General features: G+C 55.5%; 32 protein-coding genes across 32 annotated transcripts; 16 read left to right on the top strand and 16 right to left on the bottom strand.

The window, feature by feature from the left end:
• Positions 1 to 1,008: 1,008 nt before the first annotated feature.
• On the top strand, positions 1,009 to 2,224 carry C8A04DRAFT_12054 (Rox3 mediator complex subunit-domain-containing protein; the record flags this gene model as incomplete). Its single annotated transcript, XM_062777201.1, has 2 exons — positions 1,009 to 1,327; positions 1,554 to 2,224. 2 exons carry the CDS (start codon positions 1,009 to 1,011, stop codon positions 2,222 to 2,224), a joined length of 990 nt encoding a protein of 329 aa, XP_062637111.1.
• A 1,911-nt stretch (positions 2,225 to 4,135) lies between these two features.
• Positions 4,136 to 6,331, bottom strand: C8A04DRAFT_28523 (uncharacterized protein; the record flags this gene model as incomplete). Its single annotated transcript, XM_062780671.1, has 2 exons — positions 4,136 to 5,788; positions 5,873 to 6,331. The coding sequence occupies 2 exons, from the start codon at positions 6,329 to 6,331 to the stop codon at positions 4,136 to 4,138; spliced, it is 2,112 nt and encodes a 703-aa protein (XP_062637110.1).
• Positions 6,332 to 8,056: 1,725 nt separating this feature from the next.
• Positions 8,057 to 9,714, top strand: C8A04DRAFT_37162 (uncharacterized protein; the record flags this gene model as incomplete). The annotated part of the gene is made up of 2 exons (XM_062783791.1): positions 8,057 to 8,675; positions 8,765 to 9,714. 2 exons carry the CDS (start codon positions 8,057 to 8,059, stop codon positions 9,712 to 9,714), a joined length of 1,569 nt encoding a protein of 522 aa, XP_062637109.1.
• A 3,423-nt stretch (positions 9,715 to 13,137) lies between these two features.
• On the top strand, positions 13,138 to 20,890 carry C8A04DRAFT_37161 (6c6d08f8-8b27-48d1-a5e9-ee3a8a61eadc; the record flags this gene model as incomplete). The annotated part of the gene is made up of 9 exons (XM_062783790.1): positions 13,138 to 13,329; positions 13,422 to 13,549; positions 13,607 to 13,671; positions 13,751 to 14,071; positions 14,138 to 15,374; positions 15,433 to 16,226; positions 17,534 to 19,504; positions 19,599 to 20,385; positions 20,815 to 20,890. 9 exons carry the CDS (start codon positions 13,138 to 13,140, stop codon positions 20,888 to 20,890), a joined length of 5,571 nt encoding a protein of 1,856 aa, XP_062637108.1.
• Positions 20,891 to 21,363: 473 nt separating this feature from the next.
• Positions 21,364 to 23,968, top strand: C8A04DRAFT_12126 (HCO3 transporter family-domain-containing protein; the record flags this gene model as incomplete). The annotated part of the gene is made up of 6 exons (XM_062777224.1): positions 21,364 to 21,821; positions 21,914 to 22,084; positions 22,158 to 22,223; positions 22,287 to 22,777; positions 22,839 to 23,345; positions 23,460 to 23,968. The coding sequence occupies 6 exons, from the start codon at positions 21,364 to 21,366 to the stop codon at positions 23,966 to 23,968; spliced, it is 2,202 nt and encodes a 733-aa protein (XP_062637107.1).
• Positions 23,969 to 31,523: 7,555 nt separating this feature from the next.
• C8A04DRAFT_37159 (uncharacterized protein) lies at positions 31,524 to 33,872 on the bottom strand (the record flags this gene model as incomplete). The annotated part of the gene is made up of 4 exons (XM_062783789.1): positions 31,524 to 32,134; positions 32,236 to 32,942; positions 33,000 to 33,137; positions 33,208 to 33,872. The coding sequence occupies 4 exons, from the start codon at positions 33,870 to 33,872 to the stop codon at positions 31,524 to 31,526; spliced, it is 2,121 nt and encodes a 706-aa protein (XP_062637106.1).
• A 10,260-nt stretch (positions 33,873 to 44,132) lies between these two features.
• C8A04DRAFT_12036 (3-hydroxyacyl-CoA dehydrogenase) lies at positions 44,133 to 45,309 on the bottom strand (the record flags this gene model as incomplete). Its single annotated transcript, XM_062777195.1, has 3 exons — positions 44,133 to 44,866; positions 44,945 to 45,044; positions 45,193 to 45,309. The coding sequence occupies 3 exons, from the start codon at positions 45,307 to 45,309 to the stop codon at positions 44,133 to 44,135; spliced, it is 951 nt and encodes a 316-aa protein (XP_062637105.1).
• A 478-nt stretch (positions 45,310 to 45,787) lies between these two features.
• On the top strand, positions 45,788 to 49,654 carry C8A04DRAFT_28515 (timeless protein-domain-containing protein; the record flags this gene model as incomplete). The annotated part of the gene is made up of 2 exons (XM_062780670.1): positions 45,788 to 45,862; positions 45,926 to 49,654. 2 exons carry the CDS (start codon positions 45,788 to 45,790, stop codon positions 49,652 to 49,654), a joined length of 3,804 nt encoding a protein of 1,267 aa, XP_062637104.1.
• A 631-nt stretch (positions 49,655 to 50,285) lies between these two features.
• C8A04DRAFT_37155 (major facilitator superfamily domain-containing protein) lies at positions 50,286 to 52,108 on the bottom strand (the record flags this gene model as incomplete). The annotated part of the gene is made up of 3 exons (XM_062783788.1): positions 50,286 to 50,967; positions 51,037 to 51,447; positions 51,531 to 52,108. The coding sequence occupies 3 exons, from the start codon at positions 52,106 to 52,108 to the stop codon at positions 50,286 to 50,288; spliced, it is 1,671 nt and encodes a 556-aa protein (XP_062637103.1).
• Positions 52,109 to 53,384: 1,276 nt separating this feature from the next.
• C8A04DRAFT_12056 (ankyrin repeat-containing domain protein) lies at positions 53,385 to 56,996 on the bottom strand (the record flags this gene model as incomplete). The annotated part of the gene is made up of 3 exons (XM_062777202.1): positions 53,385 to 54,678; positions 54,736 to 55,575; positions 55,657 to 56,996. 3 exons carry the CDS (start codon positions 56,994 to 56,996, stop codon positions 53,385 to 53,387), a joined length of 3,474 nt encoding a protein of 1,157 aa, XP_062637102.1.
• A 1,008-nt stretch (positions 56,997 to 58,004) lies between these two features.
• C8A04DRAFT_37154 (uncharacterized protein) lies at positions 58,005 to 59,402 on the bottom strand (the record flags this gene model as incomplete). The annotated part of the gene is made up of 3 exons (XM_062783787.1): positions 58,005 to 59,068; positions 59,160 to 59,322; positions 59,376 to 59,402. The coding sequence occupies 3 exons, from the start codon at positions 59,400 to 59,402 to the stop codon at positions 58,005 to 58,007; spliced, it is 1,254 nt and encodes a 417-aa protein (XP_062637101.1).
• Positions 59,403 to 61,939: 2,537 nt separating this feature from the next.
• C8A04DRAFT_37153 (L-threo-3-deoxy-hexylosonate aldolase) lies at positions 61,940 to 62,926 on the top strand (the record flags this gene model as incomplete). The annotated part of the gene is made up of 1 exon (XM_062783786.1): positions 61,940 to 62,926. The coding sequence occupies one exon, from the start codon at positions 61,940 to 61,942 to the stop codon at positions 62,924 to 62,926; it is 987 nt and encodes a 328-aa protein (XP_062637100.1).
• A 376-nt stretch (positions 62,927 to 63,302) lies between these two features.
• C8A04DRAFT_37152 (FAD dependent oxidoreductase) lies at positions 63,303 to 64,857 on the bottom strand (the record flags this gene model as incomplete). Its single annotated transcript, XM_062783785.1, has 3 exons — positions 63,303 to 63,652; positions 63,742 to 64,740; positions 64,821 to 64,857. 3 exons carry the CDS (start codon positions 64,855 to 64,857, stop codon positions 63,303 to 63,305), a joined length of 1,386 nt encoding a protein of 461 aa, XP_062637099.1.
• A 1,201-nt stretch (positions 64,858 to 66,058) lies between these two features.
• On the top strand, positions 66,059 to 66,716 carry C8A04DRAFT_28509 (thioredoxin-like protein; the record flags this gene model as incomplete). The annotated part of the gene is made up of 2 exons (XM_062780669.1): positions 66,059 to 66,101; positions 66,220 to 66,716. The coding sequence occupies 2 exons, from the start codon at positions 66,059 to 66,061 to the stop codon at positions 66,714 to 66,716; spliced, it is 540 nt and encodes a 179-aa protein (XP_062637098.1).
• An 11,431-nt stretch (positions 66,717 to 78,147) lies between these two features.
• On the top strand, positions 78,148 to 81,037 carry C8A04DRAFT_12104 (fungal-specific transcription factor domain-containing protein; the record flags this gene model as incomplete). The annotated part of the gene is made up of 2 exons (XM_062777216.1): positions 78,148 to 79,099; positions 79,194 to 81,037. 2 exons carry the CDS (start codon positions 78,148 to 78,150, stop codon positions 81,035 to 81,037), a joined length of 2,796 nt encoding a protein of 931 aa, XP_062637097.1.
• Positions 81,038 to 87,076: 6,039 nt separating this feature from the next.
• C8A04DRAFT_12072 (ribosome biogenesis protein Nop16) lies at positions 87,077 to 87,854 on the top strand (the record flags this gene model as incomplete). The annotated part of the gene is made up of 2 exons (XM_062777210.1): positions 87,077 to 87,192; positions 87,287 to 87,854. 2 exons carry the CDS (start codon positions 87,077 to 87,079, stop codon positions 87,852 to 87,854), a joined length of 684 nt encoding a protein of 227 aa, XP_062637096.1.
• Positions 87,855 to 88,405: 551 nt separating this feature from the next.
• On the bottom strand, positions 88,406 to 89,491 carry C8A04DRAFT_37148 (uncharacterized protein; the record flags this gene model as incomplete). Its single annotated transcript, XM_062783784.1, has 3 exons — positions 88,406 to 88,931; positions 89,025 to 89,245; positions 89,327 to 89,491. 3 exons carry the CDS (start codon positions 89,489 to 89,491, stop codon positions 88,406 to 88,408), a joined length of 912 nt encoding a protein of 303 aa, XP_062637095.1.
• Positions 89,492 to 91,489: 1,998 nt separating this feature from the next.
• C8A04DRAFT_28504 (uncharacterized protein) lies at positions 91,490 to 92,474 on the bottom strand (the record flags this gene model as incomplete). Its single annotated transcript, XM_062780668.1, has 3 exons — positions 91,490 to 91,915; positions 92,020 to 92,273; positions 92,384 to 92,474. 3 exons carry the CDS (start codon positions 92,472 to 92,474, stop codon positions 91,490 to 91,492), a joined length of 771 nt encoding a protein of 256 aa, XP_062637094.1.
• Positions 92,475 to 92,736: 262 nt separating this feature from the next.
• On the bottom strand, positions 92,737 to 93,044 carry C8A04DRAFT_28503 (uncharacterized protein; the record flags this gene model as incomplete). Its single annotated transcript, XM_062780667.1, has 2 exons — positions 92,737 to 92,907; positions 92,985 to 93,044. 2 exons carry the CDS (start codon positions 93,042 to 93,044, stop codon positions 92,737 to 92,739), a joined length of 231 nt encoding a protein of 76 aa, XP_062637093.1.
• A 2,207-nt stretch (positions 93,045 to 95,251) lies between these two features.
• On the top strand, positions 95,252 to 96,646 carry C8A04DRAFT_12109 (uncharacterized protein; the record flags this gene model as incomplete). Its single annotated transcript, XM_062777217.1, has 2 exons — positions 95,252 to 96,157; positions 96,248 to 96,646. 2 exons carry the CDS (start codon positions 95,252 to 95,254, stop codon positions 96,644 to 96,646), a joined length of 1,305 nt encoding a protein of 434 aa, XP_062637092.1.
• A 218-nt stretch (positions 96,647 to 96,864) lies between these two features.
• Positions 96,865 to 99,537, bottom strand: C8A04DRAFT_37147 (uncharacterized protein; the record flags this gene model as incomplete). The annotated part of the gene is made up of 6 exons (XM_062783783.1): positions 96,865 to 97,917; positions 97,951 to 98,073; positions 98,107 to 98,151; positions 98,182 to 98,184; positions 98,215 to 98,383; positions 98,417 to 99,537. The coding sequence occupies 6 exons, from the start codon at positions 99,535 to 99,537 to the stop codon at positions 96,865 to 96,867; spliced, it is 2,514 nt and encodes an 837-aa protein (XP_062637091.1).
• Positions 99,538 to 100,847: 1,310 nt separating this feature from the next.
• Positions 100,848 to 103,772, bottom strand: C8A04DRAFT_12066 (uncharacterized protein; the record flags this gene model as incomplete). The annotated part of the gene is made up of 3 exons (XM_062777208.1): positions 100,848 to 101,983; positions 102,052 to 103,665; positions 103,727 to 103,772. 3 exons carry the CDS (start codon positions 103,770 to 103,772, stop codon positions 100,848 to 100,850), a joined length of 2,796 nt encoding a protein of 931 aa, XP_062637090.1.
• Positions 103,773 to 105,366: 1,594 nt separating this feature from the next.
• On the top strand, positions 105,367 to 107,111 carry C8A04DRAFT_12048 (membrane dipeptidase-domain-containing protein; the record flags this gene model as incomplete). The annotated part of the gene is made up of 3 exons (XM_062777199.1): positions 105,367 to 105,643; positions 105,706 to 105,918; positions 105,991 to 107,111. 3 exons carry the CDS (start codon positions 105,367 to 105,369, stop codon positions 107,109 to 107,111), a joined length of 1,611 nt encoding a protein of 536 aa, XP_062637089.1.
• Positions 107,112 to 107,439: 328 nt separating this feature from the next.
• On the bottom strand, positions 107,440 to 107,930 carry C8A04DRAFT_28498 (uncharacterized protein; the record flags this gene model as incomplete). Its single annotated transcript, XM_062780666.1, has 3 exons — positions 107,440 to 107,751; positions 107,827 to 107,871; positions 107,928 to 107,930. 3 exons carry the CDS (start codon positions 107,928 to 107,930, stop codon positions 107,440 to 107,442), a joined length of 360 nt encoding a protein of 119 aa, XP_062637088.1.
• Positions 107,931 to 108,291: 361 nt separating this feature from the next.
• C8A04DRAFT_28497 (methyltransferase domain-containing protein) lies at positions 108,292 to 110,076 on the top strand (the record flags this gene model as incomplete). The annotated part of the gene is made up of 1 exon (XM_062780665.1): positions 108,292 to 110,076. The coding sequence occupies one exon, from the start codon at positions 108,292 to 108,294 to the stop codon at positions 110,074 to 110,076; it is 1,785 nt and encodes a 594-aa protein (XP_062637087.1).
• A 2,079-nt stretch (positions 110,077 to 112,155) lies between these two features.
• On the top strand, positions 112,156 to 113,747 carry C8A04DRAFT_28496 (ACT domain-containing protein; the record flags this gene model as incomplete). The annotated part of the gene is made up of 3 exons (XM_062780664.1): positions 112,156 to 112,179; positions 112,268 to 112,670; positions 112,756 to 113,747. 3 exons carry the CDS (start codon positions 112,156 to 112,158, stop codon positions 113,745 to 113,747), a joined length of 1,419 nt encoding a protein of 472 aa, XP_062637086.1.
• Positions 113,748 to 113,912: 165 nt separating this feature from the next.
• On the bottom strand, positions 113,913 to 114,815 carry C8A04DRAFT_12124 (ribosomal protein S5 domain 2-type protein; the record flags this gene model as incomplete). The annotated part of the gene is made up of 1 exon (XM_062777223.1): positions 113,913 to 114,815. The coding sequence occupies one exon, from the start codon at positions 114,813 to 114,815 to the stop codon at positions 113,913 to 113,915; it is 903 nt and encodes a 300-aa protein (XP_062637085.1).
• A 1,015-nt stretch (positions 114,816 to 115,830) lies between these two features.
• Positions 115,831 to 116,635, top strand: C8A04DRAFT_37141 (AIG2-like family-domain-containing protein; the record flags this gene model as incomplete). Its single annotated transcript, XM_062783782.1, has 4 exons — positions 115,831 to 115,896; positions 115,958 to 116,328; positions 116,437 to 116,501; positions 116,592 to 116,635. 4 exons carry the CDS (start codon positions 115,831 to 115,833, stop codon positions 116,633 to 116,635), a joined length of 546 nt encoding a protein of 181 aa, XP_062637084.1.
• Positions 116,636 to 119,480: 2,845 nt separating this feature from the next.
• Positions 119,481 to 120,637, top strand: C8A04DRAFT_28493 (short-chain dehydrogenase; the record flags this gene model as incomplete). Its single annotated transcript, XM_062780663.1, has 5 exons — positions 119,481 to 119,806; positions 119,888 to 119,965; positions 120,040 to 120,185; positions 120,259 to 120,360; positions 120,432 to 120,637. 5 exons carry the CDS (start codon positions 119,481 to 119,483, stop codon positions 120,635 to 120,637), a joined length of 858 nt encoding a protein of 285 aa, XP_062637083.1.
• A 185-nt stretch (positions 120,638 to 120,822) lies between these two features.
• Positions 120,823 to 122,082, bottom strand: C8A04DRAFT_12042 (Alpha/Beta hydrolase protein; the record flags this gene model as incomplete). Its single annotated transcript, XM_062777197.1, has 2 exons — positions 120,823 to 121,779; positions 121,813 to 122,082. The coding sequence occupies 2 exons, from the start codon at positions 122,080 to 122,082 to the stop codon at positions 120,823 to 120,825; spliced, it is 1,227 nt and encodes a 408-aa protein (XP_062637082.1).
• A 634-nt stretch (positions 122,083 to 122,716) lies between these two features.
• C8A04DRAFT_28491 (uncharacterized protein) lies at positions 122,717 to 123,994 on the bottom strand (the record flags this gene model as incomplete). Its single annotated transcript, XM_062780662.1, has 4 exons — positions 122,717 to 123,090; positions 123,146 to 123,207; positions 123,262 to 123,727; positions 123,805 to 123,994. The coding sequence occupies 4 exons, from the start codon at positions 123,992 to 123,994 to the stop codon at positions 122,717 to 122,719; spliced, it is 1,092 nt and encodes a 363-aa protein (XP_062637081.1).
• A 2,802-nt stretch (positions 123,995 to 126,796) lies between these two features.
• C8A04DRAFT_28490 (fatty acid synthase S-acetyltransferase) lies at positions 126,797 to 135,622 on the top strand (the record flags this gene model as incomplete). The annotated part of the gene is made up of 4 exons (XM_062780661.1): positions 126,797 to 127,285; positions 127,347 to 130,286; positions 130,378 to 134,391; positions 134,466 to 135,622. Coding segments are annotated over 4 exons (8,600 nt in total), but the record flags the coding sequence as incomplete, so codon positions are not given.
• Between the last annotated feature and the right edge of the window lie 9 nt (positions 135,623 to 135,631).

Genomic DNA, 135,631 nt, shown 5'->3' with positions numbered 1-135,631 from the left:
CAAAGGCCCAGCAGTCCGGGACAATTGGAACATCGCCAGCTCCACAAGGCCCCGTTGTCTGGGTTGGGACTGGCTCAAAGAATTGAAGAGTTTGAGCGCCTCTAACTGGAGGTTGGTTGATATGCAGGGTAACGCGGCCCGTTGCGGAAGAATGAGGGGGGACTTGTAGCCCAGACTCGTCATCTTCAAGGACAAGATGCATCGATAATCGAAGGGAATAGAAATGCTGTTCAAAGTGATCTTTGGGTCCTGAATATGGTTTCCAACAACAGGCCAAAACCATGGCCGTCTCGACCCTTCGAGACAAGAAACCTATTCTCGGAGGGCGCCGGCCCGCAAAACATGAGCAGAAAGAGGGAGGAAGGAGTTCCTAAACCCGATTGGCTGCAACGCGAAGAAAGTTCATTTAAGTGGGTCCATACAAAGTCCAAATTCCGCACTGTGCCTGCCCCCCAAAGGTACGGGGAAGACGAGAGGCCGGCCCACCCCGAGGTTCCATACCTGCAATGCACAGCGCCTCCTCTCTTGCCCGTTCACCTCACCTCATCATCACCGACAAACCTCTCTCCGCTCAACCGATTTCAATCGCCCAGCGCCCCGACGAGGCCTGCGATCCGTGGCGACATCGATTCCTCGATACCTAAACCGAGCCGTCGAACCCTAGAAACCGCTGGATCCGATTTTTTGTCGCCCGCCGACTGCAGGAGGAGCGTTGGTGGACTGGAGGTCCGTTGATTGCCGCCGTCGCCGCCTTTCGCGCGACCCGTCACGACCACCTCTTCACCCCTCCTACCGCCCGCATCGCTCATTCGAGCCTCGCAAACCGAGTCGATCGATTCTTTCCTTTTCCTAGGACGACTGACGACTTTTTTTGTACGCGCTGAGTCGCCGCGATCATCTCGGGCGGATTTTTATTGCCCGAGGCTGCCAGGCCAAATCGACCCTCGCGCCAGGATTTTCGCACCTGCCAACGTGAACATCATCGCATCTGCGCGCCTTCAATCCATCATGTCCCGTCACCCTCAAACTCCGCAAAGCCCGTCCCAATTTTCTCCTACCACGGGCGACTCGGTTATGAGCATGCCCGGCTCCGTCGCTTCGACCACCGCCACGTTGCCGACTCCCGCCCACAGCGTTAACGGAAGCTCAATTCCCTCGGAAATGACCCAGGACACCAGCATAGGCGGGGACTCCCCGCACAAGCGCAAGCGCGAAGCCGACGATATGGGCGGCAGGGCGCAGAAGAAAGTTCATGTCGAGTCCGGCAATCTTGGTATCGGCGACCTTCATTTGGATGTCGGCGAGAAATACCTTCTTTGCAGAACTCGTAAGACTCCCTTCTACCTATCCGACGCAATTTCATTCGCATTTCCACGCACTGCAATTGAAGCAGGCCTCTCCACTTCGCTCATTCAATGGCGTCTGTGGCGGTCGGCTGCGCAGTGCCGATAGAAATGTGTTGAAGCCGTGAAGAAGAAAGAAACCCACCCCAAAACGGTTCATTCTTTTTTCTTTGATTACAGAGACATGGTTAACATTTTTTGACCCTGCAGCGCACCCGAAGCCCCGTCCTGACGTGTCGGAAGATCTCTTCGAGATGTATGGCTTGACTGCGCTCGCGAATGAAGTCGCACGTGTACTTCCCAACGGCGAAAAGAATGCGCTGAGGAAGACATACAAAGGCCATATCAAGAAGCTCGGCGTCGCGGGCCACTTTGATGAAGACAAGCAGGATGCAAACCGTGAATATGGTTTGCTCCACCTCTGCAAGCTTCCACAAGATGTGTGGGACTTTCAACATGTCCGTGGTCAGGATATTCAGGATGGGTTTAGCTCCGAGGTACAGCAAAAGCTGCCGAGGGCCATGACCATGGGCAAGGGGCTTGTTCCCAAGTCCCAGTGGGATACCTCAGTATTGGGAGAACTCAACCTTGGAAAGGGCGAGAAACCAATCCTTTCGGCCAGGCCCACTGCGCCCAACACACCGCTTCCTTCAGCCGGCCTACAAGGCTTGCCTCGCCCCAAAGTTGGCACGCCTCTCCAGCATGACGCGGCCAGGTCGATGCGCAACGTGAAGAAGCGGAGCTACGGTGACAGCAGCTTCGAGGGCTATGGCGAGGGCTTTCCCGACGATGATACTGGCGCCGATACCGGTTACTCGACTGGAGAGGGTGATGGTGTGACGGGGCAGAAGCGGAGGAAAAAGGTGCTCATCAACGACTAGTCTTGATCCAGTCTGATGAGAACAACCTTTGCTGACTCCACATAACACTAGGTTCATTCAGGCGGCCAGCCCTACATGAATCAAACCCGGCAGCCGGCATACAGCGCTGGCATCACCGGTGCTTAGAAGGACACCGGTGTTCAGCCTAGCAGCGAACCGGCCCAGCCGCGCCGCAAGAAAGGCAAACCCGCTCCGCCGCACGCTTAAAGCAGAGCCAGCGTCCCACCCGATCATTGTTCGGGGTGATACCTGTCGGCCCGGTTGACATTCCCATTTCTCGCAGAGCCCGCAGAACAGCAACAGGTCACACTCTGTCCTGCGTGCATCATTGATGCCTCGAGAAACAAAGCGATAACCGAGACCAAAACAAAGACGGTTGGGAGAATCCCGGTATGCTTGTTAGTGCCCAGCGGGATGCGGGATGCGGGATGTGGGATGTGGGATGAGAGGGAAGAAACAAACGAAAAGCAGAGCGAAGGGTTATGAATCGGGACTTGGCAGTCGCATGGAGAGCTTGCTCCCTCCACAGCAGCACACAACCGAACACGACCCCCAGCACCGCCCTCCGCCTAGGTTGGTTTCACACCGCAGGCCGCCGGCGGATATTTGCATTATTGAGAACTACAGCATGGCGTTGGGAGTCTTTTTTTTTTCATCGTTTTCTTTTCGGCCCCAAGAATGAGAGGGCCTGCTATATTGCCCAAGGAGGTCTTTGAGCGAGGCGAGTTTTTTTTTTCTTCCTTTGATTCCCAAAGAGGATTTTTTCGTCCTTTTTTACAACGTCGTCTCAGGATGGGTTTGGCTTTGACGACTGGGCAACGGGCAGACGAAAACAGGTTTTGACGCGGGCTTCCTCTTTTACTTTTTGACACCTGCGAGCCGGGGGCACTGACGATGGATGATCGATCATGCGGGAGGACCGGACCGGACCGACTGGGGACATTTTGCGGGATAGATGACGGGAGGTTGGTAGCGAGGAGCACGCGATTTCTTTCGCGCTGCTGCTACCTGACTCAACATCTTATCATATGGTTTTATGCCTGCAACGCCCTGTCTTTTGATTCTCGTTTATTATCAAAACTCAAATTAGGGGCCTAAGACAGGCTGTAAATATATGCCATAATGATGCAAAATGATCGCGTCCCCAAATTGCGTGAACGTTAGCGTTCTCAGTCACAATGCCGAAATGTAGTTTGTCGCATCATATCAATCTACTTCAATTCGGCATGTGTGATCATGTTGTTTGCTGTTTACCTTCCCAGATTTATCAACTCGGGTCCTTGCATGCCAATGAATGGCTGGGGCAATAAACAGCGCTCTCCCTTGCGCAGTCCTAGACGCGTCGGGCATCAAGAAAGCTGTGCCGCAAAAACACGCATACACTACTTGCGTTCGCGTCATGCGAACTAAGCTTATAGTTGTCCCCTGCATCCTCTCGGTTCCGGTTATGCAAACTTGCGGCGGCGTCCACTCCCACGGAACCCCCTTACCACCTATCCTTTCTTCATTTTCTCCTTCGCCCACCTCGGCACCGTCCTATCATCAGATACAACGCCGCGGGGTTCTACTTCGCAGCACAGCTTACCAGAGACTGAGAAGGTTAACAAGACTGGGAATTCCAGGCGGTGCTAAGCGCGGCTATGGTACACGTATGGGCTAGACGGCTCAGACAGAACATGGTGATTTGGGTCGCGTGGGTAGTCGAATATACATTACGTTGTTCCTTATTTCACCCTATCTTAGAATGCCTCCTTTCTCTCTATGAGGCATGGTTATCTATTATCTACGCCTAAACGCAGCGCATACTCGGATACACAAAGACAGATAAAAAACCCAACGCTGAGCTAGAACTGCACCTGCATATTAAACCCCGCCATCTCCCTCCCAACTACCAGACATTCCCCCCCCCCCTCAAACACCCCCCGCCTCTTTCTCCTCCAAAAGCACCCTCCTCGTCGCGTCCTCCCACACCCACCCAGCAATCCTATCCCCAACATCCCCCACCAACCGCTCATAATGAGGACCGGGAAAAAATAGGCCGCAGTGCGCGCCAACCTCGTCGACACCTTCCATGTAAACTTCCACCCAGGTCGGGTCTACGACGGAGTTGGATTTCGGGGGGAGCATGCAGAATTTCCGGCGGCGGGGGGGTTTTTCTTTGCGGGGGTTGGGTTTGTGGGGGGTTTTGGCTTCTGTGGTATTGTCATCTTCTTCTTGGAGGGGGTTGTTGGAAGTGCTGTTGGCGGTTTCGCCGGACTTGGCGAGGAGTTTGGCTTGTTTCTTTTCTAGCTTGAGCGCCTTGCGCTGTTGTTTCTCGAGGGCCTTTTGGCAGTCTTTGATGGCCTTGTCTCGGGCTTTGATGGCTTGGGAGTACGCTTTTTGGGCGGCTTTGTGGGTTTTCTCGGCTTGTTTGCGGCTCTCTTTATCGGGGTATGCCTCGAATTCGGGAGTCTCGGGAGGTATGGGGACATCGGGGATGGGGGGCAAATCTGAGTTGTTGTTGGCTACGGGGCCTTCTTGCGTAGAGTGGTCGTCGGGGGTGTCGTGTTTTGTGTCGGGCTCGGATGCCTGATCCTGTGGAAGGCCCTCGGGATGTGGCTCCGACTTTTCGTTCGGGGCCTCAGATATAGGCTCCGCGCCCGGGTCAGGTTGGGAATCTGATCCCAACTTTGTTTCGGGTACATCCTGGGCAAGCTTTAGCGTTGGGTCAGGCTTCGAGTCTGCGCCGGGTTCCGGCTCTGGTTCCGGCATGGGCTCGAGTATTTGAAGACTGTCCGTTTCTGAACCATCGTCGTACTCCACGGATATTCTGGGGGTATCTCCATCCGTCTCTAAAGGGGGTTCTCCCGGTTTTAACTCAAGCGAACTCAGGTCCTGTAATAATCCCTTGACGTCCCCGGCTGGTTCTGGAGGTTCCGACGACGGTCCATGAGGCGAAGGTGGCTTTGGGGGTTTGATGAAACCAGTGGATATGGTGTAATAGTTGACGAACCGAACGCGCGGGCGTCCGGATTGTTCCAAGTCCTCAACATCCTCCAACTTTCTGAGCTTGTTATATCGAATGTTGAGCTGCGGGTAGTCGGCTAGGCAGGCGCCGAATTCGAGATGTGAAACAATGTGGCTTGCGGCGGCATTGACAAGATTCTCTCGCCGATGCTTATTCGCAAAATGAAGAACGTTTTTGAACCAGCCGCGGTCTACAAATGCGACATCGTTGGCGAACGGAGGGTTGAAAAGGGGGTCTGGGTAATCTAGTGAGGAGGAGTCCACGGTTGAGTTTGACTGATAAGAGGCGAGGCTAGATGAGGCCGTCCCGGGAGGGGGCGAGACTTCAGAATAGATAGATGGGTCCGGTGAGAGATCCTGAGACGGTCTGGGGGATAAATGGTCGGTTTGCGAGTCCTGATTATCTAGTGTTGGGGGGGCCGGTGTGGGTCTGAAGAGACTCGCGATGCCCGAGACGACGATACCTGGGTGAAGGCCGAGCAAGGGAGCATCGAGTGAGATAGTGCCAAGAATTCGGTGCCGGAAAGGGGAGGGGCCGCCATAAGGGCTTTGGTTGGGCTAGATGGGCATGTTAGTCCACCTAGGTACGCTCGATAACTAACACCCCAAACGGGCTTCTTCAAAATAACAGATATAGCATACTAGTAGAACCACATCTGCAGCTAACAACCCACCCATGGAGTGCCCGACTAAAATCACATCAGTAGTTGGCGATTCATGAGGCGCCAGCCACTGGGAGAAGTTATCGCGGGCTACCCCTATAGACTTGTAAGTCTTATACCGGGGGTAGATTTTGGAGTGTATGACATGGGTCTCAGCTAGGAGGGTTTTGAGGAAGGCGTGTACGTGGGCGGGAAACGAGCGGAAAGAAGAGTTGTCTCCCATAAACCCGTGGATGTAAACCACGAGGAGCTTCCTCTTTCGGCCTTCGCCGTGGTCGTTGCCGTCTTGGGTCGAAGGCACGAGCGACTGAGTGGATGAGGTCCGGGGGTCTCGGGCGCCCCATTGCGGGCCCGCGGCCACGGTGTGCCGGCCAAGGTCGTCCGGGATACCGAGTGTTGAAGTCGAAGCCTGTGAGGCCGGGGTCGATGCCCACTCCATGACGTCAACAAAATCGGCAGCGCGTGGTCGGCAAACGCTTTTTGGGGGCCGTTTGTTATTCCATGGTGCGGCACAGAGGCAATTGCGAGCAGGATTTTGTGTGTGCCTTTCAAGGATTCTAGGCTCGATCGTTCTTTGTTTCTCACGTTATAATGAAATGCGCAGAGAGTGCGAGGGGGGCGTCGTCAGCTAGCAGCTGAGCCACAAGGTGGGTAGCTGGAAAGTTGATGGGACAAAGCCAAAACCGTGGCCCACTTCGTTGTAATTTTCGAACCGTTGAATGAAAAGAACGGTAATTCCCCTTGTACCACAGCGGGTCCGCAAGCTGCACCTCTTTTCAAACGATGAACACACAAAGAGGTGCAGCCTTGAATGGATGTTTACACTGCATGGGAGAATTGGAAGACCAATACCGGGTTCTGGACTTGTGGGTGAGGTCGCACTGCGTGCCTGCCTGCAAAGTACATAGTAATATCAAACACTCTCTTGCGCTTGTTTGTTGAGGCTGCCCACGCCCATTCGAAGTCCCCCTGCATGTTGGGCTTCCGCCAGCAAAAGCACTTGCCGAGGTCACGATATTTGTACGAGTTAACTTTATGGTTTGGCTTTTCTTCCGCCTCATGACTTCCTCCGTCAGTTCCATGCCAACGCGCCCAGCGCCGATTATCCGGCTCGATCTCATGCAACTCAATCCTGCCGACCCCGCCCGGCTTGAGCCTGGCGTGCCTAGCTTCTGGGCCTGGATATCCCGTATTTCCATTCCTCGTGTCGGGTCAGGACCGCGCAGGCTGCTTGACCGTTACGGAAGTGGGGGCCAGTTGAGCGGTTTGCGTTTTCCAACCTCGTGTTTCGTGCTCGCAAACAGCCAATCCACTCGGCGGGGGGAGAGAATTGTGAGGAGGTCTGTCTTTGAACGTGCTCCTCCCCCTGTCCTCGTCAGAAAACCGCATCTTCAGGGCTGCAGCCAATAGGCGCAGCGGGTGTCTGCATTCCCGTCCCCCCAGCAATAACACCATTGGCCAACCGTGGTCCGCCCGTGCCTGAGTGGGCGAGGGACAGCCCGGCTTGCCCAGGAAGCGAAATTGGCACATTGGCAACAGCCGTTCAGGCCCGATTGCCTCCAGCGTGGATGTGCCCGCGGGCGTCGTTGTCTGGGCTCTCTTGGAACCCCTGGGAACGGCAATTTAAATTAAAATAGAAGATCGCTGGGGACTGGGAAGAAGAAGTGTGTGTGCGGTGCAGGATATCCACGCGACGTTTCCCATTCCCGCGGACGGCCATTCTTTCTCTCTTCCTTCTCTTTGTCGACCGTGTGCTGGTGCGAGTTTGACCGTCAACATCGCAGACAATGCGGAGCGGGTGAGTCAACGGCAATTCCGTTGCCTTTCTGCCGTCCGCAATACACGAGCGATCGACTCCCCCTTCCTACCAAAAGGGACGGTTAAAAGCGAAATTCCTGTTTTTTTACTGGTCTTTCGGTGAAAGAGGGGACGAAATGCTCGGTTTCCTGCGACCATGACGAGCCGCCTGCCACGGATCACGCGCATATCGACCCTCGACTTTACGAGCTTCCATCCATCCAATTCATCCAAGGGGCGACCGAATACGGGGTTGGGCTGCTAGCCTGCCATTCGTGCCCACTGCCGACACTCTTTTTCGCCTTTCGCTTTTTTTTTGGCAGCTCTTGCCCACATTCGTTCTCTTCACAGCCACCCAAGGAACGCCATGGCCAGCCAGGGCGGTGCCGAGGATGCCAGCGGGCCTTCACTCTTTCAGGCCCGCAGCACCCGCCACAATCACAATCACTTCCAACACGACGATCTCGTCTACACCCACAACCACAACCATCAGATTCGGCACCATCGCCAACACCATCGTTTGCATCCCACTGAGGTCGACGCTGCCGCCTCGCAACACATTCGTTCACCCCCAAAACGAGAAGGAGATTTGGAAGGTCCCCCGGTCGTTGTTTTTCAAACCGTATCTGTCGTCCATTACCTTGATGCGAGGGGCGCTGTTACAAGTGTCGGAACCCTGACTTCGACCCCTACGCCCGGTAACCCCGTGGGCCCTCCCGACCTCCTCGACCCCGTTGCACCGATCTTGTCAGCGCTGCCGGCAGCTGTTTCGGCCGTCCTGACCGGCATCGGTGCCGTGTTGCCCAGCGTGTCTTTCTCTGGATTACTTCCCGATCCGACTGATGGCGCGCCATCGTCGACCACCTCCGCCGAGACGGAGACCACCGTGTCTACGTCCTCCTCGGAGACCTCGACGTCCACTCATTCAACTACCACCACCACCGCCTCTTTCCCGAGTTTGACCGGCGCCAAAAACTCTTCTTCCAGTACGTGTAACCCGACACAGACGTCCCAATCAATCCGATGCGATTTTTCTTCTCATTTAAGATAAAAGCACCCGCTAACCCCTGAGCAGCACATCACCCGACACTCTTTGGCAACCATACAGCTGGCATTTTCTCGAACCACACACGAGCCAAATCATTCGCTTCGTCCAGAAGCACCACGCTCTGGACTACACCTACGATCGCTAACACCCCCGCGATTGCGACTGCGCCCGGCGGTCCCGCCACTATCGATGCCGTACCCTCGACTACTGTAGCACCAGCGCCAGTGCCCGATCCACAGCACTCATCCACCCTCCCTCCCGAGACCCGAAATGCCGTTGTTGGCGGAGTTGTCGGTAGCGTTGCTGCCATATCGCTCATCGTTCTTGCTTTGCTGTACCTACTGAAATGGAAGAAGCAGCGCGGCGGAGGTATTATGCTACTTGGCGACAACGATCCTCGATCGCGGGGCCGGGGCCTTGGGTCTCCGGACCCATCAAGCCCCGGGGGCGGTGGAAGGACAATGGCAGAGCGGACCACGGGTGCCTTCACCATCCCTGCTGCATTGGCGAGATTGAGCGGGAAACGGGCGATCGGGGCTGCACCCCCCGAGCCTGAGTCCCAAGAGAGAGGGTTTTACAGGGTGTCTGGGAGGAAGCTAGTTTCAGTTCTCGAATCCGGTGGTGACGGTTACACCGAGCCGCAACCGCGCGAGCACCGCCCACACGACAGTGTTGGTAGCGGGAGTCCGTCGCGATACCGCGACTCAAACCCTTTCTCGGACAGCGCCAGTATCGGCACCGACAACAACGATACCCACTTGCAGCTGGGAACCCCGATGCGGCCGGTCAGCGGCGTTCCGATATATCGAGACGGCGCCCACCGGACACCGGTCCAGCAGCATGGGCCGTATTCAGCCGACATTCGGTCTTCGGTATTCCCTATGACTTCGCCGTTTGCGGACGATGCCGACCACAGTATCACCTCCATCGCGTCAAGGGGGTCTGGATCGAGATTCTTGGAGGAGGATACTTTATGAGCGTGATTGTTGGTTTCCTACAATCGCCTCAGGGGAGGATGTCCACTTTACATTTGTGTGGCTTCTCCTGTTCTTTTTTACTTAGTCATTAATGTCTGGAATAAAGGCGTCTGGGGTTGCAAATGGGGTGTGAGCAATAGGGAGCGGGGGGCCTGCTTTGCAATTTGCTTCTCAAGCATGGCTGATTTTGGGCCAAACGGATGGCCGTCAAGATGAAAATCAGGGCACTCATACACAGCCGCATACACATACACACAGACCTCATACGATACATGTTCGCTCTCTTACACACTATCTCTTCTATTTCCCTTTCACGCTGTGTCTCTCTCTTTAGAGGATTCCTTGACAGAGTAGGAAACACTCCTTGGCATACCGCAATTTCCTGCGGGTGGTTAGGGATAAGATATCAGCAACAACCGGACCCACCTCGCTGAGAACCGCTTATTTTCTGGTCTGATGGATGGGGTGTGTTCTGGGTCTTGTGGTCATCATAACCGGGGCGTCTGAATCAAAGGGATAAAGTTCTTGTACATACTTTAAGGCGAGAGAAAAAGAGAAAGTTGCCTAGTTGCTGGCACCATCTAGATATATATATGTCTGTTGTTGAATCGGAGCCCCCGGGTTGTCTATTTGTCCGTCTGCATCTCAGGCACTGTTTGATAGACGTGGATACCAGTTAGATCTACTACACTTACCTACCACGTTCCGGTATCAGATGTCCGAATACTTAAGTTTCTTGTCATCACTCTGTTTGGCACGCACTTAGTGTTCTTTTCACCGCGTCCGCCGCGTCATCGTAAGCCTTTGATACCGCCTGGACTGTGACTGTGTCGACCTTTGCCGAGCACGGTACGACTACTATGAGGTTTCTTTTAGCCGTTGTGTCAGTTCGTACCGTCTGAGTTGATTCGTAATCTAAGAGATGTTGAGCTGGGGGTGGGTGTCGGTTAGGCAGCGGGTAATCCACCTAGGTTCGTCGTCTTGTCTTAAGACCTCAAAAGCGAAACCGCGGGTTGCACTTGAAGCCTCCATTTTTTTTTAAAAAAAAAAATTTATTTATTTCCTTTTTTTTTTTTTTTTGAATAGCTCTATAGTCATAAAAGTTGCCCACCAACGGCAGGTAAAAAAGTCCTTCCACATGGAAGCATGTGGACGTTGCACGCAGCAACAAGAATGATACTCCCACATTCACATTGTTGTCCCCTGGTGTACGCTTTAAACTCGCATCATAATTCCAGACTCCTAAAGTGCCGAAACGGCGACGATCAAGAACCTTCGACAGTATTCCGGGATAAAAAAAAAATATTCGAAGCCGCCCTTCACGACAAAACGCCCAAGGGGATGACGAATGCCAAGATTTGAAACTGAACTTCCGAGCGCGGAAACAAATTCGGGGTTATGGTTCGAACGGGAATTTGTCATTCTTCCCTCCTCGGCGATATTAGCATCAAAGCGGTAGAGGCCTCCCTATATGGAGATGATAGATAACAGTGAGCTGTGACTGGTGAGCGTTGCTCGATGCTGGTGTTGATGGCGATGAGGTGGGTCGTGCTTGTTCCCGCCCGGACCCTTGTCCCCGTTTCAAGACTGTCTCATGAACTGACCATGCGCATGGAACGGACAGCCTTTTGGGTGGCAATGGCGGGAGAGAGTAACCGTTCACTATAGTTCTGATGCAATGAATTGTATGATATGGGATGAAATTGGATCCTTCACGTTGCGATGTGATCGATTAGCGCTGTTCGGGAGGGCCGCTGGTATGTTGGCGAGTAACGGTTCTGAAAGCCAAGAACAAGAGAAACCAATGGGTCCACACCTCGAGAGGTGTGGGTTTGAACCAAGTAAACAACAGGAGACTTTTATCTTTCAAGGCCAAGAAGGACGCGTGCCAAACGACCTTCAGCCAAGCTGGAAGCTCACATCCGATACTGGCACGAACCCATGCTGGGATCCTTGAGACGAGAATTTGAGATGATGGTGACAAGACCTGGAAATGGGCATATCTTATGTGTCTGACGATGCGCGCGCCTTGGGTCCAGAAAACCTATGGAGGGCTGGAAACAGAACATCCCTGCGCGGCTCTTGCAGAGGTACACAATGATTCCCAAACGCCGGACTCCGGGTCAAGCACGCGCTCGAGGGGGCACACCCCGATTAGGTTGCTGTTCTCCCCCTGCCCGGGTTGGGCCACCACACATCAGATTCAGGTGTCACTGCGTGTTTTTCGGCTTCGGGGTTCGTGGGGTGCGAGGCCCATGATGGAGGGTCGTGCATACCCCTAGTGGCGTCAGACGTTATGTATATGTCCGAAGGGGGGGTGACCGGCGGGTAGGAAGAAGTTATGGGAAAGCAGAGGGTTTATGTCAATGCATCGCTGTGTGGGTGAGTAGTCCTAAAGGTTAGTGTTGTTCGTATGCTGTGCTTTTTTGTTCTGTTGCTAGTCTAGGATGAGAGAGAGGGAGAAGGAGAGAATCATCAGACAACGTCGATCCAAGATCTTGAGCTGCAGGGCTTGAAAAGCCTGGGGTCATGAACAAGTGCTGACCAAGCTGTGGAAGGGAACACCCTGAATTTGGTCTTTGCCGTCCGTGCACAAGCGCTGTCCCGTCCCCCCACAGCCACCAAGTGCGGCCGGGAGTTACTGGATCGGGGGGCGGCCCCGCTATGACGGGACTTTCTGGGGTGCGCGCCCGTTAAGCATCTCCCGCTCGACCGCCCGCCATCTTGCGACTCTCTCGTCCGCCACCACCCTAGAAACTTAAACCTCCCGTCTTCATCCGGTCTTTCCCTCTTTGTATAGCTTGTTGTTAATACCAATTCCAGGAGGGAAACACAATCAGATCATAAGCTTCGCGTCAACAGGAAGCCCCTCCTCAAGACTCAGCAGTTCGCCCGCCTTTTCCGTCACCTGTGACGCTGCTCACGTCCCTTGCCACAACACCGCGCCCATCCATTTTGGGGCACTTTTCTCGCTTCCGCTGCTTACACAGTCTCCGAAAGAAGGGATTTGGAAACCTGCGGTCGCGTCTCTTGATTTGCTCTTCTACCCGCCGCAAGTCCGCAGTAAAACACCACCTGGACAGCCACGATCACTAGTATGCTATCACGATAGCTACCCTCTTTCCGTCATACTCGAATCTGTACCACTCTAAACTGGACTACTGCGCCTCTTAAGTTCCGGCTGTTCCGGTGCATCCCGTCCTAAGACTGGACGGTAACAATAGCAGCCTCCCGTCGGCGGCTACCACCGCTTTACGCAACCCCTCATTGTACCATATCGGACAGCTTCAGCTTGGACATCAGCTTAATAGGGTTCCTAATCCATTACGGCCTTTCGTTCATCTCAACCGCCATCAAACGACTGCGATTTCTGTACCCCGGGATTCGACATAGCGTCGACGCGGATTAGCAATGGATCACAACATGCATTCAGGCTTTCAGATGCCCATCCAGCCGCCACCACTGTTGAACCCGCCCCCTCAGATATTCGGCGGCTACAATGAACATGGGTTACCGATACCGCAGCTGCCCCCCGACCTACTCGCGGCGCAGATGTTTGGAGATCATGGACTGCTGGAGGACACAAACGAGGCGAAGAGGAGGCGGATCGCAAGGGTAAGTTGAAGCCACAGAGCCGCAGTTGGACTGGGTAAAAAGGGGGGTGATGAAAATCGTCGGCGGTCGTACTGACTAACGTTTATCACTAGGCATGTGATATGTGTAGGAAGAAGAAGATCAAGTGCGACGGCAAGCTGCCCGCCTGCACGCATTGTACCAACTACAAGACGGAGTGTGTCTTCACGCAGGTGGAGAAGAAGCGGAATCCCCCCAAGGGGTGAGTTCCTGGAAACATACCCTCCGTCGTGGCATGCGAGCTTGCTAACTAGGATAGGGCCAAATATATCGAGGGGCTTGAGAACCGCCTCGGGCGTATGGAGCACCTACTGCGGCTATCGGGTATGCCTGGAATTATCGCTTGTACCCGGCCCTTTGGCTGGAACTTTAGTTGGGTGATCCGCTGACATCATGGACGTAGGCTTGCTCGGCGAGGACGATAACGGGGCTACTGACCTTGGGACGTTGGAAAAGAAGTTGGTCGAGAAGCATCAGCAGTCGAGGCAAAATTCGCAGGCCGTTTCCGACCCAACCTCACCACAAGTCGCCACAGCCCCAAATGGGAGTACGTCGACCCCCCGTAGCGCGATAGCCTCGCCGGAACCTTCAAAGGATGGAGAGAAACAGAGATCATCCACACCCGACAAAGACAGTCAAGACGACGATCGAGAGGAGGTTGCCGAGCTGTCCGAAATGATGTGCTCGCTCGTGACAAATACCAACGGCGAGACCCGGTATATTGGTATGAAAACGCTTGTGCTGACTGTGATGTTGTTCTTTTAACACTCTGTGGCTAATATTAGTGCAGGTTCATCCTCTGGATTCTCAATTTTCTCGCCCAAGGGTGTGCAGTGGGTGAATGAGAAAATGGGAGACTCGTCGTTCCAACAGATGATCTCCGACGTGTCGATCGACGACCACAAGTGGACTGCGTGGAAACCCGATGTCTTCGGGGATCTCTTTCGCCGCACCGTCTTCAGGGACCTGCCTCCGAAGCCGGAGGCGCTGTCGCTGCTGAAGGACTTCTTCGAGAACTTCAATTGCATATTCCCGCTTTTCCATCAGCCGACGTTTATGCATCTGGTGGAGAGACAGTACTCAAACGACCCGTATACCGGATCTGGCTGGTGGGCTAGCTTGAACGTGGCGTTGGCCATTGCACATCGTTTGCGGGTTATGAGTAACCTCGTCCCACAAGAGGAGGATGAAAAGGCTTGGTCTTACATGAAGAACGCCATGGCCACGTTTTCCGAACTGATCATGCGCAACACCGACCTTCTCAGCGTCCAGGCCCTTCTGGGAATGTCTCTTTTCATGCAAGGGACTCCAAACCCGCAGCCGTCGACCCTGCTCATCGCCACTGCGATCCGGCTTTCGCACACTATTGGTCTACACAAGCGTGGTACGGGGTTTAATCTCAACCCGATCGAGATCGAGCAACGGAAGCGGGTATTTTGGATCGCCTACATGCTTGACAAGGACTCGTGCCTTCGGTCTGGTCGGCCACCGGCACAGGACGATGCTGACATGAACGTGGAGCTGCCTGATGCTGATCCCGCAGATGGAATCGGTAACATCCCGTTGGCGGACGGCAAGGGGAAAATGAATTTGTTCCGCGTGATGTGCGAGCTCGCCATCGTTGAGAGCAGGGTGTACACGAAACTTTACTCGACCAAGGCGACGAAGCAGACCGATGGCGAGTTGCTTAACACCATTGGCGAGCTCGATAAGGAGTTGGAGGACTGGAAAGACCGCATTCCCATCGACTTCCGGCCGGAGCATGAGATCAAGGCGTCGCATACGCCCCTTATTCTTCACATTGTCATGCTGCACTTCAATTACTACAATTGCCTCACGACGATCCACCGTATGTCGATCCACCACGGCTACTGGACCAGCCGGTTGTCCGACTTTGCTATTCAGGGGCTTAACGCGCGGCCTCTGAACCCACGCATCTTCTCTTCGGCAGCTCTATGTACCTCAGCTGCTAGGGCGTCGATCTCACTGCTGAAATACATCCCACAGGGCGACTTTTCGTGTGTCTGGTGCGTATAACATCGCTAGCATTTTGGTTTGCTCTCTGTGTTTTCTGACCTGTCATAGGATGGTGTTGTATTTCCCAGTATCGGCACTTGTCACGTTATTCGGGCATATTCTTCAGAACCCCCTCGACCCCCGGGCGAAGTCCGACACGAAGTTAATGAACGTTGTCGTCAACTTCTTGTCTATGCTTGGCCACGAAGCAGAGACAGGCGGTGTGCATCGGATGCTGGGTGTGTGCTCCGAGTTTGACCGAATCGCCAAGGTTGTGATAGAGAAGGCCGAGAAGGATCACGCCTCGCGACGGAAGCGGAAGAACAACCAGGATCAGTCGGCGACAAAACCGGCTACTGATGCGGCTAATTCTCCATCTTTCAATCCGAACCCCATCCCACCGACGTCCCGACCAGCAACATCGAGCTCCGCCACGCCTCAACCCAGCGGATCGTACGCTACAAACAACCAGAGCCACCTATCCCCGCCCACGATCAACCACCAGTCCCCGCAGAACCAAAATGGCAACGGCAGTCCCATGACAGGCACCATGAGCCAGTCTCCATCTCCGGGCCTCGCACCAACCGGCTGGCACAGCGAGTTCACGCCTGACAGCTCTGAGTACAATTCCTACGCAGACATGACCTCGTTCAGTGCCATGGACGCCATGGCCGCCGCTGCGGGGCTCGGCCCCGGCGGGGGGATAGCCAGCCCACCATTAACGGGACCTGGAGGCGGCGCCGGCTCGGGAAGTGTCTTCTACCAGCAACCGATGCTTCCGCAGGATTTGTTCAGTTTGCCTATGACGCTAGACTGGAACTGGGCTGAGATGAGTGGCGGGGCGTATCCGAGTGTCGAGAATGGTGCGTTTGGGGGCGGCGGGGGGATGGATCAGATGGATCAGGGAGGGGATGGGGGGCAGGGGCAGCATCATCAGCGTCAGGGGCACGGGCAAGTGCCACATCAGGGCCCGGGGCCTCATGTTAGGTGATGTGATGTTGGTGGTTGGGTAATGGAGCTGGGTGTATGAGGCGGCAGCGGGCGCGGGAGAGACTGGGAAATGATTTGGGGATATAGCGGGCCCGGTTTTAGTTTCTAGGAGATGTTTTATCACACTTGCTACATATATCGTATCTCTGGGGGGGTACTGTGTTCAATCCTGGGAATTTGACCACGGTTTAAAAGGTAGCTGGTTTATATATTTCTCCGTACATTCGAAAGGTTTCCCTACTTACCGAGACTTGTTTCTGAATTAGCCTTACCTGCTTAATGTGAAGAGGAGCAGAAGGGGGGTCGATTCCGCGCTGCTATCAGTTCGACTGCTTGTGGCACAAGGAACACGGCAACTTTAGAACCACTTGTTGGTGGAGAGATCCAGCCCGTTGTCGACGTTAGATGTGGGCTCGGCGGGAGAGCTTTTTAGTTGGCTACAGTAGTTCCTTAAATCTCGGAGTTAGCCCTCAAACTTCCCGTACCTCCATGTTTTCCCTCCTGGGTTGACATTCAAGACAAAAGAGCTCCGCCGGCTGCGGTGCAACCCGTTGCCCGGACCAGAGATTAGTCAGCTGGTAGTTGTCTTTCGACGGTCGCACGTGACTGCAGACTAGCCGTTTCAGGTTTAGGCGATTGGCCTTGTGGGCAAAGTGTCCCGCGGCACGCAAGCGGGCGTCATCCGTCGGCGACCTGGGGCTTTGGATTTTTTGACTTCGGCCGCGCCGGACTTAACCCGCACACACACCACAACGACGACCCGCCAACCCCCCCAGTGGAAATCCGCAGTTCCGGCGGCGACGAAGCGATCGGTTCCGAGGAGTGCGGTATAGCAGTGTAGAGTAGGGTGACGAGCCTACTAAACACATATTAGTTGGGGCAGGCGAAGCGTTGACGGGGGGCGGTTCCTCGCACTTTTTAAAGACAAGGCGTTGCTGGAAGGTGTTAGAAGAGACCCACCCACAATCCATCCCCGGCGAACGCAACCTGACCTCCATCCCACTTCTCTTCAGAAGAAACCTTGGCACAAGACATCGCAAACATATTTCACGACAACACACGCACGCCCCTCGACCCCCCCTTCCCCGCGCGGGGCCTTTCCACACCACCTTCGCGACCATGTTTCGCACCTCAGCCCGCCAACTGGCGCGCTGCTCACGATTATCACTCCAGCCATTAGCACGACCCGCATTGCGAGCTGCCCGCTTCCCACGCCCTGCGCCCGCGAGCACAACCCTCCTCACGACCCGGCTCAACTCGACCAACAACTCGCCGAAGCCAAACGGGCCAAGCGGCGGAGAACCTGGCGGCCAGAATGGCGGCACTCCCAATCAGCCGCCGAAGCCGGACGACGACGGGCATGCGACCCAGCAGGAAGCTCCCCCGCCGCCGCCCCCGCTCCCGCCGGGGTTTGTTCGCTTGACTGCTGAGGAGATCGAGGAGGTCAAGAAGTTTTTCGTCACCTTCCCCGCGTGGCATAGGAAGGAGGAGGTAGACAAGATCATAGAGGCGATGGAGACGATCGGTGTGCCAGTGGAGCTTCGGGATATAATGCAGCGTCAAAGAAACGGGACGCTCGGCATGATGGACGCTGTCAAGGTTCCTGGGATAGTGATGAAGTTTGATGCGGCCATAAAGAATTTACCACGGGGAGATGCATCAAACGTCGCCTCGCAAAAGCCGGATCAGGACAAGCAGCAAGAGGCGGGTAGCCCAAGGACACCGGAAGAGCAGGAGACATTCAATAACTTGGACCGGGAGGTGGATCGGCGGGTGCAGGGGAAAAAGAAGAAGGGTGAGGAACAGAATAGGGGGCGGCAGCAACAGGGGAAGCAGCAGAAGGGGCAGCAACAACAACAGCAGCAGCAGCAACAAGGGGGGCCTCAAAAGCAACAGCAGCAGGGGCGGAATAATAAGAAGGGCGAGGACCAGCCGCAAGTTTTTGGAATGGGGCTCACGGAGGCCGCAGCGTGGATCATTGGCTCCATGATCTTTTTCACGGCATACGACTGGGTCTTTCCCATCACCCAGTCCAGGGAAATCACCTGGCAGGAGCTGCGCAAGAACTTCCTCGACAAGGGCTTGGTGGAAAAACTTGTGGTCGAGAACAAGCAGGTACGCGTTGAGTTGAACCGGGAAGCGGTCGAAAACGTGTATCCCGACTCCCAGGCGGCAAAGGCGAACTTCAGCTACTATTTCTCCATCGGCTCGGTTGACGCCTTTGAGAGGAGGCTAGACGAGGCCCAGGCGGAGCTCGGAGTGCCTCCGAACGAGAGGATACCGGTGAGCTACGCCCGCGAGGGCGCGGCTATGGGCTTCCTGATGGCGTTTGGGCCGACGCTGTTGGTGATCGGCTTGCTGGTCTGGCTGTCGCGGCGCGCGGGCAATATGAGCGGGGGTGCGGGTGGCGGCATGTTTGGCTTTGGAAAGAGCAAGGCCAAGATGTTCAACCACGACTCGGCCGTCAAGGTTAAGTTCCAGGATGTGGCGGGTATGGACGAGGCCAAGACGGAAATCATGGAGTTTGTTAGTTTCCTGCGGACCCCGGAGCGCTTCCAGAAGCTGGGAGCCAAGATCCCCCGCGGCGCTATCCTCTCGGGCCCGCCCGGTACCGGTAAGACACTGCTCGCGAAGGCCACGGCCGGCGAGTCGCAAGTGCCATTCTTCAGCGTTAGCGGTTCCGAGTTCGTGGAGATGTTCGTCGGTGTCGGTGCGTCCCGCGTCCGCGATCTCTTCTCCAAGGCCCGCCAGAACGCGCCCTGCATCATCTTCATCGACGAGATCGATGCCATCGGCAAGTCTCGGTCGGACGGTGGTGTCCGCGGTGGTGGAAACGACGAGCGGGAGGCTACCCTGAACCAGATTCTTACGGAGATGGACGGGTTCAACACCTCGGAGCAGGTCGTCGTCCTGGCGGGCACGAACAGGCCCGACATTCTGGACAAGGCGCTGATGCGGCCGGGTCGGTTTGACCGTCATATCCACATTGACAGACCGACGATGAAGGGCCGCCAGTCGATCTTCAAGGTGCATCTGGCCAAGATTCTGACTCACGAGGATATGGATTATCTGACGGGACGTTTGGCTGCGCTGACTCCTGGCTTTGCGGGTGCTGACATTGCCAACGCGTGTAATGAGGCTGCGCTCATTGGTATGCGCCCCCTCCCTTTCCCCCTTCTTCTCCCCCTTTTAACGATTATGTCTTGCCCTTTTAACGGAAGCTAACTACTGTTGAACGTCTCTAGCTGCCAGAGCCGGTGCCGAGTCCGTTTCGATGATCCACTTTGAGCAGGCCATTGAGCGTGTGATCGGCGGCCTCGAGCGCAAGTCGCTGGTCCTCAGCCCGGAGGAGAAGCGGACGGTCGCGTACCACGAGGCCGGCCACGCCATCTGCGGGTGGTTCTTCCGGTGGGCCGACCCGCTGCTGAAGGTATCCATCATCCCGCGCGGTCAAGGCGCGCTGGGGTACGCGCAGTACCTCCCCTCGGGCGACGCCTACCTGATGAACACCAACCAACTAATGGACCGCATGGCCATGACGTTGGGCGGCCGTGTGTCGGAGGAACTACACTTCCCCACCGTCACTACGGGCGCCAGCGACGACTTCAAGAAGGTCACGCGCATGGCCACCACCATGGTCACGCAGTGGGGCATGTCGGAGAAGCTGGGCCCGCTGCACTTTGAGAACGACCAGAACCAGCTGCACAAGCCCTTCGCCGAGGCCACCGCCCAGGCCATCGACGCCGAGGTCCGCCGCATCGTCGACCAGGCCTACAAGCAGTGCAAGGAGCTGCTGGTCGCGCGCAAGAAGGAGATCGAGATTGTCGCTGAGGAGCTGCTGCGCAAGGAGATGCTCACGCGTGACGACCTGGTGCGTCTGCTTGGCCCCCGCGAGTGGCCCGAGAAAGAGGAGTTTGCCAAGTTCTTTGATAACCGCCAGGGCGAGAAGAGTGCGCCGCCGCCGTTCCCCGTGGAGAATACTGATACGCCGGAGGAGGAAGGGCCAACTCCCAATGCACCAGCACCTGTATCGTTTCGGGAACAGAGTCCGCCAGTTGATGGGACGAGGTGAAGAAGGGAAGGAAGAAGGAGCTGAGTTGACAATGTAAAAATTACACATGGCTGGGGCGCTTTTCTTCTTTCTTGGCTGGTTGGGTGGGGTTGGTTAGTTGGGGTCATGTACGAGGAAAAGAACGTGGTGGGAGAAGGGAATGGAAGGGAGATGAGATCTGATCCCTGAACACACACGCCTCTTGGGAAGAGGGAGACTTCTCTACTCGTATATGTTTGTATCAATAATCTGTCTATAAGTAAATATGGCGAGGCGTGTGCATTGCGGCCTGAAAGAAGAGGGCAAAGGGGGGAGCAAGCTAGAAGACAAGGAAAAAAATTGACAGTAACCAAGATGTCCCATTTCCATATTCTTATCCAAGTGCTGACTGAACATATAAACATATAAAGATGCGACTACTCTGATGAGTTTGCGTTTTTGTGCCAAACACCGCATTTTCATCCCTACAGCATGGTGAGATCCTGAGCGGCCATCTAACGGTCAGTAAACCGAATGGCAACTATTTGTTTCCCAGGGCTGTTGATACCGGAAATACGGCATCTGGATCTGCACTTTGGCGCCAATTCCATCCCGCTTCTTTTCTGCAGTTTTGTTGTGGGGCCGCTCTTGGCCGCCCCTGCACGCCATGCAGATGATTTTTGATGTCTTGTTTTGACTTTTAACTTTTCTTTTTTCTTTCCATCCTTCAACTAAAGGTTTTAGAGCCGTCAGAGTGCGCCGCGCCATCATCTATTCTCATTGTACCCTAAAAAATTGAGAGAAAATAGATGGACGACGCTATCATTTAGCTTTGATTTAACACCGAGATGGTTCTGACGGTGTGGAAATTGTAATTTTTGGTTGACCGTTTCACCGAACTTATATTTTTCTTTTTTTTCCATTCGCCTCTAGAGCATATATCTATTTCGGTTTATCCCCCAGGGCCTCCCTAGCCAGCCATGGCTTCCAAACCCAACAAACTCACCGCCAATTCCTCCTCCGGAGATGACGGCCTCACGCTCCCCATCACGAATCATCCGCACCAGCACCAAAGCGGAGCCGGGGCCAGAGTCGGAGCCGAATCTCGGCTCAAAACGGGCGGTCTCCGGATCCGGGATTGGGTCCGCTCATCCGGGTCTGAGTCTAAGGGGTCTTCATCTGAAGAAGCACATCATCGTGCTTCGAGAGAACAACAGCAACAACAACAACAGCCATGTCCTGACCCGACTTCCCCCACATCGTATGAGAGGGACCACCAGCGGCGATCAAGACCAAAATATGATCCGTGGTGGAAGATTCATCTCTTCCGGGGGATGGTGAACGATATCCGGAAGCGGGCGCCGTTTTATCTTAGTGATTGGACGGATGCGTGGAATTATCGGGTTGTGCCGGCAACGGTGTACATGTTTTTTGCTAAGTGGGTTTTCTTTTCTTGATGCCCATCATTGTCACGTTCCTTTCGATTTGAATAACAAATTGAGATGGGGTTCTTGGCTAACCTGCGTTTAGCATCCTGCCCGCCCTGGCTTTCTCGTTGGATATGTTCAACAAGACGGGAATGCAGTACGGCGTTAATGAGGTGCTGCTCTCGTCTGTGTTGGGCGCTGTGGTCTTCTCGGTCCTGGCGTGTCAGCCGCTGGTGATTGTCGGCGTCACGGGGCCGATTACCGTGTTCAACTAGTAGGTTTTCCCATACTTATTTACGGAGTGTATTAATGAATTGGGGGGATGGGCTAACGAGATTGTCCGCTAGTACAGTCTACGATATAATGATGCCGAGCGGGACTAACTACCTAGCCTTTATGTGCTGGATCGGGATGTAAGTCAAGCAGACACAGCATGTACACATGCATGTAACACCGCGTTAACCACCTGCCCGCAGATGGTCTCTGATCTTCCACTGGATCCTAGCCATCGCAAACTCGTGTAACTGGCTGCGTTACGTGACCCGTTTCCCCTGCGACATCTTCGGGTTCTACGTCGCCTTCATCTACCTCCAAAAGGGCATTCAAATCCTCGAGACCCTCGGCGACGGCGAGCCCTTCTACCTCTCCGTCGTCGTGACCCTGCTCGTCTTCGCCATTTCCTACATCTGTGGCGAGCTCGGCCAGAGCAGCTTGTTCAAGCACCCCGTGCGCGTGTTTCTCAAGGACTATGGCACGCCCCTGACTGTGGTATTTTTCACCGGGTTTGTGCACATGGGGAAAATGAGGAATATTCCGCTTGAGACGTTGCCTACGGGGATTGCTTTTATGCCGACTGTGTCGGAGAGGAGTTGGTTCGTGCATTTTTGGGATATTCCCGTGGGTGATATCTTTGTGGCGATACCCTTTGCTCTGCTCTTGACTATCCTCTTTTGGTTCGATCACAACGGTATGCTAACTTGCTTCTCTCCCCTATTATGTACTTCTTCCTCAAACTGACATGGCACCAGTATCATCCCTCATCGCCCAAGGCACCGAGTTCCCCCTCAAAAAGCCCGCCGGCTTCCACTGGGATTTCTTCCTCCTCGGCCTAACCACCGGCGTTGCGGGCCTCCTCGGTCTACCCTTCCCCAACGGCTTAATCCCCCAAGCCCCCTTCCATACCGAGTCCCTCTGCGTGACCGAAGCCGTGCCCACCTTCTCTTCTTCCTCTTCCTCCTCATCCGACACCCCCGACCCCGATCCTAATACTACCGACCGAGGCTTCACCTTCCGTGCCATCTACGTCGTCGAGCAGCGTCTCTCCAACCTCGCACAGGGTCTCCTCACGCTGGTAGCCATGACTGGCCCATTGCTGACGGTGCTGCATCTTATTCCGCAGGGTGTATTGGCGGGGCTGTTTTTCATCATGGGGTTCCAAGCGCTGGAGGCAAACGGGATCACAGCCAAGATCTTGTTTTTGGCTCGTGATGCTGCGTTGACGCCTGCTGGACATCCTTTGCGTCGGTGTACGGCTGGTTCCCTTCCACAGGGCCAGGGTAAAGGCCAGGGTGAGGGGCAGGGTGAGGGGCAGGGTGAGGGGCAGGGAGAGAAACGGCCATCTAAAGCGGAAGGAAATGTAAAACGAGGAGGAGGAATCCGTCGCCGCGCCCTCTACACCTTCGTCCTAATCGAACTCCTCGGTTTCGGCGCCACCTTCGCCATAACCCAGACCGTAGCCGCCGTCGGGTTTCCCGTATTCATTTTCCTGCTCATCCCCTTACGCGCCATGGTCTTGCCACGCTGGTTATCTCCTGACGAGCTTGCCGTCTTGGACGCGCCGACGGCTAGCCCGTTTACGATGGAGAGTGTTGGGGGTTCGATCGGTGGTGCTGTCGAAGCAGGGACCGGGGCTGGGGGAGATGGGGAAGATGGGACTGGAGATTCGACGGGGCGATCGACGGGAAAGGAGGTGGACGTGATGGTTGGTGGTAGTGGGAGTGGGAATGGAAGCGGGAGCGGTCGTGATGTGGGTCGACGTCGGGTGGTTGGCGGGGAAGGCGATGATGAAGAGGATGAGGCAGAGCTTGCGGAGCGTGGGGAGAGTCGGATGGGGCCTGTGAGGAGACGGTTGAGTGCGATACGTCGAGAGGATAGTTAGCGCGCGTAGACGACGGGATCGAAGCGAACCGGTAATATTCTTGAAATGGACGTTGGTTTCTGTCTTCCTCGTCGGCGTCATCGTCATCGTGAGGACGTTAGAGACTTCGATATACCGTCGACGACCAACGAGTAACTTCCCACGACGATCGGCCTGTTTAAACCCGTCCTTTGGCATAATTTGTCTTGCACATGTCTTCTCTTGTGACTCTTCAATACTCGACCACAATCGACGGCTCTTTGTTGCATCTATACTGCTCCGGAAGTCTTCTCCTTACTATACTAGGGGATTGAGTTCGTCATCTAGCATCCTGCGCTTGATCTGAGACCGGCAACGATCTTTAGTGTTGAATGGGAGAAACAGAAGGGATCAGCCGCGCCGTGTCTTTGAAAGAGACTTCGAAGAGTCGAGTTGGGCAATCCAAAGAGACCTAGATGGAACGAGTAATCATGGCTCGCGTCCGGCCAAAGTCTTCTATTGTATCCGATCTAAACACCAACGGTGCCGGAGTTGGGCCCTGGGATCAAACTTCAACAACTAGAGCCTGGGCAAATAGCGGCAGGGAAATGCTTTCACACCCATTGCCAGTTGGAAGATACAGCGATCTTCATAAACCAATCATTCTCTTAACTGTAAAGATTGGTTCATCTTCGCTGTCGACCGCGAGGGCATACGACTGGCAAGAGGCGGCACGGCTGACCAGGGACGTGAATATGGTATTAATTTGCGCTAGCAATCAAAGTCCATATGCATTTGAATGGTTCTACCAGGTACATGAGCATCATCAGAAACCAAAAGACCGCGTTGTATGGTTTCGTTAGCAATTTGTTGAACTCCTGGACATCGGCTTGACAACCCCATCGACTTTCATCGCTACGCAGGGCGGGCTTGGTTATTTCCCTATGCTAAATCGAATGGTTGTAAGAGGAAACTTTCGTTGATGCGGTCGAGACGGTGACTACTCTCTCACCTGACCCCGCCCAGATGGTAGGGGGTATCTGGAGGTCTGCTAAGTCTCTGGTACTTCTACTCACTTTCAACATTTCATCGGCCGATCCCTAGCCGGGCGGAATGCAACCCCTCAAACAGACAGGCGATTTTCACGCCTTTGCTCGCCCACCCACAGCGCCTAAGCCTAATCGAACCAGGCCACTTGTATGGCATGACTTCTCCTCACTCGCGGGCTTGCCGGCTCTCGATCCCGATGTGATCACCCCGGCCGCGGTGATGGGTTGACGAATGATAGGATGTTAATGTCTTGTCATTCGTCTCCCTAGCCGCCATTCGGGCCTAGCGATGGGGAAGGGCGCGATGTTGAAGGTGGCTAGGATGTCGTCGTCCTCCAAGACCGGCGAGCTTGGCCGGCGCTTGGGCTGCGGCTAGAAACACCTTCCTGGCGCCTCCTTTACTCCATTGCAAGGAGTAGAAGATGGGGCCCGAAGCTCGATGAGACCGGACTGTGGCCTGGCGTAATCCGCTACACGGCATTCCTATGGATCGTTGGAAGGTAAGAAAGGAGTAAGAAAACCGGCTGCACTTCAGAATATCGTCATTCACGATGAGGCTCGGATCACCGTCGCGAAAGGAGATGGCCATGATCATGGATGGGATATTGTTGTCAACGGCTGAACGGAAGCCTGGTATGTTGGGCGGAGCCAGTCTTGATGAGCCGAGCCCTGGAGATACACCTTCTTAGTTCTCAAGAAGGCAGGTGGTTAGAACAGGCAAGGAATTCCATGACTTGCGGTTGGGGCGCTGCCGTGATCTAGCGACACCCGATGACAGGCACCCCCGGCCCGGCTGATCCATCGCCTGGAGTGGCTTTCGAAGTGCAGCGTGCGACGCAGTACGTGATCTGCCGCAACGGAGAAGTGGCGCCTATTTGCATGCGGCCATACCATGGTGGATTAAAACGTTCACTACAGCTGTAGACGAGGCATTCTGTCGTGCATGGGCGTGGACTGATTCGCTTTGTAGCCTGCAGCTGCTTCACCTCTGACGCCCTAGGTGGCCTGGGACGACTGCCCGGGTCCCGGGGCAATGGCCCCGACTCGAACACGCTTGCTATGCACTCATCAACGGCCACTTGTGGTGGGCGGGTCCCTAGCTGACCACCATAGATCCAGACCCAACCGCAGAGTTGGGTATCGCGGGTGGGCGGCACAAGAGGAGAGGAGCCAGCGGGGGGAACCGCAATGCTTTGCAAGCCCGGGGTTCCTGTTGACAGGCCAAGAAAATTGAAGCTGTCGGTGCTGGGCTGGGGACCGGTCGCCTCCAATCCAACAAGGAAGAATGTCATTTAGCCGAATGAAGCGTATATTGAACCCGAGCCACTAGGTCGCTCAACCTGGTCATGGGCTGACGGGTGCGGGCGAAGAATTGGAGCAGTCTTGAAGATAGTCTGAACGAAAAAAAGAAAAGGAAAGCGAATTGCCACTGCAGTGTGTGTAGAAGGGGAGTCGCGGCGGTCGGTGGTGATGTCGAATGCTACTCTGCCTGTCCCATCGCGGTACCTCACATTTGTTTCCTTCGTTGTTTTGTTCGGCGAGTCCTGTCAAGCAGCCGGGGGCTTCGGCTCGTAAATAATGATACCGAATGGCGGGCATCGGTACCGGTGTTGGGGCGTTGTGCAGTGAGGGTGTTTGGTGTTCGGCTGTGATCGCGAAGGTCCCACTGGCAAGGTTGAAAGATCGTATCCGGATCGCAGCCGGATCACCGGAGCAAGTTCTTCATTAAGCTCGGAAAAGTTAGGGGTTCGACGGTCCTCGGATTTGGTGTGGCGTTCCACGTTGGAGTTTTGGGTCCCGGCAGGGCTCAAGCTCATACCCGTGGAACCAGCCCTTCCTTTTGGGGACACGATAGGAGGCCGTGAACAGCAAACCGGCGCACTTTCATCCTTTTTGATTTGTTTTTTACATCTAAGGAAGGAGCAGGACAAGAAAATGGCGTGGTTCCACTGTGAGTCGCTCAGCGCACCTGCCTCAACCGCAGTGCCGCCCTCATGTCGAGGGAAGGAGGTGGTTGTGATGTGTCTTGCGGCCATGAAGTTGTCTTGGCTTTCATCAAGCTTTGCTCTTACCGCATTTGGCAACGGCTCTGGGGGCGGCATTGTCGCTCCGGATGGTCTGTGCGTCCGGCAGGCGCGCTCGGCGCGCCAGGGGTAAAATGGCAGGGATCAGTCTGATCGAGCGGCCTGGCCAAGCGAGATCACTCATCTTTGTTGCAGGTTCGAACTCCACCAGATCCTTTTCGCGCATTCTCACCTCGCGTCTCTCGGTACCATGGCGCGGCATCGGCTGTTTTCACCAATACCGTTTGCAGGAGCTTCCCCCGCGCCTTTTTGTTTTTCTTCCGAGACTTGTAGCCGGACTGGGAACCAAGCTTGGGAAAACGGCATATCCCATCCATACTCGAAACCAGAAAACACTTGGGTCCATCAGCCCGCTTTGGGAACCCCCCCGGTTTTTCCCTCTGCCCGTTTTGATCTTCCCGATGGCCGCGCGACCCATTATCAGTCATCAGACTCCACGGCAGACACGGCCGGCGGTTCCGTCACTACGGAGTACTATGTAGATGGAGAGAGTCGCTTTTCCGGGACCGGCGGCATAGTTCATTCGTCGAGCATGGCTGTCGGGCTTCCATTTTGCGCCGGAGTTCACTTGTAGGCATGTTTTTTTTCAAACTTCCCGCTTCTTTCTCCCGACCTAACTGATCTACCATACATACGTATTAAGTGCAGGATTCGGCGCCACAGCCGCTGAGATCGCCATGTGTTTGACGTCAACGGTTTATTCCGACGTATGCGTCATTCCCGCTTTGGCGTGGAAGACTGGTGAGACATGACGCTCTGCTCCTAACATTTCCCCAAGCTTTGTCAGGTGGCGCGGCAGACTGTGCCGAGAGACCTCATTTCCACGGATAGGCCTCCTCGCCGGCCGGGTCGCTGCGGTGAGTGACCCGCCAAAAGCGTGACCAGGTTGTGCTAGCCGTTGAGAAGGACTGTCGTCGAGAGGGTTAAACACTCGACGAATTGGGGCTCTGGGATAGTTGATTCCGAGGAGCTTGCCCCAAGATGTCCCGCCCCACGATGATCACTTCTATTGTGCAGACAGAATTCCTGGTTGTTACGACGTCGCCGGAGAGTTTATGTCGTTGGCTTCCGCTAGCGGGGACACGATCAACCGGCAATTGCACGAACGATCTGGGGAATGTCAGAACACCTTCTCCGTATCCCCGGCTCTTGGTGAAAGCCTTGTGAACTTAGCTCTTGGACCCCTTGAACTCCCGTCGAAGGGATAGCAAAGCAGGCTGATCAGTGAACAGGCTGTATTCAAGGTCGCAACATCACGACGTCGTGGGCGTTGACCAGGGATCCCGAAAACTACTTCGTTGTGGATCGCCAATCAAAGGCGGCAGCGGCGTTCCATCCCCCCAACGAACGACGACGCACGTTTTTTTAATCAGACTTATTTTCCGACGACGGCTTTCCCCGGACTCTCCAATGGGAACAGAAAGCAAGCCGATCGTTTCCCTGCGCCTTTCAGGGAAAGTCGACGATCTCGCCGTGCTCGTCCCCTGTCTTCGGGAAAGCGAAGGGAATTCGCAGCCTCTAGACAGGACGGCCAATGAACTGCAACAGCAACCGTCGTGAGGGACCACCATTGATCAACACAAAAACCTTCGAGATGCACGGTCGAAGCCCACCCCCATGCACGCCCAAGACATCGGTGCCAGTTGTCGTTGGCTGGTTTCGACCACCTCCAGTCCTTCAGACGCCAAGTCCCCAACGTCAACTCACGGTCGCCCATTGACATCGAGGGCGGGGTGAATGCCGATCTTGCACCCCTTGCGCGCATCGCATTGAGGGGCACGCAATGGCGCTTCCGGCCCACGGCCGAAAGCGAAGGTGTGGCTGAACGGTTTGCTGCATAACGTCTAATTACCCCTCCCCTTCAAACAATTGCATATCGTGTCCGTTTCGTAGTCCGGGGTTGTGCAACCACAATTGACTCATTTCACTTACGGAACGACCAAAAGAACCTTGACCGAAATGAGGCCGTTGCCAACGACAGCCAACGACAGCCAACCACACCCGGTACCAGCCGCAGCCGACCTGCCCCTTCGGCAACCCTTTCCGATAATTGAATGTTTATGAACGCGCATTCAGGAACGGACGGCGCAGACCTCTCGAGCTGTGGCCTTCATTCCGCTTGACGGCTGTCTGTCGACGTCTCCCCGTGTCCGAGTATTCGACCGAGACTAACAGAGACGGGTTTTGGTTCTCTTGGAGCCGGCTCTCCGGGGAAACTCAGAAATGAGCACGCTACTTTTGTCCACTTGCTGCGTAACTTGGTGAAAGAGGAAACGAAGGCGGGTGTGGCTCCGTTTCAGAGGCGATCCTAACCGTGCCTGGGACGCAGCCAAGGCGCCATGTACCTGTCTGTTGTTCTCCAATGCTGCACGGCAATGAAACGCCCGTAGCAAATGGGCGATGGCTTTGCCCCAACCTAGTTGCTGCGACTTCTCAGCGAGATGCAGGCCCAGGTGCCATGCTTATGCTCATGCAGCCCACAACCAGCAGAGACACTTTTTGGGGACGGAGAGAGAAAAGAGAGGGAGTGCGAGGGAGGGACGCTGCAATGCGAGGCCCGATGTGCCTTTGTGGCAGCCACCACATCTCGCGTCTCTCGAATCGTCTCCCATCCTTCCTTCGCCCCCTACTAATACTCCCCTGACTGGCTGAGGCACGCAACCCTGAATCCAAGAATCCAAAGCCCGGCAGCTCCCGCCCAAAAAAAGACACGCAGATCCCGGATAGAGACAGACGCAGATGCAGACCACGGAAGCGGAATACACAATACCCCTCCCGCCTTCACCACACTCTTTCCTTAGAACACCCTCCTTCATCTTACCCAACCCCCCTCGCCTGCTGGACTCTCTAGTCTGCAGCAAGTCAACAGCAGCATCAGGAACACAGCGAAGTGCAGATGGTGTAGATACAAGTGCCAAGTGCAGATGCAGTGCATCGTCTTGGGGTTCTCGGTGCCGGTGTCAAAGGCTCCTCCTTCCAAGCGGTTGCAACCCAACATCGGCCAGCCGACCATCGGCAGTTCTTCTTTTACTTTTCCATTTTTCTCTATTTTGATTCGCTACCCCGCCTTCCCGCCCCCCTTCTTAGCCCCCCGCCTACCCCCCTGCTTACCCCGGACGGACCCTTACTTGAGAGTAGTAAGAAAAGAAACAAGAATGGAGAATGGAACGGAGGGCGGGAGGGAGAGAAAAGGCCGCTGGAGGAGCCGGTGGCCTGGTGAGAGCAGGAGGGGGGGTATGCGTCCATCGGAACAGTGGGCCTGACAGCCGGGAGGGTGATGAGAGAGAGTCTGTGAGTGAGGTGGGTTCGTGTAACAACACCTCGACGGATTTTTGATTACTCGGGGCAGACTCGGGGCAGGCAAGGGGGGAAGTCTGGGGCCGATTTGGTGTAAAAGTGAGGGAGGCTAGGAGGAGGGTGATAGAAAAGGAGCAGGCAGTAGAAGCAAAGTGACTACCGTAATCCATCAGAGAGGGCTAAGGGGTGAAAACACAGACGGGAAAGGGGGGAACAGTTGATTCGATCTTGCTCATCGTAAATTTGATTTGTTCTTCTATCTATGTACACAACCTAGTCAGTCCGCCGCCGGTGCGAGGGATACAATTGGTGTTATCCCCCCTTCTTGCTACTATGGACCAACAACACCAACATCAACAAGTCATTCGCGCACACACACACACACTCCAGTTAATCAGCCACCCCCTCTCCAACCCGATGCAAAAATGAACATTGCCAAAAAAATAGACCTCCGCCGCCGACACCAAAACAAAAAGGAGTATGATTTTCTTTTGCCTTTCCTCCGCTACCTGAAGGCCATAATGGTAAATCGCCCACCGAACTCCCCCCCTCACCGTACCACCTTAATCCTGCCGTTTCGCCAGTCGTTACAAAGAAAACAAAACGTAGCAATAAAATGTTATTTGTTTCAAGGTCATCATGTCCATCACCACCCACGCACACATACAGGGAAAAAAGGACCAGAAAAACGTAAACAAAGGGGATCAGAACCGAAGTATTCTGCCCCTTTTCCAGTTCCAAAGCGATACACTGGCAGGAGGATATCGGGGTGAATCGAAGTAGATGTAAATGATCCTGAAACGGAGTTGATCAAAACGAAGCCGATCCAAAAAGTCGAGAATAGAATACGCCAAAGGGGTATCTGCTGCGAAGCCCGTAGCAACGAGCGAGAGATCGCGCAAAGGTCGAATCGAAGTTAGGGTCGAGAAAGATATCGCTTAAGCCAGAACGTAAGCCGTGGGTGGGTATAAGGAAGTCGGTGGGTTTCTGGCGGACGACCGTGAGAATCGAAGATAAAGCAGAAGGGAGTTTTCGCCGGGTGTTGTGGGCTGGGTAATAGTCGTCGTCCGTCTGGCGTGTGTTGCGTGTGCGTAACGGTTGTGCGTATTGCGCGTTGATCTAGTTGCAAAAACCCCAGAATCATAGCCCACAGCTATGGAGTCCATATCACGCAGCACTGCCATAAGCCCCAGCACTCGTCGTAGCCGGAACAGGGTTCGTAAAACTGCGCTTCCGTTTCATGCCCAGCGGATCCGAATACTCGTCGCCGCGGTCCGGTCCCGGGCCTCCCTGTCCTAGTCCAAGTGGGCCACCGCCACCGCTACCTGGAGCACCGAAGGAGTCCCTCATCGGCGTCCTGCTGCTGGAAGAACCCGACAGGCTGGCCTGGAAAGCCTGGGAGAAATCGTTGGGCGGGGCAATCGGCGCGCTCATTTGCGGTATCGAATAGTCGGTCGTCGGGGCCCGGTGGTGGTAGGCTGAGGTGCGTGGGAGGGAGAAATCGACGGGTGCGGTGAGGGGCGCGGACGGGAAGCTCCCCGTGTAACTCGATGAGACACCTCCTCCGAGTTGGGGTGTCGACGCTGTTCGCGACGCCGGAGAGTGGGGTGAAGTCGGGAGGCCCCCTGACCCGATCGCGGGTCGGAATTGAGTTCGTAGGTCGAGGCCTAAGGGGAGAGAGGCTGAGGCGGCTCGGAGGCGTGAATTCCGTTGCTGGTTGGCCTGGAGGCTAGATGATTGGAAGTTGGAGTAGTGATTTGGCGACTGGACGGTGGAGCCTATTAGAAAATATGGTCAGTCTCAAGCAGCCCCCCTTTTTTAGGGCTGAAAGGGAGCAAATCAACAACACCTAGAGGGGGAAAAAAAACCTCAGACGCACCGGAATAGCTGCTTGAGTCATACCCGCCCAAGCCTCCTGCCGAGCTACCGCCCACTTGATCTTGGTGGTAAAGCCCATGCTGCCGGTTCCCCAAGTGTGCCGAGGGGTTGCTCCCATGATACGTGGTGTAGTCGATCGCATCGCCCTTCCATGACATGCTAGATCGCAGGGGCGACTGTAAGCTATCTGATCGGGACCTCGTCATAGTATCGCGGAGCTGGAGAGGCTGCAATGGGCGGATCTGTTGCCGGGAGTGGTGGTTGTGCATTTGCATTCCTGAATCAAGGCTGGTTTGCCGTGTGAAGGGGTTGGATGTCCTCGGCCCGGCGCTCAATGGCCCTGTCGAAAGATGGTTCGGGTAACCGTAACGGTCGGTAGAGGTGGGGGAAATAGGGGAGAGAATGTCGGACGCGCTGAGCCCCGTCGAGTGGTTGAAGCCGATGCCCCCGAAAGCCGGACTGAGCCCAGTTGGAGAAAGATGCTCGTCGCCCTCGTGCCTTCTTACGTCCACCATTAGAGGCCGCATCATGTGATCAGCGTACGAGGGGCTCCCGAGGTCGACAGGCGAGGTAATGGGTGCGCCCAGGCCGTGGACTGCGCCATATGGGGAGTGAAGTGCGCCCAAGCTGTCAAAGTCTTCTGGGACTGCTCTCATCTTCATCATCCGCTCGCGGTCGTCCGCTGTCAAACGCTTGATCTTGGCACGACTGGTTGGTTTTGGTTAGCGAAACACCGTGAAAACTTGCATCGCCCTTTCTACCTACCGGTTCTGGAACCACACTTGAACTTGGCGGGGGCTTAAGCCCGGAATCTCCCTCGACAATCGTTCGCGGTGAGCGGCATCGGGGTGTGGCTGCTTTGCAAATTCGCTCATAAGAAACCTCGTTTGTTGATGGGTGAGCCTGAAAATCGTTAGCCACTGTTTGTCAGTCTTCCTAGCGGAAAACAACCTCCTCCTAGGCTCCAACATACCGAAATCGCTTCATCTTTCGCCGCTGCGCTGTCCTCTCGGCCGCAGTCTGTGGCTGGGTCTGTGCGTCGCCTTCGAGTTCCCCTTCAATCATCTCCTCATCCTCCACCACTTCCTCTTCCTCCTCTTTCATGGCTGCTTGTCCATCATTCACCGACTGACTGGGAGCTGGCTCAGAGCTCTGACCAACCGAGGATACAGAGCTTAACGGATTGGATGCCAGAGACATGCCCCGAGTCTCGGTCGAGGTTAATGACTCGTCGGTCGCCAGTTCGGGTACCTTGGGTGGGTACTGTTCCCCCTGAGTTTCCGGCTGCTCGGGGATCGGAGACGGCTGTTTTGGTTGGCGAAGACCAAGAGGATCGAGGCGATGGGCTAGTGGAGAGGTTTCCGGTTTGGGTGCTTCGCTCGGGGGGACCACCGTCCGCGGCTGGGCCTGTGACGACTCCGTGTTTCCCGCGGAACCCGTCACATGTTCGTATGACTGCGGAAATATGGTGCTGTCGCTCGGAGGGAGGAACGAGTACTGGCCCTGCCAGTCCGACTGCGCCGCCGTGTCGAAGTTGTTCGACATGCGTAATTTGTCCGCAGGCTTGCGAAAGGGGTTTTCGAACTTGCCTAGGGACCAAGAACTCTGCTCCGTAGAGTTGTGCCTAGTAACAATCATTTGGAATCGCCCGTTGGATGTCGACGAGAGGAAGGACGGGTTGTTTGGTGGATATTGAGAGTGTGAACGTCAAGCCTTGAAAGGCGGAGATGATGTTGTAGAAAGTGGTTGGGTTGTAGAAACCTGTTGGAAGAAGCGAACGAAAATAGAGAGGCCAAAGCGAGCAAGCGAGTGTCGTGTTGGTAAGCGAATGGCTAAGAAGCGCGGATACACATCACCGCAGGGTGTACCGGGTCGGCAGACTTGCTGCCTCCAACAACACAAGTTTGGTTCCCGGCGATCTTTGTTAGCAGATCCCAAGCCCAGCCGGTGTTAGGATGGCCAGCTCCAAACAAGTGAGCGATCAAGGTCGATGAAGGTAGGTTCCTGAGGGGCTCCTTGTCGACAAATGCCAGAAAGTATGGTCAAGATCCGGAACGAGAAACGATCCGAGGCAAGAAACGAAGGCGTTGAATCCGGGCGATCTTTTCGGGATGATATGCCGGCTTGCCGTACTAGAGGAACGGACGCCTACCAGTCGACACGAGGATCAGGTGAGGCTGTGGTGGGTTTCCGGAAGAAAGTAGGGAGCTAGTTCTGTCGTCTCCTAGTATGATGTCTTCTTAAACAACTCACTGCCCGAGAACTGCTGTGGGGTCTTGATTGGTGCTGAAAGAAAGCTGAAAGGTCGAGAGAGGAGGAGGGGCAGCCGGCCTTGGCCTGAGCAGTCCGAGAGGAGGAAGATATCTTGTGTGTCTGGGTGTGAGCCTGGGGTATGCTCAACAATGCACAGCGGGGCCGGTCTGCTGGTGGATATACTCGAGAAGGGAATAGATTCGGGAGTTATGGTGCTGGTGGGAGCTGGGTCTTGGTAGTATTAAGGCCCGTTCCCTCGGTCCCCTGCTCTTAAAGGTGGGCTAGAGGGAGGGATCACTACCGGTGGACGAGGCAGTCCACCACGGAGGAGCACCGCGGCCGCATTCGAAGGCAGGACAGGGTGTGCACGGGCAACCACGACAATGGATGGGGCCGGCCCGGGGTGCTGGGGTACCTGGTACCTGACAGAAGACGGCTCTAACGGGCGGCTTCGTCAAGGGTGGGTGTCTGGGGGGCCGCGAGCACCTCGATTAGACAAAACCCGCGACCTATGACTCCGCTATAATAATATCGGGTTCCTGGACAAACTGGACGGACTGGCTGAGCCACATTCTTCTCGACTTGCAACTGCTGGGCCACACGCAGGACAAGGTCTCGGCTGAACGGCTAATGCCGTGTCAGGGCAGAACTGGAACTAAAACTGTACGAGTAATGACCCTCACCCCCCTGGAGAGCCCATGTTAGGGAATGTATGAGAAAGCTTTCCCTCGTCAACGCCGTGGCTCACACGCCGGCGGAAAGAGGTGGCTGAGAAAAGGTACGAGGAGGAGAATGGCCCCCTTGCCCTTGGAAGACGGGCTGGGTTTGTGACAGGCTGCCGAGGGGAGAAAGTCGTGAGAAACGGACCAACGACAGCGGAACTACGTGTGCATGAAAGCCGGTGAGATGGACGAGTGGGCATCCAGTCGAGCCCGTTGCATCCACGCAGACACCCGACACCAGCAGTTAGGTAGGCAGGCGGGAACAGACACAGAGGGGCGGTTAGATCTCATGTTTGTCCTGACAGCCGCACTGAGAGCCAGGAAAGCTCCCAGGTGAGGAGGCCAAACGACAATGGCTTGCGGATGCACAGAGAGGGAGTCTGGACAGCCCGTCTCCGGTTTCCAGGGGTCATTGATTGGTCCTTGGTTCACATCACCTCTGCGTGTGCTCCATGGAGGAAGGCATGACCGTTGTTGAGTTCGAAGTGACTGTGAGCCAATCGCGGACCTTGCTCTTCCAGAGCAGGGGGGTGGAGTCGCGGCCTGGCAGAGGGGGAGTGAGGGCAACGCTGGAAACGAGAAGAGGGTGGATGCAGATCGCACAGCGAAGCGACAGGGGATCTCGCGTCGAGGACGCTGACACTGCCGGAGGCTCCCAACAGCTACTTCGTATGGGCAGGTTCAACGAGTTGGTGAGTGCTATGGCTGGCACTGGACCCAACTTTGGACGAAAGATTGGGCGCGAGGTGCTCTAAACGGTGACCCCGGCGAAAGAACGGTCGTGTTGAGAGTGGGGAGCGAGTACCTGGCGCTGCTTGACCAGAATGGGACAATGGAAGAGGGCCCGGGATGGGAAGATCGCTGAGAGTAGATCTCTTCTGTCTTTGCCGGCATCTGAGAACCAAGGAAGCGGCTTGACGCTTGACGCTTGACGAGAGAGGCCTGGCAAGGCCTGGGCATGGTTGTGCTTGGTTGTGCCGCAGCAGCGATGGTGACGGTGGGATGCAGCCGTGTGCTGTGCCGATTAGGAAGGAGGTTAACGGCGACGTGGTGCTCAGCTCCGAACAACGGTAGCGCCCAATGCCTGGTGATTTAGCCTGGAGAAACATCGCTGTGCACCGAGCGATTTTTCGTGTATGAGAGACGCTCTGGACGCCGCCTCGGCCGCCTGTCATCGGGGAGAGGAGTAGAAAGGAAGCCGAACACGGAATCGGGCAAGCGACGTCCTGCCGCAGCAGCTCTGCATTTCCGAGGCCGCAGCGTACAAAAAAGGAGATCCATCATCCTTCTCGTAGAGCTGGGCTGGTGGTCGAGTGAACTACATTGTAGAAAACAGATACCTCGTAGTTTTTCTCCTCCCGGCATCGACCCATGAGCGCGGAAGATTTGCGGCAGTCACAGATGGGCTTGACACAAGCGCGGCATTTGGTCGGGCGATGCTGTCGCGCCATTCCCCGTCAGTCTGAGTGTGCTTTCCTGCCGAGAGCAATGCCGGCGCACCAAGGGAACGAGGCGTCTGGGGAAAACCTGCGATGCCATCGCATTTCGTCAGAGACCAGGGCCGTCGGAGAGGTGGGAAGCAACGCCGAAAAGCAGGCTGTTCAGCCACCAAGATGGCCAAACAAGGTTAGGCATTGCTGGGGTGTGGGACGGCCGCCTGCGGCGCCTGGAAAGACAGGCAGCGCGCGCTGCGGTGGTCAGCGGGCGCTGGGCAAGGTGTCGTGCATCGAGAGGGTCACATTGGAAGACGGTGGTGGGCGCGAGGTGCGCGAAGTTCGAGAGCCTAGCATGCTGGCCCGGGACGACGTCCCACACGGAAGTGTAGCTCTCAACGGCGGAAGAAGCTTCCTCAGATTCGATTCGGAGTCTACACCCGGGGGTGTAGCTAACTCCATCTTCTTGCGCAGCCGAAAGATCGGGGTCCGTGCATTGTCTGAGCAAGCCAGCAGGGTTGGCGCCCACAACAGTTTCATCAGGGGGTTGAATTGTTTTCGCGCAATGGGAACCGTTAACGGGCACGAAGAGGCAATTTGCTTGCTTGTTTGTTTGCTCGTCGGCTCTTTCTCCTCCAACAGCCTCGGGAGCGGGCAGGATTCTCGACCGCGCCCCTCGTCGTCTTGCCACATTCGATCTTTAGGCGGAAAGAGATTGTTTGCTTTCGCTTGTTGACGACACTGCTTCCCGCACCGGGCCGCGTTGTGGGTATGGTAGGCGTCGCACCGAAAAGTCTAACGGGGTGGTGGGCGTCGGGGTTTTCGAGCGTTGTTAGTGGTCGGCCCTTTTGGCCGGTCGTCGTTTCGAGCCCCCAACCCCGGCTCCCGTTCGTTGGGTGGTCTTGCGACAGGTTCCGCGAGACTGTCTTGACTGTGTAGTATGTGAGCAGAAGCTCGAGGTAATTTGGAACCGACCTTGTGGGATGGTTAGTTGGGGGCCGCTCGTTCCCACCTGATAAGATAGTTCGGTGCAAGAGAAGGCGGAACGAAAGCAAACTCATCAATCACCTTCGGCCCTCACTCAGTGTGTCGGATGGAGCCTATCGTAACCGCATATTGGGTGGGAAGGACAAGCTCTTGGTTTGTGGTTCCTGTCAGGGGCTTGAATCAATACCTACGTCTCAAAAGACCGATTCGAGGATCAGGCAAGCCGCGGTGGGCCGTGTCGATATTTGGGCCACGAGAGTGTCCATGTCCATATTGAACTCGGAGGTTGTGTTCAAAGTTCCTCAAGAGAAACCCGGAATACAGGCCCCAGCATCAGAAGGAAGGCACACCTCAGTGTGAGAATTTTTCAAGCATGTTGGGCTACCTGGATGGACACTGGTGTGGAAGGCGCATTCCACTCACACCCCGCCTTCCATTGACGTTGTTGGCGAGCCCGGGCATGGGACCCAGAACCTTGACAGTTTGAGAAACACTTTGTCCAAGCCCGACGCAATCTCCCGGGTGTGGTGGTTTCATTTTACGTTTCCAGAACAATATTTTTATGGTTAACGTCAATTGATACGTTACCATCGGGCTCAAACCCGGACGCGCCGTCGCACACTCCGTGGGCTTGAGCATGAGACAGGGGCAGTCGAAGCTCGCCACGAAAGCCAATTTGCAAAGGGTTGAAGTGGATGACTACGGAGTAACCCGTGGATGGTTTCGAGTGAGTGAGTGAACCTGGAAGCCCTGCTCCGAAAACTGCGACGATGCCCTCCTCGTTTTCGCAGCTAACCGCCGCGAGATTAGGGATTGCATGACTTGCATCGCACTGTGTCACAAACACTCCATCAACCGTGTTTGTTTGCTTGCTTGTTCTGCACGCCATGCTTTTGACTTCGCCCGACGGATCGGGTCTTGGTTTTTGACGACTAACCGGGACATCGGGATTCGGCCAACCATGGGCTGCCCCTGGTTTGGGGATTTTCCTTTTGGACCTTGCTTCCTTTACTTCTTGATCGAGTGGATATTCCCGGCTTGGTGAAGTTTCTCGGACGTCAAACCGCAACCATGCTCGGCATGAGTTGCCTTGGGTTAGCCAGCAAGAATCGAGATGGATTGTGACCTTTGCCGATTGGCTTTGCTAAAAGATTCTGGAAGCACGGACAGATGCGGCCTAGCGTGACGGGAAGACGGATGGCTGGCGGCCGAAACGACGCCATTCGTCTGCGGAGGAGCCACTGAGATCTGACCCTGCGTCAGGGAAAGGCCCCTGGCCTATTCCCAAAGTCGCCATGATCGTGATGATCATGGCTTCGGGGCCCGGAGCTGAGGATGCGTGTTCCGTTTTGAGCTCGATCTTCCGCCTGGTTCCTGCGACGAACATTCTTCAACAGCAGAAACGCCGGGATGTCGACGCGCAATGGCGGGACTTGCAATGATTTGGAACTTCAAGGCGGAGGTACCAAGAACGGGGCGTCCCCTCCTTCATTCTGAGCCGAATCCCGGCTTTCGTCCTTCGACACCCTCAACGTCTTTCTCTGGATGAATTCTTCTCGGCCAGGCGAAACGGGTTGCTCTTGGCATGCGAAGCAACCCTCAACCTTGAAGCGGGAACGCAACTGTCGAAGCGCCTCCCCCAGATTGCACGACCCGCCCCCAGATTCCGTCCATCTCAACCCGCTGACGCGATCAAGCTGGAAGCACACGCGACACACAGCTTACACCGAAGGCCCAACTTGCCTTCCTCGCACGTCAACAAAGGCGTTGAAATAAGCTTTGGAAGCTGGTTCTGGGGCTCTCATAATAGGCAGAGCGCCTCCAAGCAGGAACGACTGTTATATTAATGGACCAACTGCCATCTCATCGCTTTGAACAAGGAGCAACTAGCATCGGCCGGTTTCGTGAACGCTCGAAACCCTTGATATTAGAAACGAGCTGTCCAGCTCATCAGATAATCACCACCTAGACGAACAGGCTTTTGACGCCTCGTGTTCTTGGCCGTTGACACCAGATCATTCGCTTTGACGACACTACACTCTTAACTTGATTCATGATGGTCGAATCCAAGCGCGAGCAAACCGGAAGAGGTCCCCCTCCTCGCAGCTGAAAGCCGGCCAACTCTTGCCGTTACCTGAGCCTTCTAACCCACGCCATCAACTCATTGTGGCGCTAGGGTGGTCGGACGCATCCCCGGACACCAAATACGAACGTCGCACCGCCGGTGTGGTTTCTGGGCTCTGCAGATGGGAACACCGCATTGGGGTTTGCCTGCGGAGTAGATCTTTGGGCTCTCATACCGGACCCTTTGACCATGTGCTCCCTCACCAGGCTTGCATCTTTCAACCCTTAGGATGTTTCGGAGAGCCCCTTCTAACTCATTCTAACTCCTGGGGAAAGGGTCGACTCCTGGTTATTAGCTTCGCTCAAGGTAGAGGAGGCGTAGGCGATGCGGGAGCTATGGATATCACTCATGCAGAAGGGCGTGTTCCCAACTCTATGCAGTGCCACACCATCTCAACGTCCGGCCCGCCGGCTCCTCTCTTCGACGAAGACCCGTCGATGCAGTAAAATGTTTTAGCTGTTCGGCCTTACAAGCTCGAGTCACTTTGTTTCGGCGGCCCCGAGTGATTTGTGCTATGGGCTTATCGTACGACCCGTAAGGTTACCGATTCTGCCTTCTCTAGCAGGGTCCACGATGAGCTTCCGGTAATTCTTTAGAACTCCTCCGCCGATATTTGAACGGCTAAAAGAACCCCTCCACCTAGGTAGCCCTAAGATCCTCCATCGTTGGTGAGTTTCATCTTGTTCACTGCTAGGTGAATGATCTCACTGAAATGCATAGTAGTCCAAGTTCCATCAGCCACCCCCAGCCACGAGACTCGCCCCTTGGTATGTGCAGAAAGCGCATATTAATATCAGCCCGCCGTGAACTGCATTGTGGTGACTCGGGCCGGAGTCAGCTACCATAGGCTCGCCAATTCGACGATCGTCAGGGCCACACGGAAGTCGACGATTCTGATCATGCTAAGTGGGGATATCTGGTCCAGATTTATCCTTCAGTGAACGCCATAGGTCAATATGCTAGCACTTCACCGGTATGCTTACTCCGAGGAATTGACCCGAGGATGGGTAGGTTGGCCAAAACGCGCCTCGTTGTCTGAGGGACCAGCGCACTCATGCGCCGAAACCATAGATTAAGGATCTGGCAGTCTTAAATCTAGCCATCACATCAGGTGACAACAAACCCTCGAAACGATTCCTAACGCTTTTCTCCCGGTCCAGCGGCTCACCTCTAGGTGTTTGTAGCCGCACGTGCCGTCTGGGTTCTCGGCTGTATAGTGTTACAGGCAGGAACCGGCGGGTCGAGTCCTGACACAAATGCAGAAAACCTCTCGCATCGGCATTGGATCAGCCTAGGAATTTGGAGGAGGGCAGGCCGATCGCGGGCACAATCGTGTGCGCGAAGTGAACGACAGCAGTACTCGTACTCTGAAGAGCTATAAGAACTCCCCTCAGGTGTCGCAGGACGAGAGTCGCTGATAGCTTAAAGACCTTCCGCTAGTGATACCATCTCAACAACGACGAGCGGGGCTTTCCTGTGATTGATCCCCGACGCATCTCGGCCTTCCGGCTGTTCACCGGGCCGCAAAATTCCTTCCTGTTTCTTTACAACGGGCTCTCAAACTCTCTATTCTTGGAGGCTTTCGGTATTAACGAGCCTCCATGCCGCCGGCCACCCTCCCGATTCTGGAACATCCCGGCGGGTAAAATGGGGGGCGAGACACCTATAAGCGCCCCCAATTCGCGGCTTTCGGATGTTTACTGCGGTCTATGAGCATGAAAAAACGCTGGCCTGGGGAGCCTCGTCTGGCACACCCATCGGTGACCTGACGACCTACACTGGCCTGGGAATACCGCCCATGAGCTTGGGGCACACTCCATCGCCACGTTAAAGGACGTTTGACGCCGCCATCCACCGCTCTCTTCTCTCCCACATGGCGTTCCACGCCACGTCGCTTGTTGGCTTTGCTGGCGGAGGTAGACATGCTGGACTCAGAGCCGGTTGGGGCGGCGGACCTTGTTGCGTTATCGAGACAAAGCGGGATGATGCGGAGGGCTGGGCCGGTAACGGCTTCTTCAAAGGAAGCGCTTGCCGCCATGCATCTTCCTTGGACGGAACTGTCTTCCACGCTTTGGAGGAACATGCACATGTGCTTTCCCCAGACATGTTACTAGGAACAATATAGGTAGGTACATGTCAGATGGCGTTGGTCCCCTCTTCAACCTCCCGGTTCAGGAATCGAGCTCCCAGTTCCGTATGCAGGTTAAACAAGTCACGGATCTGCATCCGAGCCGTCATGACCTGCCAGATTTGTGGGTACGCTGATGGACAGCAGACTAGTGCAATGTTATGTCCCGGACACCTCCGGGCAGGCGGGCGTTTCCCCTGATCCCAATGGCAGATATACCCCCTATATCACATCACAACTGGGCGTGACCCCACTCGATCATCTCGTCACGGGGCCATAGAAAGACGAAAAGCTTCCCAAACAGCATTTGGCCGTTGTTGTTGGCCGGGGTCTTCCGGGACGGTACTAGTCCGATCGAGCCTCCTGGACCCCGTACCTTCGAAGTCCGTCAAAAAGCGTCTGGAGCAATCAATTTTATATTGCCGGCCTTAGAGCGCCCACCCTCCCTCATAGCGGGCGGCACACGCACAGCATGACTGCAGAACGCGGAGAACCTTTTCACCTTACCAATCCTCAGTCAACGCACTTTATGTATCCATCCAACCAGGCCCCTCCGTTGCCCTTTGTTGCCCTCCTTCAGAAGATCCCAGTCACCCATCCCCGCCCCCCGCGTGGCCTAGCGAGCCTATAGTTATGAACAGCGGTAGGAAGCGTCGGCAAGTCGGAGAAGCACGGTTTACAGGGGGGGTTCTCCTCACACGCAACATCGCACGAGCGAAACTAGCCCGGCCATCCGGCCGATCCGCTCGAGGCTATGATGGTCTGGGTGAACCATGCTTGCTATTTTCTCGGTGCTGGGCGCCGGGGGTCTCAGTCGGCCCGGGATAGTCGCGGGGGCTTTGTGACGGGGTAAGAACTGGCTAGAGGGAGAAGAGGGGAAGAGAGACAGCCGTCGCAGTGCACTTGTCTACCCACCTACCCACCCATCCACACACACACACACACACACCCATACTAATGCGGACCAGTAAACAGCTCTTTCGGAGGATTTCGCTCCTCGTCTACCATACCCCGGCCTCCGACGTTGATGCGGGCCTGTTGTTGACTGATTTGCCACGATGGACGTCTAGAACGAGTCTGTTGTCTCTGTGACTAACAAGAGATTTGGTTCGCCTTCGGGTTTCCTCTTTGGTGGTTTGGTTCGGGATACTGGGAATTAGCAACCGGTTTGAGCTTCTTTCGGCATTCACTCCTCGCCGTCTTTGGAGACTCCCCTCTGGCCGGTCCGGCATGGGGCCGCCGAGGACAGGATAGAATAGGAACGGGCTGGTACTGTCTCAGTCACCGAGTCTAGTGCATCGGTGCACTTGTTCTCTCCAGGGTCCGTGACTCTCCATGTAAGATTATTAAACACATGGTTTAGGGCAAAATAGGTCGTAGGAACTCCACCTTCGTCGTCACGGTCCCGGTTCTGATTTTTGCTCTCCTAAAGAGAGGAGGTTCCCCGTGTTTATGACATCATGGTACGGACCCCTAATAATAAGTCGTAGTGATGTCAAAATGTCGCTCAATTTTCTTGACTACCGAGTATTGATTAATGAGCGTTTGTGTGGATGAGATGGAATATGGGGAACCGGGTGAATTACGCAGGAGAGGTAATATGGGTGAAATGGAGGTGGTTTTCTTGGTTTTTGGGTCTTGCTTTTTGTTCCGATTCTTGATTTTTATTCTGCTTCCTTTGTTTCTCATTCTTGATTGCAGTATTGCCGGTTTATTTGTATTCGGTATTTGCTCGGGCGACAAGGAGTGTGTGGGGTGTGATATTGGAGGGATGTCTTGCGGTTTTTTGGTTAAAAGGTGAACAACATACAGGGTTTGCACCGATTAGTTTAATGAGTTGAGGATCCGTGATATTGTACATGTACAATCCATTTCAAGTTTGTGTTTGTCTTATCTACATGTGAACTAGAACCATGGCACCTGAAGAAGTGGGATATCATAGCGCAACGGTCGGGCCTGGTCAGCCTGCCAGTTGTTCTACCCCTGTCGATCTGCCTTGGAAGGCGTCGAGATCCACGCGATCTAGAGGAGTTGAGGTTACATTTTGATACCGTTGCCGTTGCCGTGTTATGTCGTGTTTATTTTATTTATTTCTATTTTATTGTTCTTTTACGCCTGTTGATGGGGCGTGAATCCCCCGTGCTGCTTAGCGGAGAGTCACAGGAGGGAGGATAGGGGCATCAAAAATGATGCATCTTCTAAACTTCGCCTCGATACCCTCAAGCATCAGCCCCAACTCCAGTGGCTGTTCTAATAGTCGTAAAACCCCTTGCCGCTCTTCTTGCCCAACCACCCGGCATCAACCATGTTCCGCAGAAGCACGCTAGGGCGGTACTTGGAGTCCCCAGTCTCGGTGTGCAGAACCTTCATAATAGAAAGACAGGTATCGAGACCAATAAAGTCGGCGAGCTGCAGAGGCCCCATGGGCACGTTGGTACCATTCTTCATAATAGCGTCGATGGAGTCGCGATCGCCGACGCCCGTCTCGAGGCAGATGATGGCTTCGTTGATGTACGGCATCAGGATTCGGTTGGCGAGGAACCCCGGCGAGTCGGCCGAGACGGAGGTCACTTTGCCCAGGCGCTTGCAAAAGGCCACGGCTGTCTCGAGGGTCTCGGCAGACGTCTGCAGGCCCGAGATGATCTCTACGCCCTTTTGGACTGGGACGGGGTTCATGAAGTGCGTGGAGACGACGCGGGAACTGTTGGTGGTGTCGGTTGGGTTGCCGCCGGTGGTGGAGGCGGCGATGCGGGTGATGGAGATGGACGAGGTGTTGGTGGCTAGGATGGCGTGCTTGGGGCAGATTTGGGCGAGTTTGCCGAAGATGTCGAACTTGAGCTCGGGGATCTCGGGGACGGCCTCGATGACGAAGTCGGCGGATGCTAGGTCCTCGATTTTGGTGCTGGGTGTGAGCAGGGTGCGAGCGGCGTCGGCTTGGTCTTGGGTGATGCGCTGCTTGGAGACATCTTTGGCCAGGAGCTTCTCTACAAGTGAATGACACGAGAGGTGTGGTGTTTAGCTGGCCAGTTTCGTTGTGGGTGACGGTCTTGGGTTAAACCAACCTGCAAAGGCCAACCCCTTTTCAAGAGATGCTGATGATGAGTCGACTAGGGTTACTGGAACTTGGGCTTTCTGAGCTGCTACCAACGCAATCCCGAGACCCTGTCAAAGAGTATACTGTGAGCGACCAAGCGAGAGCATTGACAATATGACGAGGAAGAAAAAAAAAGAAAAAAAGAAAAGAAGGAGAAAAAATAAAAAAGAAAAAAGAGGAAAAGAAAGGAAAAAAGACAAAAGGGTTTGTCCGTACCATTTGCCCCGCGCCAATCACTCCCAACCGCTTTACCTCAGCAGCAGGCCGAGCGGCCGTCGAGCTGAAGCATCTCATACGGCTGGAGAGCCGGAAAACCTGTCTTGCTGACATCATTGAAGCAGCCATTGTTACTGCGATGGGAAGGCACAATTATGAGCGCAAGGAAGAGTAGTTAAGTGAACCGGAGCTCTCATGGGGTGGGTCAAGAATGAGACTCGGAAGCGGCTAACCTCGGCCATGGAGCACTGACGTAGTGGGGCCGCAACGGCGCCAGCTCACATGCACGCCGAACGAGAAATACAGTGTCAACACAGTACGAAACTGCCAATTTGCGCCATCTAGGCACTGTGATTAACACTGTGAGATTAAGTGCAAGGGACGCGTCGCGCTGCGTTTGTTTAATTGATTTCGACGCGTTTGTCCACGCCGTACATACCAAGCGGGAGTGGCTCGAAGTTCAAACCACCACACACCACGCCTAATGTCAACACTGCGAATTGTCGATACAAGATTTTGATTTTTGACACTTAGCACACATGTCAAGATAATTTCAGCTTCTGCAGGATTTACGGCCTTTGTGACCGCCCCCACGATGGAGGACGCCGAGATCAGCAACGACACAGTACACCCGCAGGTTCGGGCACACATCAACAGCTTGGTGTCGGCCGTAGGTTGCCCATGGTTTTGAGCCCAACGATATCCTCGGTTGCATGCTGACAATACGGCATAGCTCGGTGGCTTCGGCATCGACGACGATGAGGGCTACAAGCTTGGCGACGACGCCCTTGAGGTGCTCCGCGATCTCAAGAAATGGATCCGCTTCTACGACGAAAAGACGAACCGCATGGACGTGGCCCGCTGCCTCGCCGAAGCCAACATTGTCGGCTCCGATCTCCTTCACATTCTGGCGACATGGACCCCGAACGACGCAAACAGCAAGTATAAGGCCCGGATCGCCCTGGCTTGCTTCGAACTGATGGTGCCCCTCACCTGGCCGATCGAGAAAGACCGCGAGACCATGACCATCAACCACTACCGTCACTTACCTGCGCTGCAGCTTTCCCAGCTGGGCTACAAACGCGCTGTGATCAACTTTGATGCGGCACCGATTCTTAGCACCGCCGTGAGGGTAGCGTTGCCGTCGATGGCTATGCCGAACGGTGATCGGTCGGCTCGCGATCAGGGCATCATCAAGCTGGTTCTGTATTTTCTGAGGAATATCGCCATAATCACCCCGCCGCCGGGCGTCAAATATGAAGGCGACGAGACGCAAATCTCCCGGTCGGCACTCATCGACGCGTTCTCGTTCCAGGACATCTTCCTGACTCTTCTGACCATTGCGTCGAACATGGGCGAGGACTTTCGGATGGAAGACGTGATTGTTATGGAGATCTTATTCCACCTGGTCAAGCGAGTCGACTCGAGCAAGCTGTTCGTCAGCGAGAAACGGTTGCACAAGATCAAGGAGGACGAGCTTACGGCGGCGATGAAGAAAGAGGCGGCCATGTTGAAGTCATACAGCAAAAACGCGCCAACCCGTCACAGCCGGTTTGGGACGATGATCTGGGTCAAGCGAGAGAGCGGGAAACTTGCGACGGTGTCGGGTCAAGATGCGCTACTTGATGCGGCCACCCGTGAGCGGAAGATGGACAGCACAAAGAAGTTCAGGGCACCAAGGCGTGCCCGGAAGGAAGAAATGGAGCCTCAAGATCTGGGACCGCCGGTATCACTCGATGAACGGGCTCGCCAACAGTTACAGTCCTTCGTCTCTGAGTTTCTGGATTCCGGCTTCAACCCCCTCTTCGCGCATGTGCGAAAGTCGCTCGACCGCGAAGCGCCCCACGTTCTGCAGTCGCACCACGGCCAGTTCTTCTATTTGATCTCGTGGTTTTTAGAAGCGGAACGGATGCGCAGGAAGGCGAAGGCGAGCGATTCGAAGAAGTCTGCAGCAGCGGCGGCGGCGGCAGATGATGTGGGGAGCTTCAACCTGGTGGCTGAGGTGCTCAACCAGGAAATGTTTATCGCCTTGAGCCGCACCTTGGACCGGGCGCACGGCGACAAAGATTGGCGGCTCCTGACCACCGTCATGCGCTGTTTCACTCAGATTCTGTTGACGGTCCAAGAGATGTACAGCTCCGGCAACGAGGAGAACGAGGAGATTGCCGACAACATTCTCAGCCGCCTGTTTTACGAGGAAACAACCCATGACGCCATCGCCAACATTGTTCGTTCGTACAAGGACCAAGGGTTTGAGTACCTGGATGCCTGCACCGAGCTCACCCATACATTCGTGCGAATCCTCGAGGCGTACTCCAAACAAAACGTCGACCTGCAAGTCCGCTCTCGCAAGAGGGTGCGGAAGAAGAAGAAGGCGGCCAAGGCTGCCGGTGCCGAGGGTGATGCGGGAGATGACGACCAAAACGATGCTGAGGATGACTCGGCGGATGATGAGAGGCAAGCCGAAAAGACAAGCCAAGAGAGGAAGTTTGATTTCAAGCGGTTTGCCGTACGGTTCATTCCCCAGGGCGCAGTCGACACGTTTGTTACCTTCACCAGGTACTACCGGGACCTCGACGACGATCAGTTGAAGCGGGCCCATCGGTATTTCTTCCGGCTCGCGTTCAAACAAGACATGAGTGTCATGTTGTTTCGTCTGGACATCATCCACCTCTTCTACAACATGATCAAAGGCCCCGAGCCCCTGGACAAGAACTCTTCGATGTACAAGGAGTGGGAAGAGCTCGCCAAGCAGGTTATTCGGAAGTGCATGAAGAAACTCGAGGAACGGCCCGCGCTGTTTACCGAGCTGCTGTTCTCCAAGATCAACAGCACGGCTCATTACCTCGAGTACGGCCATGAGAAGCAGACGGTGTCGAATCCCAGGCCGGCAGCCGAGCTCGAGTTCAAACGTGAGGAGGAGCGGGATAAGCAGATTGCCATTGTTGTTGGTGTTCTGATCGACAGGAACCAAACGGATCACTTGGAGTGGATCAAGAAGCAGCTTTCCGGTGCCGAAAGCGAACGACGCGCCTGGGAGAACGCGGAGAAGGCCTTGACTGCCGAACGACCGGAGGGTGAAGCCGCAGACGCATCGGCCGAAGGGTCAGCTCCCAAAGATGCGCCTCACACGACCCTCCGCCCAGACAACGACGCGCGACGCACAGCTTTGTTCAAGAATCCCCATCTCCGACTACTCATGAAACTCGCCGGGCTCGAACGGCTTGCACCAACCCTCGACGAGAGCCCCGATTCAATCTGGGTTATACCAAGCACCCTCACCGCCGACGCCCTAAAAGACACCCTCTCCCTCATCAACCAAGCCGAGTTCAGCCCACCCACCTTCGAAGACGGCGGCTCAGCCGAGGACCAACTCCGCCGCAAGGTCGCTCCTCGGAAACGCGTCGCATACGACGACGACGCCGATGCCGACGCCAACGGCATCAACGATCTCATCAACGACGGTTCCGACGACGACGACGGAACCGGCATCCTCTTTCCCGCCGGCGGACCAACCGCCCGCAAACGCACTGCCGAAGACGGACAACCCAAAAGGCGACTCCAGCGACGCCGTCGTCGTGGAGCCGACGACGAAGATGGAACCGAAGACCCCGAAGCGGAAGCCAAACGCGAAGCCAAAGCGCGCGCGCGCCGCAAGAAGGAGCTGGAAAAGGCGCGCAAGATCAAGAGTGAGATGTACGTCGACCTGCGGGAGGACGACTCGGATTGGGAAGGGAATAAAGAGGAGGACCGGGCCTTTTTTGCCCGTGAGCAGGAGCTTCAGGCTGCGAAGGATGCTACGTTTGGGCTGAGCAGTAAACCTTCGGGTGTTGAGGCTGAGGCGTGGGAGGAGTTGGTCGGGGCAGGTGTGGGGGAGGATGTTGCTGGTGCGGTGGTGGGTAAAACCAAGACCGCTGGAGGGAAGAGGAAATCATTGTCTGATGATAGCGATGAGGATGAGGACGAGGATGAAGACCAAGTTAGCACCGGCTCAGATAATAGCGACGACGACGCCTCATCGGATGCTGAGTCGGCACCTGCTCCCAAACGCCCCGCGAAACGAAGGAAACCCTCACCACCAAAGACAAAACAGAAGAAAAAGCGGGCGGTTGCCCTCAGCAGCGACGACGACGACTCGGATGATGAGGTCGAGGCTGATGCGATGGATATCGACGAGCCCGTGCACTCATTCACATCTGTGTCGGCGTCGGCGTCTGCGTCTACTACACAAACCACCACCGGCAAAGACGGCGTGGGTACGAATGACACGTCATTGTCGGGGAGTCCGGGCCAGGGGGCTAAGCCGTCCGCGGGTGATGCTGCCGCAGTCGGAGGAGGTGCGGGTGCAGGTGGGGGAGATGATGAGGACGAGGACGATGATATACCAGCTGCGAAGACGGCGGTGAGGGCAAGGCCGAGGGCGAGAGCGGGGTTTATTGTGGAGAGTAGTGATGAGGAGTGAGGATCGGGGAGTTAGGAGAGGGGTTGGTGTGTTGAGTTAATGATGTGAATGAATGTGAACTTGACCAGATTTCTTCTCAGCGGGTGATTTGCAAGTTGTGTGTTGACGGGAGCAGTGGTGGTACGTTTGGGCGGTCTTATGAACCATTGATTCCCACTGTCTCTAAATATATTTTGAGCTACAGTAAAGATGTAAGGCCTCGCTTGGAAGTTCTGGCATAGCGTCGTAGTCCAAATTTGACGTCTGTGTCCTGCAGGGACTTATCTTATTGACCCTCTCGATTAGAGAACGAGTTCCTTTTCGTAAATAAATTTTTCGGGGTCTAAATCCTTTGCTATCTGGGAAATCTGAACATGCTAGGTCTAAGGCTCTAGTCTAACCACACATATGCGAAAAGGGGTGATGTAAACAATTGATAAGGAGGAACTCGAGACAAATTAAGTACCGGCATCAGAACGAATGGGCAGAGGGATGGGTACGTCATGGTGAGATTGATGCGATATATTAGCAAGATCTAGATTTGTGTTGATGTTCCATACAAGTAGCGCTTGCAGGCTGTGAACGGTCCTGCGCCGTCGCTGCCCAGTATCCAAAATGGAAGCCCCTTCTATCGCGCTTTGGCACCAGATACCTACTCCTCCTGCCTCGCCAAATTGGCATGCAACTTATGCTGCCGCATCAATGAGATACTCGCCAGCGACACCAACGTCAACACCAAACCCATAACCCACACGCCCCGAAACGCCTCCATAAACGACGCAATCACCCCCTCATACCAACCCTCCGGCAACCTCCTGATCTCCCCCAAATCATCCCGGATACGCTCAATCTCCTCCGCCGCGCCAGGCAGATCCCCAAACCGCGCCCACAGCGCAGTCCGCAAGATATTTTGGTACACGGCCGACGCGACGGTGATACCCAAGGTAGCGCCGACAGAGCGGAACAGGTAGGTAGCCGAGGTAATGACGGCCTGGTGGGTGTGGTCGACGGCGGCAATGCAGGCGAGCAACGTGACGGTCAACATGCCGCCGTAGCCGACGCCGTGGAGGGCCATGGCCACGAAGGGGACCCACACGGGGGAGTGCTGGTCGAGGGTGACGGTGAAGGAGAGGGAGGCGGTGTAGATGAGGAGTGTGGCTATCCCGAGGCGGACGTATTTGCCGGTGCGCTTCATGATGAGGCCGCAGCCGATGGAGGAGATGGAGACGCCGAAGGAGGAGGCGAGGATGCGTAGGCCTGCTTGGGTCGCGGAGTGGCCTAGGACTTGGAGGTAGAGGGGGAGGTAGTAGATAGTCATCATCATGACCATGGTTCTGTTCGGTCAGCATGTTAGGCGGGGATGTTACTACAAGATAATAGGAGAAAGAAAAAAGAAAACCTACGCAAGAAAGCTAGTAAGACAAGCGTTGAGTACCGTCCGATCGAGGAGCAACCGCACAGGGACGATAGGCTGCTTGGCCCTACTCTCCCACCAGATCAAAGCCGCCAGCATGGCCCCTCCAAGTGGGAGGGTAGCCAGCACAAGGGGGTCGGTCCACGGCACGATGTTTCCGCCGGCGTTGAGGCCGAGCAGCACCAGCACTAAGAAGCCGACGGTCAACAGGGAACCGCCAAAGTCGATGCGTGCCAGGAGCGACTTGTTGGAGACCTTGGGCGGGACGTCGACGAGGTACCACACCAGGAAACCGGACACGACGATGATGGGGACCTGCAGTAGGAAGGCCAACCGCCAGCCCCAGGATGAGGTGTCATTGATGAAGCCGCCGAGGACGCCGCCCAGCATCGCGCCGGACCTGAGGGGGTTAGCATCGGGGTTACCCAAGAAGGTAAGAGAAAATGAAAATAAAATAGAAAATAGAGAAAAAAGGAAACTCACCCATAGGCAATATTCCCCACCCCCTGCACAACCCCCCTCTTCTTCAACGGCACCAAATCCGACGCCAAAAACGTACTAATACTCATCAACCCTCCGCCCCCAACACCCGCCACCACCCTCCCCAAAATCATCCCCCCCTCATCCCTCGCCAACCCACACAACAAATTCCCCAGTGCAAACATCACATTGCTGAACACCAGACCTGGCCCCCGTCCAAAAATATCGGTCAGCCGGCCCGATAGCGGCTGACAGGTCGCGTTGGCGATCAGGTAGGCGGTGGCTAGCCAGGAGAGGAGGGAGAGGGAGTGGAATTCGCTGGCGATCGGGGCCGAGAGGGTCGCCATGATGGAGGCGTCGATGGCGCCGAGGAAGACGCCGACGTAGGCGGAGGAGAGGGTTAGCCAGAGGCGGGTGGGGGTTAAGGGGGTTGTGGGGAGGACCGTGGTTTCGGTTTCGGGGTCTTGAGGTGTTGGTTCTGGCGATGCGGGTGAGATGGGGGATTCTTCATCGTGTTGATGTTGTTGTTCTTGGAGGAGGGGCGTTGTCTCGTGGGGATTTGAGGCGTCGGTGGACGCCATGGTGTATTTCTTTTGCTGGGCGGATTCTGCGGGGAGATGGCTTGAGCGGTCGATTGATGGAAATGGCGGTGGGCTGCTTGTGTCTTATGTTGACACTCCTTGATAAAAAAAGGTTGTGAGGTGAGATTGATGCAGCAACTAAGTTGACCCGAGGTTACTAATAAAACAGTTCGCCCAAAAACGTCCGAACTCCAGGCCCACTCCAGGGATCTCTGTGAAAACCATTGACCTTGGCTAACGCTTGAAAGAACTGCACTTCTCTAATTTGACGGGCTAGGTCTCAGATAACGCTTAAGTAGATGATGTAGTAGTTTATTTCCATGATCTCTCTCAATTGACCAAGAAACTCAAGTTGTCTCGCCTCGGTTCAACAGTTTATATCCGAGATACAGGGATGCTTGCGTGCTCAGCCGCTGTATTCCGGACTTTAGCGGGGCTCTTTCCCGGCGGCCGGGTACGCGTAACGTCTCTCTTTGGATAGGTATTACATACATATGAATCTTCTTATCTGATTAAATGCGATGACATGCAGCGTTTCTGCATCATCTCTGCAGATAGGCGTAATCGAAGGACCTCAAATTCTGAGAACTAACGATCCTGCCGCGTCAGCATGCCATATCGGGAGAGAGGGTGAGGTATTCGTAACCCTAACCCTGCCCGTTGAGAGACGCCCTCGAATTTGAGTTGATGAGTTTCTGAGATGTACATACAGTGTAACCACGTTGAAGAAGCAAAGAGGGAACGTTTGGTCTCATTTATGAGGGTAATCCTTCGAAGTTCTAAGAGGAGCGATTGGATGCTACTGTCGGCGTGTATAATCGTGTATAACCTGCTCGTGTACACAGTGGGCACCGTTATCACCAGCGTTCCTTTCGTTTTTGGCTAATGGTCCCTTCCTTTTTTTGCCAACCCAAGTGCCTCTCGCCCACGCATATCTGCCTACTTATCAAATTATTCTTCCCGGACCTTCTTCTTCCTACCTACATTCAATCAATAGTGTTTCAATCGGTCGCATTTACATTGTCCGTTTGTCGTTAGCCAAGATCGTGTAAGTCGTTGTTTATTTAGCCCCCTCTTCACTGGACTAGCCCAATACTTATAACGTTGTAATAGCTCCCATCGTACGGGGCGATGTAAGGCGGCTGCCATGCAGTGGACGCTCCTGATCAACAGTCAAATCCTCGGATTGACTGTCCCCCGGGTATATAGGGAGCTGTACCACGATCCACCGCCGCCACTAAATCGGGGACATGCCGAGCACAAATCTCCTCCCCAATCAGTCATCCCCCAGCGGCCCCACGTCTTTCGACCTGAACCCGAGCACCCTCTTGGTAATCTCCCACGGCATCACCGACGGCTTCATATCCCCAAACGCAATCCCCTCATCCTCCTCCTCCTCGCCATCCCCCTTTCCCTCCTTAATCCGTATCTCTACCTTCAGCTCCTCCATCTTCTCCAAGCTGAACCCCTTCCGTCGCGCAATATCCACCGGCGGCTCGGCCTTCCCGCGGTGAATATCAGCGCCGTGATCCACCAGCAGCTGCAGAACACTGCGTGGTTCAATCCCCTCGTCAAGAAACGCCTCGAGCGGGGTGCGGAGAAGACCTAGGTTGGGGTCGGCACCATGTTCCAGCAGCAGCGTAACGATGCCGGCCGCGCGTTTCACAGCGGCCGCCTCCAGTGGTGTCTCTTGTTTGCCCAGGTTCGGGTCCGCCTTGTTCGTCTCATGCTCAAGAAGCACGCGCACGCTGTCAATGTCACCGTTAGCTGCTGCTTGTTCCAGCGGCGTGGTCACAACCCCCGCGTTGGGGTCCGCGCCGCGATCAAGAAGCAACTTGAGGATGCCGTCTGACTGCCGGCTCATCGCGGCCTCGGCCGGGGTGTAGGTGGGCCCGGGGACGTTGACCTCGGCGCCGCGGTCGAGGAGGATTTCGACTACGGGCTGGTTATTGTTGGTGATGGCCCGCTGGAGCGCCGCGGGCATGCCGCCCACCCGCTTGATATTGGCGCCGTGGTCGAGCAGAAGGGCCACCACGTCGGCCGTGCCCGCTTCCAGGGCGGCGTGTAGCGGGGGTACGGGCCCATCGCGGGTCGCGTCTGCGCCGCGGTCGAGGAGGATCTGGACGACTTTGACGTGTTCGCGGGCGGCTTCCAGCGGGATTCGGTATCGGCCCTTGTTGGGGTCAGCGCCGTGGTCGAGGAGCATTGCGACAATCTTGTCGCGGCCGGACGACGCGGCACATTCTAGGGGAGTATCGTAGGCGCCGAGGGGCGTGTGTTGGGCGCCGCGGTCAAGGAGAAACTGTACGATTTCCTCTTTACCCCAGGCCGCGGAGTCGTAGAGGGCTGTCTTACCACGGTAGTCCTGCGCTTCGATGTCCGCGCCGCGGTCGAGCAAGGCCTGCGTGGCGGCGAGGTGACCGTGGCGCGAGGCGAGGTGCAGCGCGGTGCCTTCGAAGCCCTGGAAGTCGACGTCCGCTCCGTGGTCGATGAGGGCGTGTACCGTGCTGGCGTGACCGTGGGTTGCGGCTGCGATTAGGGCTTGTTCGAAGGCGTTTCGAAGGGGGCGTCTGAGGGTTGTTGGCTTGGAAGAAGGGGAAGAGGCAGTAGAAGGAGAAGAAGATGACGAAGGACAAGAAGAAGAGGAAGATTTGAGCTCTGCGGCGAGCACGCTCACGATTTGATCCAGGCCAAGACGGGCAGCGAGGTAGAGCGGCGATAAGATGCGGTCGCCGAGCCCATCACGCTTGTAACCCCCCCATTTGAAGATGTTGGCCCAGCTGACGAGTGACAGCTGATCGTCGTGGAACAGCCCAAGGGCTAGCTCGTGTAGGCCGCCGTCGTCGCCGTGGCCCTCGCGGTAGTGCTCAGGCCAGTTGGTGGCCGCATAGTTGGCCAGCGGGTACATGCGCGCGAACTTCCAGGCGCTCAGGTTCTGGCGCAGACAGGCATCGCACAGCTCCCGGTTGCGCAGGTACGCCAGGCAGATGGCCGCCACCTCGGTGTTAGCCTGTTCGCGCTGCACGGCGTACCGCGCCATGCTGCTGCCCGAGGCTAGGATGCGCGTCGACTCGAGATATTCCTGCACCGAGTAGTGGGCGATGCGTACCGTGGCCTCGCTGCCGCTGTTGTCGTCTACGTTGGCGTCCACCTCGATGAAGCCCGGGCAGATGTGGCGGATGTCGTCCTCGCCCATCAGCCGGCTATCCTCGTTGAAGCGCGGGTTGTCCCCCAGCTCGACCGCGATGCCGTCAATGAGCTCCTCGACCGCCAGCGGCCGCTTAGCCGTGCAGAGCAGCGTCAGGATCCGCTTGGCCTCTTCCGCCGACTCCTCTTCGATGTTGGCCAACATACGCTCGTAAGTCTTGTCCAGGTTGCGCGGCAGCGAGTTGAGCAGCGCATCCAGTCGGGTCTTGCTCCCGGGACAGGCTTCGAGGGCCGCGAACTGGCACTCAACCCAACGGAATCTAGAGAGAAGTAACGAACGTAAGTAAACAACCGAGGTTAAACAGCGCTAAAATACGGGGGTAAACAAAGCCTGCACTTACACGCCCTTGGCCCCCTTGGTGAGCGCCTGCTCAATTTCGTCCCGGTACTTATCCCACTTCCTCAGCCGCCGATTATCCTTCAGATGCCCCGACACAAACGACGCAATATCCCCATCAATCGACTCATTCTTCAACGACACAATCCGCTCGTCCGTCGCGGCGCCCACATCCAGACCCATCAAAAACCCCAACCCTTCCCGGATATCCTGCTCGTCCCGGCTCGTCACCAGCAAATGCAGCTCCGGGCCGGGCCACTTCCGCATCTCCCCGAGAGCCTCCAGCACCTCCTCGCGATGCTTGTGCCGCGGGCTCTCGTCCAGAGCGTCCACCACGATGTACACGTCCTCAAACTCCTGCACCAGCTGGTGCAGGCTGTCCAACAACGCGTGGTCAGTTGGCCGGCTACCGCGGTAGCTCTGGTGCAACCGTGACAGCGTCCCGTCTTGCGTTTGTTGGTCGTTTCCCCCCCGCGCGCCAACCTGCGACGCAAGCTGGGCGATCAACCCCCGCAGCATGGCCGAGGTGTCCTGCTTGGCGTCGTCGTTGAAGGTGAAATAGAAGAACGCGATGCCCACGGCCGGGTTCGACCGCCGATGGCGCATGGTATGTTGGATAATAGTCGACGATAGCACCGATTTCCCACACCCGGCAAACCCGTTCAGCCACAGGAAAGAGTTGGCCGTCCGCAGCCAGGTGGTGAACGCCCCGCTGCGGATGAACCACAGACCCGTACCCGGGTGCTTCTTCTTGCACGCATCGTTGTAGTTGATCGACGCGTCCGGCGCGGCCAGCCAGGTTTGGAGTTCCGCCGAGATCTGGCCCGCCCGTACCAGCTCTAGCAGCGCCTTGGTGTCGCGGATGTCATCCTGCACGCTGCCCAGGTCCTGCTGCTGTAGCACTTGCAGCGCGAGAGTCAAACTCGCGCTGATCTCGTCGATGTCCTCGTCTAGTTTCTGGAGGGTACTCTGGCGGAACGGGTACGCCAGTCGCCGCCCCGTCGCGCGCACTGCCGACGTCACACGATTACTCCCCGGTTCACGGGCTGATGTGGCGAACTTGGCGTTTTCCTCCTGCAGTTCGTGAATGAGGTCCTCGCAGTCGCTAATCGACCGCTGCATCACCCCGAGCAGCTTCTTGTCGGCGTCATCGTCTGGGTCGAATTCACGCTCGTCGAGATTTTTGCGGAGGATTTCTAGGATTCCTAGGAGGTGTGAGAGCCGCTTGACTGTGTGTGCTGTTTCGGACTCGCGGTCTTTGTAAGAGGTGTAGTATTTGATTAGGCCCTCGGATACTTGGATGCCGAGGGAGATGACGCCTACGATTGTGCCGAGTTCGGCCATGGTGGGGGTTAGGGGTTACTCAAAACACGGTCGCTAGGGTGTGGAGGGGGTATCATGCGGGTATCAAATGAGGTAAATAAATAACTGCGAAATGTATGTGAAGCTTGTGATGTTTATGTCGGGATGAAAAACGAGGGGTAAAAGCAAAACAGCTAGAACTAGATCCGACAAAAAGCCACGAGACCTTCAATCCAAGCCCTAGATCATCGGTGGTCTCATCGATTTACTAGTTCATACCGTTCAGTTTGGGTGCTGCCTCGGGCGGCGAGGTAATGCAGAGTCCTGCAGCATGCGGGGTGGCACAGCGCACACACAGCCATGAGAAGCTAGGTGGCTAGAAAAGGGGGGTTGCTCATTGGCAAGGCTGTGCAGATCGGTTGCATCCTGCTAGGCCACACATCATCACAGCCTTCTTTGCCACTGCGATTATGCGGTGTTTCGGGGATTTCGAGCAGAGGTGAGTGGAAATCATAGAAATCGAAGAGATCGCAGAAGTCATGATCTCTTTCAGGAGTAGAATCATTACGGATGGAGTCAACCAACAAACAGCCTACGAGAAGAAGAGAAGAGCAGCCAAAAAGAAGGAAGAAATTAAACAAGAACGAAATAGTTTCAATTAAAAGAAACCAAACAGCTCACCACCGAACCCTATCCCCATCCGGAAGGATAGCGGTCGGTGGTTACGAAAATCTTTCCGGAGAAAGATTTTTCTTCGCTGGCCCCGGGAATCGAACCCAGGGCCACTTCGATTTACGACGGCACCGGCGATGCTCCTCCCAATACCGCTGGGCCAAACACGCTGTTTGGCACATTGGGAGGAGCTGGTGACTGGAGCAGTGGGAAACGGGGCTATATAGGGGGTTGTACGATGGGAGGGAAAGCACAGTCTTTTTGGGGAGGTGGGGATAGAATTGAGGCTGCCCGTCACTTTTGAGACCTAGGTAGAGAGAATCCAGAGCAGAGCAAAATACAGCAGAGGGTCAACATTAGACTCAACGTAAAGTCAACTCAAACCAGCTTCCACGCCCCATCCTTACTCTCAATCCGCACCTCCCGCCCCTCATCAATACTCCGCCGCCCGGCCTCCAAAATCGCCGTCGTCGCAATCGTGTTCCGCAGCGTCGGCAACCCCTTAGCGTCCAAGTCCGCCGGCTTCAGCTCCCCGGCATTCACCGCCCGACACCCGTCCACAAACTTCTCAAACGACACATACCCGTACCCGCTCTGCCCGTTGAAGTTGCCGTCCTCGTCCGGCGCGTACCGCATGTAGAACGGGTTGTACCACACCAGCTGGCCCGCCTCGTCCTCTGCCACGTCGTACCCGCGTTTTGCCTGGTTGATCGTGATCTCCCCGCCTTGGGCGAGGTAGTGGAAGTATTGGTTGGAGTGCACACCCGCCCGCTGGGGGGCTGTCCATGATGCGGTGTAGACGCCCGTCGCTTGCTTGGTTGGGTCGTCCCGCTTAGCCCAGTGCACTAGGAGTGAGATGGTGTCTTCGGTCGACTCATGGCAGCCCAGTTCGACTGCGGTACCCTTGGAAGCCGAGGCGGATACTTTGACGGGGACATACCCCAGCTGGGAGACCATAGAGTCGCAGATGTCGACGTGGTGGCTGTTGAGGTAGTACGAGATGTCGGAGTCGATGCCTGCCCAGGCTTTAAAGGTTTCGAGCTGGAACTTGGGCTGCGACATGTAGCTGTAGAAGTAGTTGAAGTCGCCGAGTTTGAGAGCGCGGGCCTTGGCGTCCCAGTAGGCTGGGTCGAACCGCTTGTGGTGCTCGATGTAGACGTACACGCCGTGCTTGGCCGCGGCGTCCAGGAGTGCCAGGTGGTGCTCTAGGAGTTTTACGGCTGGCTTGGTGATCATCACGTGGATGCCCCGTTCGATTGCGTACAGCGCGATTGGGTAGTGTGTCGTGTCTGGCGTGAAGATGGTGATGGCGTCGCCTGGTGAGAGGGCGTCGATCGCTGTCTTGTAGGCATTGGGGTCTTTGGCGTCGTCGGCTGGGAAGGAGGTGAAGGATGTGTCCAGGTTGTTGTATGCGAGCGTGATGTTCTTGTGCAGATGATCCCCTAGAGATTTTCAGCGTTAGCTTGCGGTAGCTTGTGGCTGCGTCCCCCTGAAGATGCGGAAGAAGGGTAGAACAAAAGAGTGGCCGCTCACGAATTGCCGGGTATTTTGTCCCATTGACACCCGCCATCGACAGATTGCCCACCTTGCCTCGCCTCCGGAGGTCGAATAGAGTCAGCCCGACCACGCCAACCTTCTTGTCTGATCCCGAGGCACCACCACCGACGAACCCGGTGGTGTACTCCCCTGTGCCGACCTTTCCGTGTTAGTTATTGGACATGATGAGATTTTTCAGCCTTTTGGTCTCACCATCAACACATTGAGCGGCGCCGCCATTGTGACGATATCGTGGGCTTGATGTTGATTTGCTGCTGTTGGTTGGGAGAGACGAGACGGAGCCGGGGGAAGCTAATGGAGGGATACGATGGTTCAATTATCTCTCTGTGGTAATAGCTAACGTCTTGGCTTGATGGGTGTTCAGATGAAACAACCTCAGACCAAGGTACATAGTATCACCAGGCTCAGAACAGCCCCTCGTGCCACGCCGGAAGAATTCATGATGAGGGGTCGGGATGAGAGAGAAAAGAGGGGCACATTGGAGCAACGAGAGACGAGCTCCATTCGAGTTCGGCCCGGAAAACGCAGAGCCGCAGGCTTTTCCCGAGCGAAAATAATCCCCTCGCGCTGTCATTTGTGGAATGTTTGACCCATTGGAATGCCACTGCGATCCTTGATCGCCTGTTCCTCCTCCTCCTCCATTCTTCCTGGAATAGAGATTTGAATTGGAGCGTGAATTCCAGCCGTTGATGTTCCAATTCAGGGGGGAAAAGCTAAAAATTCCCGGCCGAGCTGCCACTGGTGGGATTGTGGAGTTTGGGGAAGCCAAGACGGGACCCACCTTTTTCCAGACCCGCCCCCACGTTGCTTCCCCGCGTCATGTCTCACTCGGCCAAGCATCGTTGCACAAACGTCGACTTCGAGCCTAGCTTCGGCTTCTGCTGGCCCGAGTGGTTGAGGACACTGCAGGACCGCGCGTTTCACGTGTCGAGATCGCATACTGCTATCAACTCTACATCTGAATTCAGCATTCTGTACGAACAGCTCCCGGGCGTACCATGGTCTGTGAATCCCATACGCTCCTTCCCCCAGTACCAGTTCGCCGTCTTTCGAGGAAGGAACGTTGGGACAAGCCCCATCCGGTGATTGCTAGTGCTTAACATGATTGGAGGAAAATAAATCTTCCGTTTCTCACCGAAACTCACACGATCTCCCCCGTCTCGCTTTCCGACTTCATGCCCTCCACGGTCGTGTTGAAGGCCCGTTTTCTGGCAAATCCAACGCGGGGTAATGGCGGGCTGAAGATGGAAATTATCCATCCCCCCTCCCATTCATCCTCTCGTCGGGTAGTGGACAGCCTCTTGTTCACTGTGAAAGTTGGCCTCGCCCCAACCAACCCGAGCCGAAGAAAGAAGCTTCTCGACGTTCTCCTCGGGCACTCCCTGCAACCTCCTCAGTCCAGGCGGCGCTGACACACAATTATTCGATCCTCATCCGGGCTGTAGGTCCCGTGGGGTACGCTATCCTCTTCGCTGCCCCGCGATTCTACCGGCATCCTGCATTTCCTTGCTGATTTTCACAACTCTTTGTCCATGGCCGAATCTTTTTTCCAGGTTTTCCCACAGCCAACTTTTAACCGGGCCTAACGGGGCGAAGTTTCGTCCAACGCCTTGGTCCTTCTTCCCATTCAAACGGCCATCGATCATCCGTCCCTCCTTGACGATTCAATATCTCGGTGCTGCTGACCATGGGCTGGACTCCCGTCTGATGGGCTGATGGGTGGTTCCAACAAAAAGGCGGGGCCAAAAATTCGCACTTACACACCTTCTCGGCTTCAAATGTGGGCCAATCAGGTACCGGTTTTGCCGATCACTTCATCCGGCACCTAAACCCCGGCTTCTACCCCCTCTGATCGAGCGGTCCGCTTCCGGTGATCAAGGGGATTTGGCCTGTTCCACGGCTCTGGGTTCCTTTTTCCTGGGTCCCGTCTGCCGGGGAGTGCTGGGATGAAGGCAGCGAACTTCAACAGTCAAGACCAGGAACTGCTTGGCCGCAACCCGCGTGCTAGAATAGCCTTGGGGAGGGCTGTCAGACTTGAACGGGCCCTTGCCAGCGCTCTCCCGTGCTGTAAAACCCCGACGTCCCGTCTCTCTATCCCGGGCTGTTGTCAGTCTTAACCCCGTTGCGCCAGTGCGTGATTTCTGCTTTGGAACAGGTATACATTACCCCGGTATAGCAACCTCCATAGAAGCAAGCCCGGCTGCCGAACCGAGCCCACCATGTTCTCCAGTGGAGTAGTACTTCCCAATCCCTCGCCTTGGACCCACGAGCCATGTATTCCCGCATCGTCCCCAGAGTTTCAGCCCCATTCCCGTCCGTGAAAAGCTTCTAAGTGGGCAGTCGGCCGACGGGAGTCTCGCCCAAGGAGATCCGCAAACCGGACTTTTGAAGACGATACCCCTGCCCTGTCTGCTCCAATGCCTGATTCGAGCTCCTCGCAGGCCACAGGTGGGACAAGATGTCCACCGGTACCCAGAACGCGAGCCCCACGCCGCCCTGGTTGAGCTTAGGTCATGGCGCGTTTCTTGACCTCCAGACCCCCGATTTTCCTTCATAAGCAGAGAACTTTCCTCTTTTGACAGCCCCTTCTGTTTTGTCTCTCAGCGTCACCATCTCTGCTACCCACGTGCCCTTTCTCCTTTCCTTCTCACCGTCTCTTCGCTTCCCACTTTGCTCCTCAAGCCCAGCAACACACCTGCCTCACTTATTCACTCCCTTCCCCTGTTAACCAACTCAACCACCACATCCGAACCATCATGACGGCAACCAACGGTGCCACGAATGGCCACAGCGCGCCGGCACGCCGGCCGCTCCCATGCGGTATCTACGCCCCAACCATGACCTTCTTCGACCCCGAGACCGAGGACCTCGACATCCCCGTCATCAAGAAGCACGCCGAGCGTCTCGTACGAGACGGCCTGGTGGGCCTTGTCACCATGGGCTCCAACGGCGAGGCCATCCACTGCACAAGGGAGGAGAAGCTCGCAGTGACACAAGCAACGAGGGAGGCCCTCGACGCGGCTGGCTTCGCCAACACCCCCATCATCATCGGGGCTACCGAGGGCAGCGTACGAGGCACCGTCGAGCTGTGTAAGCAAGCCCAAGGGGTAGGCGCCGACTACGCGCTGATCCTTCCGCCGTCCTACTTCCGGCTGCTCATGGACGAGCAAGCGGTGCACGACTACTTCATCGCCGTGGCCGACGCCAGCCCGATCCCCCTCATCCTGTACAACTACCCGGGCGCCGTAGCTGGCATCGACCTTGACTCCGACCTCCTCATCCGCCTAGCCGAGCATCCCAACATTGTCGGCACCAAGTTCACCTGCGGCAACACCGGCAAGCTGACGCGCGTGGCCCTGGCCACCGACGCCAAGACCCCTGCGTCCGAAGGCTCTGGGTACATGGCCTTTGGCGGTGTGTGCGACTTCACCGTGCAGACGCTGGCCAGCGGGGGCAGCGGCATCATCGCGGGCGGTGCAAACGTCATGCCCAAGCTGTGCGTGCGTGTCTGGGACCTGTACGCTCAGGGCAAGCAGGCCGAGGCCATCGAACTGCAGAAGAAGCTGTCGCGCGGCGACTGGGTGCTGACCAAGGCCGCTATTGCAGGTACCAAGCAGGCTATCCAGAGCTATTTTGGGTATGGTGGTTACCCGCGGCGGCCGCTGAAGCGGTTGGATAAGGCGAAGGTGGCGGCTATTGAGGAGGGGGTTAGGGAGGTGATGGAGTTGGAGAAGGCGTTATAAGTTGGGGGGAGACATTTCATTCCATCGGGGTACATACACCCCCAAGGGGTTGGCGCATTAGGCGTACAAACTGATTATTTAATGAATATATTGCACTTAATGACATCAGGGTTCCGCAGCATGCACAGAGTTTCCAATGGTTTCCTAAGGGTAAGCTGTGGATTACACACGAGTCCATTTCTTGGAGTTAGGCTTCCAGTATCATATGGTTCATTCATATAGCCAGCGAAGTCATTGCAAACGCGCAGCTAATATGGCTTTCGCTAATTCCCAACCCCATGCCATGCTATCATCATTCCAGAAAGGCAAAAAATATAATTAAAAAAAAAACCCAAATAACGACCCCAACCCTCCTTACACCCACCCCCCTTCCCCATCAAACCTTAAACTTCCTCGGATCCAACTTCCCCACCCCCTCATCCACCTCCTCCCCAAACACCATCCCAGCCATCAAATACCCGGTCGCCGGTCCATTCTGAATCCCCCAGCACGTATGCCCCGCCGCGACCCACAATCCAGGAACGGACGTAGGCCCGATCAGCGGGCCGCGCTGCTCGCCGAAACGGATATGTTGCGGCAAGTAGCAGGCCTGGCGGGCTTTGATGGGTGCCGCGCCGAGGGTGGGCGAGATGGTGCTGATGTAGGAGATGAGGTCGTCGCATTGGGCTGTGTCGACTTCGACTTGGTCTGCGGTTGCGGGGAGGGGGGTTGTTTTGTCGGGTTCCCCTGGTTGGGTGTTAACTTGCTGGCATGTCTAAGGTAGACAGACTACAAAGGAATAAAGAAAAACGGGTTGCTAGGCAGGGCAGACTTACCACAAGCATACACCTCCCCAAAAGGCCTCGCATAAATCTCCGGATCCACATTCCCCCTATGCCGTCTCTTCTGCCCCTCCCGCGCCCTATGCTCCGGCACATACTCCGCCGGCAACTGAACATCCGTAAACACCGCATACGGACTCACCTCCGCCTCAAACACCACACTATGCGCCCTCAACCCCTCCACCCTCGTCCGCGGCACCAACTTCCCCGTCCACGGTCCCGCTGCGACAATTACGTCAGTCACGCCGTCGATGTTCTCGATGGCGCCCGTGTCGCGGTCTTCGTAGGCGACGCTGTGCACGCCGTCGCCGGTGGAATTGGCGGTATTGAAAATGCGGGTTACACGTGCGCGGAGACGGATGGTAACGCCGCTGGCGCGGGCGAGGTCGGCGATGGCGTTGGTGAAGTGGAAGGGGTGGACTTGGGCGGTTTCGGTGGTTGCGCCGGGGGTGCCCATTTCTTCGTAGTGGGAGATTAGGTTGCTGTCGAGCCAGTCGAGGTCACGGGGGAGGGGGGAGTCGTGGAGGAGGTTGGCGGCTGTGGTGTCTTGTTTGGGGAGTTTTTCCCAGGCTTTGTCTTGGGTTTTGTCATCTTCGAGAGCGATGGTGCTTTGAATGGGTAGCTCGCCGTTGTTGTTGTCACTGTTGCCGTTGTGACCGTTGCCGCTAGTGTCTGTCGGTGGTAATGGCGGTTTCAAGGCTCTCTTCTTCAGGTCAGCAGATTTGACGGTCGCGGACAGACTCCCGCATCCCACGCGCCGGTAGCCCCATCGTTCGGCGCCATTGTGCTCGGCGGCGAGTTCTCGATGTAAGCGGTAGGATAGAGGCACGAGGCAGGTCGGGTAAGCCCATAGCGCCAGCAGACCGCCGGCCTTGCCCGATGCGCCGGAGGCAATGGCTGTGGCTTCGAGAAGCGTGATGGTATGCAGGGCCGGGTTGAACTTGGGATGACGGGTGAGATAGTAGGCCGTTGTGCATCCGATGATACCACCGCCTGGAAAGTTAGAGTGGAGTCAGTATTCCAAATTCGCTTTCCCTGTGTAGAACTATTTCCTGTTTCGGTCTTGGACGCACCAACAATGACGATATTTTTCTTCTGCTGCGAGTCCATTTTTGGTTCTGCGCTCGCAGCCTGCGACAAGAGTTGCGCCTCAACCCGTGAGGGTTAGATTCGTGTCTGGGGTGAGATACGGTGTCCTCTCTAATCCATTAAGCTCTAGGAAACGAAGAGGTCGTCATCGAAGCGCAGCGCCGATGTATTTCGTTAGGGGTTCAATCCGCCGAACGCAGCGGTCGTTGGTGAGGCATTGGCGGATGGTTACCAGTTGCAAGTCCCCGAAACAGCCCGCAGCTGGTGCCGTCATCCCGCTGTGGCCCAAGCTCCCGATGGCGGGGTGCCCACGTGGTGGGGTCGAGTATTTCAAATTCCCATCGCAGCCCATTTCCGAGCGGGTTTTCCTGGCCGTACTCAAAGAAAAATCAAAGTAGCCAGTTTGTGAATATAAGCTGGATTTAATGCCGTCAACGCCTCTCTATACACCTTAAAATGCATTTCGCAAAGTCATCTCTCTCGTCTTCACAAGATCGAAACTCGGGATTCAGTGGGGCAGCGGTAGTGGGGCTTCGCCAAAGATCCCCTGCAGGGGCTTTGGCGATGGCTTGGCAACGGAACCCTGAGTTCCCGAATCACGGAATCCCGAGTGAAAGCTCAGACGGGCTAGATAGGCGGTCGTGTGCTCGGGAAAAGCGGGAATTCACTTGAGGTCTAGATGACTCGAAAGGCCTCGAGACCTGACTAATGCCGTGCAAGGCCACGCCAGCCGAGGCAAATGTGAAGGGCGAAGGCGAATCACCAGTACTCGCCGCATACGCATTGCCGTCATTTGTCGTCGCAAGGCGCAAGAGCGAAACGCTTGTGAACCCTCTTTTACGGCTGTCCCACTCGTTTGAGCACAAACGGAGCGGCCGAGTAGCCAATAGGGTAGGTCGATTGTTGCGTTGAAATCAGGTCGGAGTCCGGGGCTCGGAAGGCTGGACCCTGCCCGCCTCAGTCGTTCTTTCCAGTTCTTTTTAAAACAGTCACCTCGAATCTTTGCATTCACCGAGGTTGCCTCTACTTCCCGCTCATGCATCAAAATCAAGTCCCCCGCCGCCTTGTAGCCCGCATCTTGCACATCCCCATCCCAAAACCAGCAGCATCCGCCCGCCGATACAATTCTCTTTCGTCTTCTCGGCGACATAGCTTCAACTGGATTTCACCTTCCACACCCCACTTGAGACAACACCTCGTCTCTCAAAGACTTCTCGCAACCATGGCTTCCGCAACAACATTCTATGACTTCAAGGTTCTTGACAGTGCGTTTTTTCCAAAGCTGATATGACACCCGTCACAGTATAAAAGGGTACCATGTGCCCTTTCATACTGCGACAACACCCTTTTTCATTTCCCCGTTTCCGACTAACTAGCCCCCAGAGACCGAAAAGGAATTGCCGCTCTCCCAGTTCGAGAACAAGGTCGTTCTCGTCGTCAACACCGCCTCCAAGTGCGGCTTCACGCCACAGTACGCCGGCCTGGAAAAGCTATGGAAGTCGGTGAGCGAGAAGCACCCAGATGACTTCGCCATTCTCGGCTTCCCCTGCAACCAGTTCGGCGGCCAAGAGCCTGGCTCCAACGAGGAGATCCAGGGCTTCTGCCAGCTCAACTATGGCGTGACCTTCCCCATTCTGGCCAAGATCGATGTCAACGGCGGGAATGCTAGCCCACTGTATGAGTGGCTCAAGAGCGAAAAGCCTGGGCTGCTCGGGCTGAAGCGGATTAAGTGGAACTTTGAGAAGTTTTTGATTGGTAAGGATGGGCAGGTCAAGGAACGGTGGGCGTCAACGACGAAGCCGGAGTCGCTAGAGCAGACGATTTTGCAAGAGCTGGCGAAGGGGGCGCCTGCGAAGAAGAGCGACGGCGCAGAGGAGTGAGGGCGAGAGTGGTATGATTATGTATTTGATATCTGGGCTGGCAGTGGGCGTGAAGGATGTGGTTATACCCATTAGGGGAGATCGTTTAACAGATTGTGTAGGAAACAAGGGACTGTTTCAACAGCAGTTGAGTCGGACAAGCAAACCCTATTAATTACATTAACGGTCAGATTCGAACACTAGTTTTAGACGGGATAGGGAAGCATTATGCGAGCAGTGAGAGAGGCTCAAGACGCACTGTGATACGTAAAGCTCATTGCTTTTTCGTTGCCCGAATCATCCTCGCAACTAGCATTTTCACCCGTTCTATCATGTTGATTCTCCTTCAACCGTCTTGAGTTTCAAACAGCACCTAACCGTATCCCACCAGCCAGGGCTTCGCGAAGGGGTTGGCTATTGGACACCCAATGCAGGTAATTACACAGCCAGGGGATCAAGGCTATTGTAATATGTAATTACTTGGGCTGGAACCTTTCATCTCTTCTCTCATGTCTGTCAAGATGCCGAATGAACTCTGTGTTCTCCCCCGTTTAGCTTCTCCCTTCTTATAACTAGGAAATGGAAAATGGGAGGGCAAAAAGGGATATGACAAGTGGTGAAGTAAGCAAGGAATGGGAAGAAAATCCAAAACTAAAGTTCTCATTATAATAATAGTCTTTCATTTCTACAGTGATTGTGTCAACGTCGCCGGAATGTTCCAGGTCCTTGATGTTGTTATATCATATTAAGGGCAGTCAGCTTACCCCTGAGGCCAAGGCCGGAAGTAAACAATGATGACAACAGTGTCGCTACCTTAGAAAGAAACTTACCCTAGTGAGAAGGCAAAATCAAAAATGGGGGAGAGGGCAATGAGTTGGAATAAAACCCAAGGGCTACTTTGCACTTTACTAAAGCTCGATAAATTAGTTGGGGAATCAATCAAGGGGGCTTCAGCAATGTTCATCACACCAGGCAACATAAAACCAGTACATTTGAAATTATTATCACTTACATGCCTGTGAATTAATCACCACCCCGAGGTGGATAACTTTTGAAACATGTAATTAGCATCTATGGGACAAGAACTAAGCGTGATTCAATGAGAGGGATACGTGTAAGTAAAGTGAATGAGATAGAATTATTTACATGTTGAAGCATATGAATAACGGCAAGTCCATCAGCCAACCTAAGCTAGCAAAAGTTCAAATCGTAGTTTCAATCCCCCTCATCGCTCTCTTGCTCTCGAATATCGAATATATGATAACTCGCTAGTAACCTTCTAGGACTAGCACACATATATTATAACAACTTCAACCGGGCTATTACCTCACTCCCTTCCCCGTATGATATGTGGTGTGTCAGTTCTACACCCGGTCATGAGGATTGTCCCCCGGGGCGTGCGACTCATATGGATCCCTACGGTCTACATGTCTACGGCGACGCAACACAGCCAACCTACGGGCGTTATAGGGGATGAGACAACATCTCGATACCATTCCCGGTACATTGGGGTCATAGTTGACCATGGTGCTTTGCGCCCTTTCTGCGACCTGTATCACGAGGCATAAGGAAAGGCAAAGAGAAACCCCACCCAAGACCTTCTGCTCGAGAACTGGTCGAGGACGGAGTATCCATCTGGGAGACGTCGCCATGTCCCAACAAACTCAAGACATCGCCCTACCCGAACCCGAGCATTCTCGCCCGATAACGGACCCTTGATCGAAACCATGTTGTTCGTCCCTGGGGTAGTGTCTCACCATGATTATTGATCCTAGGGGAAATGTAGGACCCACGGCCAGGCCGTGGCGGTTTAGGAACCCGATCTTGGTAGCAGAGAGGATTTCCATCTCGCGACTGGGGTCATCTCACTCTTCTGGCCCTCCCACGTCGTGATCCCAAAGCACCCAGACCAAGAAGTACTCGCCTCTTGTCCCTGTGTACATGTATGTATCGACAGAACTAGAAGGTCAAACCCTTCCAGGTTCTCACCCAAGCCGGTAGTTCCGTATTCATTCTACTCAGTAATTAGCTCTGTCTCTATGAAACACCTGCCCCTTATTCGATTTCCAATTCCTTCCCGAATGCAGCCAGATATTTCCACTCTTGACTCGCCACACTCGCTCAAACCGATCGGAGCAAGCCCCGAAAACCAAAACCACAAATCCACCTACCTTTTCCTCTCAACTAACTACCCACATACATCCACACTCACTCCCGCATCCACACACACCATCGGCATTCACCCGTCCATGAATGACAGCGGGCGGGATCTCAAGGATCCTCGATCTGACCCCCGCCCGCCCTCATCACGATATCGCTCGGCATCTCAACATTTTTCTTCACTGCTCAGCAGTCCCACCCATCCACTCACATCCCGAGACCCCATCCAGAACATCCCAACCGACATCTAAACATTCCGTCCCACATCAAACATCCCACATCTTCCCACATCTTCCCACCTACGTGATTACTGGTACTGGTACGCTAGTGGTGGGCCAGCCTCCCAGGTCCCCAGTGAGCCAGCTTCCCATCCGTGCCTCGCAGCACGGCGGCGGTGGTGGTCCCCCGCCCTTGCAGGGCAGAGTCACAGTTCCTGATAACGCCATGCCGCGGGTCCCGCGCCCCGGGACCTGGGGAGGTATGTACATACGGGCCACGGAATACGGGTACGGGATGCGGGATACGGGATGTTTACTTGAAGATTGGTTCAAGAAGATGATGGAGAAGAAGGAAGGATGTTAGGTGGGAGAATGTAGTTTTGTGACTGGTCTGTCTTGTAATGGAAGTATGTCAGTTTGCCGTGGCAAGGCAAAAGCTAATTGTGTTTATGTCGAACAGCTAGGTACATTTGTTTGCCTACGTTGGTCTGTTTGTCTACAAGCAAGCGACCTGGGCGTTGCCTTTAGCTCCGCTTGGCCTGGTTTGAGAAACCGGTGATGAACAGCACAAGACACACAAGACCAAGACCTCCATCAAAGAAGTGCAACGAAGCTGGTCAAGCTTGCGAGGTGGCGGTATGCGGCCATGGCAACACAGGGAGCGAAGGGCATGGGATGCTAGGGTAGGGGGGTGTGCTTGTTTGTTCTCGAAGCTTTCCCCTTGTAGATGTAGCCTAGCTAGCTTAGACACCTACCTACCTGGCCTGGCTTACTGCGCTCCTTCACATTGAACGGGGATTATCACGAAGGGCATGCGAGCCGCGTCATATCGTGGCGTGTCATACCGCCAAGGAAGGGAAGAAGGGAAGAGAAGAAAAAAAAGAAGATTTAGAAGATGATGATGCAGGACACACATTCGGGAACACGGGATGGAAAACGTGGGGGTTGTTGGTTGTGTGTTTTTCGTTCAGACGGGAAGTTCACGATATCGGGACGGGTCCGGGTACGGTACGGTACTTAGGTTCCGGGTCGACACACGCGGACCATCCCGCTTTCCTCGGTATCCCCTGCCCGGCGCTGACACATGTAGTGTACTGTACTTGGCTTGCGTGCTGAGGATCGATGCAAGAATCCCTTCATCTTCTGGCGGTGGAGACCAAGTGGGTTGACGTTGGAGGTTGACAAGAAGGGCTCGGAAAAGGGTAGGGTTGGGGGGCGTGTGAGATGTGATGTTGAGGGGTGAGGTTGTTGATGTTGAAGTTTTCCACAGCAGCAGAAAAAGATCTGACGGACGTTGCAGGGAAGCGGGGTGCATTACAGCTTAACAAAGTCAAAAAAGCAGTTGCTGATGAGCTATAATCCGCGCGAAGGGCAGACTGCACAAGCGCGGGCGTTGGAGCTTGTCCTGCTTCGTTATGATCTTCCCAATTGGGGTAGGTAGCTCTCTTCAATAGGCAAGTGTTTAACTGGACCCTTCACGCGAACCCGGATCACCACGCATCACCTATGAAGAAGCGACGAGGTCCCCATGCGAGCACGCCCAAACAAGAAGCTGTTAGAAGGACGTCGGGAAAGAATTCTTGATCAATGACGTGATTTCTCCCGTTGTCTTATCCCCCCCGCTTGGCGGTTGGGTTTTCACGACGTTGATGGGGGTTGAAGAGGCTCGTGAGAGGTTTTTGTGTCTTTTTCGCTCTACCCCCAGCCGTCGCCGTCAGATGTAAATGCAAGGGACAGGATCGGGGGTGGCTGTGCTGAAGAAGCGGTATCGTGTCTATCGTTGAGTAGTCATAGAATCTCGAAGTGTCATCTCCAACCCCCAAGACCCGAGACCTCTTCTTCCGAAGCGCGCGTGCCTCTCAATGAGGCCCGGCAGAGACCCGACGCCAAGCACTCGCCGCGGCCCGTCGTCTTGGTATCTTCCGCTACCATTTCCCACGTGAGAGTTACAGAGAGTACTGTGTCCGACAGGCACACGAGACAATAAGGGGAAGTTCGTTGTACGAGATGCAGCAGTGCGGGCACGGCGGCGTGGGCTCACATGCATGCTATGCCCTTTGGTGCTTTGGTTTGCTCGACCTTGGCATGCCGCGTGGTGGTTGAGGACGGGGTTGAACTAATAAGTACTCATAGAAAGAGACAGAGACAGTGAGAGAGACAGAGACCAGACAGAGACCGGCTCGGCAATGCAGAGTGCTAGAGACACGGGTTGATATTAATCACAGCACAGCCCGTCATCCTTGTGTGACGGAGACGCTGACGGTCACGGGTGGTGCAGGAGGACGGCCTGTCAAAGGTTAGATACGAGGGGCGTTCGTGTTGCTTCATCACCGAGGGGAGAGGTTGCTCCTCTCAGCATCGAAGTGTAAAACCGGTGTTATTTTTCGACAGCGTTATGAGGTTGTCAGAAGAGGGGGAGTTTCACCAAGTTAGGTGAGTGGCAGACCGGTAGTGGCGTGTCCGTCTCTGGATCACTGGGCCACGCGCGTGAGACCTCCCGCTGCGATTCATGCCGAGGTTCATCAGCTTGGTGCCACCGTTGTGCAGTCCTGGATTTCGCGCCGTGTTTGAGGCGCAATGCAAGCCGGGTCATCGGGGCCCCGAGTCGGTCGATACCTCTGGGATTCAGTTCGAAGAAGTATCAGACAAACCCCACCCAGACAGACGTCCACAAAGCCACCGAAAGATGCGGTTCCGTCCATGGATGAGCGAGACATTGAGATTCACCTCAAACGGCCGCGATGAACTATTCGGCGTCGGTCTCCGCCCACCCTCATTTTTCTGCTACGTAGTCCTCAGTAATACATCCGAGTCTCTCTCCGTCCCGGTGAAAAGTCCTGATCGTCCCGGCGAGTTGATGTTTGAGGTGTGGTGATGTCGGTGGCCCGGTGGTGACCTTTGGGTCGACTTCGGTTGCCTACTCGGGGATCGCCCCTATTCGTGGCAAGGGATCGACAAGATCTGCTGCATTATGGGGGATCAAGGCATCAACAATTGACTTCTCGGGCGAATTAACGGGTCAGAGAGGAGCAAAAGAGATCGAAAAGTCCAACTTTGGTCCTTTTTCTCCCCTTTGCCGGGTTTGCGGCACACAACGGTTCGAACCCCTTTCCCATGAGCCCATCTCCCATCCGTCCCTTCTTTTGACCCCCATCTGTCAGAACTTAATGCGTGAAAGTGGCCGTGGAAAGCGCCGACTGGCAGGTGCATTCGAGGATCGGATGTTGCGTAAGAATAACAGGCAACGGAAGTGTCAAAAGTGTCAAAAGTGCTTGTCAAGTGGACTTTGTGAAGTGGAACTCGTCAACGTCCGACGACCGACTGCCGGAAGCAATGACACCCTGACCATGACACTGTTAATTGAACCGTCAACTGTCAACCCGTCAACTTGTTACGAAAGCCTCAACTCAAGGACATAGCGGGAAAACACAGTTGACAAGCGGCACAGAAACTCCAGAAGTCCCCTGAAGTCACCACCAATACCGCCCCCAAAAGCAGACACATGTGTCTGTCCCCCACCATCGGGTCAGGTTGGGGGAACAAACTGACAGCATGCGCGGCGCTGGGCAAAGCATGATTGTGGTTTGTGCTGATGGATGAACCGCGCCGCAACCCAACACCAAAGCTGCAAGCAAATCCCTTTGTTGTCGAACTTGGCTCTCGGTGACAGAAGCGGGTTAGAGAGAAAACGCACGCCAAGACGCGGGGAGACCGTGCATCTCAGACACAAGCGCGAAGGAAGAGAGAGCTCGCTGTCAGATGTGTATGTGTGTGTGTGTGTGAGAGAGAGAGAGAGAGAGAGAAAGCGTGTGAGCCAGGAATCGAAACCTTGCCCGAGACGGAAAGGCGCCTCTTGCTGCGGGCGATTGCAACGTTCCATTTTTGACCACCTCCAATGACCCCAACTGACGGAGAGTGCCGTCGGCGAACAAGCAACCACAGTTGGCAGTGAGAAGCGAGCTTTGGGGGTTCGCTGGGAAACGGAGAAATTATCAAGCTGATAAACTCAATGATAAGATAGTGCACCTCACTTCAATAGTATTGACAAGCTTTGTGAATCTTTCCATCCCTTTGACCAGTTTCGTGGATGAACATATTAGTTGCCCACCTTCACAAGGCCGGGTGACTGACGAGTGGGAGGGCCTCGTGGGCGTCGAATTAATTAGTGCATCCCCCCTAAAACTGGTTGGCAAACGAGTGAGCTGAATGACAGGCTGGTGCTTGAGATGGCGTAAAGCTTGGTACGCGGGAGGGACAGAGGAGCGCAGTGCATGCGTACACGACTCCCGCTTCTCACTGAAAACCCGGCCTGCGGCTAGGTCGGCCTCCCTTCCTCGGGAGTGGGAGTGAAACCGGTTATCATGAACGAGGTTCATGGGTCGAAATGTTAGTTATCGGGAGAGAAGAGCTGCACTAACTAGACGATGACTAGCCTGGCTCGGCTTGTTTTCGTGTGCGCGTGTTGGTTCTCGACACAACTATCGAAGTCCTGTCGCGTACTATGTGTGTAACTAGCGTAATGTTGCCGAGGTTGGACGTTCTCTCACTTGTTTGCTGCGCAACAATGGCGCGGGCACCCACGACGAATTAACGTTGTTGTTGGCGGAAGCTTGGCCTTTTTTTTTTCTGCCACATCTCTGGGCTTTTGCTTGGGTTTGCTTGGGGCTGCTTGGGCCCTCGGCATCGCTCAATGGGTGTTGTCGCGTGCGGCCAATGACAGGCGAAACCGTCCCTCGGGTCAACCCCCCGAACGGGCGAAGCGTTCGCTTGCGATTGCAGGGTTTCCGTTGTCCAGCCAAGCAGCGTGCAAAGGCGGTCAATGGCTTGCTTCATACCCTGAGCCAAAATCTCCAACAAAACAGAAAAGCCTCCTATGTAATGTCTCTGTTTCGGTCTCTGTCGGTGTTGTTGCTGGTGATGGCTGTTCCGGCGATTCTGGGAGGCTGAAGAACGAGCAGTGCCCCCGCAAGCTCATCGTCTGAAAAGACCTTGTCTGTCTCACAAAAACGTCGATCGTTCAGCGCGGTCCGTGACAGCCATGCAACGGTGCGGGTGATTCGCCGCCTGGTTCTCAGGGATCAACACCACAACCACCAGCTGAGGGCGCTTACGGTTGGATCGCCCAGCCTGTGGAAACACCCGATCCAACATCGAGCAGGCAGCAGATGTCACACATGATCTCAGGACCTCAAACGGTTGGAGCTCTGTTGATGGTGGTTGATGAGGAGCTTCGTTTGATGCCCTCTTTTGCCACCGAGACTTTACAAGTCGTTGGCTGTTGGGAGTTGAACAAACATACATAGTCGTGACACCGTCCCCGAATCTCGGAGGAAGTGCCCGGGTCAACGATACCCGACCGGGGGTCTGACCCCCATGTTGTAAAAAAAAAGCGACCCCCACTACGAAGTACCCAAAGACGTTGGGGGAGTTCGCGGTGATCAAAACTGCGATATGTACGGCCGAGGAGTTGACCCCGTGTGGTTGAATTCCAAGATGCTCACAATGCATGGCATAATCTCCGAAACAAACGTTTTGCCCATGGCAGTAGTGTACAATGCCGTGTTTCGGTGGTTCAATGTCTCGGTGTCGCTCAAACCCACAAGATCGGAGTTTTTAGTGTGAGGCGGTTCCTTGTGATTCTTTGATACCAAGACGGAGCAACTGCTCAAATCTCCGCCATGCGGCCACCGCCCGTGCCCTGGGCGAGTTCAGGCGAAAGACGACGGACTGCTTTACAATGTATGCCAAATCGGAGCTAATGAAGCCCCTGACGTGGCGAAGATAACGAAGCGCCCTGATGAACACAAGGGACCCCTTCTGTTTTTTTTCCTGGCACATGTGTCGACTTTAGATTCTAGATTTGAGCCATGTGTCGCTGTTGAAAGGGGAGAAGGCTTGGATGGGTCTCCCCGGCGTCGGCGCACAGCGAATATCCACTTCCAGATTCCGATTCTCGGCTCGCACCCCGAACTGCCGGCTATTGCCCGAGAGTACAACGTTCGTTTACGACGCGAGGAATTCAAGATCGAAACTGTTGATTGAAGACGATTTTGAAAAGGCTTCCGGCCCTCGACATGTATTCTCTTGAGGCGTTAGAGACCCTCTTTTCGGTGGTATAAAAAGATCGAAGCTTGATCGCCCCGGGGGACACCGGGATCCTCGGTCAGATCGGCCATGGCCGCAGTGATATTTTCGCCCCTGGCCGATTCCAAATTTTTGGGGCTGATAAGCAATCACGAAATTCACTCCATCGTCGAAGCTTTTGTGGAAACCTTCATCGAAGCATTGGGTGGAGTCCGATTGGGCCTCTGCATCGCCGGCAACGGCAGTGGCTTCTGATGAACGGCAGCCTGTTGGGAGACGACGGTGGGTTTCGTTTGACGGAGATTGCGCTCTTGTCGAGGGGTTCGTCGCTCGCACGAGATCCCGACTCCATTCTGCCGCCATGGCGGTTGCGCTGTCAGCCAAGCTCCCGGCAGGCTCCGAGAGACCCCCGAGGAGAAGCAGCGTGTCAAAGCTCGTTCTCTCCGTCGCTTCTCGGGTCCCGCGGGCGATGAGAGATTTCAGGATTACCGGACCATCTTGCACTTGAAAGATTGCGACACTGATTGCTGATTGCCGGCATAGCGAAGCATCCAGGGCCGCACCAGTTCGTGACAAGGAGGTGAGGCCAGGCCGGCAGAGTCGATCAAGGGCGATGCGTCAAAATGAAGTGCGCTCCCGAGCCTCATGAGGCAAGTCGTGGAAAATGCTTCGGTGATGGTTACCCTCTTTTGCTGGCCCTGCATCTTGTCGATGCGGGCGTGTCCGAAGCCTTGGCCCTTCGTTGCAAGGGACGTGTAAAAGCCACACCCCCAAAAATACATCCCCCATGACACCCGATATACAGAAACGTCGGTGTGTGATTTGGAAGCGTGGACCCCCACCTTACGCACATCCAACGACCATGGCGTTGTTTCGCGTGCTTCCCATGCCGTCTATTTACCCCCGAAGTGTCGAACTTGGAGCATTCTTTCGATTTTTTAGCAGGCTGCTGTTTCCCGCGCTCCGCGGGCGACGAAATGAGAAAGGAGTTTTGCATCTAGAAGAGTAGGGGAAGAGGGGCTAGGACACGCGGGCTGGTGCGGAGAGGGCAAGTCGTTGCAAAGATCGCCATCTTCAAATCCCCTAACTGTGTTCTGGGCAAGGTCACGCTCGTCCGATAACTGTGAGGGGCCGCTGGTCGCTGAAGCGAAGACCCTTGTGGGCTCTTCATACCCCATCGGGTGGGGCGCATTTCTGACCTAAACTGAGAATGCCGATACGATACCGAGGTTACGCAGAACGATATCGATACGATGTACTGTAGGCTTCAGAAAGTTAGGAAACCATGGGAGGGAATGAGTTTGGGCCTGCTTGTCTATCGGAATGAGGCCGGAAACAATCAACACTGAAAAGCAATGCTCGAGCCGAAGAGCTAAAACGGCATTTCCCCGAGTGTTCGTTCGACTCGAAGAGGGGAACAAGATTCGTCGATGGGTTTGATGAAGGAAGGGAGAGGGGCAAAGCCGCTAAATGATCCACAGCCAGGACTCGTCCAATGAGAAGGGTTGCACTTTCTTTCCCCAGGTTCCACGCAGCCACGCTGAGGCAAGATCCCGGCTGAGCCCGGGCATCGAACCTGCCCATCAGCTTTTCCTCTGTGCTTCGAAGTCGTGGGTCCCCACCTTTGTGAACTCCACTTTTCCTCTGCGGCGGAGGAATCGCTTCGGATGATGGAATCCGCCGCAAAATCTCGTGCTGCCTTTCCTCTTCGCGCAGCACTCCAGCAATTCCCTGCAATCGGCCACAGTCTCAATTTTTTTCTTGTCCCTGGTGTGCGCAAGGATACCGATGTTCTGGCGTCGTTACAGGGGCAGTTTTTAACTCTCTTCAAGCAGACCCGCGAAATTTTCGGCGCCTCTCTTTTCGTCTCAAGCGAAGCCCAGCGTTTATGGCATGGCTTCACCCGAAATCGCTTCCTCTCGTGCAGGTCCATAGAATCCACCCGGTATCAAGGACAAGAATTGAATCGCTCCGGGCTTTCCTGCCCTCGCCTTATCGCTCCTGCTCTCCGCGAATGTTCCTGGGCCTCGGTGCGACATTTCAGAAAGCTCTTAACATACGGATACACAGTCCTGCTGGGTGAAACTTTGGCTGCAGTGCTGACAAGCCTTGAGTCCGTCAGCCTGTCGCTCTGTTCCCCGAAGTCGAGTCGAACGGTCAAGAGAAATCGCATCTCATCAGCAATCCCGTCCCGCCCCTGGTGCGCCTCCCACGGCGGCCCCGGTCGAGTGGGAGGTGGCCAGGGTTTGCGCCGATGGAGGGTGTGGTGTGTGGGCCGAGTGAACCTGGAAAACCCCCCATCCCCTGCCCTGTAACCCTCCCATCACCTGTCGCCCGCTCAAATTCCCGATTCCCAGCCGTTGCACCAGTCAAGGGCCGCCTCCGCCCCCGCGAGCCAGTGGGCGAGAGGGGTACCGAGGGAATGTACTTGTGGTACCTCGTTGTACTGCGGTACTGAGGTACCAGCCCGTCCCTTGCCCACTAAAAATGGGGGGCCTTGCTGGGGGACTGGGGGACATGGGCCGAAGACGCTCGCGCACACTGCGCTAACTTGGTAGCGTCCAGAAACGCCCCATTTCAAAACACAAGCCCTTCCCACCCACATAGCCTTGCCGAAGCCCATGTTCCAAGCTTCTCTTTACCTTCCCTTTTCTCTCCCCCCCTACGAACTATCGTGACTCGTGCCCATTGTTTTGGGACCGGAGTCCTTACATATTGACTTACAACTCGCACACAGCACTCCACTGTTGTCCATTGGAGGTCGGGTCTTGCTTGGAACAGCATATCACTCACTTTTCGCCCACCTTGTCTGGATTCCTAAGTATCGGATCCACTCTCACGCGACGAGACACCGGCTTCCGAACGACGAATAGCCTCCCTGTACTCGGCCAACTCGACGACGATACAGCAGGACCGAACGTGGCGCAGACGGAGGACTAGATCTCACCGCCAACTTTTATTTCCAGTCTTTCGCTTGAGCGGTCTCCAAGATGACTGCTCCCATGAACACCCCGGCGCCGGCCGTGGCCAAGGACGCCGCATCGGCGAGGAAGCGCCGGAGAAGGGCCCCCGCCGGCGGGGCCGCGGATGACTGCTTCACTTGCGCCAAGCGGAATGTCAAATGCGACAGGAGGAGGCCGTACTGCTCACAGTGCTTGGAAATTGGCAACGAGTGCTCCGGCTACAAGACCCAACTAACATGGGGCGTCGGTGTGGCCAGCCGTGGCAAACTACGCGGCTTGTCGCTGCCCATCGCGAAAGCACCCCCCGTCAGCTCCGCCAAGACGGTCAAGTCACCATCGACAGTGCGTGCCCGAACGGGCTCTGTGAACTCGACAGGGCAATGGCCAGCAGAGCAGGATGAGCGGGCGGTCCGGGAAGAGACGGAAGTCAAGATGGAGTTGGATCACAGGAGGAATCCTTCGGTACCGATGACGACGACTCACTTCCCCCCTCCCTACGACATGTCGCAACACCTCTCTCCAACCGACGCAGCGCCACCACCCGGCTGGACTCACATCCCTTTCTCGTCGAGCATGTCCCCGACTGACGCATCGAGATTCCAACCACGGCCGCTGCACATTCCTGTGTCCCCAGTCGGGGATATGATGCAGCGGGATATGATCCAAACGCCCATGGACTCGATCAGCGAGGTGGATTACATGTCGCCCATTGCTCACTCTTATCCGCGGGAGGACGTCCCTGGCTTTATCCACAGCCCAATGGGTTATGAAGGGTTTCCTACGCATGCTTCGCCGGGAGCCCAAAGCCCTGTGGCCGTGGCCGCCATGATGATTGAGCAAACACGGGCACCCGCGCCATGTCCCAGCTTAGTCTATGCCCCTTCCGAACCGGCCTCGAGTCTTCACCCCCACCTTTCCCACATGGACAACATGGAAATGCAGCTGAGCCGCAAGATGCCCCACGAATGTGAGGTTTTGGGTGAGTTATACATACGCACGCACGCCCACTATAACGGCCAACATGGTGTTTTATCCTCCGTGAAATAAGCTTGCTAACCTGGAACTGTGAATAGTGCCTGGCACTCCCGACTTGGACACATATAGCTCGAGCGCCCAGTCGCATGGTCCGTTTTGGGCCTCTTCGTGCGGGGATGATGAATCCGTCTCACAAAGCGTCCCCGATCGGCACTCTGCGCCGTGGCCCGCATCCTTCCCATCACAGTCCCCGTCGCCTGTCTTGCAGGTCAGCCCGGACCTCATCACCAAGATGCCCTTCTTCATGGACTACTACGAAAAGACCATCTGCCCCAACATGGTCTTCATTGACGGGCCCAACAACCCGTTCCGGGAACAGATTCTCCGCCTCGGTACCAGCAGCAGGAGCTTGCAACACGCCATCTGCGCGCTCGCCGCGTGCAATCTGAGGATGAAGAGGAGGCTGAGCCGTGGCCACCACGGCCGGGATGCTGGGGAGCGGCAGCTGGACATGAGCCCGATTGATAGCGGATCCGATGTGCAGCCCACCGACCAGTCTCTGGCCGAGGAGTACCAGCACCGCAATCTGGCTGTCCGCCTACTGAATGAGCAACTCAACGACGCCGACAAGTCGACGCACGATTCCGTTCTGGCCACGATCCTGTTGCTATGCCACTACCGCATGGCCGAGTCCGGTGTGGCCAAGTTCCAGACGCAGTTTGCGGGCGTGAAGAAGATCCTGGGCTTGCGGCGGATGTCGCCTTACCCGCCATCACGGGATTCCGCGTGGATGGAGGCGCTCTTTATGTATTTTGACTCGGTGGCTGCGAGCATCAACGACAGGGAACCACAACTCAACACAGCCTTTTACGGGGTCTCGCCAGATACGCAATTATTACCCGCGGGCTCTGAAAATCTCGTTGGCTGTGACCGCGAGCTTTTCAAGACGATCAGCAAGCTCGGCCGGCTCAACCTCCTCTCCCAGCATCGCCCCGTACAACAACTCATCACATCCCCTTCGCTACCTCGGATCTCCGCTTCCGCTCGACCAACTTCCCCTCTCGGCTCACAATTCAAGCCCCCATCCCTCCTCAACGGACAGGACCACCATCACCAACACCACCACCACCAAAGCATCTTCGGCGGGGCCCCCCACCCCATCAACAGCAGCGTACGATTCGACGGCAACGGCTACGCCGCGCCCAACCTCGAAGACGACGACGTACTCGGCGCCGGCTCAGTCCCGCAGCAGCAGCAGCAGCAGCAGCAAGTCCAGTCCCCAACGGCCTACGACGACCCACGCAGCGTCTTCTGGCGCGAATGGAAAGAAGCGCGCCAGGCCCTACAAACCTACGAATTCGACAACGCCCGCGTCCGCGCCTCCCTAACCACCCCACCACAACCCTCCGCCTCTTCTGCAACCTCCCCCGTAGGCTCCATGTCCTCCTCCCTCCCACCAGTGCAACCCACCGGCAGCCAAATCCGCGACCTCGGCTCCCTCAGCGAAGCCTTCCGCTACGCGGCCCTGCTTTACACCGAGCGCCTCGCCAGCCCGAACGTCCCCTCCAACCACAACAACTTCCGCAACCTGGTCAGCCAAGTCGTCTACTACGCCACCAGCCTCGAGGCCGGCAGTGCCGCGGAGAAGTTCTTGCTCTGGCCGCTGTTCGTCGCTGGCAGTGAGTGTGTCAACGAACTGCAGCAGGGGATCGTCCGGTCCAAGTGCCGTGAGATTATGGCGCGTAGCGGGTACATGAATAACCTGGCCGCGTTGGAGGTGTTGGAGCGGTTGTGGGCTGGGGAAGGGGGTGTGCAGCAGCAAGGGGCGGGTAGTCATCATCATCCTCAGAATAGGATGGGAGGGAATGGACGGGGTGGGCCGTTCAACTGGGCTCAGTGTATCGGTGGGCCGGGAGTGGAAGTGGAGTGGATCATCTTTTGAGTTTATTTCGTCTTCTGTTTTCTTTCTTCTCTTATAAATTTCCCTTTTTTTCTTGGTGTGTTTACGGGGGGTTACATATACAAACGACATGACGAGTGTACAAGCAAAGCAGACAGGCAGGCGGTTGTTTCTTTACGGTGTCTGTTTGTTACGTTGCCACTTGGAGCGGGTTTTCTCCCTATCTCGATTTTTATTTTACGTTTTTCTTTGGATCATAACCCAGCCTAGCAGCTGCCGACGGACGACTTTCCTTCTGTGTTTTCCATATTTCCCCCAACCCAATTGTATATTATATCATCAACACACACACAAGCGCGCGCATACCCTGGATGGTTCGGCTTCTATCTATCTATCTATCTTCCTTCAACCGGAATGAATGCATGTATCTTGGGCGCTGAGGCTTTTGTGTCTATCTTTGCCTTTACTGAACACGACTTGCAGGGGCAACTGTGCGCGACATAAGACAAGGAAGGACAGGACAGAAAAGGAAAAATACAAAACGAGGCAAAAAAGCAAGCCCTTGATTCCACCAAAGCGTTCCAGTTGACATTACATTGCCTGTGATACCATCCATCCCCCGTCCCCGTCGCCATCGTCCCCATCGTCCCCCTTGTAGTCCGGTGAGTGAAACGAAAGTGGAAGGGAAGCCCTTCACTCAATAAAAAAGTGACAAGGCTTGCTACCATGCATCGTTTCCCCGGGTTTTACGAATTAGCTTAATTTTTTTAGCAACACCCGATTACTTTGACGCCCCTGTGTGGGGTTAACCCGTTCCCAGCCGAGCTGGGGTATCTGGTGGAGGTTTGGTGAGGTGGTCTGTGTGATTTCTCTCCAACAACCCAACGTGCCAACTCAATTCCCATCTGAGATCTGAGCGGCCTGTTCATTGATGACCATATTGCCTTAGTAGTGTACATTAGAGTTCTTCATTGAAAGTACAGAGTAATCACCATCCCTGGCCCTTGGCTGACCCGCGAGATCCCGGCTTACCAGTACCATGGCCTTCGCTGGCCCCCTGGTTGATACTCGGCCGGGGTTGGGTTTAGGGTAGTGAGCTCGAGTTCGGTTTTGTCTAGGCTGGTCGTGGAACACGGAAAGCCCATACTAGAACGGTGTTTCTGATCTAACACAACATTAACAAGACAGACAGCCATGTGCCGGATCTCAGTTCACGTTGGTTGGTTTCTAATCACGTCTCGGAGGAAAGGGGGAGAAACTGAAAGCGGGCACGGACACGGCACGGGCAGTAATCGCTGTTATCGGCTTTCTCCGTCCAGCGGTGCATATCAAACATCCTGGGGGGGTTGATGAGGCTTTGGCGATGGGTTTCTCAACACTACACGGGATGTACATGGCCGATGTACACGGCTGTACCTCCCCAGCATGCTCACGACCAACACACACATCCATGACTTACTTACCAAGCAGGCCGACATATCCCCAGGGGCGGACAAGATATCAAGGAACATTGCATGCGTGTTCCGTACGTCCAACACGCCCTCCCGCACGCACGCCCGCCCGCAACTCGCTTCAAACGCAGTTATAGCAGCAGGGGGTTTCCCGACATATGCGGAGAAGCGAAGAACTCCTTTTCTTCCCTGCTGACCCTGACTTACCCGACACGACCCGACCCTCTCTCGCTCGAGCGTTGATTACCGGGTTGAAGTTTTCGGGAGGTGGGGAACTCTTGGCCAGGGAAGGGAAGCCGTTTGTGTCTGGTCGTCTTGGATCTTCTCCTCACTTGGAGACAAATGGAGACAACCCTCCCCCAAGTACTGTACATCCGTGACTTGACTTAGGTACATACAGGGTGGACAAGGTGCGGTCAAGATCGGACAGCCGTTGGCTTGCTGAGGGACCTTACCCCTGGTTGGCGTTGCTTTGCAGAATGGTTCTGTGCACATCTTGCATTGCGTGCAGGAGATGACTGAGGATTGATACACCGAAAAGACAACACTCTTTTTGTGAGCTTCCCGAAACGCACTGCTGAACCCGAGTCCACGGCTGGGCCGGTTGAGACGGCAGTTATCTCTCTCCCTTCGCTTCCCCTTTCTCTTGCCCTTCTTTCCCCGTCCTGGAAATGGAGGCGAACGGTGGAGAAGAAGAAGAAGGAGACGATCCATGCTCGCCACACGGAGAGTCTCTCCACCAAGCGATGTGTGATCGCCTCTTGTTTGAAGAAAACGTTGAGGGTGGAGAGACCAGACCAACCATGCCGTGGGCCGTGGCCCGTGGCCCGTGGCCCGTGATGTCTCATCAAACAAACACGAACTCGATGGGTAATTCTCCACCTTGGTTCTTCAAGTACCGATGAAACTGGGGCGGCCTGCGACGTTGGTCCACGGGCTGGCGGCAAGCGAGGTTTGCAGGACCATGTGGATGTCAACAGCAGCAAGCGAAGCGTCTTTTTTTCTTTCCCTTCATATCTTGCACCTCTTTCACTTCATGATTGCGGTCCAGACTGCTGGACGTATCAAATCATATCGTGTTTAGGAAGAACGTGACAGTGAACGACAGTAAGAAAGGGGTATGGCAACCCCAACGGTAACGCTCGACAAGGCAGTCCCGTCATGACACCCCCAAACCCCCCAACGACACTGAGATAAGACACCATCGTCAACCCTTTCGACCATGCGGCGTTCATCTTGGCGACTAGCCCTTGACCCCAACGTGGACTGGAACAGATGGGGAAAAGATCATCTTCTTGAAGACTTCTAGAAGGTGAAGCTCATTGCGAGTGAGGCTGTGCAACAGGATGTTACACATCCTGCTCTTGTTGTCATTCTCCTGCCCCCTCTTTCTCTCCGTCCTAGTAGTAACAAGAAAAAATTTCTTGTCGTTCGCTTGTCTGTCCCCTTCCCCTGCTGCTGCTGCCGTCTCCCACCCCTGTCATGATCGGAGCGGGATGTCGCTCGACTAGGCAAGTCGTTACCAGTCGGGCGGTGAAGGGGGGATGGTGGTGGGTGGAGGAATCAGGCACGCGCATCAATGAGACAGTTGGAGATATGAGAGGGGAAATGAGTGGTGAGAGAAGAGAGGGGGCGGGATTTGAGAGAAGCTAACGCATCTCGCATGCCCCCCAAGAGAGATATGCAATGCATCTCAAGTCAGGTTCGGCTTGGGCTGGCTCGCCGTTGCCTAGGGCGGAGAGACAACACGCTGCTGCTGCTCGGACATGAGCCGATTCTGACGAGGGGACGAGGGGCCGCGCTAGGCTCGAGAAGGAAGGAAATCGGGTGTTGGGGAAGTTTTTGGCTGTCAAACCAGGATGGGAGAAGAAGAAAAAGAGGCACGAGAGACGGAAAGGAGAAACACGAAAACGCGGGGTTGACATCGCTTGGCTGCGGACCGCGATGCGTGGCTTGCGTCGTTCAAGCTGGGGGCGTGTGGTTTGTGTCGGCTTCGGGCTCCGCGGGATTGTGGCCGCACTGGGGCGCCGCTCCGGCCAATGGCAAGCCTGGGAAGTAATCACAATATGATCACGTGAAATCGACCCAAAGTGCTGTAATCACCACAAACCTCTCCCAGCAAGAGCAGGCTAGAATCGATGATATCCGCATTGGCCGTGGGATTTGAGGTTGTGGTGGCGATGACGAAAGACGAGAAAAGTTCAAGTTCTCGCCTGTCACTGCCCTCGAACTATTTTGCTTTAGCATTACCCCATAGGCAGTGCAACAGCATCTAGAATTCACCGAGTGCAAAGCAAAGTCGCCTGAACAGCGAGTAAGCCTCTCAATGGTCTGAGGTGAGCAGTATCGGAGCGCCGTTTGGACAATCGTCTAGCACAGGCAGTGGCGAGCCTATGATATTGACCGAGGAAACGTTGTAGACTTCAATACGAGTTTCTTTCCCTGGTTAAAATAGTTGTGAATCAATTCCCGAACCTGGTAGACCGTATTCTCCTCTCTTCAACTGTATGAACTGAGACAACGTTATCGGGCCGTAAACATCGACCTAATGTAAGATAATTCCAGTCCTGCCATTATTGATGTTTGGCTTATGAATACCAGTTGTTTACGATTCAGAATTAGGTTTTCTTGTCCACAAGTTTTTGGTTAGCAACGCCGTATTTAGCGGTAGCCCCTTGATAAATAATTGCAAGTAGGAAAGCATATTGCGAGGTATTATCAACTGTGTGAACTGTGTTTGAGCTAATTATGTGTATTCTCACTGTATTATCAATTGGAATGTTGATTAACGTTATTGTCGATTGCATCTCTAATCGCGTTGTCGACCATGGTTTCAATCCTAAGTTATCAAATAATCGGGCTATTGGGAGTGCCAGCGGCAAACTCCACGATTGCCAGGAGTTCTCTTTTATAACCAAGTGCCGTATTTCCTCTTCTCCCGTCTGAAAAGGAAGCTATCTTAAAGGATAGGAACAAGCGCTCCTCTCGGGAAATGGGTGATGACACACCCAGCCCCATACCCAGACGCATCTGAGTATAGGGACATTGGGATCTTGTACTAGTGCCGGTACACCTCAACATTAATTGTGTAAAGACGCCTTAGCAGTGTGAATGACAAGGATTCCGCGCTCCCCCAACGCCAGGAAACAGTCCCTGTGAGTATTGTAAGGGGTCTGGACAGTTCCGCTTAGTCGGATAGCCATCTACGATACGGTCGTACGGCGCCCAGAAAGACCTCACGCCTCGTTGATCAACCGGGACCGGCCATTCGGCTAGTTCGCTCGCCCTATCAGGCTTGGCCATGGGGCTGCTATAAACACCATGAACAAAACCCACTGCCGTGATCTCCCAGGGAACCTGCCCTGATATTCTTGAAGGAAAGGAGTATCACTGCCTAGTGGAGTCTTTTGTGGCTATGCGCCAGCAGCACCGGGCGTATTGTGCATTGGTGATCGGACATCGACTCCTCGTAATATAAGACGTATCGCAAAAGACAAATGTCTTTGCTACGGCAAATGAAGACTCCTTTTAAACGGTGACAAAATAGCAAAAACTGGGTTCTCATGGTGATTTGGGACTTTTCTCAGCTTTCGAGTAAAATCTTGCCGGGTGATCAGGTGGAGTTCTATTCTCCTCGTTAGAAGAGTCGCCTTCAACAGAGAGAAGCTGGCCTGGGCGAGACGGGAATTCGAGCTAATCCCGATATCGCAAACAACCGGTTTTTGAACGTGGTCCTCAGGTACACCACCGGGGATCTTGCTTATCCATGACTCCGGAAGGACCAATCCTTTTATAAGGTCGGGCAGATTTTCGGTTCTCTCCATACGCCTCTGAAGTGAAAAAACGAGTCCCACTTGGGGATAATTAGTCTAGAACTTGAAAGTACAGTACAAGGATGAGTAAGCTCTAGTCTAGCTGCATCACCTTCGCCAGGTTGTAACGCCCGGAAACACAAGCTGCAGCAACTAAAGACCATTTTATCCGAGACACCCCACGTCACCGTCCTCGGTGATGGAGCTGATCGGCGATATAGCAGCTGAGACAGTTCTGTGGTTATAGTCAGCGTTTAAGACTTCGATCTGACGTGGGAAAACTAGGATGAGGTTAAGGCATAGCTGTCAACCCTGAGATTCGGGAAAGAGAACAACCATAGCGTCAAGATTACGTCTACTAATAATTTTGCCCGTCAAGCGATATTCATTGTTCTATAGTTAATCTACCTAACTACGCATCACTACACAGGCTCAACAATAATTGCGGCTAAAAATGTCCATGTTGATGAGGCCCTAAGAATGAAATAAACTTCATGACAGAGTCTGTCATTCGAGGCAACATGGTTCTTATTGAAAATTGAAGAAAGGTATGAATGATCAAAAATGAACAGAGGTTGTTGGATGTTGAAGGAGGGTATGAATGTGAGGTGGGCAGCTGTCAGCAGTACCTACAGCTGAGCGCCAAGTGCCAATGTTGCTGCGATAAGCACCCACCCCACTACAAATCTCATATCTTATCGGCCAATTGCTGGGAAATTTTGGAACTACGCTCAGCAAGTCAACAAAGTACTGCTAAGGTACTGCCATCGACACCAAAACCTCCCACGAAACACCCCTGACCCGTACCACACCCCACAATGGGTCGCGAACTTCAAAAGCGCAAGCGGCGCTCGTCGCGCGCTAAAGTCACCATGCCCAACCGGCGCAAGAAGGCCCTGAACCCGCGAGGCAACGACATCATCGCAAAGAACTGGTAAGGCCCCATCCAACCATCCCCCCTTCCTCAAGCGCAATCACACCATATAAGACATACCCTAACCCATCCGTCTTCTCTCCCCTCCCCACAGGAATAAAAAAGAAACCCTCTCCCAAAACTACACCCGTTTCGGCCTCGTCGCCAAACTCGGCAAAACCACCGGCGGCACCGCGCCCTCCAACAAATCCAACCTCCAAGTCGGAACCGACCCCCTCGCCGCCCAATCCACCAGTCACGGCCTTCTACAAGTCGGCGAGGTCAAAGTCGAGCGCGACCCAGCGACCGGCCGCATCACCCGTGTCCTGCGCGAGGCCAACCCGCTGCACGATCCGCTGAACGATCTGGACTCTGACTCCGACGACGAAGGCGCGGCGGAGGCACGACGGGAAAAGGAGAGGCGGTATGAGGAGTGGTCTGGGTTTCAGGAAGATGGAGAAAGGCCGGAGGTGGTGAGCGCGCTGGAGCGGGAGGCGAATCGGCCGACGGAGAAGACGGTGCGGCACGCCAGTGGACGGGAGGTGGAGTGGTTGGAGAGGTTGAGGGCGCGGCATGGGGATGATACGGCGGCGATGGCGAGGGATGTCAAGCTGAATCCGATGCAGCAGACCGCGGCGGATATTCGGAGGCGGTTGAAGAAAGCAGGGTTGTTGGAGGCGTGAGATGGATGATGGGATGGGGGTGGTATTGGGGAGTTAATGGGTGTGCGAGAAGGCCGGGAGCATCTTAATGTGTTCCAAGCGGGGACTCGCGCTGGTAAAAATTGGAAGAGGTGCTGTCCATAAGAGGTCTCAATTAGGGCGCCATATATTCCATACATAGGGTAATCGGCGTTTGGCGTTGCTTGAAAGCTAGAAATAAGCAGTAAAATGTACACGGACAGATTACACAGACCAATATCAGAGGAACTTAACAAAATGTACATGTTCATGGTATCATTTTCTGTGATCTACCCTCTAAGACGCCGGCAACACCAAATATGTAGCAAAAGAAAGAAAGGGCAAGCCAGCGTCTCGCTAAGTACCCATCCCGAACCAGGCGAAGAAGCCAAAAAAAATGCTAGACGATCAAACCACCGTCCCAGACAGTTCCATAGCCATACAACGAAATGTGAGAAATCCCCCCAACCTCCCCCGCTTACACTGACTGTACTTCTTCCCTCCGCCTATACAATTCTTCGCCCCAAAACAATTATCGCGTGATATCATGCACATCATTGTCTCCCAATCCGGTCATAATCCGCATGCGGGAACCTCGCATCCTCAAAACCATCCGCCGCCGAAGGCGTCGCGTACCGCCCCACCGACGACATGCTACCCGAGTGGTATTCAGTCTCATGGTTATCGAACGGGTCCCCGCCCAGCCCAGACCCAAGCTGCGGTTGCCGGAACGGGTTGTCCTGGTAGCTGCTGCCGACCGTGCTGCCGCCGGCAGGGCCCCCGACCTGGCTGGCGGCCGGATTAAGTCCCGAGCCGCCGTACGGGTCGGAGTAGTCGGACCGGCCGCCGCCGTAGTGGGAGGTGTCGTCGTGGTGATCGTTATCGTGGTCATGGTCGTGATCGTTGATGTTGACGGGAGCGTAGGATTCTTCGTCGTGCGGGGCGAGTGAGAAGGCGGCCTTGTCCGGGTCGATGTTTTGGCTGCCGATCTGGGCGCGGTCGTAGCCGGGCAGGCGGTTATTCCACTGGTAGTATTTGAGGGTCCAGATGCTAAGGAAGGTGGTGGCGCAGAAGAACAGGCTATCGAGGATGAAATGTTAGTTGGGGTTCTGTGGACACACGAATACGAAAAACATGCTCAGGGATGGGGGTTGAAAGGGCATCGCAACATACAAGACAAACACGGCCAACCCGACGATGGCCTTGCTCAGGTTGCAGGCGTTGCCGCAGAGATTAGCGGTGTTGTATGATGCCTGGGTAGCAAAGGCGGAAAGCCACACGACGGTAAAGACAGCGTCTACCACAACCATGGCATGTGGCTCGGCGAGCTTGCGCGTCCGTGGGAAACGTGGGGACATGATCAGGTAAATCCAAGCGGGAACCGAGAGCAAGAACTAGGAAGCCGGGCTCATGTTAGCAAACGTAAAATGAGGCAAGAGGTCGGAGAATATGAAATGTGGAATATCGTATCGTACCACTCCGAAGGTCCAGCCATTGTTACCCACGATCCTGGACTTGTCGTCCCGGAAAACGGCAATTGCAAGGGCCCATGACACAAAGCCGAAGAGGATCTGAAGGCCGTGGAAGATCAGCTTGTAGGTTGGGATCTTTTCCGCATCAAACTCAAGGTCCTCCCACATCGTGTCTGGTTGGTTTTGCTCGCTGGGCTAATATCTATCTTCAGTGGTACAAGCTGTTCTGTTTGCGACCCTTGGGTGTCGGTTTTCGTTATGACGAGCGCTCGAGCGTTTTGGGTTAGGTCGTTTGATTTGTTGTCGTCGTTGTGTAGTTCAAAAAACCAAGACTCGACGCTGTGTTCAAGAAACGCAAATCAAGCGAGGACCGTAAAACACAAAGCAAAAAGAGCCGCAGCCGTTCGGTCCGCAGTTTCTATGTTGTTGGTAGAAAAAAAGACCAAGTTGAGCCGCGCGGTTTGCATGCCAAAACAGGGTCAGCTCCCACAAGAAAATGGACCCCCCATCCCTCATTCCCCCCCAAAACACAGCCCACTGCGGTTTGCCCAGGCGACGGGGCGACCCTGGTGCGGAAAGGTCACAAAGCCAGGGCTTGGCAGTGGGCTGCACTGTGCCAAGCCACATCAATGACGCTGGCCAAAAGTGAGTGGGAAGCAGTGAGAGCCAATCATTTGAGCCACCTCAGCCCATGTGGGTCGCTGCATGGAATCTTGCATGCAATCAGACACTCAGAGTTCCACAGTGTTCGTCCCAAATCGCAGTGGGCGGTTCATCTCAAAATCGAAACTTAAAAGTCAGGACCCGAGATAGTACTAACAAAGGCGGCCAAATCTTACTCAACATTTATCAACTTCTCTGCGCCTTGCGGCCAGGAGCCCACTTCCTCACCCCCGAAAAGCCCAGGACTTAATGTTAGTTATACCCCAGACCCATGGAGTCAAGATTGGAGGACCGCAGCCCATTTTAGAGTTGCCACAGTGATCTCGGCCGTCGGAAGACGGCATTAGCAACTGCCGGCCGGCATCCTACCCTCCATTTTCTTCTTCTCCGATCTCTCCAAGGCAGGAAAACTTTCCAATACTGCGTCAGGTCGAGTTCAGGCATCAAAGCATTCAATTATCAGGAAACATGCAGCGAATTACAGTATGGTTCCGCGGGGCTCCAATCCCAGTCAACAGCCGAGGCAGATCGGTGGTGCTGGCCCAGCAACGGCTGACCACGGAGCGCTGACGAGGCCTTTGGAAACATGTTGCCAAAAATAGCAACAACTCAAATAATTCCTGTTTGGGATATCAGGTTCACGTTAACGTCAACTTAAACACACGACGGATCTTCAAATGATTTTTCTTGCTGGCTAAGATATACCTCTAAGTGGAATTTTTTAAATGAACTTCCAAATCTACAAGGCATCTATGAATTGCCCCCATAACAGTTCCTGTCGTTCAAATAACTCGTCACAGGGTGTCCACCTACAGGTGACAGACCCACCATTGCCACCGGAGAACCACCAAAAATTTACCAGAATAGCCAAAAACATACAACACCGGGGATTCCCCAGTCGTCACCGGCCTGAGTACTGATCCGGCGGTCAGTAGTTTATCTAGGGGAGAGCGGACGGGATCCCGAGCTTTCTACTGCCTATGGTCGTATGTGGTAGACCAGTGTCTCGATAGATTCTTTTGTAGTCCAACACAAGAAAATTGAGAAAGGACCGGCCTACGAGGGCAGCGTACCTGCAGGGCGTTGACCTCCTTTCTTCTCTCATGAAACACGAGACGATGCCGGCTTCTCCACAGTAAATATACAACGGGCATCGTGGCACTGGTCGGTCTTGATTCTATACTTGACTTTGCCAGTGTAGCGTGAATGTCTAATAAGGTAGCGCATCTCAGAACCGAATCAAGTGAAAGTGACTCAGCGAGTCCAAATTTGCATAATACCAAGCCGGGCCGATGAGCGCCCCCGTGCAAAGCACGTACAGCCACAACCACCTCATTCCTCCAAGAAAGAGAAACGAATACACTCCGAAACAGGCCGGCCAGGAGATGGCGATCGGGGGCGACACAGGCAAGAGACCCGCTGAGAAAGAAAAAAGATAGAAAACGGCGCCAAAGAGGTTCATAGAGTAAAGAAACAAGACGGCGGCCCACCACTTGAGATTCTTTATCCTACGCCAAAGATATCCGGCCAGGGACACGCCTGGTTTAGTCCGAGACGAACGGTTGGAAGTGAAGGAGGAGTAGGAGGAGGGCTTGGGCTGAAACGAGACAAAGACTCGTCCGCCGCGTCCGGGTGCGTGATCCTCATTTTGGTTCGGGCCTCGCCGCATGTCAGTTTTGCAGGGTCAACCCCCAGCGAGTCGGCGTCGTTTTGTATGGCCGCTGCCAACTGCAACACGCCGTTCCAGCTCCGTGGGGCTTGGAGTGTCTTCTTTGGGACAAGAAAATCGCCAGTATGCTCGTCGTTTCGGGGCGGGAGGTTGATATGGGCCTGGAGCCAAACCAACCAAGTGCCGATGGTCCAGAGAATTAGAACCAAAATCAGAATGAAGACCTGGATATACGAGAATCCCCATTGGTACACCTTATCCTGCGTCAGCAAGCTGATTATCGTTCCTTGCATTGTTTCCATTGCTTTTGTTTTTCCTTGCGTAAAAAGAAAGTCAAAAACAAGACACGAAGGGGCGGACTTACATCAGCTTTGGACTGACACCTGCCGTTCGCATTGATGTACGCTAAATCATACATCCGGTTCGCCTGCATGTACATAATTTGGGACGTGTTTTGGGGCGACAACTCGTCCGGCATCTGTAATTGCTCGGGTAGGTCGCTGAAAAGGCAATATGCGGCGATGTTCAACGCCGGGGCGGGGAGTTTGACCTGTCCTTCCGCGTCGGGCCAGACGGACGGGGCGTTGTGAGCGCCGTGAAGTCCATACTCTAGGACATCTGGGCGCGTGTAGAGCCGGTAATATGCAATCAGCAAGTGGTACGGGAAGAAATGAATGAATAAAAGAGAGAAAGGGAGAGAACAGTGAACCGGGGACAGGACAGCCTACAATGCGTTGCCGTTGCCAACAGAGACTGGGGGTCGATGTAGAGATCGTATTCACCGCAAACCCACATCCGGGTTGGCTTACTGTTGACCATCGTAAATATTGGGGTTATACGACCGAGATCTATCATAAACCGCCGAATGTCATCAGTACTAGAAATATATTGTATATGTATGTGTGCAACCGTGAGCGGGCTCGGTAGCAACATGTAGAATGCCAGCAACTCACCAGTATAGCCGCCGTGGAACCTTGTGGAGTGAGGAATTAACCAATCTCCAGTTTTGCCAATCCTCCAAGCGTCGTGGACCACGTACGCGACAAATTCAAACTCGTCAAATCGAATGTAATTCCCATCCTCACCCGACACGGTAAATGTTCCGGACGGAGGCCTCTTGGTGGAGGAAAACAGTCCAGAACGCATCGTAGGTCAGCGGCTGTGCGGCTTTGTCCATAGACATAGCGACATAAACGGAAAAGGCGCGCCATGAGCAGTAGGCCAGCGCTGCCTGGACACCTCGTCCGATGGTCTAGACGAATGCAATAATCGTAGATGCATAATCAGCAGCAGCATCAAGCAGAACTAAGAGGAGGGAAGAATGATTACCAAATCCCAGACAATGTCCACCACCTTGGCCTGTGTAAACGACAGCTCACCAAACGCCATCGTAACTTGAAAGACCCCGTCCCATGACCACCAAGCATAGCTGTCCAGAACTGGGCTGAACTGGCCGTCGGGCTGGCACGCCTGTAGTGATCTGTTCAAGAACTTCAATCGAAAATCCGTCCAGACACTGAGAAAGATCAGGACAAATACCAGCACCGAGAACCAGACAAAGGGCGGCGTCCACCGCACAAGTCGTTTCCATCGGGCCTTGCGTTGATCTCGGAGTAGGCTTTGGGGATTTGGTGTCGGCCAGGTCGGTGGTGGCTTGGGTCTTGCTCTGGGTTTGGAGGTGCTATGCTGGTGGTGCTTGTGTGATTGCTGGTTGTGGAAGACGTAATCGTAATTATAGGGTGGCAGTCGCGATGGCGGGTTGGGACTGGGCCCTTGTCGTGGCAGTCGTAGCTCCTAGATTTGCTCACCAGCTCAAGAGGAAGCGACATTGTCACAATCCCGACTACTCTTGATTGTTGTTTCTTTGCTCTTGAGCCGTAGGGGTCATGAGACCAAGATCCGTTGTCGGTTGAGATCCATGTGCACCAAGGGACCAGGTCCAGAACTCCAGAAAATCAGAAATAACACGCAGTCAAGCGAATAGGCTCGCTCCTGTTGTTCATTTAAGGGGACCTCGCTCAACCTACCAGTCGCAGGGGTGTTTGTACTAATTGGACGATCACTTGCTGCGCCACGTTGAACTGAGACTCGAAAGGCTATGCGATGCAGGACGACGGTATGAGCCATTATTCTAACAAGACCTGGTTTGGCCCCCAATCCCAATCCCTAATAATTATTGATTAGAACTTCATACTCGAGAACCCGCGGAAGCTACGACAGTTTTCCATTTGAAATTGTGTTTTTATCCCCGTGCAGTGAGGGCAAAGGATGTAATTAACCTTAACTAGACTTTAATTAACTAGTTAATTCAGTAATCAATAACTACCTGATTCTATTTCAGCCAATTCGGGTTGGGAATAACTAACATCAAGAAACGGCTCTGCAGAAACCTCAATTTCGTTTTTTCTTTTCTTCTAGAAGAGAAATAAACCCGGTAGCTCACAAAACCAAGCACAAGGTGGCCATATACGACAGCTCAGTCCCCTGGACGACTTGCAGGGCTAGATGAGAAACTAGACTGCGGAGCGGGTTGTGTACCCGAGCTTCAAAATGAACGAGTTCCCGCCTGCCGAACATTAACCAGATGAAAAGTCGATTGTGAAGTGCTCTCGAGTCGAATTTCGGACGGTCAAGGATGGCTTGCTGGCTTTTGATTCATCGTTCACGGCGAGGCAGCTTTTCTCCTTGCAAGGGGGGTTAATAACCGTAAGGCTGTGTGGTGTGGGCAATTAGACGTTGTTGACAATGAAGATGTTGGGAACATTACTTCGTGCACAAGGGTGATATTAATCAAGGAGGTATATGTACAGGCTAGGATTATTCACCATCATTCCTTAATTAGTCCACACGGCGTGTTTCAATTGAAATATTCTGCCGATACCATTGATATTTTACAGGGAACAATACCATCATAACTCTTGACTCGGCGGGTTGTTATACCGGCTTAGCTTTCGACGACCGATCGTCGCGTTGATTAACGAATCGAAATTCCTGAGTTGAGAAAAACATTGATATTAATCAACGCGTTTGAGGTTTGTATCAGTTGCACAACTATTTATTTACCCAGCCTTGAAATGACGTTTGGCAGAATTGCTGTCATTCTGTGATTATTCCTCGCAGATAAAAAACCAACCAAAAGTATGTTCAGTCAACATGAAAAGCTTCCAAAATCCCACCGCGACTGGTGGTGTCTTGACATTAACTCCATCAGCGTAAAACCCCCCTGTCGCTAGGCGTGGCCAAGCATTCTACAGAGTAATAAATCCTTGATTTCCGCCTAATCAGGAAATAGCTAGGCTAGAGCGGTCCTCAGCCGGATGCCTCAACACCCTGGTTTTGTTCATTCTGCCTTGCCGATAACTCTCATGGTTTGAAGCGTAGATTGGGAGTCTGGGACAAATCCTTGAAGATTCGACGTTTATTTACTCGCCCTCTCCTTCGTCTCATTTTTTCTTTCCTTGGTTTCTTGCAACCACCAGGCTCGTCGTCTCGATCTTATCTGAGACTTACACCGTTACACCGGAACAGAAGAAACACAACAATCTTACACTGCACTTATCCACAACACCATGTCATCTTCACTCCCGTCTCCTACCATGGACAACAACAACAACAACAACGACAACAACCAACCCCAACCCCAACCCCAAAACGACACCCAGGATGGCACCAACGACGACACCCAGGACGACACCCAAAACTACACCAAACCTTTCCTCCCAGCCAACCCCCAACACCAATCCCCCCTCTTCACCCTCCTCCCCCCTGAACTCCGCACGCACATCTACACCCTCCACCTCCGCAACACTCGCCTCACAACCGGCGCCCGCCTCTCCCCCCACGGCTGCCGCGCCCCCCGTCAGCTCCTCACGCCCGCCCCGCACACCCTCGCTTTGCTCTACGTCTGCCGCGCCATCTACGACGAACTGGCTACTTCCTGGTCGTCCCCCTCTCATTGGCTTCGACATGTGCTCTTTGATTTTGCGGAGCCGTATACAATGCTTGATACGTTTTTCTGGATGCCGAGGGGGATGTTACAGGCTGTTAAGCGGGTGAGGGTGGGTGCAGAAGCGTTGGTGTTTACTATTTTTGATGAGTCGACTTTTTATTCGTTCGCGGGGGCGTTTAAGTTGCTTCCGGGGTTGAGGTTGGATGAGTTGACTGTGTTGGGGTGTCCAGTGGATGAAGGGAACTCGGAGATTATTCGGGATTTACTGCGTTTTGGGGGCGGGTGGAGGAGGTTGAGGTTTGTGGCCCATGGAGCGGGGATGTTGTTGGGATTGGGGGGTTCTGAGGAGGAGGAGGAGGAGGAGGGGGTTCAGGAGTTGAGGTGGGAGGAGAGCAGGGCGCGGGACTGTTGTAGGCAGTGGGAGAGCATGTTGCGGGAAAGGGATGGGAAGGAGTCCGGGAGTTCGGTGTTTGGGTATGTGGCACGGGAGCGGAAGACGTATGGGGTGGTATTGGATCCGGAGCGGCGGGTGGAGTTTTACCGGTCGAAGGCGGTTGAAGAAGGGGGAGAAGAAGAAGAAGAAGAAGAAGAAGAGGGCGAAAAGGCGGCCTGGAGAGATTTCCCCGTTGATGATGCTGTTGAGAAGGGGCCGGATGACGAGTACCTCGGGGAAGCGATCTTGGGACAGGTGGACAACATAGAGCGCGAGGTCTTGATTATTGTCACACGAGGGGCCAAGGTAGATATCGAAGACAAAGAGGACTCCCCCTTCGTCGAGGGGGATCCCCGTGAACACGAGTTTGGGTCGACTTGGGACGAGATTAGCGTTAGGTCCTGCTGGGGCCACCACAGACACCCACTGGACCCGGCCAAACACGGGCCCTCGAGGGTGGATGTGTACAGAGACCCGGAAGAGTACTCCTGGTCGAAGCAGCACTTGTGCAAGGACGAACCTTATCATTGGGATTGCTCTTCGGACAAGGACGCTGAGTTAGGTTCGGAGCCGGATTCAGATGAGATAGTAGTTTCAGAAACAGAGTAGAGGGAGAGTCCAAGAAATCAGTAGATAAATAATACGCAAGAAATCAGTAAATAATATGATAATATGATTGAGCGGGTGATAACCTCTATCCAAAAATAACCTGCGTAGGTGGAGAGTTTCCTGCTGTACCTACACAACACACTCACCTACCTACTTGACCGACCCACTTACACCTATCTACGGGACCACTACTCAACACCATCTCTCGTACTTCACCACTACACCTGCCACTGGAACCGGCTCTCCCGCACCATACTCATCAGCCCAGTCGGCAACAACCCCGCATCCACCACATCCAAACCCCCGAACCGCGCCAGCATGTCCTTGTGGAACAGCTGCACCACCCACCTCTCATAGTTGTCTAATCTCTTCCACGCGTCATCCCCCTCCTCTGTTGCCCGCACCTCCTTGCTCATATGCACGCTCCCCCCATGGGGCTCCTCGGTGAGTTCCTCGTACGCGCGGCCCAGCTTTGGGTCGGTGCGCTCACGGTACCGCGAGAACTCGGCCATCGACATGAAAGGCTCTCCGCGCAGGTCCAAAAACTCGGGCGAGTCCCGCCACTCCTGCCGCGTGCCCCCCGGGAGGGCCAACCCGTTGTTCTCGGCGGCCGAAGAGTACGACGATGCCTCCGAGTTGACCGAGGATCCGTCCGAGTTGTACCCGGAGCTTTCGTTGAACCGGTTTCGGGCAAGCGAGTACGCCAACTCCTCCCCCTCGAGATATTCGTCCACAACCTTCTCCGGCGTTTCCGGAGCGTCGCGGCGCGGGAGAAGGACCGAGACGAACGGGTTCATGAGGCCCAGGCCGCCCAGGGAAGAGGGCCAGTAGAGGTAGCCGTCGGGGATGGACGAGGCCGGCATGTCGAACTGGGCGGCAATCTTTTGCTTGAGATACTCCCCGACGCCGCCAGATTGACCCGGGAAGAGCTTGTCCTGGATGTGCCGGAAGGTCGACAGCATGCTGTCGATGTGGGCACGCCCGTAGCAGTTGGCCGGCTTGCCAAAGTTGTTGATGAAGAACCGGTGGCCGTAAATGTTCCACGCCTGGATGTAGTCCAAAATGCTGCGGCACGCCGACAGTTGAAGACGCAGCTCATCGATGTGCTTGTCCACCTCATCCTGGTCGATGCGGAAGCGGCCGGTGGCGCGATCCAGCTTAAGGAATCCCCACTTCACGTCGCCCTCCGGCAGTGCCCCCTCAGAAATCGTCGTTAAGGCCTTGCCGTTGAGAGGGCCAATTCGCACCGAGCCCGTCTTGTCCGTGTTGAGCTCCAGCCCCATGGTGTCCGTGAACTTGGTGACCACATCCCACGCTTGGGCGCAAGTGGTCGAGTTCCCCCAGAGCCACATGTCGTCGTGAAGCCGGTACAGGCGCAGCCCGGAAGCTTGCTGGTTGACTGCGTAATCCAGGGCAAACAGAATTGACTCGCCAAACAGGTCCGCAACCGGTGTCGAGACCAGCGTGCCACGTTTCCGCGTCCGCGCAGGAGCACCCAGCGGATCCTGCTTAAACCTCAACTCGGCCTCCAACACCCGCTTGAAGAAGTCAATCCACCCGGGCTGGACCCCAAAGTACTCAAGGACCGCAAAGATGGTCGAATGGGGGAGCGAAGGCCCAAACCACTTGAAGTCGGACCGGATCACCGTGATCTCGTTCCCTAGCTTCGTCTGCATGATGATCTCGGCCTGGAGACGGTGCAAAAGGTCTTGGACCACAGCGACATGGCCCGGCTTGCTGTCGCCAGGCTTGACCTCCTGGTCGTCGTACGAGCCTCTCAAGGCCTCGAAGGACTCAGGTAACTGGTCGAAGAGGATCGAGCGAAAATGCTCATCGCGCAACTTTTGTACCGAGTGAGAGTGGAGCACAGTCTGGTTGTTCAGGAAATACCGGCGGCGCCGGGCCTCAGCCTTGGACATAGGCTTGGTGTCCGGCTTCCAGACCCCTTCGGCATCGACAAAAGCGGTGAGGGCTGTGCGGAACTCGCTCGCCCATTTGAGGCCGACGTAGAAGACGAGGATCGAATGCAGCAAGTCCTCGTCCGTGTAGAACCGGTACCGGCCGTTGAGGTTCCGGCGCTGCTCGACAATGAGTGGCGAGCCCCATGTCCAGTCGGCAATGGTGGACATGCGCATGTTGAGCACGTCAGCAATCTCCGAGAGGACGACTTTATTCGATTGGAAGTCGCGCAGTGTGGCGCGCTTCTCCTCCGTCAGAATATCACTTCGAAGCATCGACCGGATGACGGTTTCGAGAGACTCCTCGTCGAAATGGGTGGAGGATGTCCAGTCCTCCTGAAACTTCTCTAGCCTCTCCCTCAGGCCCGTCAATGCTCGCTTAGCCTCCTTCGATGAAAACACGTCATCCATGTACGCCTTGATGGCGGCACCATCCGTCTCCTTGGGTCGGAAAACGAGCTCTTCCCAGGTCGCCCGCTGCTGGTGCATCTCTTCGCGGCCGGCCGCAGCAGATTCGGCACCGCCATCAGCCGAGGGGGTGGCCGAGGCGTTGCCGGACGCGATCCACTCTTCCACCAGCTTGCCGTAGAGCGAGGCAAACTCGTACTTGTTCGTCTGAGCATCCATGTGGGCGTGGATCTCGTCCTCGTACTTCTTCAACAGAGGCTCCGTGATGGACGGGTCGTACTCAGCCTGGTCGAGGAACTCGTCCAGACTCAAAAACGCATAAACCTTCTGCAAACCAACCGATTCGAGGTCGTCGCAGCCCTTGAGCAACGCTCTCGCTCGGGCCACGATGTCGGGATTGGAAGCTACATTCTGACGCAGCGCAGCCTTCTTAGTCTCATACCCATCTCGCTGCTGTCTCAGCTGCTCGAGCTTGATGGCCGTGATGGACGCAAGGGTCTCGGAAAGGACGCCCTTGGAAGCCATGGTGCGGCCGGTCTTGTTCTGGGTAGAGGAAGTGCTGTGGAAAAGAGAGCGAGAAGTGCGTTGAGGAGGTCGGTGGTGTCTTGCGAAATAGTTGATTGAGTGTCTGAGCGAGGGTATCCTGGAGAGGGCTGCGTGTGGTATTACTGCAAGTTTTCTCAGCTCACATGGCTGGAGATGTCGTCTCATTTTATCAACCCGACCCAATGGCCGGGGCGGGAGTGGAGTAGTCCTGATTCGCTGAAGAATTGAGGACGGCGTGCGTCATGATCAACAAAGAAGAGAGAAAACAACCATTGAGGACGGGAGGAATGGAGATTGTGAGGACGGACAAGCGAAACGGCCTGACTCAAAAACTCGGCCCACGCATGGCCGGCTGGTTAATTAGTGATCAAACCCCTCGGACACAAAGCCCGGACCTCGAGACGAAGCAAGGAACATTTTGCCTGGCGAAAAAGTGAGATGACCTGGCGAGAAACCACCAAAAACACAATGGAGCGAAAGATGAAGGTTGCATGCAGAAGGGAACACGATCCACTAGTTGTCAATCAACTTCGAAGGATGTTGTTTTACTCAGGCTCAGGGGCTTTCTCAGGTCTGTATGAGGGAGGAAGCGAAGGACAACTGCCTGAACCGCATTCTCGGCAAGTGATAGATCAAACATGAATGAGAAGAACTATGTACCGTCGAACATGGAAAGAACGAACCATAGTCATGTGCATCAATCATTTCACCCCACCTTCCTGTCCAACCCAAAGTTCAAACCATCCGCGCCTTCCTTTTTGCACTCCCGTCATCACCGAAGAGACTCACCAAACAGGGAATGAACCTCCAGCACAGACCCTGACAACCCCCCCCTCCCTTGCAAGTTAAAGAGGGTTAGTTGTACGTCAAGCAAAGGGAAGCATCAACGGAAAAATAGAGCAACCACCTCCTTAAACCTAGAATGGTACAAAGTGTAGCGTAGCACCACAAAAATACATGAACCCCGAAAAGAGCGAGAGACAGAAAGCGAGAAAAGAGGACACATAATAAAAAACTAACCAAACTCACTCGCTCCCGCCAACCAACCAACAAACCCCGTCGTCATGAAATCATGTCCGTTCCAGCTTACTTCCTCCGTCCTCACCTCAACCCCCTTTCTCCACATCACACCGAACCAAATCAAACCAAACCCCGCGTGTGAGCGATCAAGCAATACATAGTAGAGCAAGCAACAAACAAACCGCCAACCAACCATCCGCCCTGCCCTGCCTTAGACCACCATACCCGCAAGGAAGACGAAGACGAAGACAAGCCGAAAAAGACCATCACTAATAGTCCATCGGCCGATCCACCAGCGTCACACTATGCTGCTGGGCATGTCCCGCACCACCCGACGGCCGCACATTCTCCTGTCCATGCTCAGACGCCGACCCCGCGCTGCCCGAGTGACGGTGCTGCTGAGCTGATGATGGGGGCGGTGTGGCCGTGCCCGCACGGGCAGCAGCCGCCGCAGCGGCTGCCGCGGGAGTCACACGCCGGCCAGACGAGAAACGGGCGCCGCTGCGGCCCAGGCTGTTGCGCTTTTCTACGGTGTGGCCTTGCTCGCTGACGATTTTGGCTACCTGGGGATCGGTGGGGGTGCCGGAGGTGGCTGCTGTTGTCGTGGGGGATGAGGTCATGGTGTTGTTGGACGTGATGATGGAGCTGATGCCGTTCTGGATGAAGTTGCCGTCCGCGGGGTGGTTTAGGGAGCTGCTGTTGCTGTTGTTGTTGTTGCTGCTGGCCTTGTCGGACTCGTCCGGAACCTCGAGGCTTGTTCGCTTGGGAAGGACAGGGCCGAAGCTGGTTCGCTTCCTTTCTCCGCTGGCAGGGGGGCTTTGCAGGTTCGTGGAGATCGGGAAGCGGGTCTCAGGGCCGCCGACACTCCTGTCCCGGCGATGAGAGGCGGCGCGCGGGCTGGGTGCGGGCGAGGTAGCTCGGCTCCGGCTGCCGGTCGCCTTCTCGAGAAGCAAGCGGTTGCGCTCCTCCATGTGCGCCTTGCGGTTGCTCTCGTCCGTGGAGATCGCCCGTGGCCGGTTCTGGGCTCCCTTAATAGTCCCGGCCGAGTTCATGGTCGATAGGCGCTTGAGCTCGTTGAAGATGGAGTCCTTGTGCGTGAAGAGGTCGCGCACGAGGCGGTAGGCGTGTTTCTCCTCCATCGTAAGGGACGTCTCGCTTCGTGGGCGGAGGACGCAAGGGGCGAGGATCGTCGCGAGCTTCGCAATGTATTCCTCGTCGGCCGACGTGAGATCGATCAGGCGCGTGAAGTGGTTCATGCAGGCGTCAAGCGACGCAATGTTAGTGAGCCGCAGTTGCGAGAGTGTCTGCTGCAGAACGGGAACGCGGGCCGCATCGTCGCCTTCTCCCGTTGGAGTGGTGTAGATGGTCCGGATGATTTCGTAGACGTGCGAGGAGACTAGGGAATCTGCCGAAAGTTAGTACACTTTGTGCAACTTGAGTATCGTCTACTTTCGAACTGGGTTTCAGACGTACCTGGCAATTCAAGGAGGTAGAGCTTCAAAAGACTGGCGACGGTAGGGATGTCAAACTCAGCAAAGGTTTCAAGCGCGGGCGCTTTCCCATTGTTGACCCTAGCCCTGAGCTTATGCGTCTGGGCGAGTGGAACCTCATGCAGCCAGACACCCCTCCGAGCTTCATCGCCCTCGAGATCCGGGTAGTGGTGGTCGAGGTAGGTGAGCAGCGTCGTGATGATAACGGGCACGCGTTTCCGGTCAGCCCTGGCGCGGGCCTCGAGATCGACACCAAATGTCTGCTCGTCAACTTTGTTGTAGTAGTTCTCGTACACCACCACCTTTGGTGTAAAGCTACCGGTGCGGTAGTTCTCGAGAAGATACCGCAAGTCGCCCAGCGGCTGCACCGTCTCCTGGTAGAGCATCATGTTGTCGACAGTGGCCTGCAGGCTCGGAATCACGTTGCTGATGGTCCCAGAGAAGTCCAGGATCACCGTCTTGATGGCCTTGAGCCGATCCAACTCGCAGCGCTCGAGGAACTTGAGGTGGAGGTGGATGGCCTCCTCCAGCTCGCACCGCATCTCGTCCAGCTTCTGGACGCTGGCCTTGTACTTCTCGTCGGACTCGCGCGCTTCCCGGCGCATGCGTTCCGCGGGCGTTTCGTTTGGCCGCGACGTGTTCAGAACATCCCACTTGGCCAGATAATCCGTAACGGCACCAACTACCGGCGAGTTGTCACCGTCAGACCCACCCACGGGGATAGAGAAGGTCCTCGCAACGGCCTTCTTCTCTGGCACACCGGCCGTCTCGAACGCTTTTGGCCGCCACTGGTACGACATTTTGGAGCTGTTGGCAAAAGTGTTGCCCACGTTGCCGACCAAGCGCAGGAAGCCGTGGGTGACCAAGTCCTGGCCGATCCTCTCGGCATAGCTCACACTGGTACTACCCATGTGCTGCTGGATGTATTCTACGATATCCGAACCGGCCGAGGTGTTTTGGTAGGTTCCGAGAATGGGGACCTTGGTCTCGCCCATCTTGATGATCCCGATCATGTGAGAGAGAATCTTCTTGACCTGGTCGGGGCTGTATATCTGGTCGCCAATCTCGAGTGGTTCCTCTTCTTCCGCGGGCTCCTGCTCCACCTTGATCTCGGGAATGTTCTGCAGCTGCTTTGGGCTCTCGTGGTCCTGGAATGCAAGCTTGTTCTCCTCTTCGATATCCTCGACAAGCCGGCACTTGTTGAAGTAGTTGCTCCTGAGCTTCTTGACCGCCTCGGATTGCTTATCGTGGGACTTGATGCGCCCCTGCAGCTCGTCGTACGAGTCCTGTATCCGAGTGTCGTGGGCATCGCACCAGCGGGAGAAAGGGTTGACGACCAGGTCGCGGATGTTTTGCGCAATCTTCTTGTGGTTCTTGGACGCATCCTCCATCTCGGTCCGCACGCCCTCATAAGCCTTGCGCACGCTGGCACCATCGTCACGGACAAATCCACCCTGCACCTTGTCTACCGCGGGGGCGATCTCGGAGAGGCGTTGACCGTAGATCTCTTCGGCTTCGGCGCGCATTCGCGCGATGGTCAGGATTTGCCGGTTCTCGACGACGCCTTGCTGGAGCTTGCCGAACAGGACGCCAAGTCCTTGACTACGGTTAGCAACATCGGAGATTTATATCCTGCCGACGGCAAGGGGGTAGCTCACCTGCGGCGTAGTCGCTCGACCAGAATGATTCTGCGAAGCCTGGCATCTTCGCTGTGTGTGTCGATGACGTCGTCAGGTCGTCGTGGGGCACGGTCTCGTCGATTGGTGTAGTGGAAGTTCTATTCAGGGAGGCAGTACGTCGATGGTTTCGCTAGCCACTGCAGTCCTCGCGCAGCTTTCGTGTTGACGACCACAAAAGTATCCTGTGTAAAGTTTGCGCGCAGAGGCAGTCGATTGAGGCTGAGTGAGCCTGGCAACTGGGGAAGCTGGGGGGTTAAGTTGAAATCTTGGCCTCTTCGTACAGGCCGGGAATACGAAAGCAAGGATGTTTGTGGAAAGCGTTAGGGTCGGAGTTTCCGAGACGTAAATGGCGGAATGATCTCGCGGACAAACATGCGGTCTGGGAGTTGAACCGAAAGGAGAGGCTGCCACAAGAAAAGGGGATTTGAATTCTGTCTGCAAGTTGGCGAGAACATCCATCCGTCCCAAGCATAAGCAGCACCTGACGGCCCAAGAATACAGATGCCCAGCCAAAAGAACCCCACGTTCCATTGGATGGGCGCACCCAGCGACGGGTTGAGGCCACTGGCTCACTGGCCCGCTGCGATTCTCAGCCCCTGCAGGGCCGGCCAGGGTTGGACACAGTGTGCATTCAGGGTCTCCAAGGCACACCAACGTGCAGACACAATTCAAAATGCAGAGCCAACTGCATCTGCTTGCTATTTTCTAAGATTTGACGGAGAAAACGGCAACTGAACGCTTCTCCAAAAAGGAGGGCAGGAATTACAGAAATGCCGGCCATCCTCACTTGGGTAACAAATTTCATTCGATTGTCTGTTTCAGGATTCTAGCTGGATGCCGAAAGCGGGAGGGGCGCTCCTGCAACAGGGACGGTATTTTATTCTGAAACATGACGTCGGACAGCGTAACGGTCCCACTTTAGTTCGTACCTTACGCTCACGCTTCTCACCGAGGCGAGCCAAGAACGACTGACACCGAAGGGGACGGGAAGAAACTCGATAGACTGATCTCAAGCCATGCATTCTCGAATGCTTCTAGGTTACTCGGGCATTCCCGACCTCAGTCGTGGACAATGAATCTCGCCAAACGAGCTTTTGGGATACCACGAAGAGCCGCTGAAGAGGGCAAGCGTTGCGGAAATTGCTTGGCGACGAAGAGCAAGGGTGAGGGGAAAAGACAGCAAAAATGAAGAAGGGGAAAGAAAAGGACGATGGTGAGTGAGCACAACGTGCCAGCTCTCCGTACATAGTAGAGTAAGTTGCTATGTACTATGGCACACGATATGAAGGAAGAATCCTATGTTTCGGCATCGAAGGGAAGAAAAGGGCCGTCCCGTGAAAAGGGGCCAGTCCGAGGTGAGAAGAGCGACAGTCCCTCAATTCCCCTTTCGGCCCGCCGTATTCGTCATCCGAACGATAAGCGTTTCGATTGACAGCCACTTGGATAGTGACTCAACCTTCACCACAACAACGCGCGGGGCCGTGTCTTGGGTTCAAGACAGCGGCGCGTCATCGGTTTTCTCCTCCCGTAGCGGATCTATGGGATACTTATTGCTGCGTACCCCACAGCGACGGCCCCCGTCCCGTATTCCTTAAATCATCACAATCTCATCCGAGCCGATGAAGACCGACCAAGGATTTACCGGGCGCGAAGTCCAGGTCGAGAAAGCCCCGGTCGAGCAGGCGCTCCAAAACGGTTGGGCTAATCCGCATCGGAAGAGAACGACGTCTCGTACCGTGAGGGTGGCTTCATATGTGATCTTGTCCCTGTTGTTGTTCGTCTTTTTCGTCCCGTTGCCGGTTCCCTTTGGCTGCATTCATCACAAGTTTGTCCCAACCAGGCTCCGAAGCTTTGAGGACCGTGCTAAACATATCTTGCGGCACAACCCCCTGATCGGTATTCTTTCCCTCCTCCCGCGGGGTTTTATGAGAGTGATCATCCGCTAATCAGGCCGACAGACGGACACAACGACTTGGCGATCTGGATCCGGGCGAATCACGGCAACCACATCAACAATGAGTCGTTCAGCAAGCCGTTCGCGGAAGGCGGCCTGAAAGGCCATGTCGACATTCCCCGGCTTCAAACCGGGTTGAATGGCGGTGCCTTTTGGAGCGTCTTTTGGCCTTGCCCGGCCAATGGAACTGACTACTCGGACGAGAACTACCATTCTAGTTGAGTCACCTTACCTATGCAGTTCCATCAACACAAGCACGGCTTAACTAACGCATACCAACCTTCCACAGCCGTCCAAGGCACTTTTCAACAAATCGACGTCCTCGCCCGGCTCCAGGCGGCGCATCCTTCCGTTTTCTCCCCACCAACTCTGACCAGCCGCGAAGCCCTACACCGCTTCCGCTGGCATCACCAATTCGAGCATCCTCTTCACGACCACCTCGACAACGAGGAAGATCATGACTTCGAAGACGACGATAACAACCACGACGACAATGACCGCCCTCACCACCACCGCCCTCAACATCCCCACCACCCTCGGCATCGACACCGCCACCACGCCCTGGGCCCGCTCATTTCCCCCCTAGGCGTCGAAGGCCTCCACCAAATCGGCAACAGCCCCTCCATCCTGCGCCAATACCACGCCCTCGGCGTCCGCTACGCCACCCTCACACACAACTGCGGCAACCGCTTCGCCGACGCCGCACTCTGGGAACACCCCTTCCGCGTGGCCGAACCAGTCTGGCACGGCGTCAGCCCCGAAGGCCGCCGACTGATCCGCGAGATGAACCGCATCGGCATGATTGTGGACTTGGCGCATACCAGCCAGGATACGATGCGGGATGTGCTGGGGGGCAGTGTGGAGGAGAAGGGGTGGGAGGGTAGTGCGGCGCCGGTGATTTTTAGTCATTCGAGTGCGTATGCTGTGTGTCCGCACCCGAGGAATGTGCCGGATGATGTGTTGGATTTGGTGGGGAAGCGGGGTGGGGTGGTGATGGTGAATTTTAATGGGGGTTTTATTTCTTGTGTGGAAGCGGCTGAAGGGGGGAATGGGATACCGGAGTTTGAGCCGAAGAATTCGACGTTGGCGCAGGTGGTGAAGCATGTGTTGTATATTGGGGAGCGGATTGGGTTTGACCATGTTGGATTAGGGAGTGATTTTGATGGGATTCAGGACGTGCCCGAGGGGTTGGAGGATGTGTCCAAGTTTCCGGACCTGGTGGTTGAGCTGCTGAAGCATGGCGTGAGTGATGAGGATGTCGCTAAGATTGTTGGCGGGAATGTGCTGCGGGTTTGGGGAGAGGTTGAGGCTGTGGCTAAGAAGCTGCAAAAGGCTGGCGAGCCGGCGATGGAGGATACGTTCTCAGGGCGGCTCCGGGGAAACCTCCTGAACGACGTCGAAGAGCTCTGAGCGGAGTTGCGCAGTGTCGCTCTCTAGAGAGTGAATGAGATACAAGTCCTGATTTGCCTCGGTTTTATTTTATCGTACATACATACATAAAACACATATTCAGTACGCCGTAGCTGCACTGGGATTCTTCCTGCTCTTGATTTCTCTATTCCCCCTTGATGTGCCCATCCTGCAGTTGATCCCCGATTCCCTGCTTCAATCACACTGGACTCGCGGAATACCCAAAGAAACCATTTCCATGCGGAACCATCCCCCTAACAAGCCGCGAACAGCCCACCGCCAGCCATGAACCTTCATCCCCCCCTACTACGCCCATCCAACCATCCCCTCACCCAGCACGCTCAACCCTGTTAAGCTTCCTAGCATTCTCGATCTGGTTCCTTGTATTCTGACCGCGCACCGGCAAATTCATCGCGTGCCGCCTGCCACGGTACGAATTCATATCACGCAACCGCTTAATATTATCCACCACCAGTTTCCTCGCATCGCTTTCGAGTACCATGGTTGATAATTCGGCCGTCAGGGCTGTGACTGTCTTGGGCTGGAGGCTGCCCACCTTGGCGCGCGGGTGGATGTAGTGTCGTGCGAGGATGCGGGCGGACTTTTGGGGGCCGAGGGAGTAGAATCGTTCGAGGGCTTTCTAGGGAGGGGGTGAGTCTCTGTGTGTGTTTGTCTTCGAGGGGGGGAGATCGAGGGTGGAGGGGTCGTTTCGTACCTTGACGAGCTTGTGCTCGCCGAAGTTGACGCCGAAGATGAACACCTGGATGGGAAGATTAGTATGAGTTGTGCCGGCGCCTGGCTACTGGGGTTTCATACCATCTTGTCTGTTGCGGCCGATCTCCCTCAGCCTGTTGTGAGCAACAACGCAGGTCAAATGTTGAATCTCGAATTGTCGCGAGGGCGGGTCGAACTTCGAAGATTCGATGCTGCAGTGCCAAGCCCGGGTGCGGGCCAAAAATCGCATTGAGCTACCAGGCGGCTGCACCTGGCAACAGCCGTGAGGTCATTCTCGCATGGCTTTCAGTACGCCGTATCGTACGCAATACACAAATTCGTACAATACAATACACCAAGCACCCACAGACAAGAGCACTTCCTTCAAGTGAATTTTCACTCAGACTTCAAGTCGACTAAATATCAACCACCATGTGGCCATAACCTACGGCACGAATAACATAACATGTCTCTCTTTGAGACCCGGCCATCACGGCCCCTCCCATACTCCTCCGAGTTCTCTTCCACAGAAGAGTACGTCGAAAGCCTCCTCCTCTTTGCGACGACCTCGGACCTATTCAGGTTTCTGTGCGGCGGCGTCCACATCCTCGATTTCTTCACCACTGAGCCCGGCTTGTTTGCGGCCGCCGTGCCCAAAGAATGGCAGGACTACCTAGTGGCCACCAGGCCAATGGACCTCCTGGATTTCCTGATGCGGAACGACCTCTCCTCAAACTCCCCATCTGCGGGGCCCATCCAACCCCCAGACTCCCTGGTGCAGTATGTCAAGGACATCAGGAAACTTTCACTAGACCGGTCGTTCCAGCCCAGCAGACCAAAATTACCCGTCCTCCCTCGGCCAGTGGCCCTGGGAATGAAGACGAAAAAGGTCCATGAGGTGACCCATTTCGCGGGGTACATCGACCGACTGGCCGAGGACGCGGCGCGCACGACGGGGAGTGAGTTCACACACTTTGTAGATTTTGGGAGTGGTCAAAACTACCTTGGGAGAACCCTCGCGAGTCCGCCGTACAACAAGCACATTGTGGCCGTGGAGAGCAAAGAAGCCAACATGGCCGGGGCCAAGGACCTGGACATCCTGTCAGGCCTGGCCGAGCGAGAGAAGCGGGTGCGGAACAAAAAGCTGTATTACCGAGTCCGCGATGCGGTCGATCCGTCGCTGCAAAACGACGAAGAAGCCCTCAAGCGCGCAGCCAAGAACCTGGGCATTTCCGAGGAAGATATCGCCACTATCGATCTCACTTCCAGAAAGGAGATGGAAGCCACGTATACCGTCGAAGAAGGCAAAGGTACCATCGAGTATGTCGTTGGCCGTCTAGAACACGCCGACCTGACCGATGTCCTCTCCCAACTCCGCGGCCAAGAAGACGGAGTCCGACAGGACAACCTCCGGATGATGGCCATCTCCATCCACTCCTGCGGCAACCTCTCCCACTACGGCATCCGCTCCATGATCCTGAACCCCTGCATCCGAGGCGTCGCCATCGTCGGATGCTGCTACAACCTCCTCACCGAAAAGCTCGGCCCGCCCACCTACAAACCCCCCTTCAGCCGCCCCAGCCTCCAACCCATCAACGCGCGCGTAGCCCGCGAATCCGAGAAGCGCGACCCGCAGGGCTTCCCCCTCAGCCAGCGCGTATCCACCCACGGCGGCGACGGCATCCGGCTCAACATCACCGCACGCATGATGGCCTGCCAGGCACCGTCCAACTGGACGGAATCAGAGAGCGACGGCTTCTTCACGCGGCATTTCTACCGCGCCGTGCTGCAAAAGATTTTCCTCGACCGCGGCGTCATCTCGCGCGTCTACCACGGCGCGGAGACGGATGAGGAAAGCCCGTTTAATTCCAGCACGAACCCTGTCATCATCGGCTCGCTGCGCAAGCAGTGCTACACTTCCTTCCGCGCGTATGTGCGCGGGGCGATTGCTAAGTTGACGACGAACGATGAGTTTGCTCAGTACAGCGAGACGATGCGGGAGAAGATGGGGGATATTACCGACGAGGAGATTGCGCGGTATGAGGAGATGTTTCGGCCGCGGAAGCGGGAGCTGAGCGCGGTTTGGAGTTTGATGGCGTTTAGTGCCTGTGTGGTGGAGTCGCTGATTGTGACGGATCGATGGTTGTTTTTGCGGGAGCACCCGGATCTTGTTAGGGACTGTTGGGTGGAAACGGTGTTTGACTATCGTCAGAGTCCGCGGAATTTGGTGGTTGTTGGTATCAAAAAATGAGGGCAGGGGAGGACCATGGAAATATAACGAAGAAGTCATGGCCCCATTTAGGGGTTGCGTTCTCAGGGGCATAGCCACGGCGCTCGGGGATATTCGCATGACGTGCATCTTGCTGGAGTATATTTCTCGCCATTTGTACCATCTTCTGTGATAACTACGGGAGTCCGAGATGCAAAATGTGGAAGACAAAACGGCGGCTTCGAGGACAGTCGGGGTTCTCAAACGATATATACACTATGACGAGGCTCCCCGAATTTAGTTGTCGTTTGTCAAGTCGGTTTATCAACAAGAGAGACAGAGGTTTTAACCAACCAAACACCCGTTCATTCGGCTATCAATATACCATATTCGCCAATCATACTGATGAGACCTTCTGCCACGAGCATAGCGTCAAGTTTGACATATGCCGTGTTCCCATAGCGTACCTGTCGTCTTCGTGTCCCACCCACCATCTATGTCTTCTGTTTCCATTCCTGTCCTTGTTTCCTCCTAACTCCTGAGTACTTGAGATAACCTCTTAAGGTCGGGGAATATTTCCCCGTCCTCGCTTTCCAGCGGTTTTATTCTCTTCCCCCATTTTCTCTGCCGTGTTAGAGACGCCGTGACATCCCACGCTCCCCCACCTGACCTACGGCCCACTGACCCACTCACGACGGGTTAAACTTAGCGCAACCGAACTGTCGAAGCGAGCTCGCCCAGCATCTCGGAACTGCTGCTTTGTTCGCTTTGCATATGCATTCATGGGAAAGCTAACAAGGAAAAGCCCCTGCCCCCTTCTCCAGCGGGCAACCGTCACACTTGAACTCAGTTTCCCATAACCAAAAAGTCTCCCTCATAAAACGACATCACAAAACCAAAGGTGGAGCTCCAGTATTTAAGGTTTTTGTCGATCCGATTGCTCGCTGCAAGGACCACTTACATACCCACCCACCCACCTTGCCATCTCCTATCTACGGAGCTCTCGACCCCAACGTGGGATCCATCTATGACCGAGCTTCTTATCTATGCCCACCTTCTCAACTCTCAACTCTTAAGTTCCCTCCGTTACCTTTCCCCTTTACCTCACGAAACTATGGAAGAAAACATGCCCCACGAGATAGAGGGGCACTAATGAACCCAACTTTTGTCTTACCCCTCCTCCCCTCCATAACTGCGGTGGCGGACATTTTCCAGGGGCGCACACCATCTCGTTCGTTAACACCTGCATGAACCACAGAAACACGACTTCCGGATCGGGCTGCAGGCGCATGTTAAACACTGGTTATTTTTACTTTTACCTTTCTTTTTTTTCACCTTTTAGGTTGCCCATGGAAGCCTCTTTATGTTAGGCACATCCCGTCTTCGCTGCACACCCGTTGAAGCTCAACAGTGAGAAAGCAGCACAAAACAAGACAAGACCAAAGACCTTCCACACCGCAAGTAAGCGAGTCATCGTCTATCCATCATCACCCCTGACTTTGTTGAAGCTTGGCGTGAATTGGGACATTTGTCGTCATTTTAGTTTTTACGAAAGAGGAAAAAGAAAAGAAAGAAAAAAGTATTACAAGAGTGAAAAGGGGACCTTATTTTGCAAGCTTCATTGGTCTTTTGACTTTTTGATGCTTGAGTCCTCTTGACAACCATAATTGCCGTTTTCGTCCTTTTGTACTAAACATCTTCACCTGACTTGCTCTCTTAATTCATGGATCAATTTCTCACATCCTAATTCCCCAGATAGCCACACCTGTGGATAACAACAACCCGACATCGTCATATCATCAGGGTTGTCGCCGAGGAAGAGCGGGTCTCCGGCAGTTGATAAGCCAAACAAGCTCCGCTCACGATATCTACATCCACGCAAGTCTGTTTTGACCGAAGGCGGGGGTTGTTGTGTATTCTTTCCCTTCTCCATCAAACTTTGGGGTTATTGGGACCACACAAGAAAAGCGATCGGGGATCGTTTTCGTGACTCATTCCTTCACTCTTTGTTCATCAAACACATCATTTCATCGCATCCGTCGCTGGACTTCACACGCAGGTCCTGGAACGAGCGGTTGGGTTCACCGAACAATTCGTCGCGACGACGACGACTTTCTCACCATGGCCGCTCAGGTATCGTTCATGGTATGCCCTCCCCATTCCCACACACATTCCCCTCCTAGAAAGCCACTACTTCTTCAACCCCATACACACATCACTAACACCCCCCCAGGAAGGCACCCTCAGCCTAATCCACATCCCCCTCGACCTCTACCCGACCCTCCTCCAACCCATCCTCCAAGTCCTCCTCCCACCCAGCCAACTCCCACTCACCCCGGACAACCTCACCATCACCACCCAACACCATGGCGGCCAAACCCACAGCACCTTCCTCAACATCAGCATCACACCCATCGAGTGCTCGATAGTCTGCCACTCCGCCTGGGCCGAATCCATCTTTGCGCCCGCCATCCGCCGGCTGTCGTCCCAGCAAGCCAACAGTGTGGCCATCTCGGGGGATACGTATATTGCGCTGAGCGTGTATGGGACGGGGATGGATGCGGGGTCGAGGGTGGTGGAGTTGACGTCGCCTTTGGCGTTGGCGGGGATTCCGATTTTTTTTACTACGACTTATTGTGAGTCTTCTTTACTTTCTTCACCTTCTTGCTAGGATATTATGGCATCGCAGATCGAGAGTAGTGGGTGCTGACTGGGTATCAGACTCGGATTTCATCCTGGTCCCGACCAAAGATCGACAAGCGGTCGTCAAGACGCTTCTAGCGCGCAACTTTGTCTTTTCCAACGATGACCAGTCCCAGTTAGTCTCCGCCAACCCGTCACCAACTTCATCGGCCACCGCCCACCGCCACGGCGGCTTCGGTTTCGGCGGCGTTAGCTCCGGGTCGGTCTACCCAACTTCCCACAGCCGTGTCCCAAGCCAGCCAACCACTCTGACCACCAACGACCTCTCCACATCCCCTACATCTCCCCCGCCCGCGGGGCTATCATCGGCAGTGAAGGAAGCAGCCGCAGCAGACGACGTAGACGCCCTGCACCAACGCACCTTCGATCTCCTCCGCAAACGCCACGTCACGCCGTACATCGAGCCCGGCCTGACACTCGTGCAATGCAGCGGTCTCCGCAGCAGCGGCGTTATCTCCCTGCGCAACCCGCCCACTCCAGGGGGGACCACCTCCCACACAGATACCGCTACCGGCATAACAACCAGCGGGGAGACGCCAATCTCCTCCCGCCGCGGCTCAGCCCGCCCAGTCCCCTCCAAACCAGCCTGGGTCAACACAATCGACACAAAACTCTACACGAGCACCATCACCGCGCTGGTTTCGCAGCCACGCTTCCTTAGTCTAACGCTTGCCCCCGATGACCCGCCTTCTTTACTTCTCGACCGGGCGCTGGTGCCCCTTTTCGGTGACGCGCTGGTGGGGCCTGTGGATGACGACGAGGCGGCGCTGGTGCCGATTTTCTTGGATTTGGCGGACCTGCCGTTTGAGGCGACCGGGATAGTGTCGGGTGTGGCCGGGCGGTTGGTGCGGCAGATGGGGGGTCCTGGAAGTAGAGCGGGACGGGGGCCGGGGGAGGAGGCGGAGTTGTCGTATTTGTCGACGGCGAGGGCGGGGGCGGTGATGTTGGGGAGGGATTTGGTCGAGGGGGCGTTGGGGGTGTTGAGGCCGTTGTTGGAGGGGGAGGAGTAGGAGGTTGTATGTATACGTGGGATGGTAACGCCGCGGGAAGGGGGTTCGTGTGTTTCCATATCGGAGGGTCGTAAGGGATATTGATGTATACCATGGAGTTCAAAACTGTCGACGTAGATCGTGTAGTGTAGTGTAGTCAAGCTGCAACAAACAAAGCTTCCACTCTCACTTCCCCCCCTTCTTCTTCCCGCTCCCACTCCCACCTGCTTGCCCCCCCTCCTCCCTCACCCACCCCGCCCTAACAAACGCATCCCTCGCAGTCTGATTAATCAACGCAAACCTCCTCGGCCCCAACTTCTGCCCCCCATACCAGCGCGTAACCACCACCATGGCATCCCACAAATCCATAAGCTGCATCAAATGCAGTAAACGCCCACCCGCCGCGGTCTCGCCGTCGTCGTCACAGTCCTGGAAACTGGTGCCACCGTCTCCGCGGATACGCCAGGCGGTGATGTTGTGGGTGGCTGTGCGCACCCGTTTGTCGGAGGCGAGGAGGTGGGCGAGGAAGGAGGTTGCTTGCGCGGGGGAGGTTACGGGTGCGCAGCGGGCGAGGAAGGTGGATTTGTTTTCGGTGAAGAGGGCGGATAGCGTCCAGGGGGGTGGGGGGTTAGTGTTGGAGGACATGGAGTCGGGGTCGGGGTTATTGGTGGTTTGATCTTTGTCTGCTTCTTTTGCTTCTTTTTCTGCTTCCTCTGGGGGTTCCGCGGTCTCTTCCGCTGGACCCTCCTTTGTCCCAGCGGATAATAACAACTCCTGCACCTTCTCTATAGCATCAAATAGACAAACCACCCCCGGCTCATACACCTCACCCACCGCCTCCCGGAACAACGCCAGATCATGCGCCGCAGCGCCGTGTTTCCCGGCCGCGCCCAGACTATGCGTGCCGAGGACTACAGGCGGCACATCGGGGTATTCGGCGGGGAACTGCAGCCGCAACGATGCGGTGTTCTCGCCCGGGAGCGTGAGGATGAAGATGGAGGGGTCCGGGTCTTGGGTGGCCTGGACGAGGGTGTTGTCTCCGTAGATGGAGTTGATGGCTTCGATCTCGTCGTTTAGGGCTTCTGACATGGTGGGTAGAGTTTGGGAAGGGGCGTTGGGGGTGGGCGAAAAATCTGCATGGGACCGGTGTTGAGTGAGTGTATGGAAGGTGCGTTTGCTGTTTTGGGTTCATGTGTGGGAGTGGAGCCGTGATGCATCTTTAGTGAAGTACACATAACAAAATCCTAACATGCAAAAAATGTTCTCTTAATTGTGGAGGACATCCAAGTATCAGGCCTGTGAAGTCTATTCTGATTTATATTCAACATTTTATGGAAACTTTTTAAGTCTCTGGAATTCGCTTGATTCAAGGGTTGTCAGACTTTCTAATTGTGAGTTTAGTGACAGCGCACTGATAGGCAATTGGTAGGGTTAATGTCTTCATCTCAACCCTCCCGTCTCAACAACCTCAACTTTACTATCATATTAATTTCCATCAAAATCACAAAACAAGGACTCTAGTTTGCCTAAAATATACGGATACGCCACCACATAAAGCCGCAGGAATACACTCAGTTTCTCCAACGTTTCATATTTACCCCATCGGCCGGGCTTGCCCACTGTGCCTCTCTGTAATGCCCCCACAGCGCTTTTGTCTGCGCGTTGCAGCGAGCGCCGTGCTTGGCATTGGGCCAACACACCACGGCCGCATCCTGCTTATCACCAACAACCGGTCTGAAAACAACTCTTGATGCCTGAGCTGGGAAACAAAGAAATCTTAAAACGATAACCGCTACCGCTTCAACTCACACGGTGCAAACGCCTAGCCTTTGTCCGCTTGACTCAGCCCAGCCAACGCCGACTTGTTTGATCATTCACCAGGTTTAGTTAACTAGTCATTCCGGCGTGGATACGAATAGAAGGGAAACCTCACAAACAAGTTAGGCTGCCATTGTATCAACCTTGCGCCCATTTGTTTGCCATTTCTATTTGTACTCTCAAGACTTCTTCATCTCCCTCCCGGGATTTTTCTTCCTTTTATTCTCTTCTGTCGTTATCCGACAACCTTATCACAACACTAATGCCATTCTTCCAGCGACTCAGGATGGCAGCTAAGAACTCCGTCCCAAGCGACGATGGCACCTACACGGCCTTTTTCTACGGCACTCTGGTACAGACAGTCCCACGTCACTATAAAATCAGTCACCACTAGGTAACTAACAAACCTCCAGATGGCCCCGGAAGTCTTCTACTCCGTCTGCTACGGCCGCAAAGAAGTTCCCCCCTCCATCGCCGCCCAGCACACCTTCCAACCCGCCCTCCTGCACAACTACTGCCGGCGCCGCGTGCGGTACGCCGACTACCCGGGCATCATCGAGGACCCGCGGCACGACGTCTTTGGCATCCTAGCCACGGGGCTCACGCGGGCCAATATGCAAAAACTGGACTACTTTGAGGGCAGCCAGTATGAGCGCCGGAAGGTGAAGGTTTCGTTGTTGGATAAGGTTGGGGATGCGCATGGGGAGGGGAATGTGGAGGGGGAGGAGAGGGAGACGGAGGTGTATGTGTTTTTGGAGGAGAGGGATTTGGAGTCGAAGGAGTGGTGAGTTTGTTTGATTTCTTTTTTTCTTTTCCTTCTTTTTTTCTTTTTCTTTGGTTTTCTCTTTTGCCTTTCTGATACTAGGGATGGATCAACTAACGCAAGTACTAGGGACCTGGAGGAGTTCCGCCGCGACAAGATGAAGTACTGGACCCGGGCGGGCCATACGTTTGATGGTACGCATTAGCGTTGATTTCTTTGATGTCTAACTACTACTACGTGTCGATTTGAGAAGCGAAGCGTCCGTAGATGCTAACCTGCCGGAGACTGCGACCCGGACAACCCGGCGAAGGTGGAGGGTAGCACTTGAGTTGGGAGTTTGAGGAGTCACTCATAGAATCAATCACAGTTGCACTGCTGTGCCAGAGGATACTGTGCCAAAGGAATGCAGACTACCAATGATTATCTCTGTCTCATTATGATTCTACGTGATACTAGTATGCATGGACTTTGATTTCCGTCTTTCGACAAACTATTCGAGCTGTTCTTGGCAATAAGCGATAGAATATGGTAGGTCGGATATCAAATCTCAGCATATCACATTTGCCAAGTGCGACAGTCCCATAGTCCGAGGCGTCTGCCTGATAAGACGTTGTACAGCAGTCCGAAGGACCGCCACCTCATCTCACATAATGTGAACCCTTGGGTAGGTTTGTCTCATCCTTTGCGGCGTGTGTACCACAATTCAACACAATATGTTACCACCGTACCACAGCCAGGAATATAGGGGCTCTGATATCGCACCACCAGGGCACTTATCGGGCCGTGCAATCTATTCCCCTCAGCTTGGCCGTGGTACACAACTCGACGATCCCCGACGCTCCGCACTCTTACACCGAATCCGTCGAACGGTACTCACCCAAAGACTCAGACAAGGCTGATCGTCCAATGCGGCATATCGCGATGGTTCCCTCTTGCCTCTGAGCCTCCCTAGGCTACGACACTAACACAGTCTAGTCTACCCTAGGACCATGGTAAACCCCCCGCAAGAAACTCGCAAACCATCCCGAGCCAGGCACAGCTCGCCGGAGCCAGCTCCGGTCGGCCGACAAACACCCCCCCCTCCCCCCTAGGCCACCCCCAGTTTGCGACGCCGTGGAGATGCATGTAGCGGCTGGTCGGGAGGAAGGGGGTCCGTCCGGGGGAGGTTCAGGGGGGAGGTTCAAGGGGGGAACTCTTATCCCGACATCACGCCGCAGGGTTATTCCGGCTTTTTTATCTTTCTGTCATCAGCTCATCGGTTCGTCACGCACCCTGCTCTCTCGGCAGATCGCACAGTATTATGGACATGGAGGGGAGCGCAACACGACATTTTGCATGCACCTCTGCGGCTCATGGGAGGAAAATGAGTCCGAGTGCGGGTGCGAAATATAAGTCCCGAACAGAGTGAACCAAGAAAGTGAGATTTGTGTCCAGAAAGGGAGAGGGATAAGTGTCGAACAAAAACGGAAGGAAGCTGGGGTGGTATTGGGTGGTATTTTAGGTTGTGCCACGAAACGGAGCAAAGGACCCACTCCACACGAGCCTGGAATCACCACCGTTTTCCAAGCATTTTACTGCGTAGTACAGCCGAGGTACACCCCCATCAATTCCCCCCATCAATTCCCCCTTCAGTCACTTCAGTGCCATCAGTGGAGAGTGCCTTCATCAACCCCTCAATTCCTCAGATCGACAATCGCAAGGTCGCTTCCTACAACCAATGGCCGCGCCGAGCACACCCCGCGGCGCCGCAGTCCGTGATCCTAGCGCGCGGCGCAGACTACGTTCGTGGAAAGGGCGCAGCTGGCTTTCTTTCAACCGCCGGCTCGAGACTTTAGCTTTGCAACACAACCCGCTGCAAGTCGGGAGATTGGGAGATTGGATGGAAGTTTGGACGGGAATAACCTTTTTCTTGTGTTTTTGTTTTTTAGTGCAGTGGGAACGACCGGATTCAGGAAGGGCCCGGGATTCGGGAATGGGATCGAATCGTCGATAGCAGCCCCCTGAACGCTGCGTCTGCGTCTGCTTCTGCTGCAACTGCTTCTGCACTCCTACGATACTAGTACGCGGAAGACACACGAATCAGGAAAATGCGGTAACATGGCGGCAAGCAAAAGACGAGACGAGATGAGATGAACGGGAGTGCGACCCGAAAGTGGCCCAACGTCGCAGTGCAGACTGCGCAGGTCGCTGCGCAGTATGCTCGTCTGGAACTTTTTGTCCCTGAACGATCCCACCGAACACCGACCGGTCGGAGAAGTCGGGGCGCCGCTTCTTCCGATGGGTGGTGGTATCATGGTATGGGATGCCACGGTGATAACCATCTCCCTCCGAGATGGGTTGTCTGTTTGGAGTTCTTCCGGGGATCCCTCTCGTCGGTGCCTTGCCTTGGTAATTCACTTACCAGTTTACCAGAGCGACCTGAGCCAGGCTTGTCAACCTGCCAGGGCCCGGGAATCCACTCCCTGCCCACGATCGCGCCTCGTGGCAGACCCTAGCGTGGGATCGCGCACCTTGCCGGCGGGTTCCCAGGCCTTGCCAGGACATACCGTACATACAATCCCCAGTAACCCTCGGCGATAGACGGGGGATGTAATCGCCGTGTCACCGTCTCGGGTCCGGATTTTGGGGAGAGAGTCCTTGGCTTTCTGCTTGGGCCCAGGTTGCCTTCGGTAGTCACGGTCCTGCGGTAGGAATCCCGCAGTCCCTAGTGCAGCTGTGTGTCCCTTGCTGGGTTGCTGGGTTGCCGCCCACTTATTGCCTGTTCCTCGTTGTGTCTGTGCCCTTTGGGAATCCTTCGAGGGGCCGATGATCTGGTGGTGGTTGTCCGGTTCGAGCTAGTGCCCGCGATACCTCGGGCCGGCGCATTATTCCCAGTCTTCACATAGCACGGCCATCGTACCTACCTACCCTACGTTTCAGCATTGCACATCAACGCCTATCCATACACTAACTCATCCAACCCTCAAACACACGCTACCGACCCTCTCCTCTTCCAACCTCGCTGCCTATTATCCGCACCATTACCCGCCCCATCCGGAAACCCGCTCCTTTCGGCCTCCACGCAAACTTCCCAAAACGGATATCCCGCTTCATCCCACTTTATCCCATCCTGTCCCATATCCCAGTTTCCCAGATCCCAGCTCTACACTACGCTACACCACACTAGTTCCATCATGGCCCCCACCGGCACCCGCCTCACCCGCAAAATCGCCATCGTCACCGGCGCCTCATCCGGCATCGGCCGGGCCATCGCCCTGTCCTTCGCCCGGGAGGGTGCTACCTTTGTGTTGTGTGCTGATCTCGTTCCTCTTGGCCGTGGTGCCGAGGGGCCGCCTAAGGATGGAGATGATGATGATGATGAGAAACTCTCTACCGAGGCGCTGATCACGAAGCGGTATGGTGAGGGTAGGGCGGGGTTTCGGAAGGTGGATGTTACCGTGGAGGAGGAGGTGAAGGGGATGGTGGAGGGGTTGGTGGATGCTTTTGGGAGGGTTGATGTGTGAGTCTTGCTGTTTTTTTTCTCGTGACGGGGATGGTATGGTGTATCTGATGTTGAGATGAGACTGGACTAACAAAACAGCATCGTCAATAACGCCGGCGTGGGCCCGGCCTTTACACCGCTGCATGAGACGCCTGACGAGATTTGGAGCGGCACGCTGTAGGTCTCTCACTCCCTATGTAATATGTAAAGGAGTTAGAATGGAGTAAAGAAAAAAATTACTAACAAATCAGCAACATCAACCTCCGCGCCCCTTTCCTCTGCTCCAAGTACGCAATCCGCCAGTTCCTCACGCAGGACTCGGCTTCCGAGCGCGACAAGCGCGGGTCCATTATCAACATTGCGAGTGCCGCTGGTTTGCGGGAGGTCAAGCTGTCTGGTACGTCTGTCTTTCTCTTTCTCTCACTGCTTCAAAGTCTTGTGCTACAGTAATATGCTGATACACAACCAAGGAGCCTACTGCGCCTCCAAAGCAGCCGTCATCAGCCTGACCAAGTCCACCGCCCTCGAATACGGCGCCGCCCGGATCCAGTGCAATGCCATCTGCCCCGGTAGTGAGTATCCTCCTTTTCTCCTTTTTTCCCCACCAAACGCCAACGGGAGATACACGAGCTAACAAACACAGCCATAATAACCCCCATGACAGCCCCCGTGCTAGCCCACGACGAAGCGCTCGCTTTCTTCAAGACAGCCGTGCCCTGGGGCGACGGCGGAGTCAGCCGCGGACCGGAGGAGATTGCGAATGCGGCCGTGTGGTTGGCGAGTGATGAGACGAGCTGGGTTACGGGTGTGGCGCTGCCGGTCGATGGGGGGTATTCTGTGCATGCTTAGTTCTTTACTATGGACTGCGTAGTTAGCTTTGGTTGGTGTTTGAAGAGGGACAATTTGGACTTCATTACTGTTATTGTGCTGTTGCTATGTGAGAAGAACAAACTGTGATTACTCATAACCGCCCCCAACTTTAAATCTTAAAACCTTAAACCAGCATCAAACAGACCCCAAAGAAATTAAACTCCCTATTCATCCAAAAACCTCAACCCATCCCCTGCGGCTTCCCCGACCTCCTCCTTCAACCCCAGCCCCTCCGCCGCCATAAACACATCATGCGGGGCGACCCCAATCTCATACGCCTTCACCTTCCCACCTCCCTGTTTCTGCACCTCCGCCCACCGCACAATATCCTCCCTTAACACCTCCCGCCCGCCAAACTGCACCCACACCGGCACGTCCGTGACAATAGCCTTTTTCACGGGGGAAATGTACGGGTTCTCCGCTACCCCTTTACCAGCCTCTTCTTGGTCGGTGCTGCTGCTTGCGGTGGACAATGCCTCTGGCAAAAACACCCTCAAAGCCCACTTCACCATCACAGGCGGGACCAAATCCGACTTATCCTCCTTGCGCTTCTCCAGTTCCGCAGCCGTCACACTCAAATCCGTCCACGGACTCCACAGCATCACGCCGCGCGGCAGCGGTAAACCGTGAGTCGCCTTCTCGTCTTCGAGATACCGGAGCAGTGCCAGGGCGAGGTTACCACCTGCCGAGTCGCCTGAGATGATGATTTTCGAGCCGGGGACGGCAAGCCGGTGGATGAGGTGTGCGTAGGAGGTTATGGCGTCTTGCAGGGCTGCGGGGAAGTGCCCGCCGCCTCCGTTGCTGTTTTGGGCGTGTAGGTGGTGGTGAGAGGCGAGACGGTATTGGGGGCAGAGGACGGCTGCGGTGGCGTTTTTGTTACCGGTGGTCGCTGCGGACAGGAGAAGGGACGCGCCAACAGCCATTTCACGGTCGCGGCAGTCGAACACGACGTAGGCGCCGCCGTGGAAGTGGAGGAACACTCGCTCAGCTGTTGCTAGGCTGCTCACGCCATCTTTGGTTGACGGCGGAGCAGGGTGCCAGACGGCGCCGATCTTGGTCGGTCGGATGCCGTTGGGTTGAGGCGTCGCGATGCCGGTGTAGATTGGGATTGTTGCCTGCTGCTGCTGGCCGTCTCCTTCTTGGGCGGGTTCGACAATCGGGTCGATAGCAACAAACCGGTCCTTTTCCTGGCCCGGGTCGAGCGTCTGTGCCGGCGAAAATTCGACGGTGGTGGAATACTCAAAAAAGAAACGCGTCAGGGCGACTACAAAAGCCTGCTTATGTGTCCATTCGCGGACGGGGCGGAATTGCGCGATGGTGTAAAGCAGCATCAGCGACGGCAGTTTGACGACGGCCTTGGCGATCGTGTAAGTCGTGTACACGAAAAAGCCCGGTTGCCGGGTCCAGGCCGACGTGTTGGCCATGTTGCGTGTTTGTCTGCCGGTAAGCAAAAAATTCTGTGCACTGGTGATGAACAAAAATAATAAAAAAGAAGTAAGACGTCGAGGTGGGTGAGAAATATGAGTTCAAACATCCAGGCGAGTGGGAGATCCCGAGGCTTCAAACGGAAGGTGTTGGGAGCTCGGCTACTCAGCTGCGCGGCTCCCTTGGGTCGCTCCCGTGGTGCGTGGTCCAGATCACCTTTCCAACAGGAGCAGACCCCGGTGCAATTAAACGCCAGTGTACGGCGCGGAAATCGTGCGACACTACTACTGCGTATAGCCGGACATCTCCGGGTCTGCAGAAGGAACGGATTGTGGGTGTCCAAAAAGTCATTTTGTATGTGTGATCTTTGTTCATGTTCCAAAAGTGCGCGGGCGCCTCGATGGGTCGCCTGGGCGCTATATACGGTGAATCGAAGACAGTAGAAAACTCAAAAAAATTGGTATCCGCAAGACAAAGAAACAACCGCCCAATCCAGATAGCCTCCGTTTATCTTGCCAGATCCAGATCCAGACCCCGAACTCCGTCATTGCAAACATTACGTATCCAAAAGAGAAACATCACAGTAGCCGTACAGCATCATACACAAGTCTTAAATCGTCACCCCCCTCATCCCTAGTACATGCTGTCGTGCTGCGGTGTACCATGCTCGACGTCTGGCCGCTTGACATGGAACTGGTGCGTGACCTGGATGTAGCCCTGCCCGGCCTTGAGGAAGTTGGGGTCCCCGTGGCTGGTGTACGTGTTCAGCTGCCGCGTGCTGTCCGTCTCCGGGTTGGTCTGCGAGTTCATCGGCCACGTGTCGTGGACGAAGGACGGCTTGGAGTTCTTCTCGCTGCTGTAGCTCGAGTGGAGCGACTTGAACCACCGGCTGAGCGTCGGCAAGATCCCGTTGTTGGGGAGCAGGCGGCCCAGCGTCGGCAGACAGCTGCAGAAAATGGCCACCCCCATCTCGATGCTGGACCAGAGCATTCCCTTGTACAAGTCGACTATTTACTGTTAGCTATGGATGCCCCGAGTAGGTAGCTGTCCATTCAAACGTACCTAGTTGCGGCGAAGCCGGGTTGTACATGTAGACGATGCGGATAATGCAGGTAATGCACACGCTGGAGAGTCGTGTTAGTCATGCCTCTTTTCCAGACGACGATGCCGTTACTCACAAAGCACCGAGCACAAAGATGCTCGCCACGGTAATCTTCTTGGAGAGATTGAGTTTAAGCCGGAAGACAGCGCGCAGAGGTAGGATCAGGATGGCCACGTCTAGCAGCATGTTGGTGATCTCGTAGCCCAGGATCAGGTTTCCGAACGCAATGCACCGGCTGCCCGGCGAGTTGGCCGCGAGGAGATCCCATGCCGCGCTGACCGGGATGCACTGGAAGATGACTAGTAAAAGCGCCGCCAGGCCCCACGCAACCGAAAGGGCGCCGATGATGATCATGGGGATCTTGATGTCGCTGTTGTTGACGGCAAAGATGTTCCAGTACCAGCAGACGACCGAAGTTTTGACAAAGGTCAAGATGATGGTCATCAGGATCTCGGATACCCAGATCCAGCGGAGCACCGCGTTGACCTGATCCAGACCCGTCATCTGGGTGATGTCGAGTGTGCCGCCAGAGTCATAGAGACCTGTTCAAGTCAGCCCCAACTCTCTTTCTTCTCTCCTATCTTCTTCACCCATCGTCGGGCCCGCAGTGGTCACCTACCATACATGAAGACCGCCGTGTATGCGTAGAATAGAGACAGGCCGGCTAGGGTTAGGAAGTCGTCGGCCGCGAACTTATTTTGCGTGCGAGACTTGCTGACAAACCGCAACACCACCGCCACCGTGGCCACGAAGGCCATGATGGGGTAGGCGATGAAGATGCCTTTGCCGCTTTCCGTCAACACGGTCATTGTTTCTTTGGTGTAGAGAACAGGATACACGACTGGTAGGGGTCAAAGTAAGCTCAGATACCTAGTGTAGGTACCAAGTAGTCGTCCAACGATACTGTCCGTGCGGGAAGGCGTCGACTAAGAACTGGGCAAAAAGCACCTCGAGACTGGGGGGTGGTGAAAGAGGTAAGGGCGAAGCCACATAATTATGAGTTTGCAACTGGACCCGTTAAAGATCGGATGCCGGGGAGGAGGCGCGTGGCGCGTATCATGTAATATGGAAGAGAACAAGTCCAGTATTTCCGAAACGAAGGACACGCTGTGCCTCAAGATGCGCCCCCCCCAGAAAGAGGGAAGAGTGGGGGAAAGGGAAGTGGGAAAGACGATGTTCCCAGTTCCCCAGCAAAATGGAAGCAAGAGTGCAACAGCAACCGCAAGTCAGTTGCAACAGACCACGATCGCGCCTGCCCCCGGATGCCCGAAGGGACCGAGGAATGCCGCAGAGGTGCGTTTCCACCCAAACCTCACGTCTAGGCTCCCACTTCTCCCACCCGACTGACCTCGACCTCACCCACATCCCGTCTTGGACAAGAGTCGCTCCTCCCCCCTCTCACTCTCACCTATCTTTGGCCCGGCCGCTTCGGGCTTGCAGCGGCTGAGCCTTCAACGGACTCCTCGTATGGTAACACTGATACCCCCCCACGGGTTGCAACGGAGGGGTGCAACACGCTGCAACTGACTGCAGCAAATAGGAAGGTGGGGCATCGGACCGACCTGGCTTCTTCTTGCCTGTCTTTGCCTGTCTTTGCCTTTGCATCCAATGATCCATCGCTTGGGAACTGAACCCCTGTCCGTGTTGTCGTCGTCACAGTCGTCCAGTGCTCTTTCCCTCTTTCCCTCTATTTATTGTCGGCTGGAACCTAGAACTGCGAAGGAGGCTGTGACCGCTGATCGCAGGGCGCTGGACGGGGTCCAGGTCCAGCCAGGTCCGATCCGATGTGAGGATTGCATTGTCTGCGGGAGTGGCTTCAATGGGAGGATCCCATTTGCTGGTCGTTTGTTGGTGGGCAGGTATTTTTGCTGGCCGGTGGTTTTTTCTGCGCCGCATGCAGCGACACCCACCCCTCCTACCTAGCCCCTCTGCTCCTTCCCCGATAGTGTCAGCGGCACTCCATTTCTGGCCGGCGACTTCCCTCACTCTCCAGAGTCCCCACTGCACAACGCCGAAAACTGTTGCGGTTTTCTTTTCTTCCTTGATTATTCCCCCCGAAACCACAATGACTCGACAAGCAATTCCCGCCGATTGTGGACTGCAACGGGTGCAATCACGCCCTTCCCCCATGCGGTCGGTTCGATCCGCTCAAGTCTGAGACAAATCCCCCAGATTTCTCCCGGCTCCTTTCTTTCAACTCCCTGCTCTCAACGTGGCATTGGTCATGCCTCTCGAGTGAATGCTATCAACTCTCAATTCCGCGGAGCCCCGGTCTCTTTCCCCATGGCGATACTACTATAGCCGCGTGCGTTATGGTGTGCATCTCAGCGCAGGCCTTCGGCACGGTGGACGGAGCGCCCTCCGGCAACGCCGCAACGGTTTTCTGGGCATTTGGTCCTCGCAGATTGCCTGCCCGATAGGTTGAAGGGGGTAATAATCGGCTAGCCGTGGCCGGTATAGCTTCCCAAGTCTGGCCACACTATTTTTATGGTTGTCCCCTCAAGGTGCGCGTCCTGGTGTCCGAATGAAGGCATGTCAGCCCTGTACCACCCATCGCGGCAGCCCGCGGGTAAGCTTAATCTCTTCCCGTCCGCCACAGCCTCTGTGGGGACCAGGTAAACCCGACTTCCAGCAGTAATTAAGAAAAGAGCCGAACCCACTCACCAGAGTCACCACAACAAGCCCACGCCCTCGACACCCTCAATTCCAAAGGTCCGCCGGCTGTCTTACCCCACAACCAACCATAATCCGACCGCCGACTTGCCTGTTCTCGGCAGCATCGTATTTAGCTCCAAACATGCGACTTGGTCGGGTTGGATTCGATGGGGCCTTCGCCTCAGAGGGCCGCGCTCGCGGTTGGTGGTTGCGCATGGCTCTCCACCGGCGACGTGATTCGTCCAAGCGAATGCTACGATCAACGGGGCGGTAAAGTCGGCGTGCGGCGCGGCTCGGGAATGGCTTGCGTCTCCCGATGGCGCTGGTGCAAACGCCCTGAATGCGACAAAACGGTATCGCAAAACGGAGACTAACGGACCGTATTAGACCATCAACAGGCTCACTTCCAGTTACATACGCTAGTAATAGGCTCGACAGGGTAGGATGAGTGAAAGGCCCTCCAAGATGACCAAGACACTGGTGAGCACACCGGCCGCTGGCTGTCCTTTTCCGTTCGGCGCCGGAATCCTTCTGGGCGCTCCCAATCCCAATGCGGTGGTTCGGTCGAAGACCCATTTCCTTGTCGCCGAGCGGCCGAGATCACCGCGTCACTGGTGCATTGGCTGCTACTGTGTCGTGTCCTATTTGCACAGAGGTACACCGTCGCCCGTGGGGGAAGGAGACTGTGTTGGAGGCGTGTGTGTGATGCTGGGAAGGTTGCCCCTATCACAGGGTGATAGGAACCGGTTTGTGTTTGGAATTTATGGATGCCTTGAGTGACGGGTAGGTTCTAAACGAGTTGTCTTTGAGTTCAAAAACACGGCTTCTGTCCTGGGATGTCCTGAGAGACGATGCAGGGGAGTCAATGGTTATTCGCCGAGGCTTTGCGCACGAGTGATACCCACAACTGATACTACTACTGATACTACTTTTGATACCCACAACTACATCACAACATGCCGTCAGCACTACCGACGGGAACTCCGAACGAAGCAGCCATGGACACTTATTCTACCAATGGTGTTAATGGTGTGAACGGCGTCAACGGCAACGGCGTCAACGGAACACACAATGGCTTGGTCAACGGCGGAACCAATGGCCACAGTAGCCACAACCACAGCAATGGTCACAGTAACGGCCATAGCAACGGCCACATCATAGGTCACAACAATGATCATACCAATGATCAGACCAATGGTCACACCAATGGCCACCTCAACGGCCATAGCAATGGCCACAGCGACTCCCCCTCAGTCCCGGGCTCACCGTCCCCGGCCGAGCCCGTGGCGGTCATCGGCATGTCCATACGGTTCCCAGGAGAAGCGACCTCACCGGAGGCGTTCTGGGACATGCTGGTGGAAGGGCGGTCTGCGTGGAGTGAGATCCCGGCGAGCCGCTTCAACGTGGATGCGTGGTACCATCCGAATCCAGACCGGATCGATGCTGTATGTATATGACTTTGTGAGAAACACATACGAGTGGCAAGAGGCATACTGACAATGACAGATGAACGTGAGGAGCGGACACTTCATCAAGCAAGACCCAGGCGTGTTTGACGCTCCCTTCTTCTCCATCTCGCAGTCCGAGGCCAACAGCCTGGACCCGGACCAGCGGATCATCCTAGAGACGAGCTACCACGCGCTGGAGTCGGCGGGCTTACCGATGGAGTCGCTGGCGGGCACCAACACATCAGTGTACATGGGCACGTTCACGCGCGAGTACGGCACCTTCTGGGCGCGCGACCCGATGCGGCTGCCTAAGTACGCGGGCACGGGGACAGGCCCGGCGCTGCTAGCGAACCGGGTGTCGTGGTTCTACGACCTCCGCGGCACCAGCATCACGCTAGACACGGCGTGCAGCAGCAGCATGAACGCGCTGCACCTCGCCTGCGAGTCACTGCGAGCGGGCACGACACACACCGCGCTCGTCGGCGGCACCAACCTGATCCTCAACCCGGACTCGGCCATCATCCCGCTAACTAACCTCGGGTTTCTCTCCCCCGACGGCCGGTGCTACGCCTTCGACCACCGCGCCAACGGGTACGCGCGCGGTGAAGGGTACGCGATGCTGGTGTTGAAGCGGCTGGCCGACGCCGTGCGCGACGGCGATACCATCCGCGCGGTGGTGCGGGCCACGGGTGCCAACCAGGACGGCCGCACGCCGGGCATCTCGCAGCCGCGGGCCGAGGCACAGGCCACGCTGATCCGGGAGACGTATGCCAAAGCCGGGTTGCCGTTGAGCGAGACGCGGTTCTTTGAGGCGCACGGCACGGGCACGGCGGTCGGGGATCCGATCGAGGCGTCGGCAATTGCAAAGGTGTTTGGCCCGTCGCGGACGGTGGAGAGTCCGTTGTATGTTGGGGCTGTCAAGTCGAATATTGGGCATTTAGAGGGGGCGAGTGCGATGGCGGGGTTGGTGAAGGCGATCTTGGCGCTGGAGCACGGGGTGATTCCACCGAATATTAATTTGGAGCGGGTGAATCCTAAGATTCCGGTGGATGAGTGGCATATTGCGTTTCCGACGGAGCCGATTCCGTGGCCAAAGGCCGGGGACTCGGCGGATAGCAATGGGATTGCGGTGCGTCGGGCGTCGGTCAGCTCGTTTGGCTACGGCGGTGCGAATGCGCATGTGATTCTGGATGATGCTGCTAGTTATCTTGCGGCGCGGGGACTCAAGGGGAAGCACAGGACCTTGGTTACTAGGAGAGTCCAAGAAGTCCAGGAAGACCAAACATCAACCAACGGATCTGACACCGATGAAACTCACAACCGACTCCTAGTCTTCTCAGCAGCCGACGAAGACGGCATCCGCCGCCTCAGCGAGACCTACACCTCCTACCTCGCCACCTACCTGTCCAAACCCTCAGCCACCTCCCCCCTCACCCTCTCCGAACTCGCCTACACCCTCTGCACCAAACGCTCCCTCCTCCCCTGGAAAGCCTACGTGCTCGCCCCATCCCTAACACACCTCCACAACACCCTCCAAGCCACGGGTCTCCCCAAACCCGTCCGCTCCTCCACCGCAGCCGCCAGCCTCTCGGGCACGCCAGGTTTGGCGTTTGTGTTTACCGGCCAGGGCGCCCAGTGGGCTGCTATGGGTAAGGAACTGAGGGCGTACCGCGTGTTTGGGGAAAGTCTGCGGCTGGCGGAGGAGTATCTCAAGGGGGAACTGGGGTGTGAGTGGTCTGTTGCTGAGGAACTCTACCCTGAGGAGAACTCTGAGGAAGACTCTTCCGAAACGAAGACTCAGATCGACCGTCCGGCTCTCGCACAGTGTCTGACGACAGTGGTGCAAGTAGCGCTAGTCGAGTTGCTGCGCACATGGGGGATCGTGCCCGCGGCTGTGGTGGGTCATTCGTCTGGGGAGATTGCGGCTGCGTATGCGGCGGGGGGGCTGTCGCGGGAGTCGGCATGGAAGGCGGCGTATTATCGGGGGGTGTTGGCGGGGAAACTTGAAAGCACTCTCCGGGCTGAAAAGGGGACCGAGGGAGGTAGTGGCAGCGGGTGGGGGATGATGGCTGTGGGTATGAGTGAAGCCGGAGTTCAAGAATATCTAGCGAGGCTGGACAAGACCAAGGGGGAGGTGACGGTCGGGTGTGTCAACGCACCGGAGAATGTCACCGTCACGGGCGCCTCCAAAGGGTTGGCGGCGTTGCAGGTGCTGCTGGAAGAGGACGGAGTGTTTTGTCGCCGGCTGAGGGTCACACTGCCGTATCACTCGCGGCAGATGGAGGCTGTCGCGGAAGAGTATACCGCTGCGCTGCAGGGGATTGTCTCGGGCCTCGCTGCCACATCTAACAGCGAACCCGGCCGTGAGCAGGAGAAACAACCCACGATGTACTCCTCGGTAACGGGCGCGGCGGTATCAGACGTGTCCTCGCTCAGCGAGCCTCAATACTGGGTCGCCAACCTCGTGTCGACGGTGCGGTTCGCCGAAGCAGCCGGGGCGTTGGTCGCGGCTACGGGGATTGAGAGGTTTGTTGAAGTTGGGCCTACGGCTGCTCTTAAGAGGCCGGTTCAGGATGTTGTCAAGGCCAGCCGTCAGAGTACAACAATTCCTGGAAAGGGGGCTGTGGCATACCACTCGGTGCTCTACCGTGACCAGGATGCGTCTGTTTCGGCGCTGGATATGGTCGGGCAGTTATTCTGTAGCGGGTACCCGGTTGATTTGGCGGCTGTTAACTCTGTTTCTTCTTCTCCTTCTTCTCTGGGGGGAACTGGAGAAGGGAGTGAGAAGAAGATTGGCATGGCCGTGGGCCTGCCTGCGTACCCGTTCAACCATGCGAAGCGGTACTGGGAGGAGAGCCGGATTAGTAGGAATCTGCGGTTTAGAAAGTTTCCGCGGCATGAGCTGTTGGGCACGCGCGAGGCGGACTGGAACCCGCTGGAGCCAAGGTGGCGTAACTTTTTGAGGGTGTCGGAGAGTTCGTGGATTGTTGAGCATGAGGTATTTCTCCTTTTCCCTTCCCTTCTTTCTGTTTTTTTTATACGTTTTTTTCTTTTCTTTTTTGTCTGCGTTCTTTTGCTAACAAGAGTAGTTCAACGGCTCTCCCATCTACCCCGCCAGCGGCATGATCGTCATGGCCATCGAGGCCGCCCGACAAATCGCCAGCCCGCCTCCCGACACGGCCATCAGCGGGTTCCGCATCCGGGACATGACCCTCAAGAAAGCCCTGATGGTGTCGACCAGTGCCGAGGGCGTCGAAACGCAGCTGACCCTGCGCCCGAAGAAGACCACGGGCACGGCTTCCCACGATGCCAGCGTCTTTACTCTGTACCAACTGACCGGGCCCGGCGACGAGTGGACCGAGCTGTGCAATGGGACAGTCATCACGGAGTATTCCCAACCCCAGAGCCAGCAGCAGCAGGCTGAGGTAGAACAGCCCGAGACAGCCCTCGCCCACAAAGCCCAGGAACTCGCCTTCCAAACGGGCGCTGCGCGATGTCAGAAACGCGTCGACACGCGGCAGCTGTACGAGAGTCTAGGCGGGATGGGCTTCAAGTTCGGCCCGGCCTTCCAGACGCTGCACGATGTGCGGTTCAGCGACGAGGGTGAGGCGCTCGCGACCATCCGGCTGCGCGAGTGGGAAGGGAAAGTCAAGGACAACCGCGTGCAGCCGCATGTGATTCACCCGGCGCCGCTGGACGGGGTGTTCCATCTAGCTATTGTCGCGTCGACTAAGGGGGGGTGGAATGCCGTTCCTACGAGTGTGCCGACGGCGCTGGAGGATTTGTGGATTTCCAATGACCTGTTTTCTTCTTCCCCCGAGACCGCCATGGGGGTGTACACGCAGCGGCAGTTCGCCGGCCTGCGAGACGAAGAATACAAGATGGTAGCCGTCGACTCCGAGTCCGGCCAGCCGCGGATCGTAGTCAACGGCTACCGCGGAACAACCATCAGCTCCTCACGCGAGGGCGCAGCCGCGGGAGGGGACGAAGTACCCGACGGCGAAGACCCCTCGCGGCGGATCTGTTACGAGATGCACTGGCAACCAGACGTGGCTCTGCTCTCCCCGGCGGAAATCCGCGACCTGTGCATCCACCGCGAAATGCAGAAGAACACACCCGAGTACCAGCGGGCCGTGCACTACGCTGAGATTTTGTGTTTACATCACATGCGGGAGGCCCTTACCAACAACCCGGACCTGACCGCGCCCCCGGACCGGCCGCATCTTGCGCGGTATATCGCCTGGATGCGCCACAACCTCGCCCTGCCGTCGTCCCAGGCCCGGTTGGCGTCGCCCGAAGCGGTGGAATTCATCGCCGCTACCCCGGAACAACGCACGGCGTTGCTCACTGCAGTCACCACCGCCCAGTCATCTACCGACGGGGAAACCGACCAAAAGCCCGCGGAAACAGGCTACGACCTCTACGCAACCGTATCCGCCCACTTCCCCGGCATCCTCTCGGGCGCCGTCGACCCACTATCCCTGCTCTTCAACGCCGACACCCAGCTAGTAGCACGCTTCTACCAAGCCGACTTTTTGGCGGCCAACTATGCGCAGATGGCTGCGTATATGGACCTGTTAGCGCACAAGGACGCCAATATGCGGGTGCTGGAGGTCGGTGCTGGCACGGGGGGTGCGACGGTGGGGATTTTGGAGACGTTAGCCAGACATGGCGGTGACTCTCAGGGCAGTGAGGGAGGGGAGAAGGGCGCGCCGAGACTGGCCGAGTATGTGTATACCGACGTGTCGGCGGCGTTTTTTGAGAGTGCGCGGGAACGGTTTGCGCCGCTTGTGGGGGGGGAGAGGTTGACGTTCAAGACGCTGGATATTGAGGGGGATTTGGCCGCTCAGGGGTTTTTGAAGGGTGGTGAAGACGACCAGAGTCAAAAATACGACGTTGTCGCAGCCGCCAACGTTCTCCACGCCACCAAAGACCTAGGCGTCACCGTCCGGAATGTACGTCGACTGCTCCGCGACGGGGGCAAGCTGGTGTTGTTTGAGGTGACGGATCTTGAGAGCGCGCGTATCACGTTTGCGTTTGGAACACTGCCGGGTTGGTGGTTGGGTAATGGGGGAGATGGGGATGGACGGCAGTGGGGGCCGTTGTTGTCGGTGGAGGGGTGGGATCGGTTGTTGAGGGAGTGTGGGTTCTCGGGGGCCGAGGTGGTTATGGGGGATGTGGAACGGGGAGCGTCGTTTAGTGTTATTGTTGCTGAGGCTGTTCCGTTGGTGGGGGGGATTCCAAGGGGAATTACGGGAGGAGAGAACTTAGAGGAGAAGGAGAAGGCAGTGGCAGTGGCAGTGGCCGAGAAAGAGAAGGACAAACTGGTCATCGTGGTGGACGAAGACCAACCTCTCCAACTAGCGGTCGCCAACGCCCTCGCCAACGCCCTCGCCAACGCCCTTCCCCAGACCCCAGGGACAGTGGTCGTCCCCCTCACGCACCTTGCCAACCACCCTCTCGACCGCGCATCCTGCATCTTCCTCCCCGAACTCACCCGCTCTCTCCTCGCCCACGTCACCCCCTCCGAGTTCGAGACCCTCCGCCAGCTAGTCTGCCGCGCCTCCCGCATCCTCTGGGTTACCCTCGGCGGTGCAGAGTCCTCCGACAACCCGCTGTCTGACCTGGTTGTTGGGTTCGGTCGGTCCATGTGCTCGGAGCGGCCGCTTGAGTTGCAGTTTTGCACGTTGGCTTTGGAGGGAACTTCCGAGGACAACAGCAGCAACGCGGTAGACACCATCGTCAAGGTCTTTGGGAAGCTATCCGCGCAGCCTGTGTCGGCGCCGTTTGAGACGTATTACCTCCAGCGTCGCGGGCTTGTGTGTGTTGGTCGGCTGGTCGAGGCGGGGTATTTGAATGAGCATGTGCGCGATCAGACGACGGCGCAGTCGCCGCGGCCGGAGCCGTTTTCGGGTGTGACGGATGTCGTGGCGGATGCCGTGGCTGGTACCGTCACGGATACAGAGAAGCAGACTGAGAAACAGCCAGAGAAGCAGACAGACCGCGCCCTCGGCCTCAAAATAGGCTCGCCCGGCCTGCTAGACACCTTCTACTTCGCCCACGACTCTGTCCACGAAACCCCCCTAGCCCCCGGCGAAGTCGAAGTGCGCGTGCACGCTTCCGGGCTCAACTTCAAAGACGTCATGGTCGCCATGGGCCAACTACCCTTCCCAACCATGGGTCTCGAGTGCGCGGGTGTTATTACACGGTTAGGACCTCCCCCCGAATCCACTACCAGCAACTGCACCAGTAACAACACCGCCAACCCTAACCCTACCCCCATCGACACAACCGGCCGCTACAGCACCGGTTTCGCCAACGGCTACTCCGACCTCCACATCGGCGCCCGCGTCGCCTGCTTCGCCCACAACGGCTCCTTCAAGACCTACGCCCGCGCCACTGCCGCCCTGGTCGCGCCTATCCCGGACTCGCTGTCCTTTACCGAGGCCGCGACGCTTCCCGTAGCTTTCCTGACTGCCTACCACGCACTTGTTGAGAACGCCCGGCTTGAGCCCGGGGAATCGGTTCTTATCCATGCTGGTGCCGGAGGTGTAGGCCAGGCGGCGGTGCAGTTGGCGTTTATGTTGGGGGCTGGCGAGGTGTTCGTCACGGTGAGTACGGAGGCGAAGAAGAAGTTGCTGGTTGACGAGTACGGCGTAAACCCAGACAACGTATTCTCCAGCCGCAAGCTCAGTTTCGCCCAAGGCATCCTGCGCCGCACCTCCGGCCGCGGCGTGGACGTAGTCCTAAACTCCCTGGCCGGCGACGTCCTGCGGGAATCGTGGGCGTGTGTGGCCACCATGGGCCGGTTTGTGGAGATTGGGAAACGAGATATCATTGCTAATGAGGCGCTGGCGATGGGGAAGTTTGGGAAGAGCACGACGTTTGCGGCGTTGGATTTGGATCTGGCGGCGAGGTTTAGGAGTGGGAGGGTCGGGGGGATGTTGAGGGAGATTGTGAGGTGGGTTGGGGAGGGGAAACTCAGGGCCCAGGTGCCGTTGCATGTGTATTCGGTTGGGGAGGTGGAGAATGCGTTTAGGGGGTTGCAGAGTGGGAAGTTGGCGGGGAAGGTGGTGGTGGAGATGGATGATACCGTCGTCCCAGTAAGTATCTCTTTTTCTGTTTTTTTCGCTTTTTTCTTTTACTATTTCTGAAGGTTGACTTACACGTACAAAAGGTCGTCCCCCGCCCCAAACTCCCCTACCAGTTCGACCCCCACGCCAGCTACCTCCTCTCCGGCGGCCTCGGCGGTCTCGGCCGCAGCATCGCCCGCTGGATGGCCTCCCGCGGCGCCCGCTTCCTCATCCTCCTCTCCCGCTCCGGCCTCGCCTCCCCCGCCGCCCAGTCCCTCGCGTCCGAACTCGCCCAGCTCGGCGTCCGCGTGGCCGCACCCGCCTGCGACGTCTCCGACCCAACCGCCCTCGCCTCCGCCCTGTCCTACTGCTTCGGTACCGAGAAATTCCCCCCCATCCGCGGCTGCATCCAAGGCGCCATGGTCCTGCGCGACAGCATCATCGAAAACATGACCCACGCCGACTACCACGCCGCTCTGCGTCCCAAAGTCGCCGCCTCCTGGAACCTGCACGCCCAGCTTCCCCAAACCCCGGGCTCCCTCGACTTCTTTGTGTTGCTTTCCTCCCTCGGCGGCGTCATCGGCAACAGCGGCCAGAGCAACTACGCCGCGGGTAACACCTACCAAGACGCCCTCGCCCGCCACCGCCACGCCCGCGGCCTGCCCGCGTCGGCCCTGGACGTGGGCATGATGATGCAGGTTGGGTTTGTAGCGGAAAAGGCCAAGATTGCGGAGAGCTTGATCATGGCGGGGTATACCGCCATGTACGAAGCGGAATTACTCGCTATCCTTGGGTTCCTATGCGATCCCCACCAGCAGCAGCAGAACTCTCCTATCAAAAACAGCAGCCCCCTCCGCAGCCAGATCTTGACGGGTGTCACCACCCAGGGTGTATTCCGCCGCAAAGGCTTCGAAGAAAAAAACTGGATGGCCCGTCCCGAATTCAACTACCTCCGCCAACTCGACTCTTCCACCTCCTCCCCATCCAACCCCAATTCCTCCTCAGACCCCTCCACCCAATCAATAAACTACGCCACCGCCCTTCCCCCCCTCACCTCCCTCTCCGAAGCCACCGCCCTAGTAGAAACAGGCCTCATCCGCAAAATGTCCAAAGCCCTGTTCATCGCCGAACAGGATATCGATCCCGCGTTGCCGGTGTATGCGGCGGGCGTCGATAGTCTAGTGGCAGTGGAATTGAAGTATTGGTTTTTGAAGGAGTTGCATGCGGAGGTGGCGGTGTTTAATATTTTGGGGGGGGGGACGTTGAGGGG

This window comes from Dichotomopilus funicola (genome assembly GCF_033296635.1).
Source record: "Dichotomopilus funicola strain CBS 141.50 unplaced genomic scaffold C8A04scaffold_30, whole genome shotgun sequence".
NCBI classification, from domain to species: Eukaryota; Fungi; Ascomycota; class Sordariomycetes; order Sordariales; family Chaetomiaceae; genus Dichotomopilus; species Dichotomopilus funicola.
Note: the sequence above shows the minus strand (reverse complement) of the source record. Positions and strands in the feature narration are given on the sequence as shown.